Consider the following 144,179-nt stretch of genomic DNA (forward strand, 5'->3'; position numbering starts at 1 on the left):
GAGCAAGGCTAGACAATGGAGCCTGACATTACATCAGCAGCTAACCAGGGTGGGATCACAACTTCCTTCCTGAATGGGCGTTGAGTGCAGTGGGCAGTGTGAGTCCACATTGCTGGACTGTGAGGCGGGAGAAGTGGAATGCTGCTGGTAGAGAGTGGAGCCAGGAGGTTGATAACAGTGTGTTGGCGGTGTGGAGGAGGGGCACTTAGGAAAGAGTTTTGTGACAGTGGCTTCAGGGGAGGGCGGGCACAAAGCTGCTCAGTTTGAAGAGCTAGTATTGCCTGGAGCATGTCCACTTGGCGCTCCATAACGTTTAAGAGCTGCTCCGTGGCTTCTTTCTGGTGTGCCACATTCTCCTTTCTCTTCTTGCTGTCCTGCCACTCCTTCAGTTCCTGTTTCTCAGCGGCGGAGTGCATCGTAACCGCACAGAGAAAGTCTTCTTTAGTTCTTTGTGGCTGCTTTCTAATTTTGCGCAGCCATTCTGCCACCAATAAGGGAGGCTGGCCTCCCAAGGTCATCTTTGTGAAGTTTAAATGCAACATTTTACAGAAGGAGTATTGTTTGCAACACAGACAACACTGATTCAGTGCTTTAAAACACAGCCAGTACTCACACACCTGTCACTAACTGGCTGACCCCAGGCAAGCAGACATGAGCCACAAGACCCCCAAAATGGTGAGTAGCCATGGGGGCAGAGTGAATCACTCTTCCTGGACCCTGCTGTACACTGGGCACGTGGCTCTTGGGGAGAGACAGCACTGCAAGGAGAGGCTTGATAATCGTTCCTGTCCCCACACTTTCCACAGGATATGATCATTATGGAAGATATCTTGCTGATGAGGGTGAGCAGGGAATTAAGGGAGGGTCTTCTCCAAGCCTGCGACCTCTGCCCTGGCCCCTATGTGGCTCACCTGTGTGCAGCAATGGTCCACCCCCCACCCTGTGACAGCACAGTGTCGCAGGAAAGTTACCATTAATGGAGCAAGAAACAAAGCAGCTCTGCCGAGGAAACTGCGGCAGTGGATTGCCCAGTATCTCCACGAGAGTTTCCTGGAGATCTCTGAGGGAGATTCCCATGAAGTGAGGGAATCTATCAACAGCCTGTTCCGCCGTTCAGAATAGGCACACGATAGGAGACAAGCCTGCTTTCTGCAACGCTCCTGCCCCCAACAACTCGCTTCAGCAATTCCCAAAATCAGATCCACTTACCAGGGGCCTCCTCTCCTGTTTGCGCTTCGCCAAGATACAACTGCTGTGACTGGCTAGGCTCCTCCAGAAGCTCCTGATAATGAAAAGAGCTCCTGATAATGCATCTCTGGCCTCTAAGCCATCCTCTGCCAATGAGTCCACCACCCCCTCTTCGTCCAAGATTTCCTCCTCCTGGCTCGGTCCACTCTCAACTGGCAAGTGAGCCAACGACGTATCCACAGGTGCCTTCGCAGTGGAGGTGAGGTCACCACTGAGTATCGTGTCCAGCTCTTTGTAGAACTGGCAGCTCATGGGCACTGCAGCAGACTGGCAGTTTGCCTCCTGCGCCTTGTGGTAGACGTTCCACAGCTCCTTCATTTTTACCCTACACTGCAATGTGCCCCAGTCATGGCCCCTTTCTATCATGCATCACGAAATTTGTCTGTAGGTATCATAATTCCTATGGCTGGAGTGCAGCTGGGACTGCACAGCTTCCTCTTCCCAAATGCTGATGAGGTCCAGCAGCTCAACATTGCTCCAAGCGGGGGGGTCACCTGGTGCATGGAGCAGGCATGGCCACCTGGAAAGATGTGCTGAGACCACTGTACGCATCACCAAGCAAACAGGAAGGGGACTTTCAAATTTGCAAAGGAATGTATGGGGTGGGGATGACGGTTGATCACCTGAGGGCAGGGCAGTAGAGTTCAAACCAATGACTAGAGAAGTGGGAACAGGCATTGTGGGACACCTCCTGGAGGCCAATCACAGCGCTGTAATCGCCCTGGTGTCTACACTGGCACCGCAGCACTGTAGCCCCAGCACAGAAAGCTGTACACCTCTCGTCTGGGTGGTTTTTTTAGAGCACTACAACTGAGCAGTTTCTGCGCACTAAGTGGCTTGACAGTGTGTACACCTCGGGAGTTACAGCGCAGAAAGCCACTTTACTGTGCAGAAACTTGCCAGTGTAGATGGGACCTTATGTACTTCCTTAACTTTAAGAATGTGATGTACACGTGTAAGTGCAGGATCAGAGTGTGACAGACTGACAATTTTTTGCAATATCCTGAATGAACTTTATCAAATTAGGTTAATACCTTTGGGGGGCATTGTATTAAAATGCAATTATGGAATTGTATATTTCCATGGGAAGGGTAAATAGGAGAACAGCAGAGAGGGATTAGGCAAATTCACTTCTAACATCTCCAGAGGAACTACTCCCACCCCACCCCACTCCCAACCACCCTGGAAAGGTACACAGGTATTAGTTCTATCTGGATTCTCTGGGGACCAACAGATGAAGCAAGAATTTTTGGATAAATAGCCTGGTATTAAACTGGCTCATGGCCTTCTTCCTGATCCAGCAAACAGTCCACAGAGGACCTCAATCCTTAGGGCAGTGTTGGAAGGACTGGGCCTGCCAGAATCTGTGTTAGAGTTGGGGTTAATTCTGGTAAGATTATTAGTATGCATGTAGGTTCCCTTATTGTTTTTAATGATTTATCTGTAATGCTTTGTACCTTTACAATAAAAGGTGAAAAGGGCTGGCTGTTTCTTCCAGGGGTAGTTCTGAGTGAACCTTTCCTGGTCCCTCTCCTAGCTTCTTGAAGAATATCAAATCAAAGTTCAAGGTCTCAGTCCTTATCTTCAAAGTGCTCCATGGCCTTGACCCATGATAAAGCTGAGAAATGACAGGTGAAGGTGGTTCTGCTCACCTGATCCTGAGGCTAGGTGCTGACAAATTAAAATCTGTCTGCAATAGCCCAGTGCAGGGACCCCTGTGCCAGCCAAAAATCAAGCAAAGCACTGTCTATTCAGTACACCCCTTTCCAGCACCTCCCTGTCCCACTCATGGAGGAGAGTTGTCTTCAGCTGCCCCTCTAGGGCAACTTTCTGCCCGATTTGTGCTGCTGAGGCAGGGAAAACAAAGCGGGATCAGGGCTAAGAATCTGGACATATATGTGAATAAACGCGGATCCAAGTGTCTGAGCTAATGTACACTTAGATAATGTGCAAAAGAGTCCTTGCAAAACTAACTTTAAAAATGTGAAGCAAGTAAAACATGAAAGAAGCCAGGGTTTATTGTAAGTAGAGCTGGTGGCACCACCTATAACTACAGCTATCCAACACTCCCCTGTATGAAACCCTATTTTCAGTTCATGATTTTGTCAGACTTTCAGACCACATGTCTGCCTCTCTCAAGCTGAAGTTGGTTTGGTTTTTTTGTTTGTTTGTTTTTTTGAAGTGTCAGCTAAAAACTGTTCATTCTGAGAATGTTAAGGGAAAATGTTCAAAGAAAACCTCCCAACACTTTTGCTGATAAGCATTAGTGCTTCTATGCTTTGAAATAGGGACTTGAAATATGGTGCTATCCCGTGGCGGCCCCGGAGTGGGGGTAGCAGGCCCCAGCCCCCCGTCCCTCTTGGATCCCGCAGGGGAATGAACGGGGCTGGGCTGCCAATGCCTCCGCCCTGGGCCGCCGCGGGATAGCACCAGCTGGGCAGCAGCCCAGACGCGACTGGCCAGGGGCTGGGCGCAGCGTGCGCGCTGCTGGGTCCCTGCAACAGGCCCAGGCTCGGGGGGGTTGTGGGCACCAGAGCCGCAGCCGCCGAGCTTGGCCATCGGTCACTTCCTTCCCCCGCGGCAGTGGGAGCTGCAGCAGCGGCTGCTCCTGAGTCCCGCTGACCGGAGGGGGAGAACAGCCAACGCCTGGCCCCGCGGGCCGCCCCCCTACTCTCCCTACTGCCTGACTGAGTCCTGCCTGCTCGGGGCCAGGCTGGACTCTCACTCACCCCGGCCACGCTTGCGGAGGGAGGAGGAATGGTGAGCCTGGGGAAGAGGCGGGGATTCGGGGATGGAGCCAATGGGGGAAGGAGGGGGCGGAGTCAGGGTGTGGGGCGCAAGCACTTCCAGGCCGGAGTATTTGCTTGTTTGTCCCGTGTCCCGACCTAACATTGGTCGGGACGCGGGACAAACAAGGAAATATTGGGACAGTCCCGATAAAATCGGGACGTCTGGTCACCCTAATCCCCACCAAGCTACTGAGCATGCTGCATCTCAGGGCTGCAGAGGCTGAGCAGGACTTTTCCTGTAATTGATCCTCCCATCTGCTGGGGGCCATTGTGTCACAAGCACAGAACTGAGAGCAGGGAGATTGTATGCTCAATGTTCCCCAGCTGCCTCACAGGCAGCCTGAAGAAGGCAGAAGCATGAAATTTGAATGCTGACAGAGGAGAGGGGGTTTCAGGAGTCAGAGGGTGAGAAATAGCAGAGGGGAAAGAGGAGGGCAGGAATTGGTAGAGGGCAGGGAGGACAGATTTGGACAGGAGAAGAGGTGGTGAGGGCTGAACAGGGGGCACAAGGAGGCTGAATTAAGGTTGTGTGTTAATCTGTATTTGTGTGTTTTTTAAAAAGTTGCTGTATAGCATTTCACTTTGTTTTTATAACACGAGGCATATAATGAAAGATCTAGCAACACATACTTGCAAGGGTGTGAAGTTCATGTTGCTGTGGGAAATGAGTGAATTTTGTTTCAAGTGGGTGTAAAATCTCACCCTAGATGTTGTGGTAATACATTTTACATGTGGTAACATTGCTTCCTGTATTGAAGTTTCTAAGGCATTTAGTACTCTGTATTAGGACAATATAATGTATGCAACCAATACATGTGTGCATCTTCAATTGAAGTCAGCACATATTTGATCTGATTCTGCAGCCAATACCATTCTGAGGGTATGAATGGGATCCAGCATTAATGTTCAAATAAAGCTGTCCAAGATTAGTTTTAATTCATGTATTTCTTTTCTCCAGGATGTGTTTCTGGGGGAGACTATATACCCCTGGTTTGGAGAAAAGGGAAGGGCAAGTCTCAGCCTCTTTAAAGGACATGCTGGCCCAACTGAAAGCACTAGAGTTCTGACATGTATGACTTCATGGATTTTAGATGTTTGATTTGTGTAATTTAAATGAAAGAACCCTATCAATGCAGTTCTAATTTATACAAGAATCAAGGATACAGGATGTGTGACTGCTGGCAGAATAAGGTAGAGTGTTAAGTGCTCATCAGATATACCACTGTTCTTGAAACAAAAATAAGTGGTTATTTTAAGTAACCATAAGCGATACTCATGTGCAAGCCAGAGGACATTGGATATTAAGAGATAAAGATTAGACGACAGCAATACGTATGCCTTGTATTATATAACGTAATCCAGCATGTCGGATATAACTGGATGTGACACAAATGAATAGCAACAGGTCTAGAAATGTTAATGTGCTGAAGGTTTCTGAAGCTAAACTGTAACTTTATAAATAACGCTGAATCACTTTGTTTTAAAAAAATTCAAGTTATCTTTTATAAAAATAGAGATCCTGTTGTGTGTGCTAAAAACATAATATGCAGAAAGTAAAGAGAAATGTTCAGCAAGGTAAAATGGACACCTTACTTGAGTAAGCATTGTAGGATTTGACCTCTTGAGTAGCAAATACAAAAATTCTGGCCATTTCCAGGTGCTGGCAGTGGTTAAGGTGAGGGGCACTTGTGAGTGGTTATACCTTTCTTTGTACAATATTGTATGCTTTTAGATACTCAGAGAATGGCTGTGAAATAGGAATAGTTCCCCTACCTGAATAACTAAAGAAAACTTTAACTGGTCAAATGACTTTGTATGAAGTACCGATTTCATAGAAACAAAACCTAGACTTTGAGCAAAACTCTGCATTTTAATTATGCCAGTGTAATGCTGGAGTAAATCCATTAAAATCAACGGCATTATTCTGGATTTACACCAGTGTAATTGAAAACAGTTTGGCCCTTGACACTTTTTTCTTCACTTGGAAAAACAAGTTTATATCAATTGTTTCCTTTATTTTAAAAAAAGGAACAATTTTAAAAAATTCAAAAAAGAAACAATACCAAATTAATCAGTTAGCATCCTCACACTCAATCATCTTACAGCATTACCAGATTCATACATAACTTACATGATTTGCAGTAAAGGTGTTTCACTGTTAAAAACCCAAAGGACTTATTAAGAGACCCAATGCTAAGGAATTAGTTCTTATTTTATCATGTTAACTGCCATATTTAACTTAGAAAAACTGAGAGATTTCAGAGAAACATCTGTGTATAAAAAGCCCCCAATTTTGCACAGTTATGCATGTGAATGAGTAGTACCAATGAAATCAATAAGCCTGTAAGGTTTTGGGAGAGGGATCATCTTTTTGTTATGTGATTGCACAGTGCCTAGCACAATGGGGGAGGGTATGTGTGCTAAATTCATTGCTTCAGTATGGCTGCATTGGAGAGGAATTTGGGCCACTGTCTTTTGCATTCACTTTGCCAGCAGAAATACTGTACTGGGTAATTGAGGCATAAGTGTTCCTATATTTATGTATTTACATTGTATAAAATGTAAAAAAAGAAATCATATGTGCCATATACCCAGAGAAATATAGAATCCACGCAAAGGATTTCTATGACTCTGTGAAGGTTTAAGAGATATCATTCCTCTAGGTTCAGAGGCCTGCAACTGGCTGGCTGATTAGCTCTGCCTGCAGCACCTGAGAGATGGAACTTAATTACCTAACCTTTGTAAAAGAAGGCAGCAGGAAACAGAGGAGGAGGATTGCAATTCCCCCACATAGCTGAGGGGCTATGCTCCCGATGGATTGCTACTGAACTTGAGAAATTGGTCCAGAAATGAAATGGAGAGAGGGGAGACTGGGTGAAGTCCTTTATTGCTGAGGCTCTAAGGTAAGAGATAGGAAACTTTGGGTTGCTGAACAAGTTACTGGTGTGAGGGACAGACCTGGGCAAGGGACTGCTTGGCCCGCACAGACATTTGTGGGAAGAGTCTGTAAAGTTTTGATTTTTGTTAAGAATGCTGAAAAATAAGCCAACTAACACTGCTGGAAACTGCTTCCCTGGATTCCTTAAGAAAGCTCACACAGAATCACTCCAGGGAGTGAGCTGGCTCAGCAAGAGCAAACCATGGTCCAGTAGGAAGAGGGTGCTGTAAGATCAACCCCAATCCTTTTACAGACACCAAGACCATATTTGATGCCCACTTCCAGGAGTATGGTGTAGACTTATTCCAGTTTTACTCTGCTATTAAGTGTTTTGGAGCAATGTATTGTACTGCTTTGCAAACAGCATGGGAATTAAAAAAAAAAAAAAAAAGCTACTTAAAGTCCCCATTAAATAAAACACTTCCATGAGCACAGTATCCTGATAAAAATGGAATTCAGAATTCCTTTAATGCAACATGCAAATTGGAACTCTTAGATAATAATGAAATCCCATTAGCTCTTCAAGGCCATTTCTACATACACTTAAGAATTGAATTTTTAGCCAGCAAGGGAAGGCCTGAGTTTTAAGTATCACTTTATAATTTTTTTAAAAAGGAAAAAAAAAGAAAACTCTGAGCAGGGTACAGACCCCTGAAAATGTATCTTTTTGTCACTAAGCCTCAATACAATCTTCCTTCATTTTAATAAGTTATCAATTTTCCTTAAATGTTTCCAGTTACTGTCTATAAAGTGTAACATATTTTAATTTCTTCATGTATCAGATTCATCTGTCAAAGTTCTTCAGGAATTCAGCCCATTCATCTTCAAAAATCTCAAAGGGTTTCTCTTTGTTTTCTTCCTTGGTCATCCATCAGTGAATCCATAAAGATGCCCAATATAACTTGGCTTTCCTCCTCCTATCTTTTGTCTCTACTTCCCCTTCTTTCTTTCTGTTCCTTCTCCTGCTCACACATACTTCATTGCCTTTTTATTAGTAGTGGTTGTATTAGAGTTGCATAGGAGCCCCAGTTAGGGTGACCAGATGTCCCGATATTATTGGGACAGTCCCGATTTTAGGGGATGTGTCCCGACCTTACATTGGTCGGGACGCCCTTTGCCCCGATATGGGGGACTGTCCAACTGCAGCACTGCCGCTCACCGCTTCCTGGGGCAGCTCCTGGGGTCCGCCTGCTGGCAGGAGCGCCACATGCTGCAGGGGGGGGCTTGCAGGCGCAGAGAGCCCCCCCCCACCTGACCCGTGACCCTAGGAGCCAGATGGACCAGCCTGCCGGATGCTTCCTGGGACGGGAGCTGCCCCACGTAAGCACCGCCAGGACTTGCCCCCGGCAGGTCCCTCTGGCTCGGGGGGCGCTCTGCGTGCTGCTGGTGCCTGCAAGCCCCGCTCTGAGGCTCCAGCATCTCCCATTGGCGCTTTTCCCAGCCAATGGGAACCACGGAGCTCGTGCTTGTGGCAGGCACAGCAAGTGGAGAGTCTGGAGACTCCCCTCGCCTTTCTCACCCTTGGAGCCAGAGACCTCCCAGCAGGGCTGGTGAGTGCAGCCACGGAAGGGGGCAGGGTGTGATCGAGTAAGTGTCTGGGAGGTGTGTGTGGGGGGGTGCTGGGCTGTGAGGGTGTGGAGGGTGCTGGACGGTGGGGGAGGTTTGTCCGTTATGGGGTGCTAGACAGTGGGGGCCTGTTGGGGGGGGGGGGCTGGGCAGTGGGGGAGATCTGTGTGTGTCAGGGCACTGGGCAGTGCAGGTCTGTGTGGGGCATTGTGTAGTTCTGGTGGTGGGGCTGTGGGGGAGGGAGGAAGGGAGGGGAAATCTGTGTGTATTGGGAAACTAGTGATTGGAGGGTTCTGTGTGGGGTGCTGGGCAGCAGTGGTGGGGCTGTGAGCAGGGGGGCACTGGGTGGGGTGCGTGTACAAAGCACTGTGCATTTGTGATGAAAGGGTTGTAGGGGGGCTCTGGGCATGGTGGATCCAGGGGGTGCTGGGCAGGGGATCTGTGTGGTGCAGCATGGGACCACCCCCAACAGGAAGGGGCACGCTGGTAGCACAGGGCCAGGCGGACCAGTGTGCCTCTGGCTCCGGTCAGGGCTGTGCACCTGTGTCTGTCTCCCCCACCCCCGGCTTGCCCAATGTGTCCTGATATTTCACTCTTGCGATCTGGTCACCCTAGCCCCAGTCCTTCAGCTAGCTAATCTAAATAAAAATGTTTTTATAGTTGTATAAATAATGACCATCCCTTCTGGGAGTTAAAATAACAAACAGCTGAGGGCTAAATTTTCAAATAATATTTAATGATACTTTGCATAAACAACTATTTACACATGACTAGAACACAAACCTTCACTGATGTGCGCAAATGATGAGGCTATGGTTAACTGTTCAGACAACAGGAATTGCATCAAAATTCACTCACTTCTTATACTGATTTTAAGGGAAGACAGCAGTCAAGAGGTAAAGAGGAGGGTGCCCTGAGTAGAAACCTGACCAAGTAAAATTAATTACGCATACAAGAGGTAGCAAAACTTCCCTCTGTATATGAGTACACAACTGAGCACTAAAGTCCAAATTCTGCTCCTTAAATCCAAACTAACTCCACTGACCAGCATTAGTGAGAACAGAATTGTCCTATGCTGTATATACTCTTTGCTTAAGTAATTCATTGCCAATGTGAGTCTGTAAACCTCGGTGTTTAATTTGTATATTAAATATCAATTCTATAAAATGTGATTTAGGTGATCAAATGATAGATTTTACTGATTTTAACAAGATCACGTGAGTGGGATTTATGGTAATGAAATTTCAGATCCTAAAACATTAACTTGCTTTGCGATTTATTTATTTTTTGTAAACTGCTTCCTGATACAAGTATGAAACTATGAACTCATTTGTTTTAAATCAAACATTACAAATCATTGTACTCCATGAGATTCTCTAATTAAGAGAAATGTTACACTATTTTCTCATTTTTAATACATATTTGTATTAAAATCACTGTCAGCTGTTTAATATTTTTATGAAGGTTCTATGTCCATCCTTTGAGCCAAATTGACATATGGAGTAAGCAGATGCAATTCCAGGTCCAAATATGACCTGACAGTTGAAAACAAGTAAAGATACTTATGAGGGGTGGTAATTCTCCTTCTCCCAAAAGCACTTTTACAAACACTGGGAGCAGCACAGCAGCATCATTCATTCTTGTCCATGACATTTTCCTCCATAACCAGGCTGAAGGTAATGTTCCTACATCACATGCAGGCAGAAAATTAAATATTGTCAAATTTTATAAATGCCTGAATACAAATGCAAGAAGTTTAAATACAAAGATAGATGAATGTGAATGCCTGGTATTGAATGATACTGATATAATAAGAATCAGAAAATTGTAGAAGGATGATAAGCAATGGGACACAGTAATACCAGTGTACAAAAATACAGTAATGACAGTAGTTTGCACTAGCTAGAGGTGGGTTGGCACTACATCTGAAAGAAAGCACAGCATAAAATATAGTGTGGAAAAAAAAAAAAAAAGTAAATGAATCAAACAGTACCACAGAATCTCTAGGGATAAAATTCCAGGCATGAATAATAAGAATATAGCCATAGGAATATGAAATTGGACCTGGAATTGCATCTGCTTACTCCATGTGTCAATTTGGCTCAAAGGATGGACGTAGAACCTTCATAAAAATATTAAACAGCTGACAGTGATTTTAATACAAATATGTATTAAAAATGAGAAAATAGTGTAACATTTCTCTTAATTAGAGAATCTCATGGAGTACAATGATTTGTAATGTTTGATTTAAAACAAATGAGTTCATAGTTTCAATATTGACCACCTGACTGTGATGGTGACTGTGAAATGCTCAGTGTGATTAGAGGGGCTACAGAAAACCCAGTAATAAAGGGGGATTTCAACTGTCCCCATATTGATTAGGAACATGTCACCTCAAGATACAGAGCGAAAATTTCTGGACACTGTTAATGACTGCTTCTTGTAGCAGCTAGTCCTGGAACCTACACAGGGAGAGAATTCCTCATTTAGTCCTAAATGGCGCACAGGATCTGATCCAGGAGGATCAGCAAAAGACACAAAAACAGCAATTTTTTTGTAAAGTGCCTCAGAAGCAGGAAGCCTACCAAACAATCAGGGGGGCCAATGGATGATCGAGGTGTTAAAGGAGCACTCAAGGAAGACAAGGCTGTTGTGGAGAAGCTAAATGAATTCTTTGTATTGATCATCACTACAGAGATGTGAGGGAAATTCCCACACCTGAGCCATTCCTTCTGGGTGATCAATCTGAGGTGTTTTCCCAGATTGGGGTGTCAATAGAGATGGTTTTGGAACAGAATGATAAATTAAACAGTAATAAGTCACCAGCACCAGATGGTATTCACCCAAAAGTTCTGAAGGAAGTCAAATATGAAATTGCAGAACTACTAACTGTACAACTGTGGTATGTAACATATTGCTTAAATCAGCCTCTGTACCAATGACTGGAGGATAGTTCATATAATGCCGATTTTTAGAGAAGGCTCCAGGGATGATCCTAATAAACACAGGCCAGTAAGCCTAACTTCAGTACCAGATAAACTAGTAAAAACTATAGTAAAGTACAGAATTATTAGACAGATAAGCACAATAGGATGGGGAAGAGTCAACGTCGCTTTTGTAAAGGGAAATCATGCCTCACCAATCTATTAGAATTATTTGAGGGTGTTAACAAGCATGTGGCCAAGAGTGATGCAGTGGATATAGTACACTTGGACTTTCAGAAAACCTTTCATAAGGTCCCTTACCAAATGCTCTTAAGCAAAGTAAGCAGTCACAGGATAGATAAGTGGGAAGATCGTCTCATGGATCAGTAAGAGGTTAAAGGATAGGAAACAAAGATGAGATATAAATGGTCAGTTTTCACAGTGAAGAGAGGTAATTAGCAGCATCCCTGTACTGGGACCTGTGCAGTTCAATGTATTCTTTAGTGATCTGTAAAAAGGGATAAACAATGAGGTGGCAAAGTTTGCAGACTATACAAAATTACTCAAGATAATTGTCCAAAGCTCATTGCAGAGTTACAAAGGGATCTCATATCTGGGTTACTGGGCAATAAAATGGCAGATGAAATTCAATGTGGATAAATGCAAAGTAATGCACATTGGACAACTTAATCCCAACTATCCATATAAAATGATGGGATCTAAATTAGCTCTTACCACTCAAGAAAGATCTTGGAGTAATTGTGGATAATTCTCTGAAAATACATGTGCAAGGTGCAGCAGCAGTCAAAAAAGCTAACAACATGTTAGGAACTATTAGGAAAGGGATAGACAATAAAACAGAAAATATCATAATGTGGCCATACCATGGATTTATATAGTCACATCTTGAATATTGTGCAGATCTGGTCATCCCATCTCAAAAAAAAAAAAAAAAAAAAAAAATAGGGATATGGAACTTCCATATGAAGAGATTGATTGGGACTGTTCAGTTCTTAGAAAGATGACTAAGGAGGGATTTGATAATCTATAAAGTCATGGTTTTAAGAAAGTGAATAAGGAAATGTTATAAACCTCTTCACATAATACAAGAACAAGGGGTTACCAAATGAAATTAATAGGCAGATGGTTTAAAACAAACATAAAGGAGTACTTATTCACACAATGCACAGTCAGCTTGTGGAACTTATTAGCAAGGGATGTTGTGAAAACCAAAAGCGTTACTGGGTTCAAAACAGAATTAGGTAAGCTCCTGGAAGAGAGCTCCATCAGTGGTCATTAGTCAAGATGGTCAGGGATGCAGCTCCATGTTCTGGGTCTGCCAGAAGCTGGGACTGGACAACAGGGAATGGATCACTCGATAATTGTCTCTGAAGTAGCTGGCACTGACCTGTCATAAGACCGGATATTGGGCTAGCTGGACCATTGGTCTGGCCTACAATGGCTGTTTTTTATGTACAATGTCCCACCATCTAGCTGGTCAGTCTCTACATCTAACTGATCTTGATTGTATTTGCATTATTTTATCTGGCATCCTATCATCTGTTTGTTTTATAGTTTCTGCACTGTAATCTTTCTGACTGCAGCCAATTCTGCATGCTGCCCTTCACCCACTCCTTTATTTTAAGTCTCAGTTTAAAAAAATTGGGAAAGCTTCAGGAATAGACAATATTACAGCTGAACTGCTAAAAGCCTATGGGACAAGTGCTATCAGAGCATTAAGAAAAATATATAAGGTATGGGAGCAAGAGGAGGTACCAGATGACTGGCTAAAGGCAATAGTTGTACCAGTCCTGAAGAAAAGAGATCCCGCTGAGCCAAATACTTATAGACTATAACAGGGTTCAAAAAAGAACTAGATAAGTTAATGGAGGATAGGTCCATCAATGGCTATTAGCCAGGATGGGCAGGGATGGTGTCCCTAGCCTCTGTTTGCCAGAGGTTGGGAATGGGCAACAGGGGATGGATCACTTGATGATAACCTGTTCTGTTCATTCCCTCTGGGGCACCTGGCATTGGCCACTGTCGGAAGACAGGATACTGGGCTAGATGGACCTTTGGTCTGACCCACTATGGCTGTTCTTAAGTATAAGCTTATTATCAGTACTGGAAAAATCATGATGAAAGTAATTGTCAACAGATTAAGGCCAGTAATAGGCAGGAGGTAACTCCCCTTGTGCAGACTCAAGTTTACCTCTTCCTCACAAACTGTTGTTTGTTATTACTTTAGACTATTTACATGTGAAATGCTAAATCATGAAATTGAGGTTGCAGGAAATGATGATGTAAAAGCTAATCTCACATTACTTCAAGTGTTTATTTATTGTATTCTGTTGTGTCACTTTGACCTTTTCCTAGTTAAGGACTCTGGTCTGCAAGCAGTAAACTTTCCCCTCAGCAGGAGCTGTAATAGAAGCACTTCTGAAAGACAGAGGGCTCTTCCGTTTCACTTGAACAAGTTTAAAAGAAGGTAAAGAATGAAATAGGGGGAGCCTTCCAAATCTTACTTGTTTGCAGACTTAGGGAATAATTTAAAGCAATTTTTAAAAGACTCTCTCACTAATAATTTTGTTGTTGGAAAGATTTAATATATGTATTTAAAAACTTACTCATAGAATTAGTCACAGTCCTAATGCAAGATGCAGAGGAGAAAAGAAAGATGAGAAAATAAAGCTCTGCTGGGACCTTCCCTGCGCCTCTTCCTCACGTCTAAAAAGCTCCAAAGCTTCTCTTCCTCCCAACACTCCCCTTTAGTGCTGCTCTTCCTAATCCCTCCCCCCAAATCTTCCAGGGCTGCTCCCCACTACTGACTCCTAATTTCCAATAAAAAAATCCTTAAAACGTCTCCCCAAACCTGTGCTCCCCCCGCCCCCATGGACTCAGTAATCCCTACGAAGCCCTCCAAACTGCTCCAGCACCACCTCCCGCAACCCCCTCATCCAACCCCGCAAACACTTGAAGCCCCCCACCTACCCCGCCCATACTGCGCGCTGCTGCGGCTCCTGATACCCGACCGTTGCCTACCCTCGTGCCCCCCAAATCCAGGGCCGCCCCCGATCCCCCATAACCCCTCCCATGCCCCCCCAAAGACAGCGGGGCTGCCCTGGCCTCGGGGGCGCCCCCTCTGGCCAGGGGCTGCTCAGGAGACCCCGACTGCGGCGGTAACACTTGGAGCCGCCGCCGCCATGTTAGGTCCTGAGGCTGAACTCGCGCTCCGCTGAGGGGGCGCTGCGGCCGGGGGCGGGGAGCGCCCCCGCCGCCCGGCTCCTCCCCGCGGCCTCGAAGTCGGGCTGCGGTCGGTCGGGAGGGGGAGGTTCCCCGGGCGCATGGGGCGGCCGCAGCGCCAGTGAAGGCGGGGGAGGCAGGAGGCCGGCCGGGCGGGGGAGCTTCCTCCTCGCAGCGAGTCTCCGTACGCAGAGAGCGTCCGGATCCCTCCTCCCCCCTTCGCTGCCCGGTCCGGCGGCCCCGGGAGGAGCAGGGGGCTCGAGTCCTTCCCCGCCGGAGCGGCTGAGAAGCAGGTGAGAAACCGGCCGCGCCTCCCCCGCAGAGGCTGCGGCGGCGCCCGGAGAGCGATAGGCCCCAGTCCCTCCCCTCCGGAGCCCCCAGTCAGCGTGGCGGCCGCCTCCCCCGCCCTGCGCGAGCCCCTTCCCCGCCGCCGGCTCCGTGTCCTGGGCAGGGCGCTGGGCGGCGTCCCGCCCCCTTCCACTGCCCCCGTTGGATTGACAGAAAGTTCCCGGTAACTTTTCCCTGCCCAGCGGGGAGCAGAGCCCGTGTGTCTGGCCGGGCTGGGGGGTGGCTACACCCCAGGGGACTGTCTCTGAGGCGCGGGGCGCAGGAGGGTCCCGCTGCTGGCTCCCCTCTACCCTTCAGTCGCGTTCCTTGCAAGGGTGGCAGGGGCTGCTGTCTGTTGGCCGCTTGAAGCCTGCCAACAACTGCTGTGGGGAGAGGGGTCTCTGCCTTCCCTGGCTTGGTTTGATTGAAAACCACAACGTGTCTCATTGTTTTGCGAGGGGGTGAAAGAGCAAACGAGTTTATTGGAGGCCTCCACTTTTCTTTTTCACTTACCACCCCTTTCAGTTTCCTCGGCATTTCAGCTCCCAGCATGCGCCTTGGTGGAGTATGGTCAAGGTTTTTTCTCCCTTTCTCCTCGTAGTTACTCCAGCATATGTTTTACACTGGTATTGATGGAAGAGCGTTTGTTTCTTGACTTTAATTTTGACCACCTTGAGCCATATCCAGTATAGCATGGTCCACGGTTGAATTGCTTCTTTTGTCAGTTCAGTGCAAAAAAAACCCCCAAACCATGTTAAAGTAGCAGTCTGTCTTGAGAATGTAAATTGGCAAAGTCAGGAAATTGAAAATTGGTTTCCAAATCAACTAACTTGGCCCCACTGTCTAATTATTATGTAATATTGTATATTCTGTTCATTATTAGGCCTTATTATATCTGTGTCTAGCTGAGGCATGGTTACTTTAAATGCCTGACTTTTATATATTTTTCAATCATAACACTTCATCAAGTCATCTTTTATATATATTTAAAAGAATATATAGAGAGAATGCATAGGCCTCCAATCCTACAGAGGCTTGTCCTTAACTTTATACACTGTGAGTAGTCAGATTGACTTGAATGGGACTATTTTCACTGCTTAAAGTTAAGCATGTACATGAGTTCCCATAAGATAGGGGCCATACAGTGTGTGTGTGTATGTATATGTATGTGTGTGTGTGTATGTGTATATATATATATATATATATATATATATATATATATATACACACGTCTTATGCCTTGATTTAGATACATGCACTTGCTTGCATTTATTGTAATGTATGCAACTCCATACGACCTGTACACACATTGATATGAAGTGCTGCACTTTGCGTTGTCAAAGTGCGATGTAACACTATATAACTTTTTATTCTCAAAACAGATTTCCCCAAACATACCAAAGAATTTTTGTCCTCATTTAAAACTGTTTGTTTGTTCATGTTTAAATTAGCAATTTTTGAGATATTCTAGAGCGTACTTGTCTGAAAACAGTTTGTAATGTAGAGAATATCGTCAGGGAATGAAGTTGTTTGCTTTTTTCACATGCTGACAATTTCATAAAACTAAATGGAATTTTGTCATTTCTCACACAAAATTAATCTTTAGTCACAAATCCAAGATGTGAAACTTCGCTGCAAACCATAATTTTTTCTCTTAGAAATTATAAGAGCATGAAACAGACATTTATAATGAATTTGCTTTCAGCTATAGTGTTAGTGTCACTACCAAAGTTCTGTAATACAGTTTTAACACAGCTGTTTCTGCTGACTTAATAAATTGCAAAATTGACTCCTTTACTTTGGGTCTGAGCCTTACTCTTAAGTATGTACATAACTTTATTTACAAATTGTTCCATTGAGTTCATGTGCATAAAGCTAAGCATATACAAAAGTTTTGTAAAATCAGGTACTTGATATGTAATCCCAGGACAAGGTAGCGTTTGTGACGTAAATGACCCTTACACATTAGAAGGACTGTATCAAGTTTCAAAGAAAAAACAGTACAGTGCATGCAATTAAGTTTACAAGAAGAAAACTTTACTGTAAAACACTGACAGTGATTGTTCAGGTTTTTTGTTTGGTTTTCATAAATCTTTCATTACTTTGGATCCAAATCCTGAATTTTTGAAGTTGATCGATGTCAATGAGAGCATGATTGGGCTCTAAGTATATATAATTTGTATTTTATGTTGTAAAGTGGATTTTTTTTAATTTAATTTTTTTTTTTTTTGTCCTCAATCCATCTATACCTGCAACTAAACTGGTATTTTAGCTCTATCGAAAAAAAACTACATCAAAAAATATATTTAAACTGCCAAACTTTCTTAAAGAGACTGGGTGGATGAGGTTATATCTTTTATTGGACCAGCTTCTGTTGGTGAGAAGGACAAGCTTTTGGGCTTACACAGAGGTTTTCTTCAGGTCTGGGAAACTAAGCGGCTGTGGGTGCAGGATTGTTCATGGGTTACAGATTACAAAAGCCATAAAGGCAGTGTGTCTATTCGGTCCATAGTTTTTAGTGTCTAGCAAAGTTATGAATTTAAGATTCCAGACTCGTCTTTTGAAAGTGTTGTGCAGGTTCCCTTCAAGGATGAGGACTTGTAGGTCAGATATAGAGTGATTTCTTTCTTAAATATAGTGGATGGCCTTTAGGGAAAAATATTGCAATTGAAGTGTTGTAGAATATTGGGAAACAGTGAGGTTGGCATGTAACTACAGACCTAAATCTGGCATATATTATATCAAAGTAACATAGAACAGCAGAATGTATTATTCGAAAACAGCACGTTTTTTTTACCAATATTCATATAACATAAGAACATTTTCTGCTCTAGAAAGCAATTTTTTTGATTAGATTGGAGGCTTTACCTTCTTGTTTTGGTGTGCAGTATACTTCCAGCAACTCCAAGAGAGTAAATCAGAACTGTGTTCGCAGTTCCACTGTGGTAAATGTGTTGTCGTGACAAGTTAGTAAATATCTGTTTTGCAATAAATGTCAGTTTATATAACCAAAGCTTGCTTTATGAATTAAGTGGTAACATGACTTTATGTTCGATATTTTCTGTTGTAAAAACTACTTATGGACAAAAAAAACCATAAGCAACACATTTTCGGTGGACTAGTCCAGATGTTGAAGCCGCTACTGGGAAAAGTATGCTGTTTCATCTTTATTCACTGTTTGTTGGACTGACTACACTAATTCCATAATCTAAACCCCGTTTGAACAAGCAATTTGATGTTAAGAATTTAAAAATTAATGTCAGTGCCAAAACAAACACTGTATCACAAGAACACTAGATTATTCTACTAGGTTTGACTAAACCAACTCTGTCAAATAGCATGCTTCTTCCCTCTTCTCCCCCCCCATCCTCCCCCAAACCCAAACAAACATTAGCTGTGTTTGAGAGATTCTAGAAGAAAATGCTCTGAGAACAGTTATTGTGAAAGATGTTAATACTCAGAGCAGATTCAGCACAGACAGTGGAAATGCAAAGTTTCCCACATCACCCTACTAGTGTGATTTAATCCTTCTCCTGGAGTCACCATCTCTGACTGAGAAGGTAGGCTAATCTTCATGTTCACTTATATCTCTGGCCTCCCTGGAAATGCCAACAAGGGTACTATTTATAATGGTGGCTTTTGTGTTGTGGCAATTGTTGATTCTCTTTATATAAACCACTTCACACTTGTGGTATTGTAACCACTTTCTATGGCTTCCATGCTAGGAAAGATTCAAACCAGTGACTGAGCCTATGCAAAGGCTCCATATTGCATAATTAGTTGTCACCTTCTGTAAAAACAAATCTGGAAAAGTTCCCAGGTGCATTTTCAATGTTATGGTAATGATGCTGTTGTCTTATTCTTGGTCAGGTATTTAGATTTTAATTTTGAAGGGCTAAATCTTGGTTCTGTTGAAGTAAAAGACTTTGCTAGGGCTCATCTAGCAAGCAAGCGTAAGTTTTTACGTAAGCACACTGGTAGTCCTATTGAAGTCAAACTACTCCAATGGATAAAGTTAAGCATGTGCACAGCTATTTGCAAGATCAGTGGCTAAGATGTTAGTAACAGAAATAAACTTGTTTATAAATGGGTTTTATGTTAATGTTTTTGGTTTAAAATATTGCTTTCAAGATATAAAAATATTCCCATTACAAAAGTGTAAGTGTGTATTAAAAAGTCGATTTAAAGCATAATTAAATTGACATTGTGAGAGAAACTAAGAACTTTGGAGCAATAGCAAATAACAGCTCCTCCCCCACCCATTACTTCAGGCAAAAGTTTGAGTAAATGGATTGTAAAAGTAAAAGGCCTTGCCACATGCCCTGGAGATCAACAGACTTCGTTTCAGTGTATAGCTGTGTCTCCTTAGGAGTGTAAAAAATCCACACCCTCGAGAGACATAGCTATGCCGACCGAACCCCTGGTGTAGACAAGAATTCTTCCATCGACCTAGCTACTGCCTTTCGAGGAGGTGGATTAACTACAGCAGTGGTTCTCAAACTTTTGTACTGGTGACCCCTTTCACATAGAAAGCCTCTGAGTGTGACCCCTCCTTATAAATTAAAAACATGTTTATGTATTTAACATCATTATAAATGCTGGAGGCAAAGTAGGGTTTGAAGTGGAGGCTGACCGCTCGTGACCCCCTAAGTGGTCCCAACCCCCAGTTTGAGAACCCCTGAACTACAGCGACAGGAATACCCCTCCATTGCTGTAGTGTTTTTAAGGGTATACAGACTCTCATGGCCTGTCAGCCAACAGGAGAAGTTAATTCCAAAATCAGGGACCTTTCTCGGAGAGCTCTAATCTCCTGATGTACCACAGTGGGGGATTGTCAGTGAGAGTGCCTTGGTTAATCTCAGCTGTCAGGACTGAGGATGGGGATTTGTTTTGATTTGTTTTTCTTGTCAGGAGTAGTAATATGTAGTGTTACAGGATATGGTTACAGAGTGCAGAGGAAGTAATGACCACTAAAACCTCAGACTGATATTTGTTTTTCAATTTCTTGAATACTCCAGGAGGCTGCACAGGAAATTAGATAATTTTTTTCCAGTGTGGCTTTGTTTTCTGTTTGCATTTTGGGGGTGGAGACAACTTGCTGGGTTTCTTGTGATCTTGAATGTGCTTCGGATATGTTGCTACACATGTTAGATATTCAGACCATGTCTTAGCTCACTAGTGTAGACATGGCCTCAAAAATGTTTCATATGATAGCAAACTGTTGACCAACTCAGCTATGTAAACTTTAAATACTGACATTGCTGCTGCATTTAAAATGATTCTTCACACAAATGATTGGTACTTCAGGGCAAAATCTCCTGTGGATAAATCTGCATGCCCACTGAATAATATCTGGTGTAAAGAACACCCATTAGAGAAGGATGGAAAAGAATAAAGAACACTTTATTCTACCTGGCCTGATTCTACAGATTAACACACAAATAACCTTACATGAGAAACCCCATTGATAAGGTGGTTGTTCACATGAGCAAAGATACTTATGTGTAAATCTTTGTAGATCAGACCCATAGCTCACTTCTGAGGAAATTTGTGGGAGATTTCCTTGTTAGCAATCGGTTATTTAAGGCTTGTTAATATTACTATAGAAACAACCATGCTGGAAGAAACCCAGGTCCTCCATTTTTACTTCTATGCACATGTTTCAAGCACTTCCCAATCTCATAACACAGATGAGACCATAACTATGTTTTAATCATATAATGAACTTCATGATACAAATATAGTCAGGGTCTCATCTGCATTACAGTATGTTTTAAAAACAGGAATGGGAGGGTGGGGGTAGACGGCTGAAGCAGTCATGATGTAGCCCTTAGTTCAGGGGTGGGCAAACTTTTTGGGCCAAGGGCCACATCTGGGTGGGGAAATTGTATGCAAGGCCAAGGCAGGGTGTTGGGGTGCGGGAGGGAGTGCAGGGTGTGGGATGGGGTGCGGGGTGCAGGAAGGGGCTCAGGGCAAGGGTTTGGGGCAGAGGAGGGGTGTAGACTGCGGGACGGGGCTCAGGGCAGGGGTTGGTGTGCAGGGTGCAGCGGGGGCTCAGGGCAGGGGGTTGGGGTGCGTGGTGCAGGCAGGGGGCTTAGGACAGGGAGTTGGGGGGTGGGGTGCAGGTGGGGTTTGGGCTCTGGCCCGGCGCCGCTTACCTAAAGCGGCTCCGGGCTGGTAGCAGCATGCACTGGGGCCAGGGCAGGCTCCCTGCCTGCCCTGTCCCCAGTCCCACGCCACTCCAGGAAGCGCTATGGCCCCTGGGGGTTGCGGGTCGGAGGGCTCCGCGTGCGCTGCCCTTGCTGTGCCTCCAGGTACCTCCCCAGAAGCTCCCATTGGCCGCGGTTCCCCGTTCCCAGCCAATGGGAGCTGGGGGGGGGGGAGTGGCAGTGCCTGGAGGCAAGGGCAATGAACCCGGGGGCCGCAGGGATGTTGTGCTGGCCACTTCTGAGAACAGCATGAGGCCTGCGGCGCCACGGGGGCAATCCTGTGGGCCGGATCCAAAGTCCTGAGGGACCGGATCTGGCTAGTGGACCGTAGTTTGCCTACCCCTGCCTTAGTTGCTTCTGCTAAGCTAAGCTTATGGAATGCTTAGCTTTGGGAGGAAAACAATACAGTGCTTGGGCTAACTGCTAAAACTTTTATAACCCTGTTTAATACGCTTACAGTTTTAATTGTAAGAACAAACAAATGCTTGTTAATGGATGGTATTTAAAGAGTAATTAAATAACAATATTAAACCTTTATCCACCACAATCATTAGAACTTCTTTGATTTTCTTTGGTAGGACTTCTATTCCTGATTGTAGATCAATTAATAACTTTCTAAAATAAGTATTGTTAGGTGTTTTCAGTCAATGAAACAAAATTGTTAGAATTTGACTTAAATACACAAGAAAAGGAATTCAGAATTAGGGCTGGGTCACTGCTTTCTCCTTCCATATAAGCTTTAATGGAAAACTAATGGAAATTTAAAGATTATGCAATACATGCTTTCACCATCTCTGAAAGAAAAATCTCAAAAGTGCTCATACCAACCTTACCTTACTTCAATGAATGCATGCAACATATCTACATGACATGACATATATTAGTATTTGTATTACTGCTATCTAAGGGTAGAAAAGGGAGCATTTACTTTAACCAATAACACAATGTAATGTAAAGGATGTTCCATTAAGTAATTAGTCTAGAACGATTAGTTAAACTGGTGTTTCTCCTGGTGGTCTAATAACATGGTGGCCTCTTGCATCTGTGCATGTGGTTTGAGCATTGGCCTGCTAAACCCAGGGTTGTGAGTTCAATCCTTGAGGGGGCCATTTATGGATCTGGGGCAAAAAAATTGGTCCTGCTAGTGAAGGCAGGGGACTGGACTTGATGACCTTTCAAGGTCCCTTCCAGTTCTATGAGATAGGTATATCTCCATATATTAAATATGCATATTTGAGGTCTGCCATTGCCAGGCCCAGATTAAAGAATTTTGGGCCCCTGTACACTATGGAAATTGGGGAGGGGATTCACCTTCCTTAAAGCACTCCTGGCCCGTATATTCCCCATACCACACAGCTCCAAGAATGCCCCTCTCTCCACCCAATACACAAACCCACAAATGCTCCTCCCAACCCCGTATATACCCCAACAATCCTCCACCAGCCCCCACTTATTCTGACAAACCCCACACATCCCAGCAGTCCTGACATACATCCAACTCACTGCAGCCCCAGCTTCCGATACCTCAGCCCACTGGCTGCAGCCCCTAACCTCGTCATCCCCCAACACTCCACGCTTACTCCATAGCCTATCCCCAGCCCCTCACCCCCTGACTCAGCACTCCACTCCCATCTGAAGCTAGGGTAGCTCCTCCTGACCCTGGCTGCCCAGTTCTGCTCTCTCCCTTTGCCTGTCCTGCACTCCCATGGTCCAACACCACTAAGGTTTCGCCCAGTAGCCCCTCCATTCAGCACCTGTTTTCGGTTCTCCAGCTTCTGTCCCTTCAGTTGCAGTTCATATAGTTTATTCATTGCAGGATACATATATGCAGTATCAAACTGGTAGTGAGCAATGTGGTTACCTTGAGCGTAAGGTTCAAGTCTGGTCTCTAATAGCCAAAAAGATCTACAAGTTTGAAAGACCAACTGGTTGAAATTGCACATTGCACACTTCTTCCCATCAGTATTCTTCATGGAAATGATAACATCTTTGTTTTCAGACTGTTTTCTTAAAGTGTTATGGGATTGTATTTCAGGTCAATAGGCAAAATAAAAATGAAAAATGATGAAAAATCTAAAAATGCAAATACATCAAGTGAAATGGTGACTGATCCTTAGCTACAGTGATGTTCATGTAACATTCCAATAATATCACTGCATTTTTAAATTATTTTTGTAAAAAAAACCAGCATGATTTATGAATTGCAAAGTTTGAAGTCCCCTGTTTTTAATTAAAAATAAAAAACATCTATCCAAATAATTGTGTATTATCAGTTTTAAAGAAATCAATTTTCATTTGTAAACTCTGGGAAGTATTTATTTGCTCTCAATGTATAGAAACCTAAGTAGTGTTGTTTAATTATGGTTCTGGCTGAACTAACAATTTATCCATGGACCCAGAGACAAGTGATAAAAAATTGTTTTCATAAACTATCTTCTCTGGGTAGGGCTGACTTGTGCAAAGAACATTTTTGTTTGCAGCTATATTATTTATTGGTAGAAGTAGTATACTGTAGCGGTTAAATGTAGGTATCTTTCTTTTTTTTTTTTTTCTTTTAAACACCTGAGAAGTCTGAGCTGCTATAGGACTTCTGAATGCTATTTTGATTTGGTGTGTGCAGGGTGAAATGGTGGCTAACCTAACACATAGTCGTTACAATGTAGTTAGACTATACAGTTCTTTTGTATTTTCTGCCACTACTATTATATGAATTATATTTTGAAGTGTGTACAATATCTCATCTCATTTTTATATAGTATGGGCAGTATCCACACAAGTGGATGGTTTAAGTTTTTGAGCATTTTGAGGCTAGAAGTAATGTGACAGTTTAACTCAGAAGTTATTTTTATAATGCTTGACTGAGATTTGAAATTATCATTGATTTCAGCCTCTAGTCTTTTTAATCTGAAAAGACAAGGCAGACAAACTTAATGGCAAATCCTTCACGATTTAAATCCTTTGAATGCGGTGAACTTTTTTTTAAAGTCCTTGATCTGACTGGCTTCTGATTTGCAAGTCACATGATTTCAGTCAAAATCAAAATAACACTTTCCACCCCTTAAATTGCTCAATAAAATTATAGAATTAAATTGGTGTGTTAGCTAATTAGGCAAAGAAAAATATCAGTGTCTAGTGTGATTTGCTGAGATTTTAGCCTACTTATTTTAGGGCTTGATCCTGTTGACATGGAAGTCAGGGAGAGCTGGATTACGTTTTACACAATAGGTCCAGATTCTCTGATGGAATAAGTGGAGGCAACTCTATTGAAGTCAACTTCACTGAGGTATAAAATGAAGAAAAGTTTTATCTGCTTATCCTAGCAGTGAAATTGGTCCTATTTTCTAAAGCCCAGTCTACACTTCAAATTTATACTGGCATAGCTATGTCACTTGGTGCTATGAAAAAAGCACATGCCCTAGCGACATAGCAAATTTTTTGTCAACATAGCTATAGATGTAGCACAGAAAAGTGCTCCTGCTGGCTCAGGCTATGTCTGCTACAGAGTGTATGCTGGCATAGCCCCCTAAGCTATGTCTACGCTACCACTACAGCGGCACAACTGCAGCTGTGCTGTTGTAGCATAGACACTTACTGCAGGGGATGGAAAAGGTGGTTCTGTCACTGTAGTAAACCCTCTTCACCAAGAGATGGTAGCTAGGTTGATTGAAGAGTTCTTCCATTGACTTAACACTGTCTACATTGGGGCTTAGGTCAGCTTAGCTATATATCTCAGGGTGTTAATTTTTCATATTCCTGAGCGACATAGCTGTGTTGACCTAACTTTCTAGTGTAGACCAGCCCTTAGCATAGACACAACCAATGTGGATGGAGTTGTTTTTCTGTCAGTATAGGAGCACCACCTTCACAAACATTAGCTGCATTGACAGAAGCCCATTTCTGTCAACACAGCTGCGTTTACATTGGGAGTTTTGTCAGTGTAGTTATGTCAGTCACACCCTGATCAGCATAGCTATGCTGATGTAACTTTCAAGTGTAGGCCAAGCCTAATGTCATTTGGGAGATAGTGTTCCTACACCAGCAGAACTCCTTCTGTCTCCATACGCTGCAACTACAGTAGCCCAACACAACTATGCCGACATAACTATTCCAATTTGTTTTAACAAACCATATACTGTATGCTGGGAGTTATGTCAGGTATTTCATATTATATAATCATAGTGGTTATTGCTCTTAGGTGTTTCATTAGTGGACAACGCTATATGCTCTTACCAGGTGCGAAGAAAAATGAAGTGTGTTTAAAGAAAACAAAATTAAAGTAAAAAAACTGGACCAAATTTCTGCCTTCTTTAGTTCCAGTGTTCATCCAGAATAACTCCTTTAACTTCAGTGGGTGAAGACATATTACGGCCTTCTGTATAGTTACTAGATTTTATACAGTGATATCCAAATTGTAAATATGAAGGATATTGAAAGCCAAAGTATCCAATTGTTTACAATTCGAATACAGTGCCTATATATGCAGTAGTGTCTTATTACCCTATTTTTTTAATGATTCCATCTATTGGAAGCATTCATTTAATAACAGATCACTCTGATTTCTTTCAGTAAGCACTATATGATTTTACTTGGGGACAAAAAGAATGATTGTAATCATTTGAAAATTTGAATTTTAAAAAATACCTAGAGCTAAATTTGAGTACCTTTTATATCAAAATGGTATGGGCATAATGAAATACCATAAAATGTAAGAATGAAGATCCACAAAATTCTCAGTCAAGCATCTGTAGTTCTGCAGAAATCCCACAAACCATACTCTACAGATTCAGCATGTGTTTGATGCTGATATTGTAGCTTGTGCTGAGTTAAAAGTCAAAGCAGGAGTTTTTAAATTTGAGCTGTTAAATTTACAAACAAGACACAAAAGTAACTTTTGGACTGATGAAATGCGCTGAATCTTCAACTTCTCCCCGGAAACATTCTGTACTTGTATCATCTTCAACTAGCTTAATCTATTGAGAGACCCACTGTGATTTTTAGAAACTCTTGCTGCAATTTCTTTGTGACTAAAGGACATTGTCAATCAACCCAGTCCTCTCCATGCCAACCAACTGTCCCCCTTAATGCAGCAATTCAGTTGAATGAATAGAGTTCCTACTTAAAGGATACAATTGGCTACCAGAGAGAGTGCCAAGTTGATTTAACTTTGCACAAGTGTGAAAGAGTTTTTAAATGCACACTGTCTACCAATGTTGGCCCAAAATTTCAATTGCCTGAAAACTGTAATAATCTGATTGGGATTATGTCCAAATTTATGTGTGTGATATTTTATAATCCACTATTCCTTTGCAGTGAGAGTTAAAGTCCAAGAAACTAGCTAGACAATGCTCTTTGGTCAAACAGAGCTGCAGTGTTCTGATCAAATGTGCAATGTGACTTTAAAATGGACATTTTTGGGAAATGCACCACTAAATTGGTGGAGAGAATAGAGGATTCATGTTATAATCTGCTCCTCCACTATTGAATAACAACACAATGTGTGCTTGAAACACTGTCAGATGTGTGGTACAGTGTAAAAGCAGAACTGTAGTCTACATGACTAATTTCCATGTGTACTTTAACAGCTAAGTGTTAAAAACTGAAATATTATTTAACCAAACTACTGTTGGAGCATGCAGTATCTTGGAAATAACTGTGACTGGTGGGAAAACTTAAATTAATTTAAGAAGCTGACCTTGACAAAATGCAGCCCTATTAAACATCTAACCTAAACATCACCATCTTATTCCTCTTGCCTTCCCAAACCCCTTTGATACACTGGGTATGGAGAGGGTAGAAGTTTCTGGCTGCTTTCCTACTAAATGGCTGGCTGCAAGGTAGAAAGAAAACACAGCACTGAATCCCGGTGCAGTGCTCCTTCCTCCTCTTCAAATGGTGTGAGCCGGAGAGCTATCTTAGGCCTTGTCTACACTACGAGAGTAGTTCGATTTTACTTAAATCGAATATTTGGAATCGATATTGCAAAGTCGAACGTGTGTGTCCACACTAAGGACAGTAATTCGACTTTGTGAGTCCACACTAACGGGGAAAGCGTCGACATTGGAAGCGGTGCACTGTGGGTAGCTATCCCATAGTTCCCGGAGTCCCCGCCGCCCATTGGAATTCTGGGTGGAGCCGCAAATGCCTTCTGGGTAAAAAAAAAAGGGGCCAGGGTGCTTTTGGGTAACTGTCGTCATCCGTCCATCACTCCCGCCCTCCCTCCCTCCCTGAAAGCGCCGGCGGGAAATCATTTCGCGCACTTTTCCAGTCATTGACAGCGCGGACGCCACAGCACTGTGAGCATGGAGCCCGCTGCAACCATCGCTGCAGTTGTGGCCGCTCTCAACGCCTCGCAGCTTATCATACAGGTTGCCCTGAGGCAGATGCAGAAAAGTCAGGCGAGGAGGCTACGTCAACGCGGTGATGGCCTGAAGTCTGAGAGTAGCACAGACCTCTCAGAAAGCAGGGGACCCAGCGCCGAGGACATCACGGTGGCAATGGGTCATGTTGATGCTGTGAAACGGCGATTCTGGGCACGGGAAACAAGCACTGAGTGGTGGGACCGCATAATGCTGCAGGTCTGGGATGAATCACAGTGGCTGCGAAACTTCCGCATGCGGAAGGGAACTTTCCTTGAACTTTGTGAGTTGCTGTCCCCTGCCCTGAAGCGCAATGACACCCGGATGCGAGCAGCCCTGACTGTCCAGAAGCGAGTGGCCATAGCCCTCTGGAAGCTTGCAACGCCTGACAGCTACCGGTCAGTCGCGAGCCAGTTTGGGGTGGGCAAATCTACCGTGGGGGTTGTTGTGATGCAAGTAGCCAAGGCAATCATTGATGTACTGCTGCCAAAGGTAGTGACCCTGGGAAACTTGGAGGCGATCATAGATGGCTTTGCAGCGATGGGATTCCCAAACTGCGGTGGGGCCATAGATGGAACTCACATCCCTATCCTGGCACCGGACCACCAGGCCAGCCAGTACATTAACAGAAAGGGCTACTTTTCCATGGTGCTGCAAGCACTGGTGGACCACAGGGGACGTTTTACCAACATCAATGTCGGATGGCCGGGCAAGGTTCATGACGCTCGTGTTTTCAGGAACTCTGGTCTGTTTAGACGGCTGCAGCAAGGTATTTACTTCCCGGACCACAAAATAACTGTTGGGGATGTGGAGATGCCTATAGTGATCCTCGGGGACCCAGCCTACCCGCTAATGCCCTGGCTCATGAAGCCCTATACAGGTGCCCTGGACACTGAAAAAGAACTCTTCAACTACCGGCTGAGCAAGTGCAGAATGGTGGTGGAGTGTGCTTTTGGACGTCTCAAGGGGAGATGGAGAAGCTTGCTGACTCGCTGTGATCTCAGCGAAACCAATATCCCCATTGTTATAGCAGCTTGCTGTGTGCTCCACAATCTCTGTGAGAGCAAGGGGGAGACCTTTATGGCTGGGTGGGAGGTTGAGGAAATTAGCCTGGCTGCTGATTACTCACCGCCAGACAGCCGGGCGATTAGAAGAGACCAGCGGGAAGCGCTGTGCATCCGGGAGGCTTTGAAAGCAAAGTTCCTGAGTGAGCAGGGTAACCTGTGACTTTCTAATTTTGTGTACAGAGAAGCCTTCACCCCACTTCCAACACACGTTTCAAAATAAAAATAGTTCTACTTTGTTAAAGCACACCGTTTTCTTTAATACTGTTTTCGCGGGAATTTTTTAAAACTGGGACGCAGACTGTGGTGCGGAGCGGGTGTAGTGTAGTCGCGCGAATGCAGCTTCTAAACTCAAGGACTGACAGGCTCCGCTGCGGTGGGATGGTTCTTTCAACGGAGCCTGTCACCCCTCCTGATACGGACTGTGTGTATGGGGGGTCTATGTGAGTTTGTGGCAGGGGGGGGACGGTTACAGATCCCCTGCTGTGTGGCTCTGTGATCCTGCCTAAGGACCGCCGCTTAAGATCTCTAACTGCCCTCCCCTGACACAAAGTCACAGAGCAACCCACCCCCCACCACATAACATGAAAAGAACCTCCCAGACTAACCAGGGTAAGTAGTCACTGCATCACTGCACTATGTATGTGCCCTGCTGCTGTGCCTGCCCCCGACTATGTACCCTGCCAAAGGTGACTGTCCTGTCCAATTACCAACCCCCTTTCCCCCCCCCCCTCCAAAAGAACATGATGGAAACAGTAGTTAACAGAAACATATTTTTTATTATCAACTACACATGGGACTGGGAAGTGAAACTTGGACGGGGGCTTGTGTCAGGCGGGAAGGAAAGAACTTGTCAAACTTTGGGGAATGAGAGCCTTCTGCTGCTCGAGCTCTCTGCAGGGGTGGAGTGAGAGTTAGCAGGGACTCTGCCGCCTCTCCTTCTGTGCACTTTGGGTGAAGGGAGTATGGGACTTGGTGGCGGGGGAGGGCGGTTAGAGATGGACTGCAGCGGGGCTCTGTCCTCCTGCCTCCGTTCCTGCAGAACATCCACAAGGCGCCGGAGCGTGTCCGTTTGCTCCCTCAGTAGTCCAAGCAGGGTTTGAGTCGCCTGCTGGTCTTCCTGACGCCACCTCTCCTCCCGATCCATGTTGGCTTGGTGCATTTGGGACAAGTTCTCCCGCCACTGGGTCTGCTGTGCTGCCTGGGCTCGGGAGCAGGCTATAAGCTCTGAGAACATGTCCTCCCGTGTCCTCTTCTTCTTATGCCTAATCCTCCCTAGCCTCTGGGAGTGTGATGACAGGCTAGGTTGTGAGACAGTCGCAGATGGGGCTGTGGGAATGGGAAAAAGGGAGTGAATTCCTCAGAAAGATAAATGTAGTTGTGAACAAAAAACATAGTCTTTCTCTGTGAACAGGACCATGCACAGCACCTATCACATGCGCACTCAGCACAAGGTCGAATTCTCGGCCTTCGCATTCAGTGTCTGGGGTTTTGCAGAGCACTTTTGAGAACCCTGTCAGGACAACGGAATTGCTCTTGCACGCAGACATGGTAAGCCGTAGATTCGTGGCAGCTTAAAACTTTAATATTAGCAATGGCCTCATTTCACATTGAAATCAATGTCGGTCCCTGCTGCCAGCAATCCGGCAAGCAGGAAGTCTGCTCCTGTCCCACACCCTCGCGGCTGTCCCCGGGAACGATCCCTTTCGGCTGACCCTCTCCCGCCTCCACCGCGTGGCTGCAAACCAGCGGTTACAGTTCTGTAAAGGAACGGTAAAGCAGTCCCAACACTAACATTCCCCTACCTCATTCAAAGCAGGTCATCATGAGCGACATCACCCTCATGAGGATCTCTGAGAGCGACAGACAGAGAATGCTCCGGGAAAGCCTTCAAAGACCAGGGCCGTATGCCGCCATGCTGTGCCAAGCAATGATTCCGGAGTACTTGCTAGTCTCGTGGCGCGGCAACGTGTCCTACTACGGAGGACCCAATAAGGCCGCTCTCCCCAAGAACCTAATGCAGCGGATTTCAAATTACCTGCAGGAGAGCTTCCTTGAGATGTCCCAGGAGGATTTCTGCTCCATCCCCGGACATATAGACCGCATCTTACTGTAGCTGCAGTAGCAGGGACTAAACAGTAGAGCGGCTTGGGCAGGACAATCATGCAAAACCGGACATTGCTAGATTTTTTTCAAATAGTTGCACTGCCCATGACTGAACCGTTAAGTTAATCAAACTAATCATGAGAAACCCATTTTTTAAATTGTTAATAATCATGTTCTGTTACAAATAAATGTTTAGATGTTTACAACACTTACTGGATGATCCTTCACCAGATTCTGTGTCCGGGGTAACGGCTGGGGAGGGTTGGTAGGGGATCTCTGTAAGGGTGATGAAGAGATCCTGGCTGTCGGGGAAATCAGCGTTGTGAGCGCTGTCGACTGCCTCGTCCTCCTCATCTCCTTCCTCATCTTCCCCGTCCGCTAACATGTCCGAGGATCCGGCCGTGGACACTATCCCATCCTCAGAGTCCACAGTCAGTGGTGGGGTAGTGGTGGCGGCCGCACCGAGGATGGAATGCAGTGCCTCGTAGAAACGGGATGTCTGGGGATGGGATCCGGAGCGTCCGTTTGCCTCTTTGGTCTTCTGGTAGCCTTGCCTCAGCTCCTTGATTTTCACGCGGCACTGCGTTACATCCCGGCTGTATCCTCTCTCTGCCATGTCTTTAGAGATCTTCTCATAGATCTTTGCATTCCGTCTTTTGGATCGCAGCTCGGAAAGCACGGACTCATCGCCCCACACAGCGATGAGATCCAAGACTTCCCGATCAGTCCATGCTGGGGCCCTCTTTCTATTCTGAGATTGCACTGCCATCAGTGCTGGAGAGCTCTGCATCGTTGCCAGTGCTGCTGAGCTCGCCACGATGTCCAGACAGGAAATGAGATTCAAACTGGCCAGACAGGAAAAGGAATTCAAATTCAAATTTTCCCGGGGCTTTTCCTGTGTGGCAGTTCAGAACATCCGAGCTCTTACTGCTGTCCAGAGCGTCAACAGAGTGGTGCACTGTGGGATAGCTCCTGGAGCTATTAGCGTCGATTTCCATCCACACCTAGCCTAATTCGACATGGCCATGTCGAATTTAGCGCTACTCCCCTCGTCGGGGAGGAGTACAGAAGTCAAATTAAAGAGACCTCTATGTCGAACTAAATACCTTCGCGGTGTGGACGGGTGCAGGGTTAATTCGATGTAACGGCGCTAACTTCGACATAAACGCCTAGTGTAGACCAGGCCTTACTGCAGTTGAGGTCTAACACACACATCTTTGTCTACACTACAGTATGGAGAGAAGACATGGGAAGAAAGATAGGAGAAAATCCAGGGGGAAGACACAGGATGTAGAAGACTTGTGGTGTCACCCAGAGGGGCCATGAGGTCTGGGGTGAGGCAATATTAGAGTCAGGAGGCATAAATAACAACCCATGGGAGGGAATCAAGGGAATAAAATGACTAATTTGTAGAAGTTTGGAGGGGGATAGCTGTTTAGCTACCTATGATGGAATGGTCAGTCTATGAATGACATGAGATTGTCAATTGTAATTGCTGTAAAGGCAGCCAGGCTGCTAATGGAATAACCTGTTTTATAAATTAAGACTTAAATACTCCTTATTATTATTATTATTATTATTATTTTAGTGTGGGAGATTGGGAGAAGGATATAGGGCAACAGAAGGAACTAGGGTGAGGATGAGACAAAGCTATCTCCATCTGGCTTCTGAAAGACAGACTGATCTTTTTGTTTTTGCTTTTTGTTTTACCATTTCCTACCGACAGCCTCCTGGGGGTTTGCTCTACAACTCTGCTTTTCTCTCAGCTTTTTCTGTGAAAATACCAGTGTGTTCCCCTGTGCATTCCCCTCCCCCCCCCCAACAACATCATAGTGGAATTTACATGATCTTGTCACTTTCATAGCTGCCACAGGGTTCTTCATAGCACCAGTGAAAATTACATGAGTTTTGTTAATTTCACTGCTGTCTGAAAAACCCAATAGCATGAGAGGGTCTGAATTGAGAAGACATCCTGGCCATTCATTCTTTCATTATGGAATGCTGATTTTTGCAACCACAGTGTTAAAACTTAATTTTTTCTTTTTTGTTTTGAAAAGTTCTGCAGAAATTGAGGGTATAAGCCCCTCACTTGCCAAGATAATCTTCTTGCCCATAGTGAGTGGGTGGGTGGACTTTTGTTTTCCCCCAAGCCCTAGACTAAGATGTTAATAATGCTATAAAATAATATTATTGAATTTAATAGTAAATTATATTTCCATTAGTCTATTACATTTTGTATGTCAAAATTATACACTGGGATAGGGAAAGACTGAAGTACGTTGTGTTATTTTAAAGAAATATAATAATCTAATTGGAAACCAGCAAAAATGTCATAATGAAACCTGAAATTCCATTTGGGCCTGGTTTATTGAAAGGCTTGAGAGCACTTGGTAAGTCTGGGTTTATTTTCAAATCTTGGGACGGGATCTTTGGTTTTGAATGGACAATAAGGCAAAATTCAGTGTGTTTGTATAGATATTGAGAAAAACTTGGTGAGTTTGGCTTTGAGATTCAGGTTTCATTTGAAAACCCCTGTGAACAAAACTGCAGTTTCATATAACTGCTGAATATATACTGTCCAATGTATGTCAAATGTTGGATACTTTTGATAACTTTCATATTTTCTTTAGTGTCTGAAGTTACCAAATGGGCGATTTCTGCAAGAGTTCTGAATTTTTGTACTTTAATTAAACGTTTAAAAAGCAATATTTCTTACGAACAGCCTATTAGAGAATCTCATTTACGAAATAAATGATTCACCCTTCACCTGCCAATTTGGGGGAGGGGGGAGGGTCCTACTATAAAAGACAAAACAAACTTAAGATGATTGAACTGCTCATCCTTTTATGAGCATACATTCATGGAATCATACTCTTTAGATTGAATGTGAATTTTTCTTCAGTAAAGGTGGCCAAAGATTGCAGTGGTCCACTTGAAGTAAAATTTCATGTTCCGGATCTTAACAAAGAGACTGCTTAGAAATTTGCATTTTTTTCTTGGAATGTTTACATCTTCTGAATGCCAGAAAACTATACAATAGATTTGATATTTTTTTTAAAAAAAGAGGGGTTGAATTTCTGATTTTCTGTTTGAAAATCAGAAAATTCATAACTTCTGTAATTTGAAGAAAAAAAAAATCTGGGGATGTTAGAACAGCAGTAGAGATGGGAAATGCCAATTGGGATATCCATTCAAGGTGTTTGTGGTCACCTTTTATTTGCAACTTTAAAACTCACTTTTTTCCCTGTGAGCCATTTCCCAGAATCCTTTAGGCTATATATCCCAGACTAATTTGTGCTGTGTCAACCAAAAATCCCAAAGTGGTTTTCTTAAGTCATTATGCTATATTTGGCTTAAGAAGATATTTACATATAGTGCATATACACTTGATTTCACATTTTTTAAGAATCAAAAAATGTTAATTGTTACTGAACAGTTCATGAGTTACAAAGTTCTTAACTTTGTATTATTATAAAAGTACACTTTAGACTTAAGTAGATGTTTACAATATGATATTTATGTTGCTAATAACACCGAAGATGATTAAAAGTGATAAGATAATATAATAAAGTATTTATTATTTGTATTACCATAGTGCCTAGGAGCCTTAGTCATAGATCAAGACATGGTTGTGCTAGGTGCTATATAAACATAAACCAAAAAGACACTGCCTTGTAAGCTTGCATAAGGAAAATTAAGTCTGTTTTACTTGCAGATTTTATAGTTGTTTGTACATTCCAAACAGACACATTGTATGTTTCCTTAGAATTTTTTTTTGTCCCTCCCCACTCACTAACTTTGGAAAAGATCAGTTCCTGGACTCCGAAGAGCACGGAGTAAAATTATGCCAGGTCTTGGTGGAAAAGTAGTTGGGTGGGAGGCAAGTGGGTTGGATAGAAACCAAAGGATACCTTTGTCCTGCCCTCCCTTCCCAAAAATGGGGCTGTGCAAAATCTGACTGAATTTGCCATAGAATTCTGATGATTGAAATAACCAAGAGATCCCTATAACCGCTAATGGGGGAGAAGTGTTAATTTTTTTTTAAATAGGCATATTTGTGTAGAGTGGGAGTGCTGATTTTTAGAAAAATACTACCTATTTGCTACAATGATGGTATTGCTATTTAATGTGACTGCCTTCATTTTCCTTATGCCATGATCACACTTATAAAAATCCTAGCTGATTTACCCATTTTATTTCCTCATAATTGATTATATATAAAGAAGGATTGAAAAATAAAACTTCTGGAGTTGGTGTATTTTTTTTTTTAAAGTTTACACCACTTTCTCTTTTCTTTCCCCATTGTGTTTTTGTTGTTGAATTTGATTCCTTCAGAGTCCTAGTTTTCTTCAGAAGCACAATTTTTTTATTTTTAGGCTGATTAAAAGACTGTAAATCACAGCCATTCATATATTTTGATCCAGCTATATATACAATTGTTTGAGAGAGATTCTTTAGAAACCATCTTACAAATTTTCCATGAGACTTTCTGTATATGGTTGTATTATTTTAAAATAAAACTTTCTGATATTTAGTATGTTATAATTATCATGAAGATGTCAAATGTTTGGAGTTTTTATTGAAAGATTTGCTCCCCCCCCCCCACATGGACAGAGTTCTGACCACTGTGTATGGGGAAAAATAGTAGTACCTGCTAATTTTTAACTAAGCACAATTTAAACCATTCCAGATACAAATTTAGAATGTTTTGTAAATGAGAGAGAATTAAAAAAAAAAAAAAAAGTTTCATTGGCAAAGTGGTTGCACAACCTTCTGAAATGGATTCTTACTTAAATCGCAACTATTGTAAACTCACATAATTATTGTTCAAATAACATTACTAACACTAGAGGCCAGGATCATTGTACAACATGTACTTCAGCTGTGTGACACATTCTCCTGTTCGATGTGTGCTTACTTCAAAATACTGCATTAGTGGATTTTTGGAACTGTTTATTTTTCTCTAACTCTATTTATTTTCTTGATTTAAGGACGTTTCATTGTGGAATATGTTTGCTTAGGTCATTCAGAAACCATTGACATTTCAAAGCAACCTGTTGAGTTTACAAACTCACAGGGAAATTAGAAATATTTCATTTAATAGGCTGGGTGTGGGGGATGACATGGGAGGAGTAGGGTTAAACTGTTTACATTATTAACATTCAGTAATAGCCTTAATAACTATGCCCAGTTTTCTGAGCTGCAGAACATCCATAATTCCCATTGAAGCCAATAGGAGTTTGATACCTCTGAGAATTAGATCATGAGGCTTTATTTTAAGGAGGGGAGAAAACAATTTAATTATTAAATAAGAGTACTTGCCCAACTGACTGTTACGCCAGTTTAGTGAAGGGTCTCTGCTTTTCTCTTATGAATTTGTTTTTAGGGATTGAGGTATCTATCCCAACACTTACTTTCAAGTCAATAATATTTGAAGGAGTTCAGCACATCACAGGATTGGACACTTAATTTGTGTTTCTTTTCCCATTGAGTTGAAACTTGAAAAAATCATATTCATTTCTCATTGTGCCTTAACTACCATGCTTCCCCTTTAAGGGTCTCTTTTCTACTCTGATGCTGTCTTTCTCTCCACAACTGCAAATGGGGATATCAATACTGCATCGCCCTCTCTTGGTGGCTACAGGTGTATATATTGGGTTCTCTGCTACTCCTCCCCAATCTCAATATTTTTGGGTTCTTATCCTTTGTGAATAGCTGCAGAGCCCAGATATGCTGCTGTTCATATATTGGTAAAACATTAGAAGAATTAAATTGACTTGCTTCTTGACAGTTTCATTGCATTTAGCAAATAGTGGCGACAAAAACAGTGATATTTAAAAAACATGCAAGCTGGCCTAGGTTCACCGTAAGGGAAGATAGCAGCACCATATTCTCACTTACTTGAAAGATGACGTTTGCAACCATAAGAATTAAAAGTTGTTCCTTTGTAAATTGGAAGTTTGAATTCTGCAGAAATTCATGGCTTAGCAACCCCTCCTCCATCCACTAGGGAATATTTCTCACTCTCCACTTTCAAGCAGCCAAGTGTCTTTTTCATGTCTTGTATTAAATAGATCCCAATTTTATCTTTTCTCATGAGAGAGTAAGAAACCTGCATGTAGGGGGTTCCTGTGAACCCCTAGAAAAATGCCCAATAAGAATAGGGACACTGGAATTAGAGAAGAAGTTTTAGGACGTTACAAAAGTTAATTCAGAAGTGCTATTTTAAATACACACACACTCTACTTTTGTTTTATGATTTCCTTGTGAACAACTTTTTCCATGGTAAAATTAGTTTGTTTTTAAATGCTTTTTAAAATAGACTTATTTTTAAAACAGCTTTGAGTTAGAGCTATCTTATAACAGCATTGCTACAGGGTATGTTTCAGCCCTCTGTTAATACATGCCTCAAGTGTTTGAAGACATGCAGTGTGTTGTCTTTACAATGTACCTGTTGTTTAATGTATTATTAAATGTCTTTTAAAAGTTGTTCATTTACTATCTCCATTGTTATTACTCATAATTTAAATATTTTTGTCATCCAGCTTTCAACACTCCAAAAACTCTTGGGAATAAACTATGAACTGGTCACTTGCCAAACTTACTTTTGCCAAATCTCAGCCTTTTTTCTAAACCTATGACCTTTTTTTTTTTTTTTTAAAGTAAAACATCCTTTCTTCTTTTTTGATAATACTCTAGTACCTAAAACAGTTCTAACAAAAGCTCCATTTTCTAGTTTAGAAGAAAAAGAAAACTTGCTACGGGGCTGAACTTGTTTATTTAGCCTTAAGTAAATCTTTAAACATGAGTTGCATACACCTGAAACAAGGTGGCATAATGCCTGATAATTCGAAATGACTGATTTCTTTATATTTTTATAGGTATAGATATGGGTGGGAATGGAAGAAGGACAAATAAGTCTAAACCTGGAAGGCTGGTTGCCAATATACCAAATAAAATGTTCACCTAAAAACAATGATTTTTCTTTTTCTTGGTAAACTGATATTGATTCTTTTTGGCTCTTCTCTTTGATTTATAAAAAGAGAACTGATTTTCCACAGGGCTTGCTCCTTCTGGTATTCCAGTTTCTCAGTGTGACTGAGGTGCTAGGGAGACCATGCTGCGATTGCTCAATTAGGGCAAACTGCAAAGAATAGGGTAGACAGTCCCCAAAACTGATGGTTGTTCTAATATTTAGATTCACCAAGCCAGCAACAAAACAGCTTCCGCAATACCTTACTTGTTACCCAGAAGCCAAAAAAAGTTCCCTTAAAGCAACCCAGCCTTGGGCTTCCTTCCAGACAGCCAAGTCAAATATGATGAGGATTACTGAAAAGCTTGTTCAACATATAAAAAGTTCTACCAATCCCAAATGATTGGACACATTTCTCACCCAGGGCAATGAATATTTCACATCTTACCCAAGTACATGCTTACAGCCAATTCTTATTAACTAAACTAAAATTTGTTAAGGAGAGAGTATTGGTTAAAAGATCATTATACATAGAAGTAGGAATAGAATTCTTAGGGCAGTTTCATAGTCGAGATGGTAAGCTTTAAAGTTGCAAAGAGTTCTTTCAGAATTAGTCTTTAGGTTCAGTCCAATGTCCAATATCAGGGTGATCCAGATGGGACTGGAGACTTCAGTCCCTTCGGCTCACACTTCCCCGGATGAAGCTTAAGCAGGTCTGAGATGAAAAGGATAAGGGCCCAAGAGTGTGTATGTGTTTTGTTTTAAATACTGTTCCTGGGCAGCCTCTTGACAGTATGCAGTCCTTGGGTGAATAATAGACAATTATCCTAGCTTTTGAAGTAGACCTCCTCTTTCGTAGCATCACTGATAATTAGCTAAATGGATTAACGTAGGACAATTGCCTGTCTCCTGCCATTTACAGGTAGTTTGCTACATGCTTCCAAGGGAAATTAAAACAGTGATATCACTACAAGCACAGTTCTTTTAAATGAATTAACAGAACACTGGGATAGACAGGAACTGTTTGGTTACATTGTCAACCTCCTACAATATATATGTAAACACACACAACACAAACATTATCTACTAATATGTAGGGCCCTACTAAATTCACAGCCATGAAAAACACATCATGAACTGTGAAATATTATCTCCCCCTGTGAAATCTGTATAGTATAGGGTAAAAGCATACACACAAGACTAGATTTAATGGGGGAGACCAGCGTTTCTCAAACTGGAGGTTCTGACCCAAAAGGGAATTGCGGGGGGGGGGGGGGGGGGGCATGGTTATTTTAGGGTGGTGGGTCATGGTATTGCCACCCTCATTTCTGCACTGCTGCCTTCAGAACTGGGTGGCTGGAGAGGGGCAGCTGCTGGCCGAGGGCCCAACTCTGAAGCCGGCGCTCTGCGAGCAGCAGCGCAGAAGTAAGGGTGGCAATACCATATCAAACCATCCTTACTACTGTACTGCTTCTGGCTGTGGTGCAGCCTTCAGAGCTGGGCTCCCGGCCAACAGCTGCCACTCTCCAGCTGCCCAGCTCTGAAGGCAGCACCACTACCCCCAACAGAGCGCAGAAATAAGGGTAGCAGTACCACAACCCCCCTACAATAAACCCCAACTCCTTTTTGGGTCAGGACCCCTACAATTACCACACCTTGAAATTTCAGATTTTAATAGCTGAAATCATGAAGTTTACTATTTTTAAAATCTTATGACCAAAATGGACCATGACTTTGGTAGGGCCCTACTAATATGTTTCTAAAGGTTGAATCTGGGTCAGTTAGCCTGATAGTTGTGTAACAACACTTTCTGGACCTGTGTCACACCTGGCCTTTCCCACCTCCCATTTTGTAACCATTCCTCTCTTCCCCCCCCCCACCCACCGCCACCCCACGTTTTCTTTTATTCCTACAGGCTTAATCCCTTGGTTTGCTCTGTATGATGGAATGGACTGGAAAGTTGCAGTTGCTAAAATGTTGGTTAGTAGGCTTCACTTTGCAAACTGTGGAGCACAGTGACTTACAGGGCTTTGTGTGTGCTCTGGATAGTTTAACTTTACTGTCTGCAATATGGATAGCACAATGGCGTTTGAGCTGCAGAATGCCAAGTTACAGGGAGAGACTGTTGAGCAAGTGCAGCACCCTCTGTTACATATCCTTAAAAGAGAGGGAGAGCTGGCATATCCTTAAGAGATTACATTTTTTAACTTTGTGTTTTTACTTACTTTAGCGCTCCTTGTGAATATGAAATGGATGGTTGGTTGGTCTTACTTTCTTCTTTCAGGTAGAAGCACCACTAAAAGTTTTTGATATCATTCAACACTGTTTCCTCCTCCTTCTATAATGTCTTTCCTGAAAAGTCTTTGGCCTTTACCTAAAACAGTTGCAGCAATTCCTGTTTGTTTTTCCACCTGCATTTGAAGATCTGTCCAAAGGGAAACAGACAAGGAATAGGAAATGCACAATATGAGGTTTCCTTTTACCATCAAGCATTGCATTCTTAGTATACACAATACATTCTGCTGAAATTGCTTGTCCTGAGTTGGAAAGAGTTGAACACTTTGATTCATCAGGCCTCTGAGTCAGCAGGAATTTATATTGCCTTGTAAGATTCATGGGACCAAGGTCTAGGCTTTCCCAGTGGCTGGCCCGCAGTTGTGTAAGTCCCTCCCTTCAGCTGTTGGAATTAACCAGGACTGAAGACATCTCTTAATACCATTGTAATAGCAGCAACTCAAGAATAGCCAAGTTTCACTTTCCAAAGATAAGAGGAGAGGAGATGTATTTCCTCTATTTTGTCCAGGACTGTAACACAGCAAAAATATCATGTGTATGTTGGAGAATCTAGCGCAGGGATGGGCAAACTTTTTGGCTGCATCGGGTTTTGTAAATTGTATGGAAGGCCGGTTAGGAGAGGGGGTCATGGCCCGGCCCCCCCCTCCTATCTTCTCCCCCCCCCCCCCCCGGATTCCTGCCCCATCCACATACCCCTGTCCCCTGACGCCCAGATCTCTGCTGCCCTATCCACCCCCTCCTTTCATTCCTGACGGCCCCCCCCCAGGACCCCTGCCCCCATTCAACCCCCTGTTCCCCACCCAACCACCATCCACACTCCTGCCCCCTGACCACCACCCTGAACTCCCTTGCCCTCCAACCCCCCTTGCTTTCTGCCCCCTTACCGCACTGCCTGGAGCACCAGTGGCTGGTGATGCTGCCACCACCACGCAGCACAGAGCACTGGGTCAGGTCGGGCTCTGCAGCTGTGCTGCCCCAGGAGCTCACAGCTCTGCTGCCCAGAGCATTACGCCAGCGGTGGGGCGAGCTGAAGCTGCAGGGGCAGAGACGGGGGCTAGCCTCCCGGGCCAGGAGCTCGGGAGCCAGGCAGGACGGTCCCGTGGGCCGGATGTGGCCTGCGGGCCGTAGTTTGCCCACCCCTGGCCTAGAGCATTTGTAGTAGGGCGCTGCACGTTGCAGAGCCTGGTATCCGAGCATGGAGGAATAATTGTTTAATAGGCACTTCTGCATCACTCCATTGCTCATGTGGTCCTGCAGAGATTGGATCCATTGGCCCTGAACTCTATGTGGGTAGGGAATCAGAGAACCACATTTGTTGTTCCTTCTTGTGGTCTGCATTTTCAGGAGTGGATTGGTGCAGTGCTAGCTACTCCAGGTTTGGTCACATTTCCTTTAGCAGTCTGCTCTTTTATTTGGGTATTTGGGCATTGTGATCTTTCCCAGTATTTGATTGATAACAAAACTCGAGGACTTAACAAAACAATAAGAAAAAATGTTTGACAAACTTGGATCCTACCAACACTGAATTTCTCCAGTATAATGGTGCTGTATCTGCCAATATATGAAGCAATACAATATAGGCAATTCAACAGCAGTAATGATAGCAGTTGTCAATAATACACCTTGTTTAGGTAAAATTTAATATAACTGTTCTCTTGCAATAAAGTTGTTTAGTATGGAGTTGTGGGAGAGTGTTACTTTTTGTGTTTAATTTTTAATTTCTTTGACTTAAATACACATTTCCTTTTTATGCACAAAATAAAACAACCTTTTGTAGCATTAAACATACTTGAGTGGTTGTACTTGTTTATATATATTTTAACTTTTTGTATTCATGAAAAGGTTGACTTTTTCCAGCTGGCTTCCTGATATTTCTATTGTTCAGCAGAGAACTAATTGACTGATACCTGTGTTTGTAGCCTTTGAATAAATTAGTTGCCACTTTTTACCAGTAATTGGTATTAGACACTTTAAGCACAGCTTTTGTTAATATGCTAGTGATTATCAACTAAAGAAGTAATTAAAATGGGCACGCTGTTTTTACTCTACCTACTGTTGTAATAATTTGCCTTTTTGAAAATTAGTAGAGGCTGAGAGGTCTCTTAAGAATTTTATATATAGAATCAATGCTCTTTTTGTAATATCTTTTTAAAATCTTGTTTAAGGTTTTTTAAAATAATATAAATAAAGGTCCCAATCTTGCATCTACTTCTGCACATACTTAACCTTTATATTTGTGAGTAGTCCCAATAATGCATAATTGTCTGCAGGATTGGAGTCAAAAATAGCAAATTACAAAAGATACGTTTTTATTGGAAACAAGTGCAAACTAAAGACAATATTTTAATAACTCTGGATTGCTACCTCTTCCTTCCCTGCTGACCCAAATCATTGGCGCTTCTGCTGTTCCCGGTACATATATTTATGCATCGTTCAATGTAAATTGCATTTCTCTCTCTCTCTCTCATTTTTCAAAGTTCAAATTCCCCATCACATAAGAGTCTGGAATGCTGGGCACCAAAAAGCCAGAGAATTTTGTTTAGTGTGATAGAGAACAAGTGATCAATAAGAAGGTAATTATGAACAAGACCACTGAACTTGAAATAGGAAAACATGTTGATCACAACGCTTCCAATGTTTGTCAGAGAAGTGATTTGCTATCTTGTTCATATTTACTGGTATAATGGGTTATTATATTTTATACTATATTTTAACTCTAACACATTTTTTGAAATGGAACAAACACAAAAGACACTATGACATCTCAAACCTCTGGCATCAGAGCTCTTTCCCATTTATTCATGACCTCTTCTTTAACAGGCATGGAAGACAGATTATTTTGTACAATCTTCCCATAACATTCTGAGGTTCCTGTCTTAAAAACAGGATTTACTCAAAAAGAGAGGCACTCTAATACAGGCAACTTTAACTTCAGGCCAAGTGAGAAGACTACTTATCTAAAGATACACTGAATGAAGCAAACACTTATAACATTAAATTTTGCACGTAATTTTGATATCAAAACACACTAAACTACTTTTAGCAAGACTATGCACTGAAAAAGGAAAATTATTTCTTGAATGTTTGTAACATGTACATTATAGGAAAACTATTAAGGAAATGTGTTTGAAGTAGATGGGGCAATCGTAAAGAAAGCAGAGCCTTTAAAAATATGCCTTTTAATATAGTTTCTAGGACTGACTCTTATCCATTATTTCTTTTAAGTTGGTTAATGGAGACTGTAAATAAAGCTTTCATTGATATAAACCTTGCAGACTTTGACCTCTTCTCCACTGTTCTTTTATATTAGTCTACATTTCTCTAACTATAAAATGTAGTTGCCACACTTGGTGGTCTTAGTTTTGTCCTGTCTGAAAGGACAGTGCCTTAAGATAATCCTCTTACTATATGGCAAGTTTTATCTCTGTAGGTAAAATTAGAGCTATTGTAGGCAAACCTCCATAAGATGCTTGGAACTCTAAATATTATGGGCTTGCAAAATCTTGTTAGCGTCAATAGGAATGATGCTAAATAAGTGTAGAAGTCTGAAAAGATAAGTGTCTTCATGGTGAGAAATTAATCTGCAGTTAATCTAGTTCTGAAATAAATTCAAGTAAATGATGTATATTAGGAACATATTTAAGCATGACTGTTAAATTGTGTCCATTTGCAATAGTTCTAGCAGGGAAAAATCTATTTTTTGTTGGTTTTTATTACATCTTTGAAAAATAGTTGCATATTTTTCTTTTACAGTGCTTTCTCTGAATGGTAGTAATGTTGAGCTTTTTATTTTTAAATTTTGTTAGTGTAGTGGTTTTTTCCATACTCATGGGAAAGAGAATCTAAACATGATTGTGGTTGGTGTACGAAAGTTTTGATATGTAATCAAACAACCAATTAAGTATTTGGAACACAATAAACGTATTGGAGTGTGCTTTGAAAAAATAGTCCAAAGTGGTTAATGCATTGATGCCTCATCTCACTTTTTCTGATGCTTTAAACTTATGCATAATGTGAGTTTTGTGGTTTGTTTGTTTTATCTTTAGGTCACTCCAGATATTGGAAGAGTGTGTGTGTGTGTGTGTGTGTGTGTGTGTATGAGATAGAAGCAGACTTAAAGTTGTTCTCCCTACTGTGAGCTCCATAGAGTACACTAGTGGTTTTATAAAATGGCTTTTTAAAAAGTTGTCAGATGCGTCTTTCTTTGAGAACAAATGTATTAAATATAGAAAGTTTTTGGGAAACAATGAGTTGCTTAAATATAATCTGTGAAATGAAAAAGATTCACCCAGCTGCCCTAGTGCAAATAGGTTTCAGAGATACCAGATATATTTTGTTACTGACAGTAGTTCATAAAGTCAGTCGGAAGTAGACTAGGTGGTTTAGGTAAGTTGTAACTTACCTAATTTGTAATAAATTTTTGTAATGTAATTTTATTTTAATTTGAAATCAACTTTTGGCATGCTTTTTCACACATGCAAGACTCTTGAATGGTTAAAGAACATTTAACAGATTTAACTAAACATCCATAGGACTAAACTGCTTTTAAATGCATCAAAAAAGCATTGGAATTCTTCCCTTGTTACTTGTATTTGTTGCATTGATTGATTGACTAAGTAGATTTAAGGAAAAGAATGCACTGACTAGACTTTGTGGAGCAATAGCAATGGTTTATGGTTCATGTATTGTGGTGGTGTGTTTGTAGTATCTTTAGTACTTAAAAGATTTCATGTGGTGACGGTATGCTGCAGCACAAAATACATCTCACTCCTGAGACATGAATTTACATTTTTATTTTAAATATTATGCCTTCATACTCTGCACATCTGCTGTACAGAAAATTTCTTTTGCAAACTGTAGTTTTAGCAAAAAATCTCTTGGATTCTTGGCTGTTGGAGTAAGGAAAATGAATCATCAGCATCACGTACAACTTCATGTGGTTTGAATGGGGATTTTTTAGGATGCACCCAAGAGCATAGTTAAAATAAATATATATATTTTCACTTCTTGAATATAAACAATATGCTGACTTTTAGAGAACCTTGAAGGGGACACCAACAACTTAACAGTGAAAATCTAATTTGAAAACTTTGCATCTGTTGTTGCAAGTAACCCCTAAAATTACTTGAATGTTTTTCTGCCTGGATTTTTGGCTCCAGTTCAGGCACCCTCAACCCTAGCTGTTGAGCAGTTTTGTGTCTACTGCAGCCCCATCTCTTTGCAACCTCCCCCGCCCCCAGTCTTCAGTTACCTCACACTGGGTAGGCAGCTCCTGTCTGAAGTGGAGCACACTAATGGCAGCAACAGGAGTGCAGAAAGGTAGGCTGGTCTTTCTAGTGAAGTGAGTGGGACTCAGGAGATCTGGGTTCAATTCTTGATTCTGCAACAGACTTCCTGTGTGACTCTGGATAAGTCATTAAGAGCTTGTCTACATGGGAAAGTTTTACCCATATGATTAATCAGTATAGCCATTCCTCCTTTCCCTTTATGGAAGCACTTATTCTAGTAGCTTAAACACATCCCTAAACTGTATGAGATAAACGGAATAAAATAAAAACAGTGATATCTAGCTCTTATAGTGCTTTTCATTAGTAGATCTCAAAAAGCTTTACAAATGAGGTCAGCATCATTGTTTCCCCATCTGTAAAATGGCGATAAGCACAGGCAGATGCAGTGATTTATCCAGGTCAACCAGCAGGCCCATGGTCAAGCCAAGAATGAAACCCAGGTCTCCTGAGTTCCAGTCCAGTGCTCTGTCCAAGGCACTCATACCAGAAAAAATGTGTCTACACCATAAGGTTATAACAGTATAACTATTGGTTCAAATTCATGCATTAACTCGTACTGATATAACTTTCCCATGTAGACAGACAAGTCATTAATCTATCTATGCCTCCGTTTTCCATCTCTAAAATGGGGATAATACTTCCTTTGTCTGACTTGTCCATTTTAGATTTGTAAGTTCCAAGGCAGGGACTATTTCTTGTATGTACGGCACCAAGCACAGTGGGGCCCTGATTGTGGTTGGGGCATCTAGGCACAACCATAATACAAATAGACAATAACTTCAGGAGGAGCACCAGATGCTGTAGCTTCCATGGAGCCCTTCCAAATACAGTTCACCTCCCACAGTAAGCACTGAGCAAGTAGTGGATCCCGTAGGTCAGGCACCAGGCAAAAAAAGGAGAGCGCAGTCTGAAGCGGGGATTCCCAGTCCTCCCTACCAATCTCGGCTTCACCCAGCTTTTGTGTCATTCCCTAGTTCTGCTTCTTTTTGGTGTGAAAATAGACCTTTATTCTCCCTCTGCTCCTTGAAACTACAATCCCATACGACATTGGGGTCAGGTAGTAAGGCTTACCTTGTGTGGCAAGTATCTTTCAGGGTATATCTATGCTGGGATAAAAGACCTGTGGCATGGCCTCAGCTGACTTGGGCTCACGGGGATCAGGCTATAGGGCTAAAAATCGCTGTGTAGTTATTCAGGATCGCACTGGACTCTGCACCCTCGAAAGGTCCTTGTTAGTCAAGAAACTGGCTCTTTATTGAGAAAATCAATCACCTTCAAGAACCCACTTTGACAGAAACATAAATCTGATTTCGGAAGGAACCGCAAGCTGGTTGAGGACAGGTGTAATATGTTCATCTGCGTAACATTTTTTAAAACTAGGAAGTTTTAACAAGTTTACAAGTCTTTGAAAATTGTTTTATACAGAAAGCTAACTTTAATAGAAGCGATGGCATCTAAGCAATTAAGAAACACAATTTATAACTAATTTATATCAATCTTTACAGACAACTTTCCCATCAAAAAACTTTTTAAAAATATACAGTTAATATAAAAGGCCTTTTCTTACATAACTGATTTATTCCCTTTATGTGTTCAGAGTCCTGTATTTTTGCTTCACTTCAGTTGCTGCAGTGCAATAGGAGACTGCTGGGTTTTATTCTAGTGTCTGCATAGTCAGTGAAATCAACTAAATTCCAACTGCAGCACCAAATTCTGACCTCAGTTACTTGTGCAACCCTGTTGAGGACAGTATTTGGCATGTGGAATCTCTTACTGGTTGGTTTTACAGTGCTATCAGTAAGGAAGGGGAAAAATATGTTTTTCTGTTAAATTAAACAGATTTTGATGGTCTCAGATCAAAACAACGGAGCCAACGGTGCTGTTTTTCCAGTAACTTTTCATTGTAGAACTACAATTTAATACTAGCTGTATTAATCACAGAACTTCTGGTAGTTAAATTCCATCCATTGTTTCACTGGCTTCTTTTATGCTCCTGTCTCACTGTCTTCACTCCTTCCCTCTCACCAAGTCATTATTTACAACCAATGACATTTTTAGCTGCATAACAATAGACTGGGGATTTAAAGTGGTGGTTGTATTATGCTAATATTGTTATAATTAATTATGATGAGATACCCTGTAAATGAATGGTCTCAAATTTCATGGTTGGTCACAGCGAAATTAGAAAATTTCATGATTGTCAGTTTGTTAGATAAAGTGTATTAAATAATACATGTGATGTAATTCAAGTAAAGACAAAAGATTGTGCCAGGTTTGTGAAGACTAGAAACCATTCATGTTTATCCTTTGAAGTATGCATTTCTTATGTGTATGTTCTTCACTTTTTATAGCAAAGGCAATACCTTTCATATCCAAACATATACCTTTTAGATGGAATTAGTAGAACGTTATAATAGAGCCAGAATTAGGAGCATAGGTTTTTAGCCAGTCTTAGCGGGGATCTTTGATTCCCACCCCCCACCCCCATTCTTTTACTCTGCACTACCCTCCTACTTTATTAAATCAGTTTTAACTACTACCATCTGAAACCACTAGGGTGACCAGACAGCAAGTGTGAAAAATCGGGACAGGGGGTGGCGGGTAATAGGAGCCTATATAAGAAAAAGACCCAAAAATCGGGACTGTCCCTATAAAATTGGGACATCTGGTCACCCTAGAAATCACCTGTTTGGCTACTGCCATTGAAACCACCTGTTCCACTGTGCTTGTCCAACAATACAGTAAGCAAGCAGTCTCCACTCAAACAAGTGACAGTAGAGCTGAATTTGTGAAAGTAAACAATCAGATGTTAAATAAAGCTAGAAGATCCACTCAACTAACCTGCAGAATATTAGTGACATTTTGAATTGTAAAAAATATTCTATTTTTATAATCACACAGAATTTTAATAAGACTTTTTCCTTCAACACTAATTTGGAGCTTCAAGTGTCCATAAAAAAGTTAATGAAGTTATATGCTCCGTATTGACTGCATAGAGCCAGTCTGTTATTGAGAGGGGGGAGTTCTAGGCACTCTGAAAAAGAGAAATGTATAAACAGAAGTCATTCTCTTCTCCCTTGTCATCAGAGAATGGCAAGCGCTCAGACTGTAACGAAGAAAGAGGAGAGAGAGAGAGAGACCGAAAAAAGGCTTCCCTCTGGACCACTTCAGAATCACACTTTGTAAAAGGCATCCGTGTGTATGATGAATCATGAGGAAAGTAAGAAATTAAAACCAAAAAACAACAACAATAAAAATCCTTCTTTTCTGGCATGGCTTCTAAGAGGGAACTCTGCATTCTCCTTGATCCTAAGGAGAAGAATGTTATCAAATCAGAGTAGGCACAAGTGAACCAAACATAAGAGACTCTCACATTATAAAAATTCAGTGTGGCACCCAAATTACTTTATATTTAAAAAAAAAAAAAAAAAAAAATCTGCGTTCACTACTCTTTCCAACATGCATACAGCAGTTGCCAGCCTGTTGAATGCTCAGTAATTCTCTGAAGCTTTGGAAACCAAAGATGACTTTTTGCCCAAAAAACCTCGCAGACCACAGGGTAGAATCCACCTTATGGAAAAATTGAAACAGCTGTTCTGAGGGCTTTTCAGCCTGCTTTGCTCTGGCTATATTAGCCTTAAATGATTGTCAGAAGTTTTATCCATCAGTCCTAAAGATGTAAAAATGAGCCCTTCCCAAGATACTTCTGGTACAAGCCTTAACATCAAATATGGCCTCTTTGAAGCACTGTGGGAGCCAAGTGTTTTAGAGAACCAATGGAAAAAGCAGTTCTTGAAACATAAGATATTTTCAGGAAGATTCTCCTATCACAAGAAGGAATGAAAAACAATAAAAAGCAGGCATTCCTTTTGTGACTCCTTCCCTGCTAGATTCTGTAGACAAGACTCAGACACAGAAAAATTAAAATCGAAAAAATAGATGAGTTGTCCAGATGTTCTGCCACACAGACTTGGAGTGCTTCTTGTCCCAGTGCATTCTTGGAGATATAGTGGCTCTCATCAGTTCTTCAAACTAGGAAATCACCCCTTCTTTGAACAGGTAGGTGACAAAGATAATCAGCAAGGTCTGTGCAACAGACTTAATCACTCAGACCTGCAGATTTGGTTTTTTCCCTGGCCCAACATTCCATAATCTAACAAAGCACAAGTCAGAATAGAAGATGGAGAAATAGCCTTTATATTTTGAGCCTCTCAAACTACTCCACTTTGGACAGAGACCAAGGGATACTCTATCTTCCATCACCAAGTTCTCAAGTTGTTTTGATGCTTTGCAAATATCTTTGACCTGAACCATTTGGACAAATTAATCAAAAGGGCAAAATTCAATATGGAAACTCGAAAATCTCATTTGTCAATTGTCTCCTAGAACAGTTTTTCTTCTGTTGGCCCTTGGGAAGGCTTACCTGATATTCTCTATCAGTCCTTCCCGCAGCCAGTTTCTCACATACTCTTTTTGGACAACATTCTAATTGGGCCCAATTCCAGTCAGAGAGCAGAATTGGACACCTACATTTTTAGTCCTTTTCCTTCAGAACATAGTTTTCCAGGAAACTGTCACTTGATTCCCAAGTCAGTACCATGGAATCACAGGTATTAGTCTCATCTCCAAGGAGCCAAGTGTAGGGAGTCTGTCAAGCCTTTATCCGTAGTCACATTTCTGTGAAGCCTAGTGAATGATGTTGGTTTCGTGTATAAACATAACTTGGGCCAAGTTTTTATTTATACAGTTATACTTCAAAAGATCTTGTTCTTCCTTCCACGTGTCTGTTTATCTCGTCTATAAAATGACCTTGGTCTGAGGTGAAAAAACAGTGCCCATGGAAGGGAGGCATAAATTGTAACTGGGAAACCTATCCTTCGTATAAGTATTTTTGTATTGTCCCTGGTAAGGCCAGCAGAAAAGAGGTGTTAAATACTTGTTGGAAGCTGCTCTGGTTATATACATTTTTAGTAACACATATTGTACTATAATAACCAAATCCCCACATTACAGACCAGCTGTTTAGGATTTTTCCTTTCTCAAGTAATGCATTACAAAGCTAAAGGCTAAAAAAAGCCTATTGTTTCTCTCTCCAACTTCCCTAACCCTCCTTTCCCCCTCGATATGTTGTAGAAAGTCTTCATGTATATTTTTATTCTTTTAAAACAAGGGCTTTTGTCATTTTCTGTTTTGTGTTTTTAAATGGGGGGAGTATGTGATTTTTAACGTAGAGCTCTTGGATTTTCTTTGTCTGTTTGTGTCTGAATGTGGCTTTTCCTTGAAGTGCCGATTGAATATCTGTTGTTAATCTCTTAAACCTCAGAAAGAAGATTACCTTAACAGTGAACCAAAAGGCAGGGGGATCTACTGCGGTCCTTGAATATAAATTCAAATCCTCAATAAGTATCTTTCTGCAGTCTGTTCAAATATAACATGATGGTACTTTTCACTACTAGCTACTATTTTAATTAATGAGGCTTGTCACAGAAACTATTTCTAATCATTGCAACATAAATTAACATTTACGTTGTACATTTGGCCAAATGTACAAGTGCTCTGGACAGAATCCAGCAGGTTTTACTAGGTCAAGCAAACTTTTTTTTTTTTTTTTTTTAAATCCTGAAGTCTCATTAGCTTGTTAGCCAGATGTTAAAGATAGAGTAAAAAAACTTGACAGAACCATCTCTGAGAGATATTTAGTGGCACAGTATGTTTTGAGGATGCAGCAGCTTTTCCTTTTGCCGTCTTTTTTAATCTACATAATTTTTGTTTTAATAAATAATGCTCATGTATTTGTCGTCTTGAAGCACTAACTACAAGCCAGATAATATATCATTTTATTTTAAGTACTGCTAGCAAAACACACTTTCACAAAGGCAATACGGTTCATACTGTACACTTTTAAAAAAAAATGTTGCAATGGAGATTCTCTACTAAAGGGGGTAGGCCTCAGGATTAGGCAACAAACCACACTGAGAATCCAGACAGACAAAATATGGTGGTTCACATCCCACTGGATGCACTTGTCCAGACGTAGTGGAGAGATTATAAATAGGTGTTTGTCATTGGATTAAATTTAATTGGGAGTTACCTATTAGGAGCCTTCCAGATCTATATTACAGGATTTCTTTTGTAAGATGTTTTTAAACAGCTGAACTCTAACTTCTCTTGAAGTCATGCATTTGTGATCCTTTACTTGGTTGTTCTAGTAACATTTAGGCATTGTCAACAGATTAGGGTTAACTATAATAAATTAAAAAAAACTCCTTGCACACATTCTGGCATTTCCATGATATTTTTGTTTTGTTCATCCCTGCAGAATTTTTAAACTATATTTGCAGACCGCAACAATTCAGCTAGGTTGGATCTCTCTTATTATTAGCTAGTACAGTACCACAGATGTTAGAGACCAAAGTGATATGGTGAATATTCTTATTCTGATGTATAGGAATTTGTGCATTGAAAGGAGAACATAGTTTTGTGTGCTTCCTCTGCCATGTGTTCACTGTCCATTCCAGAGCCTGAGAGTTAGTTTTTAAGAAAATGAAAAGTGTCTTTCTGATTTTTATGATCAGATGAAAAGAGAAATAATACACACACAACTTGAAAAAAATATTTGAAAGTAGATGGATTGGGGCAATGATTAGAACTTAAGTTTGTTCCAGATGCATATATCTAATGATTGAAGAGATCGGTGGTGGCTGAACATGAAAAAACGTGTACACAATTAGTTACTTGAAAGAAGAACTCCAGTATTCATACTTATTTGACCAGCCATGGAAGAAAGATTCATGAAATATTAACCATAGATGTCAATGAAAAGAGACTATATTTTTTTTATTAAATGCTTCCAATTTGTTGCTGGTTTCAATCATTTTCCCTAAATTTCTCGGAGATGTGGACAGCTAATTATTTCATGTTAAAGGAGACTTCCACTTTTGAAGTTAAGACAGAATTATTAACTCTGGAATTGTCATGTCATTTCAGTGCTCCAGCCAGCATACAATAGAACCTCAAAGTTATGAACGCCTTGGGAATGGAGGTTCAAGTTCAGTCTCATCTCCTATAAGTCTTCCCACGGCTCTAATCTTTCCATTACCCATCTTCCTACTTTTTCTGTCTCCTGAGAATTTACAGTCCAGGGAGGAATCATAATGATGAATATCCAAATACTGTTCTTCTTAAGGGCTGTCAGGGTGTAGCACTTTGTGGGAAAATAAGTTTCTATTGATTCTATGAATTCTACAGTTTTCCATCCAGAAAACTTTTTTCATTAGTATTTGTAATCCAGGTATGTTAGCAAGCTAACTTAACTATTTTCTCCAGCATTTATCTGTTGAAATTTCAGCAGTTTCTGTGGCTGTAAAACCAACTACCACCTTCTTTTTAATTTTTTAAGCAGTACTTAATCAGTATTTATAATAAGCCTTTTTCATGTTTTCTACATTAACTATATATATCAATGGTGAGATGATTTATTTGTTGTTGGTTTTTTTTTTTTTCTTTTCTCTACAGAAGCAACCATGGGGTGCATTAAAAGCAAAGAGGACAAAGGTCCAACAATGAAATATAGAACTGATAACCCTCCAGAACTTGTTAGTTCCCACATCAGCCATCATGGATCAGATTCTCTCCAAGCAACACAGTCGCCTGCAATAAAGGGACCATCAGTTAACTTTAACAGTCATTCCATGACTCCATTTGGAGGACCTTCGGGGATGACCCCCTTTGGAGGAGCCTCTTCCTCGTTTTCAGCTGTGCCCAGTCCATATCCTAATAGTTTAACAGGTGAGATTTATGTAAAATAATTTAGTTTTTATCTGTTGACAGTCTCATCTATTAAATGTTATAGTGCCGTACAACACAAGAAAACGTATAGGACCAAAACAGAACACTTTTCTAAGGGCTTCTGCTTTTCAAGGTCTTTACCATTCAGATGGTAATTCAGTGGATATCATTCCAAAGAGTACAGCAAAGAGAATGTCAATGGAAATCCAAGGCAGTAACAGGAGCAGGTAAGACTGTATTCATGAGTCTGAGACATCAAAGATACCTGTATGGAATAATGATCTTAAAATTTGGGGGAATGATTCAAAATGTAATAATACAGACAACAAAAAAGATTCAGGAAATGTTTTTTGACAAATAGATTTCTTACTAGGCATATTAATACAGAACTTTGAGTATTAATTCATTTAAACTACAGTATAGAAACACATTTCCCGCACCCATCAGGAGCAGTGCAAAGGCTTGGGGGAGCTGGGTAATGGAGCAGCTGAGGGAGAGGGAAGTAATTGCTGGGGAAGAAGCCTTGGGAGTGAACCTGAAGAGGCGTTGGGTGTGGATGGGAGAAGCATGGAACAATGTTTTTGTGTGAGTGGGGATGGGGATGGAGGAAGGGATTGTTAGGGAGTTGGGGAGCCTTCCCATCAGACCCTGGCTGAGCCTAGCTTCTCCCAATCTGTCCCTGTTCCCATGTGGCACTGCGCCTCCATTCAGCCATCCGTCCTCCCTGTCCCTGTGTGGCACTGTCCCTCCAGCCCCCGTCTCCATGTGTCCCTGCACCCTGACTCCCATTCAGCCCCTACTCCAGTCTGTCCCGCCTTGAGCCCTTCTGAACCCCAGTCTATGTGAACCCCCAGTAGTCCCATGTGTCCCACTCCGTCTGTGCCCCCATATTCTCTTGCCTCCTCACCTGGCCCCCTAGGCAGGGAGCTTTGAGGAACGCAACCTCTCCTTCTCCTCCCTACTGGCTGCTAACTGCTACAGCCAGTGAGTGGTGAGTCAGCTGCTGCTGTTCTGGCACCACAGCAGCTCCTGGTGGGCGAAAGGTGTAACTGCAGCACCTCTCTGCCAGAATGTATTTTCTGCGGAGAAAAAAAATCAGTGGAGCACGTGAATTCTGCATGTGTGCAATGGTGCAGAATTTCCCCAGGAATAACGTCAAGCACTTCCTTTACCTTGACAGCTATCTGTTACAGAGAGCTGACATTGGTGAGGAAATTCAATACCACCTTCAGTGCACCATATGGTGCTGAAACCTGGGTCACGTACAGTAGACACTTCAAGATTCTTCAACAATACTATCAACAGTGCTTCCAGAAGATCTTCTGAATCAAGTGGGATGTCCAATGCACCAACATTAGTGTTCTGTCGCAAGACAAAACCTCCAGCATTGAAGTTATGATCGTCCACTACCAACTCTGTTGGTCTGGTCATATTCTTCAAACGCCAGAAAATCATCTCCCAAAGCAGGTCATGTTCTCACAATTGGACCATCGCCAACAGACAAGGCGTGGGCAAAACAAGTGCTTCAAAGACCCCCTCAAAGCCAACATGAAGAAATGCAATATTGATATAAACTCATGGGGAAACCAAGCCCGAGACTGACCAATATGGAAAAGGACTTTGACAAGGACCCCGGTATTTTGAGATCCCAGAGAGACAACAGGAAAGGAGGAAATAATGCACTGCAGCCCAACTCTACAGTCCAGATCTGCCCCATCCATTGGGAAATGTCTGCCCCAATTGTGACAGGATCTGTGGATCCTGGATCCATCTCATTAGCCACCTGCGGATCTACCAGTGATAACTGACTATCATTTTATGGAAGGCAATCATTAAGGATACAATTCTGTCACAGATTCCGTGACTTTCTGGGACTTCTCAGGCAGGGCTGGAGCAACTCTCAGTCTCCGGGCAGCTGGAGCTGTCAGCAAAAGGAGCCCCCGGGGGGTGGCAGCCAGCCTGAGTTGGGTCAGCTCCCGCTAGGGCTGGAGCAGTGATGGGGCTGGAGCAGGTGCAAACCCGGCAGAACTCTGTTCCCCCCGTCCCCCGTCCCCCCATGTCTCCCAGAGTATTTTTAGTAAAAGTCAGGGACAGGTTGAGGGCTTCTGTGAATTTTTGTTTATTACCCATGACTAGTCCCGGTCTTTTACTAAAAATACCCGTGACAGAATCTTAAGGTTAACAATCCTCCTCGAACTCTGAGGGATCACTAATTAATCCAGTCTGGGCTGGGGTGCACGTTACCAAAAACTCAAAGTACTTGGCCACTGAAACACATGGCAGTTGACACTCTGTGTAAACATCTGATAACTCAGGGCTGTATGCTGTGCCCTGAAGGTCTTTCCTCCCATCACTGCAACATCAAAGTATTACACGTCCTGACAGGCAATCACTGAGTCTCTCCTTAGATGTAAGGAAGCTGTGGCTGTGATACATAAAACATCATATCTAGTCAGTTCTTCACCTAACAAGAGAAGAAAACGTACAGGCAGAGATTAGCTAAGCAGAAAGACATAAATCTAGCATGAGTGGTCTCAAACAAACTAACCAATGTCCTCTTCCAGAATGGGACCACCCAGATATCAACCTCTTCACTTCCAGAGCAAACACAAAATACCTCTTGTACTGTACCAGAGACAGAAGAGTCTAGAAATCCCTATCAGACACTTTCCTTATGAGATGGTGTTCATAGCTCTTGTGTACCTTCCTTCAAAACTTTTGTTTCTCAGAGTCTTTTAGAAGATCAGATAGACAAAGCAATTCTCATTCTTGGGCTATGTCTGCACTACTGCCGTATCTATGCTCTGGAGATAGATGCACCGTGAGTCGATTTAGCGGGTCTAGTGAAGACCCGCCAAATCAACCAGAGATTGCTCTCCAGTCGACCCCAGTACTCTTATGCCGAATGAGAAGAGTAAGGTAAGTTGACGAGAGAGATTCTCCTGTCAACACAATGCAGTGTAGACATTATTCAAGTAGCTGGAGTTGCGTAACTTAGATCGACTTACTGCGGTAGTGTAAACATAGCCTTGTAGCCTCCCTAAATCCACACCAACATTGTTACTCTGTTTCCTAGAGCTGGTCCTTATTGTCTCTCCCTCAAGATTACAAGCTTTAAAATGGTCAGCTTGCAACGCAGCGGATAATATCCCAACCATTACTGACCACTCCTGATGACAGAATGCTGACAGTTCTAACCCAATCGAGAAGGGACCTCTACAGTGGGGTGTTGCAGGCAAAAATAGCATCCAAGATTGAAAATGTTGCCTAATAAAGATTTTATTCCATTTTAGTCTAAAATTGCTGGAATTCTGGCCTGTTTTCTGTATAAAGTGCTTAGACCTGTCTGCAGCCTCTCGAAGGACACCTAACAGCTCCTCTGCTTACTATCAACATGTTGAAGCAGACTTATATTTTTCAATCCACTGTTACTAGATTTTTTTTAAAGTCCTGATCAATGCATTCACCCTCTACCAAGGAGCTTTATGAAACTAATATATGCCCTTCCTTTGAACCTCTCAGGGAAATTTCCCTAGAGTGAGTCTTCTAAAGGCTGCTTTTCTAATTGCCATAGCCTCTTCTAGGAAAATAAGTGAACTACAGACCTTAATGACTATGCCACTTTCTATTGTGATCCACAAAGAAAAAGTGATTGAGATTTCCCACCCAAGTGTTATTCCTAAAGTGGTATCAGATTTCAACCTCAGCCAGTATATGTTCCTCCCTATCTTTCCCAGACCTATTCCCATCCTGGGCAGGTAATTTGCACAATTCAGATGATAAAAGAATGTTTTTCTATTTAGAGAAGACAAATAGGCTCTTTGTAACTTATGGGAAAGATGTCTGGGAAAAAGTGAGAAAATCTTCAATGAAATAGTTTTCCATCAGAAAAATGCCATATTGACAAAATTGTGATTTTTCACAAAATCATGTACATTTCTATGACCGTTCCGTTTGGGGGGGGGGGGGGGGGGTTTGATTTTTTTTTTCCCTCTGAGTGTCAGTGTTCTATTTTGACATGTTCAGAAGTGAAAGTTTCGATATTTTTTTACTTCAAAATTTATTTTCTATTTAAAAAAAAAAAAGTTGTCAATCTAAATTAAATGTTTCAAATTTATTGAAGGAAACATTCTGATTGAACCCAAACTTTTTTCTTGATTTCAGTATGTAAAAATGTTTAAATTTTGGCTTTTCATCCTAATTCAGAATGATTTTTTTCCCCCCCCAAATCTCAATTTTTCACAGGATTGGGAAGTCCATTTTGTGACCAGCTCTAGTCCGGGAAAACCTAGATCTAAGTAGAGTCTTCCTTGGTAGAGTATGAGGTGCATAGAACTATCTAGCATCTTAGCTAGACTGCCAACTCTTGCAGGCATAAGATCCCCCTCTGAAGGCTGTGGAGGTATGGGCTTCAGAGCCCAAGCTCCAGCCTGAGCCACAACTTCAAAGTGTTGTCTATCCAGGTATTTTCCCACTGGCCCGAGTCCGTCAACTGAGGCTCGGAGTCATGCTTCCCACAGGCTCCAAAATACTGCGTAGACATACATGGCATTAGAATTTAGCAATTCAGGAGAAGGAACTGAGGTGTTTGTGGGGGAGCACATTCCTTTATATAGATCTGGGCATCTGATGTATGATGTGACGTTTGGTTGCTCATGCTGGTACCCAGCAGAGATGTCTTTTAAAGAGGTTTCCATGTATTCACAGCCAGGGCAACGGTCAAAGAACAGCACTGGTAAATAACTTTGGCTGAGTGGTTTGCATTTGTATGCATTAATCTGTTGTTTTGGTTAGTATTGTGTAGTTCAACTGAATTAATAACTTCCTAGTTGCTGTAAATTGTACCGTTTATCATGAAACATGTCGGTTGGCTGGTAAGCAATCAATGCATCTGTCATAATGGCACTCTAGAGAGTATTAACTTTCGTCAGATGTTGAAGCTTAAAATATAATCAGATACAGCTTGTTCCCTTATCTTAGAGCATCATTGTATATTTCTGTGTACATTCTCACCATTTTCATGTTTTGTGCATCACCTTGACTTCAGACTAAGCGAGTGGTTACCAGGCAAAACTGATGAAAATCATGCTGATTTAGTTTGTTTTATGCACCATCCTTCAACTTCTGAAAAAGTGCAGACATCATGCTCAATTTCTTGGGCAAGCTGTGGCCAATTCTCTATTTATAACAGGCTAAATTCTTTGTGGTCTAGGCTGTTGCAATTCTTTTTAAATCCTTATATGACTGTAAACTTAATTTTCAGTTTTGCTTCTTTCTCATAGTGTTGACTTGATGTGATTTCATGAATGATCTAACGAGATGTCTTCCACAAATTTAGCTTAGGGCCTCCTAGCAACTTTGCTCTCTGCCTCAGGACAAATGGATTGATGCAGAGAGCTCACTTCTCTTATGAAAAATCTTACTCTGCACTCCTCCAAGAGTGATTCAGCTATGCGTCATCCTCAACACCGGTCTCCCTTCCTGCTTTTTATGGCTGGGAGATAACATGTGTGTTTTAGTATTGGATGGAATTATGCTATAATGAGGACTTTTTTTAAAGCATAATAGAATGAAAATTCTTTGTCCCCTCTGAAATTGGCCTCTTGTCCAGTTAATCCCATGTATAGATCTTGATATTTAGTTCCAGAAAGTGGAGAATCCATAGTGTAATGTCTGGAGACGTTCTGCCATAAAACTAGTTTAGTTTATAAAAATCTAAGTTAAAAACTTAAAGATGATAATGGCTTTTGAATGTATTGTATATCACTTCTTTAAAATATATTTTTAAAAAGCAACATTTGAGTTTATCATTCTTGATGTCTTGTGTATATTAAGCTCTATATATGCTCTGACTGAAAGTACCACACTCTTGATTCTCTAATGAACTGCTATAATCTGTTTTTTATAACTCAACTCACCTTATCTGAGGATTCTTTTTATATAAATTCTCTCTTAATCAAAAGAAGTTAGCCAGTTTATTGATAAGTCAGCTTTTGCAGATTGACAGGATCTAGTATGCAGAGAACACTTTGTTTTCAAAGCAAAATTGATTAGCTGCTGTCAGACTTCTTTTTTTTTTTTTTTTTTTAATAATTAATCTTACAGTGGTATTGCTACATGACATGCCTCTTTTCTTTTCAAGGTGGTGTAACTGTTTTTGTGGCCTTATATGATTATGAAGCTAGAACTACAGATGATCTTTCGTTTAAGAAGGGCGAACGGTTCCAGATAATAAACAACACGTAAGTATTTTCTGCCAGAGACTTCTATAATTAGTTGTACGTTGAAAATAAATACCTTTTAAGAACATTTCAGATACCTTTTAAGATTTTTCAACAAAGAGTAGACCGGTTTTCACCTGATTTACAAAGCTCCATAAATATAGGCTTAAGAGGATGACATTAACATGCTAATTAGAGCTGGATAAATAATTTTATTTTATTTTTTTTCAGTTTGGCCAGCAAACCAAACTTCAGAGAAAAATACTTGGTTTAATTCTGAAAATAATTTGAATTTGTCAGCAAACTGGAAAAGCCCAATTTGTGTAATCCAAAAACGGAGGGGGTGTCCTGTTCTGACCTTTTAGTTCAGTGTTTGGGGCACTTGCCTGGAAGCAGGAGCCCAGTTGGGTTTGAATCCCAACTCTGGAGCAAGGATTCAGATCTCCCCCCTCCCAGGTGAGCATCCTAGCCAATGGTCTAAAGGGTTTTCTGGGGTGAGCAGCTCTCAACCACTTCTCTTGAAGTTGTTCCATTTTATGTAATACTTAAATATTCATTGGGCCAAAGAGGTAAAGAGCTTGGTGATTAAGGCACTCGCCTGGGAGGTGGGAGATATAGATTCAAATCCCTCCTTTGAATCACAGGGTTGCCAATTTTGTTTGGATGTATTCCTGCAGGTTTTATTACATGACATAATATTCAATTAAAATTAATCTTTAATTCCTGGAGATTCCAGGACAATCCTGGAGGGTTGGCAATCCTAGAACTACATGTGGTAATATGCTCATTTCGTATAATTCTCTAATCTAAAATTTGTACACAATTTTATTTATTTACTTTGTCCCTCCCTTGTAGCTCAGTATGTACATAAAGGCAGCCTGCTGTGGTAGCTACAGAACAGTACTTAGAGATCTCGATTCAACAGAAAAGGACTAGAGAACTGGGTTCCATTCCCAACGCAGCCACAGACTTGGTTTTTGAGATGCCATTTTGTCCAAATGGTGAACAGTGGCAAATATTTGTCTGAAATGTGTGAAAGCGATTAGAAGACACTTCTAAAACACCAGCCTAAAAATTGAACTTTGCAATATATACCTGGAACACCAATATCTTTGCTTAATAATCATTTAACAAAGCAGTCTATTACTGACATGTAAGATGTAGAGTAACTGTCTTTCTCTTGTACGTATTTTTGTTTTAAAATATTAAACGAAATTAAGATGTACACATACAGCTTATGATGAAGTGAAAAATGTACTTGCAGGTACCGCATTCTAGCTGGGTTAATGTCCTCTGAATTTAAGTTTGCATTGGCTAGAATTTGATCTGAGTTGAATATTTGTGAACGATAATACATCATCCTGTAACAGAGGCAATGTTTATGCATTTTAAAGATAATTGCTGTTGCATTTCAGGGAAGGAGACTGGTGGGAAGCAAGATCCATTGCTACAGGAAAGACTGGTTACATCCCGAGCAATTATGTAGCTCCTGCGGACTCCATTCAGGCAGAAGAGTAAGGCATTATTCAGTTTTTCATCAGTCATTTTTTCCCACAATTTCTTAGTAAATTATATGTAGGAACTAATTTATTACAGTGCCATATAAGTACCAAGATAACATTTTAATTCGCTAAAGTAGGAATATGATACTTCTCACTAATTAATGGATGGGAATACTACTTAAATAGTAACAAGTATAGATATGTGACTAACTTTTTAGTGGAATGCTTAAATAGGTATGAGAGTGTGTGTGTGTGTGTGTGTGTGTGTGTGTGTGTGTGTTTATAAAAAAAAAAAAAAAAAAAAAAAGTCAGGAATATGCCCGAGTGTGAAGAAACCTCAGTTAGAACCATACACTTCAATTTGTTATTGCTTACATCTAACAGACATCTGTTTTTCAATCAAGATATGTACACTTTGGAATGCAGTTTATAAAATGTTGTTTATTAACTGGGGTGGGCAGACCCAGCAGGATTCATCACCCTGACAGTGAGTGAAATCAAAGTTCTAAGCAAACCTTTTACACAGAGGGCATTCCCAAGCTGTTCAGGGTTTAAAGCCATTGATTCCTCCAAATCTAAGGGACAGATCTGTGTTAGGGGACAGAAAATTGCTCAGCATCCCCAAAGATCACTGAGAATTGAGGCAACATTACCGTTTTTACTGCCAGCACTTCTTACAACTGAATACAGACACAGCCCATAATCTTTAATGTAGTAGCTAAGGAATCACCTGGAGTTACTTTAGGGATTCTGAGATGTCTCAGGTAGTGCTTGTTTGCTAGATGGAGGGCACCTAGTTATTGCATTAAGACTTACAGGGCTCTACTGCCTTTGCCTCCACAATGCTGGCAGTGGGAGTGTTTCCCAGCCCTGTTATGTGGTCAGGACTTTTCCAGTCCTTTTCGTCACACATCTCACTGCACTTCTAGGAAAGTAGCCCAATTCCCAACTTGTTTCCTGAATCTCAGTCTGAGACTTCATTATAGCACTACTGCTTCTGCTGCCACTACCTTGCCCTTTAATATTAAATAGCAACTGCATCAGAGAGACACAGCCATTTGTTCTTAAAAATTAAATCTTTCAGCTGCTTACAAAATGCTGTTCTATATAGCCAAAAAAATATTTAAAATTCCTTATTGAAGTTTATCATAATTACTATGGCTGCAGTGCTGCACCTGTGATGGCCAAGCAGTGGCATCAATGGAGATGCTAGTGCTGTACTACCCAAGGTTCCGGGATTGTTTCTGGAAGTGAGATGTTACCCAAAGAGTTACTCTTGGGGGAATTCTGCATCACTGCACATGCACAGAATTCATGGCCCCCGCAGATTTCTTTGCTTCCCCACAGAAAAATGACTTCTGATGGGAAAGCAAAGGGAAGCCATAAAAGCAGTCATGCGCCCTTCCCCTGCAGCGTAGGCAGATCAGTTTGAGTGCCAGAGCAGCCAGTAGAGATGTAAATCACCGTCAGGGCAGAGGGGAGGGGGACTGGGTAGTCGTGTGTGAGAGAGAAAGAGATGCATTCTGTCCCTCTCGCTCTGTACTGCAGCACGCTTGGCGTGGAGGGGCAGGGCTTTGGGGTGTTTCTGAGGAGGTAGGTGTTGGGCAAGCTTTGTCCCCTCAGGCAGAGTTGAATGTAGCAGCCTGCCTGCTTAGTGAATTGTTTCCATTGTTCTTGGTGAATTCCCCCGGGAGTATAAAACAGGCTTAAAAATGTTAAGGCTCCTTTACATTGCCAGAGTGGTATAAAGGCTCCTTATTGTAAAGGACAGTGTGGCCTTATAAATGCTTATGGTGCTTTAGTGATTGAACTCGTCTAAATTTTTGGGCTGAAAAAATTTCCTATCAAAATGTACTCCATGAACTGTTTGCTACTGACCATCTCCAGAAAGGTCAGTAGCCAATATAAATTCTGAGTTTCAGTCCCCAGCCCTCACTTGCTCTTCAGTTGCCTATGATGTAACACTGAGCATATGGCTGCATATATTTGTTGATTAATAACTAGAAGTAAAGGGTCAATACTAGCTACGTTACTATTAGACGGGGGGGGTTGAGGATTTCCTCCAATGCTCCCCACTCCCATTCTCCGTCCATTGTACTATAGTTTAAATAAATTGGCAAAATAATTGAAACCAGTGTGATTATATTGCATTATTTTAACCAATAAAATATGCAGAATTTTGCAGAACTTTAAAATATTATGTGCAAAATTTTTAATTTTTTAATGCAGAATTCCCCTAGGAGTAAAGAATATAGGGAGGATTGTAGCAGGTGAGTTAGAAAGCTGGTTCTCAAGTGTAGAAAAGAGGGGACAAGCTGAATTTTAATCCTTTAACTATTTTAAAGAATTGCCACTTCTATTAAATATTGCTCTAGTTCTCAAAATGGGATGATCCAGAGTTCAGTTATTAGCCCTTGACTTTTAAGAGCATTTACAGATTTTCCATTGAGCTTGCTGGTGGAGTTAAAGGGGAAAGAGCATCACACATTGTGAAAGTACCAGTATTTTACCTCTTAGGCAGTGACTTCTGAGCCTGAAAGAATTATATTGTAAACTTTTCGAGGCAGGAGCCATATCTACTATGTGCCTTCTGAATACCACCATAATATACATATGAAATTATTATGAAAAGTTCATATAAATTCTCCTTTTATTTTTTCAAGGAGTAAAAAAAAATGGCAGTTTAAAAATTATTTTGTGGAATGTTGTAATACTCTGATGAAGAGGATTTTTAATGGGAGGTAGTTACTCAAATTGAAAACCTCTTCATTCAATAAGATAGTTTACACCCAAATCAACTTAAAAGTATAAATTGGAGTGGGGAGGCACGTGTATCTGTAATTTGTGTATATTTACATTTATTTTCAAACTACAAGTACGGTATGGCAGAAAAATAAGTGTGGTGTGCTAGAAAAATTTTACTGTCTTGAGTTTGGAATGCCTAACTTAGTTTGCAGATCATTCAAAAGGAGTGCCGATAAAGCCATTATATACTGCACCATTTACTTTTTTCCCTGTATGACGTGCAACAGTTTTTTAAAAACATTTTAGAGAGATTATTGGTACTGTTTTTCACTTCCCTCCAGCTATAAAGCTAGCCTCGCTTGATGCCATGATTCTAAATGCACAAGCCCCAAATTAAAACACTAGAAACTTAAAAAAAAATGTACATCCTTTCATGATTTTTGAAGCACAGTATCTTATCTACTGGGGTAGGAATAAGTGCTCTTCCTAGCCATGGTGGTTCACAGTTTGGACCTTAAACTTATACTGGCCCATGACTAAATTTTGCCTGTCCTGCAAATCAGGAGAATATATTTTGGGGGTATAAAAAGGAATTACTTTTTATGGCTCATGTTTAGGCAGGGTAAATGGCAGCTGTTTGGAATGTTAGAAATAGTACAAAGATGAACAAGTTGGCAGAATGCAGGTGAGAGGGGTAAAAAGCGCTTATTGTATGGATAGTTCCAGGTGCATAGTGTATGCGTACACATGTAGGCAGAGCCATGCATGCACTTGTGCGTACACATACTTTTAAATTACATAATCCTCCTGTTTTACATGCAACAAGGCTGCTAAGAGGGATAGTAAGGAAGCATGGGCTGCTGCAGTGTTTTCAGTATGCTGGTAATGTATTTTTTTCATCTGATCCAGCCTGTGCTGTTGAGCCTAGTCTCTGAGGAAGATCAGAGGAAGGTGTTAGGTTTGGTCCTGGGTTTTATGTTCTGTTAATATGTCAAGGGAACCTAGCGCTTACAGAGAAGGGCTTCTTTTTGTATATTAATAGATACAAATTATGGGACAAATTATTTAATAATCAATTTGTGAGCACCTATAGAATAATAGGGTTGTAAGGAATAGCCAGCTTGGATTTGTCAAAAATAAATCATGCCAAACCAACTTAATTTCCTTCTTAGACAGGGTTACTGGCCTAGTGGATAGGGGGATGCAGTAGATGTGCTATGTCTTGATTTTAATAAGGCTTTTGTCATGGTCCCACATTACATTTCTAATCAAATAGTGACGTGGTCTAGATGAAATTACTGTAACATGGGTACAGAACTGGTTGAAAGACCATACAAAAAGAACAATTATCAATGGTTCACTGTCAAACTGGGAGGGTGTATTTAGTGGGGTCCTGCAGGGGTCAGTCCTGGGTCCAGTGCTATTAATATTTTCATTAAGGTCTTGGATAAAGAAGTGGAGACCATGCTTTTAAAATTTGTGGATGACACCAAGCTGGGAGGAGTTGCAAGCACTTTGGAGGTTAGGGTTAGAATTCAAAATTACCTTGACAAATTGGAGAGCTGGTCGGAAAGCAACAAGATAACCTTTAATAAAGACAAGTGCAAAGTATTTCACTTAGAAGGCAAAATCAAATGAACAACTACAAAATGGGGACTAACTGTCTAGGGAGGTAGTAATGCTGATAAGGATGTAGAGCAGTGGTTCTCAAACTTTTGTACTGGTGACCCATTTCATGTAGCAAGCCTTTGAGTGCGAGCCTGCTTTATAAATTAAAAACACTTTTTAAAATATATTTAAGGCCCTGGAGGCAAAGCAGGGTTTGGGATGGAAGCTGACAGCTCCTGACCCCCCATGTAATAACCTCGCGACCCCCTGAGGGGTCCTGACCCCCAGTTTGAGAACCACTGGTGTTGATCACAATTTGAATGAGAGTCAACAATGTGATGAAATTGTGAAAAAAGCTAATATTATTCTGAGGTGTATTAACAGCACTGTCATATGTAAGACTCAGGAGTTAATTATCCTGCTCTACTCAGCACTGGTGAGGTCTCAGCTGGAGTACTGTGTCCAGTTCTAGGTGCCACACTTCAGGAAAAATGTAATAAACTGGAGAGAATCCAGCGGAGAGCAACAAAAATGATTAAGCTTTAGAAAAACTGACCAGTTGTTCTCCCTGTCCTCTGAAGGTAGGACAAAAAGTAATGGACTTAATCTGAAGCAAGAGAGTTTAAAGTTAGATATTAGAAAAAACTTTCAAACTACACCTCTACCTCGATATAACACTGTCCTCGGGAGCCAAAAAATCTTACCGCATTATAGGTGAAACCGCGTTATATCGAACTTGCTTTGATCCACCGGAGTGCACAGCCCCGCCCCCTGGAGCACTGCTTTACCGCGTTATATCCGAATTCATGTTATATCGGGTCGCATTATATTGGGGTAGAGTTGTATAAGGTAGATAAGGTCTGGAATAGGCATTCAAGGGACGTTGTGGAACCTGCATCACTGAAGGTTTTTAAAAACAGGTGGGACAAACACCTGTGAGGGATGGTGTGGGTTTACTTGATCCTGCCTCAGTGCAGGGGGCTGGACTTGATGATTTCTCGAGGTCCCTTCCAGCCCTGTGTTTCTATGAGTCTATTAAATGAATAGAAAAATATAACCTGTAAAATATGCTAGCACAGTGCCCCTTAATGTAGAAGTCAGAATTTCTTTGCAGTGAATGGAAACTCAGTCCAGAGATTTTGCTGTTAAGAGTGAAGACAGATACTTAAATCCCTGCTGTTCCTTATCAGTAGTCCAACAGATAGTAGTAATATAGATTTGCGTGAACTATATTTAGATGAATATCAGTGTTTGGGAGTTTGCATTATGAGCAGAAACACTTTAATATTTGGCCTTCTGTTATAAATCACTACATGAGTAATGATAATAAAGCAGCATTGCATCTGTATCTCAAGACCTTGCTGCCTATTTAGGTGTAAGGGCCTAGGAAAGGCCCCTAAAATTTGAGGGGGGGGGGAAGTGAAATTTATAAAGCAGAATTTATAGTGCTATTTTATGCAGATTATTACCACAGTATCTTCACTTACCTTATCAAATATTTTCTTTAACTTCTTCTAGATGGTATTTTGGTAAGATGGGCAGAAAAGATGCAGAGAGATTACTTTTAAATCCTGGGAACCAACGTGGTATTTTTTTAGTACGAGAGAGTGAAACCACTAAAGGTATTTTTTTTTTTTTTTAAAGCTTACTTCCTTTCTAGGGCAAATGAGTTAATTGTTTCATATATACACATCTTTGTAAGAAACAAAATTTTAACTGTTTTTTCTAGGTGCTTATTCCCTTTCTATCCGTGACTGGGATGAGGTCAGAGGCGATAATGTAAAACACTACAAAATCAGAAAACTTGACAGTGGTGGATACTATATCACAACTAGAGCACAATTTGATTCTCTACAGAAGTTGGTTAAACACTATACAGGTAGGCTGAAGTCCCTATGGTCCAATACTAGTTTAATGTTTTTTACAAGAAAAGAAATTTAAGTAAATGGTACATGGGTATGTTTACATTGCAATGGGCTCACTCATACTTGAGCCCAAACCCCCCTTTTGTCTACACACTCATCTCTCAGGCTCGGACCCAGGAATTTATCAGGGACCAAAGGTTAGCCCTATTACTTTTTGGTGTAGACACAGAGTGCGCGCGCGCACACATCACCTCGGGACCCTGGGAGTCTGACAAAAGTATCCCATGGGACAACTTCCATTGTCCTCTCTATCCCAAGAATCTCCTGTTGACTCCAGGGAAATGGAAGCAACCCCCCTTGGTGTAGTGCAGCAGCTTCATGAGTCAGCGTTTAACCCGTCTGTTGTCGGCTGCAAACATTCCATCAGAGAGCCTTCTGTGTTTGCAGTGGAGATGATCAGAACAAGCCTTTTGCAAAGTTCACTGCTTCATGGTCATGGATGCACAGCCAGATTTTGGCGCATCTCTAGAGTGAGGCCAGCAAAACAGTGGATTTTAGTAAGAGTACCGGGAATGACTACACATACCAGCAAATAACAAAGAAGCTGGCAGCATTGCAAATTAACCAGAGTGGATTCAGTTGCTCAAGACTGAGTACATGAAAACAGGAACCAGAACTGCACCTTGGACAACTTGCCAACATCATGCCTGTTTTATATGGAGTTTGGCTGGATGCTGGGCACTGCACTGAACATGGAGCCAACAGTAGTGCACCATGATTTGGTCAGCCAGAATGGCGCCTTTCTAGCCCCAGAATCCAACATGGGGACTGATAGGAGCCAGCAGCAGGTGCCAAGTGAGGACAGTGAAGTGACTCTCTTACTGAAACCGGTCCCAGAGGAGGTTTTGTAGCAGGAGAAGCAGCAGCACATCCTGGGGCCATACTCAAAGGAGCTGTTTGATTTTTTTTTTTTTTTTTTTTTTTTTTTTTTTTCCCCCTCCCACCCCCACCCCCGAGGCACAGCCCGCTGGGGCTGGGGCAGGAGGGAATGAATGTGTTCCATTTACAAATCTAGTCCATTTCAGTTAAAGGTAGTCCATGCAGTCCATAGGTGAAAAAAAATCATTTGCCCCAAATTCAACTTGAAATTTTGTCCGGAAATGGGGGAAGAGACAAGGAGGATGGCTGTGGAGTTCTCTGTATTTGCCTGCAGCTGTGGAGTTCCATACAGGCTAAGCCATACGGAAGCTAATACCTGTTGAGTCCCCTTTATGAATTCTGACCCAATCCCAGATGCTGATAGCCACAAACTTTTCCTGAAGTGGGAACTCCAGATAAGCAGTCACGTTTTGGGGAAGGGCATATTTTCTATGGCCACCCGAGTAGCTGACCAGCCCACTTCATTCATAGATGAGCTGTTCAGTCACTACACATTTGAATACTTAGGTTGCATACACTGCAGGTGTCCCACCAGCAGCTTGAAATAAAATCTCCTTTGCCGATTGGGCACCACAGCAGCCGTTGTATCTTCCAAAATATGGAAGTCCTGAAATAATAGAAAAAGCTTTTGTAGCATGGCTGCTGATGGCACCTCTCCTAACCAAGTAGTTCTGCAATTTTTAGAAAACAAAAAACATATTTTGAATGTTTAACTTACCATTGTCTCTGCACTTCCTTTGCTGAGATTAACCAGGCTGTGTCCAGGGAGTTTCTGTGGTCTGAAGCATTCTACTTACAATATATTAAAGTTCAGTTTGGAAAAGTAAAGTTTTCTGTCCTTGAATTTCCACAATTTCTATGCTCCTGCAGTGAGCTATTGAGACAATAGCCCTCTGTGACTTGTCCTATTCCAGCCCCCTTGACCACTACTGGCTCTGATACCTCCACAGCTCACCCACACCGCAGCAGACGCCTAGGTCAGTGTGCCTTCACGGACCATTCCGAGAGGAAGCATTTCCGTGATGAATTTGTGATTGAAGTCCTGGACAGGGCCAACAAGCAGGTCCAATACCATAAACAGAGAGGGACTTATGGCTAGAGGAGAGGCTCTGGCTGGCTGCACAGCTTGAGGGCAGGAGAGGCTCTGGCAGGCTGCACAGCTTCAGTGAGAGAGCAGGCACTTGCTTCGCAGTTCCTGGAACAAGAACGGCAGCTAAGGATGGAGGACAGACCCCAGCAAAAAGAATTGTTTGAGCAGCTGATATAACTAATAGTCACGAATAGTGGCTCCTGCTGCATTACCAGCGCCACAGCCTGAGTCCCCTGTGTGGTACCCGGTGATGCAGTCCAGAAACAGCTTGGAAAACTCCATGGATGGGTGGCCCATGCAATTGGGCCCCATGAACAGCTAGGCAGGGTAAGTTTGCCCCGTGTAGTCCTCCATATTGGACCCGCTCCCATATGGATGCCTCCACCCCCACTGCCAAGTGCATGGCAAACAAGGAAAGGACAATGGGGGGGGAGGGGCACATGCAACAGTAAGGGGCTTCTGTCTTGCACATGGTTTCACTGTTTCCATTTGTTCATGCACTATGGGGTTTTTTTTTGTTTTTTTTCTTAAAGGTTCTGTTACTGATGTTTGGCTTGGTAATGGCAGCTGGCTGCCTGGCAATGGGTGAATGTTGTACTTTTCTAATACATGTTTATAAATAAAGCTTTTATTTCATCAAGAAAGTGTATTGCGATCGCTGCATCACATCATACAATGTGTATTTAAAATAACAAAGATAAACACATGATTGGGGCAATTAGGAATTAGTTTGCAAACGCACTTCCTCAGTATGGTTATCTACATAAATCTATACTTTAACCACTTCCTTACATCAATCCATACTGTAAATCAGCCCCTGGCCCCCATTTCATAAATGGTCAGGTCATTCATAAATACATTTCATGGCAATCAAACCCCCACTGCTCCCCAAGCACTGAAATCCTTCACAATTGATGAGCCGCAGTCCTATCCCTCCACAAGCACATTCAGAAAGGTACTGTTCCCCTCTTCAGTTGTCATGTAAGTCTATAATGTGAGTGCACAAACCATTCCCAACTTCTGTAGCCTGGGTGCATCCAGCTCCAGCTGTGGTAGGTGCACTTTCTGGCTGAGTGTGCCAATTCAGCAGCCCCTTGCTGTCATGGGTCCATTTAGGGGAAAATGGCTCACTTCTGGCTTCACAAAGATTGTGAAGAGTGTTGTCTGTAGCTACCGGTGTGGTGCTCTGCTCTTGTTCGATGATAACCGTCGGCTGCATGTGTGTTCCCTCTGTGTGCTGCCCCGGCTCTGCGCAGATAGCTAACACAGCAAACCCCGAGAGAATCCCCAAAGACCACAGACTCTAGTAAGGTACGAAGGAACCCGAGCCAGGTTTATTGTTAAACAAAGCACAGTAATAGTTTCCGGTAGACTTTACAAGACATACTACGAATTTGTGCCCCGTGGCAATGGACCGGCTCAGTCAGTGGCGGGACTTTCCACTGCCCCCTAGGCCAGACAAAGATGTGCACTCCGGGACCTACTTTTATACAGTTACAGGACAGATTACTCCTCGTCCCCTAACGCCCCTACTCTACTTGCGCTACATTGATGACATCTTCATCATCTGGACCCATGGAAAAGAAGCCCTTGAGGAATTTCACCATGATTTCAATAATTTCCATCCCACCATCAACCTCAGCCTAGATCAATCCACACAAGCGGTCCATTTCCTGGACACTACTGTGCTAATAAGCGATGGTCACATAAATACCACTCTATACCGGAAACCTACTGACCGCTACACTTACCTACATGCCTCCAGCTTCCATCCAGGACACACCACATGATCCATTGTCTACAGCCAAGCTCTAAGATATAACCGCATTTGCTCCAATCCATCAGATAGAGACAAGCACCTACAAGATCTCTATCAAGCATTCTTAAAACTCCAATACCCACCTGCTGAAGTGAAAAAACAGATTGACAGAGCCAGACGAGTACCCAGAAGTCACCTCCTACAAGACAGGCCCAACAAAGAAAATAACAGAACACCACTAGCTGTCACCTTCAGCCCCCAACTAAAATCTCTCCAGCGCATCATCAGAGATCTACAACCTATCCTGAAAGATGATCTTTTACTCTCACAGATCTTGGGAGACAGACCTGTCCTCGCTTACAGACAACCCCCCAACCTAAAGCAAATACTCACCAGCAACCACACATCACTGAACAAAACCACTGACCCAGGAACCTATCCTTGTAACAAAGCCCGATGCCATCTCTGTCCACATATCTATTCAAGTGACATCATCATAGGACCTAATCACATCAGCCATACCATCAGGGGCTCGTTCACCTGCACATCTACCAATGTGATATATGCCATCATGTGCCAGCAATGCCCCTCTGCCATGTACATTGGCCAAACCGGACAGTCTCTACGCAAAAGAATTAATGGACACAAATCTGACATCAGGAATCAAAATACTCAAAAACCAGTGGGAGAACACTTTAACCTGTCTGGTCATTCAATGACAGACCTGCGGGTGGCTATATTACAACAGAAAAACTTCAAAAACAGACTCCAAAGAGAGACTGCTGAGCTGGAATTGATATGTAAACTAGACACAATCAACTCAGGATCGAATAAGGAGTGGGAATGGCTGAGTCATTACAAACATTGAATTTATCTCCCCTTGTAAGTATTCTCACACTTCTTATCAAACTGTCTGTACTGGGCTATCTTGATTATCACTTCAAAAGTTTTTTTTCTCTTACTTAATTGGCCTCTCAGAGTTGGTAAGACAACTCCCACCTGTTTATGCTCTCTCTCTGTGTGTGTGTGTGTGTGTGTGTGTGTGTATATCTCCTCAATATTTATTCCACTCTATATGCATCCGAAGAAGTGGGCTGTAGTCCACGAAAGCTTGTGCTCTAATAAATTTGTTAGTCTCTAAAGTGCCACAAGTACTCCTGTTCTTCATCCCTACTGACTTATTGAAATACAGCCCCTTGGCTCATTCGGGTGCTGTCTCCTCCTTTGATTATGTTGTTTCAAACAGATCTATCCATCGTGCTGTCCTTTTGACCCTGTCTTTAAGATGCACCTGCCTGTTCCTTGTTATGTCTGTGGAGTGTTCTCATGTCATCTTGGCACAAGTTCCTCTTATTAGCACTTATTTGTGGATGCACTTGCTTCTAGCAACCCTCTTCTTACCAAGTTCTGTGAGTGGGGCCTGCCTTTGATACAAGAGTTTGTTTCAGGGCCTCATCTTACTACAAAGAGTACAGCACAGTAATTTGGACAACATTGATGACTGACATCCAAATGGGTCGGTAGACATACATCTCCACCAGGATTCAAATGAACATTTCACAATTATTCTACACCTGTTGACAGAGTAATTAAACCATCTTTTGCCAGAACCTCTGAAACCAGAGTATGGTTTCATAAGCCAAGGCAAAAGGGGGCATGGCGGGGTTCCCCAGAACAATGGTAGGGACAATAACTCAATTTATGACCGTGTCATTTGATGGGAAGTGTGTCCCAGCCTGTCCATAAATACAGACTCCCAATGGGTGAAAAACCCTGGCATCATGAACTTCCCAATGCAACTCTTGTTGACATTCATAAATCATCTTCTGTGGTCCATGAGGGCATGCATAACAATGGAGTAGTACCCTTTGTGGTTTATGTACTCGTGTTTCTTGAGGAGGGCAAACTATAAGTCCCATCAATGGTTCCGGTGCACTTTGGAAACCCCATTCTCTCAAAGTCAGTAATTTACCTCAGGATTATTTTTTATGCCCACATGGGGTAAACCACATGTCTGATTGCCTCAGAAATGTCTGCCACCACTTTACCCACAATCAACTTTCTGACACCGAACTGGTTGGCAATGGACCTGTCTTTTACGCTGGAGGATTGAGACAAGCTGCCTATAAACTCCAGACATGTAGCCTTCTTCATGCAAAAGTTCGGGACCCACAGATGGTCATCCCAGGTCTGCATGATGATGTGATCCCACCAGTCTGTGCTTATGGCCCCGCACAAGAAGCGTCAGTCTACGTAGGGGGCATCAGCAGCTATACCGAATGTACTGAGCAGCATCAGCCAGCGCAAGTCCACGATGTATGGGTATACCTCCACCTGCTCTATTCTAAGCTCTGTCAGGTGCCTTTAGTGGTTCAGAAAACAACCCCAAAATGTCCACCAGCACCTCATGGACGCTCTACCTGTTTCCTGACACAGGAGTAAAAGCGCAAGCTAGAGAAGTTCTTCAAAAGGTGTCGCCTCCATGTTACTGGCTTCGGTAGCTGGGAGTGCACAGACCACAAAGTCTTCTCAGTAGCCTGTGTTGTTGGGCTGATCAAACTTCCTGTAACATGCAGGGTGGGCAATAAAGTTTTCCCACAGTGCACTGTGGTCAAAGGGCTAGAGCAGCCACGTTTCGGGAGGGTGCTAGGAACTTTGGGATATGGTCGATTTTGATTTGGGTCTGCGCACTGCAGCATGGACACTGGAGCCCCAGGTTCAAGCCTGGTTTAGAAAAGTCTAACATGGGTCAGCTGACTCGAGTCCCACCAACCCTGGGGCTTACATTGCAATGTAGACATACCATATGTGTCTGGTGGTTCTTTTAGTAAGTGTGCTCTTTTTTTTTAAATAATAAAGCTCTCTTTAGCTATGGCAAAAAAAAAAACAACTTTTTGATAGACATTCTTTGTATTTTATTTCCTTTTATCATAGTCTTTTGCATATTATTTAACTTAAATGATTTCATTTTCCAATTATCCAGAACATGCTGATGGCCTGTGTCATAAACTAACGACTGTGTGTCCAACTGTGAAACCCCAGACCCAGGGACTATCAAAAGATGCCTGGGAAATACCTAGAGAGTCTTTGCGGCTAGAAGTTAAGCTGGGCCAAGGATGCTTTGGGGAAGTATGGATGGGTAAGAGTATGATATGTGCACCTATCCTCTTGGAATTTTGTTTTTACCTAAAATAGCATAGTCTAGAAAGATAATCTGCTGAAGAGTTGAAGGCAAAATTACTAATAGCAGTGATATGTGTCAAGGACCATGCTTTCAATGCAAAATCCCCTATAATTTTTGGATATGAATTCACACCATGAATTATGAGCTTTAGCCAGTAGCAAGGACTCTGAGATTAGGGGGTATGAAGCAGTCCAGCCACCATAAAGGAAGAGTGAGGAGGGAATGGCAATCACAAGTGTGCTGGGAGGAGAAAAGGTGGCAACAAGAAGTAATAAATGGAGGAGGAGACCCCAACAACAAGTATGAGGGGAAGCAGAATAAAGCTAATTTATAATTTTAGTTTATAAAATTTTAGTTTATAATTTCAGTTTTAAATTTATAATTTTATAATGGGGGGAGGGGATAGCTCAGTGGTTTGAGCATTGGCCTGCTAAACCCAGGGTTGTGAGTTCAATCCTTGAGGGGGCCACTTAGGGATTTGGGGCAAAATCAGTATTTGGTCCTGCTAGTGAAGGCAGGGGGCTGGACTCAATGACCTTTCAAGGTCCCTTCCAGTTCTAGGAGATAGGATATCTCCTTTTTTTTTTTTTTTTTAATTTGAAAAATTAGCTTTAATAATTCCATCTCAGTTGTTTACGTGACTACACAAATAATTTTGTTTTGTAATTTACTAGATCTCCATAATTAAATTATGCCCTCATTATATGTATTTGGTAATTCTATATATTTATATATAGTAAAATTCAAAGCTAATTTTCAGTATAGTTTTTACTGCTTTATCCCCTTAAAAAAAAATTTTTTTTGAAACAAAAAATGAAAGTAATTTCAGTTGAAAACCTCTTAAAAGCATAGCTGAGGCAGTAAAATGTACTGGTTTCTCTAGGAACGTGGAATGGAACCACAAAAGTAGCAATCAAAACACTAAAACCTGGTACAATGATGCCAGAAGCTTTCCTGCAAGAGGCTCAGATCATGAAGAAATTACGACATGATAAACTTGTTCCGCTATATGCTGTTGTTTCTGAGGAGCCAATCTTCATAGTCACTGAATTCATGACAAAAGGTATGTGATATTAACTGGAAGGCACTACGTTTAAAAGTTAATAAAAGTCCCAGTAACCAAAAAAGGTATATTTTGATTCATGTTGAATACTGATATGTGTAAACCTAGCCCAGCATGTGAATTTGTGATTGAGTTTTAACATATGATAGGTTCTGAAATCATCTTTGTTGAATCTGATTTTTTTTCTATTCTTAATTTTGTGCTACCATGATTTGTTCAAATCTGTTTATTTACTGAACTCAACCAGATGGGTTTTACAAATGATCCAGGTTTTTAGTTGCTAGGAACTAACTGGCAGAGATGCCTGTTAGTGGGAGAAGTCTTTGTAATTATCCCATTGAATCAATAAAACTTGCTGAAATTAAAAGAAACACTGTTAAGTTTGATCTACTTGCAATAGTTCTGCAAACTAAACTGTAAACTAAAATTGTTTGCTGTGCTTTTTCCTCGTATTTTTTCCCCAGGCTACCCCTCACCCCAAAAAGAGAGAAGTTTGAGGGTTCAGGATGTGTGTAATAGGCTTTAAATGTTTACTTCCAGTATTAAACAATCTTTAAAAAGAACAGGTCTCAAATTAAATACTTTAATTTTTGAAGAATTTGATCTCTTGTGCTCATCTTGGAGAGAGTTGTGGCAATGTTAGGAGGATAGAAATCAGATTGAAGTCAGAAACTGAAATTATAAAATTTATAAATTATATCAAAGAGCATATAGCATATAAAATATTTTTAAAACTTTGGATCAGGCCAAATAGGGTGGAGAGGAACTGAAGATTTCAAACTTTTAAAAATAAAAGCAAAATGGAAATGAATGAAATGAAGCAGTCTCTCTGATGGCAGATCTTAAAACAGCCTTGTGAAATCAGGTTTCACTGTTTAAAATAAGCCATTTATGTATGTATGTATTTACTTACTTACTTACTGGAGATGGAATGGCACAAAACAAAGATTAAAACTTGAATTGGAACGTTGCCAAAACAAAGTAGGATTACTATAAAGAATTACAAAAATCTACTGAACAGTTGTCAATATTACAAATGTAAAACTCCAGCAAATGTTTCCATTTTAATCTGAGACAAATTGTTCATTATTTTTCTGAAAATGTAAAAAGCCAGTGGAGGGGGGAGGGAATCAGTTTGATACTAGTGCATTAACTGTTTTGTTAGTGTTTACCCCCAGTAGCACAAAGCCATTGAAACAATAAGGTTATGGCATTTTAATCAAATCAGGTTGTTCGGTTTTGGTTTTGGTGTGGTTTTGTTTTGTAATTATTTTTCATTATTTGCACTGCTTTTCCCACCCCACCCCAAGAGAATAGCCAGCGCTACCTCTCACGGTTCATCTAGCTAGCCTCAGAGACTCCAACATTAAAACAACCTTCTTCAAGGAAAAGAGAGCTGCATGGAAGCACCACAGAGCCCAACAGCATTTTTCCTGGTCAGGCAGATTACTAGAAGTTGGAGTAAGGTCTCTACTCCTCCACAATACTCCTTCCTCAAGAAACAGGATATGGAAATCTCATGTCTCATGAAATAGTGCAGAACATCAACCACAGATATCCTGGTTTGGCCCATCGCAGTTCCTTTAAACAGAAAATTGTAGCAAGCGATTATAAATATATCAGATGTATTTAAAATTGTGGCAGTTACAATGATGAGGTTGCTCTGAAAAGTCTGTGACATGTTTATTTTTTAACATTTTTCATTCCATTTTTGTCTTTACCATTTTGGAAGATGTGACTTTCTTAAATTACCCCAGTTCTTAGCATTTTAACAGATTTTCATACTGAAGAGAACATTTTCTTGAACCCCTATGGTATGCTTACAGCTGGGCAAGCCACTATATCAGAGACCAAGATTTAAGATTGACCATAATTTGTACTCCTTAAAAGGCAGCAGTTATTAAATCACTGCAAGTCCTTTCAAGCAGTACTAATGTTTTAGTGTTCTTTATATAAATGTGATATGTAGTTGAGGAAAGACTATTAAAATATGTGTCTTAGAGAGGGGAGATGGATTTTGGAATCAAGAAGAACGTACAACAAACAAAATTGCTGCTTTGATATCTTGAGAGAGCAAAAACTGAAACTATGTAACATTACAATTTCCCTAATATATAATTGAGGTTGAGTGGCAGAATAACTTCCTTAATGTATTTTAGGGAAACTTAGTTCACATCCAAAAATTTAAAAAAAAATTATACTCTAAACACACATGAATGTATTTAGTTATGCAGTAAATAATGTTTCTTCTTCACTGCAAGAGAGGCTGCAAACAAAGCATTATACATTCTATAAAATGTTCCTGTTTTTGTTAAATGGTGTATGTAGCTGACAAGGAGCATCAGTGATGCAAGGATGCTTCCTGACCCTAAGAATTTATTAGCTTCCAGTTGTCCAGTAGCAGTCCATTTTGCTAGTGTTGAGAGTACTTAACATAGTAATGTAAGATGTGCATGCCCTATTACTTTTACTGTCCTCATGTGAAATATTATTTACATTTACAAATAGCCATGATACTTCACGTAAGGAGCTATTGCATTACAGTGGCAGATAGGAAACACTCTTATCTTTTTCTAATCCTGGAGCACCTTTGCACGCACAGGGAACAATACAGCGTTGCCATTCATTCCTGTCTATGGCTTCTTCCTCCGTTAAGCCCAGCCTGGTCATGTCCCTCTGTATGATGTCCTGACATCTGGTTACTTGTCAACCTCTAGGTCTGACTGACCTTGGTTTTATTTATTTATTTATTTATTTATTTATATATAGGATGCCAAATATATTTGGCATCCTATCATCTGTTTTCTGCAGTGTCCCCACCATCATCATCTTTTTGATTGTAGCCAATCCCATATCCTGATTTTACATCCTACTCTCCTAACATCTTCATTTGTCTTAAAATCATTCCACTTCACACCTGCTATCTTTTGAAAATCTCTCATCTCTACTGCTTCCAGCCTTCTGATATCTGTTTCGTTTAATCCAGCTGCTTCCAGACCATAGACAATACTGTTGGTACACTGGTTGGATAAATTTTCACTTTGGTATCAAATGTAATGTTTCCTATACATATACATATATGCTTTTAAATTAAGTTGATGAAAGCAAAGGGTACTGTGTAACTAAAAATGATCGTGCTCCAGTTTGCAGGTGCTAAATATTTAATTTAAAAGTGCATTTATGGCCAGATGTATTAATGAAGCATTAATTATAGTGATATAGTCAGTGAAAGAATTAATGTTGTAATTTTAATCCCTTTATATATGCCAGCACATTTCACTCTGATGCTGTTATCTATATCTCTGATAGAGACCTCTATATAGTTAAGGTTGCTTGATGCTTTCCATTATAATACCCTATTTTCAGTTCCTCATTAGTCTGGCAAACTTCAACAATTCCTGCAGAAATTTTCCATTGAGTGTCTGCCTCTGGCTGAAATCCTTTTTTTTTTTTTTTATTTTTTTTTAACACTTTTCAGCAAAATGGTTTTGCTGTTTCCTTGAATGAGGTTGGTTATAGGAAAATATTATTTTTGCCCATGTTAATTACAACCATTTCATTGAAAAGCTGTTCTGTATCCATGCTTTAGAGTAGGGACTTGAAGTTTGGCAAAGGTGTCAAGCTACTGTCAGCAATGTATCTCTTGCTGTCCCTGTGAAAAAATCCACCCAAATGTAGCCAAATTATACATTTCTAATCATTTCAGTTTGCACATGCCCAATAACGTGTTTGCTAGTGACTGGCAGCATTATTCTTCAAAGATTCTGTCTGCACCAAACATGTTCCATCCTGACACAGTTTCTGTGTGCCTACCAGACTGATCTTGCACCATCCCAGTGCTGCAGGGGCTGAGCAAGCCTTTTCCTGCAGTTGTTTCTTCTTGCTGCTGGTGGCCACTCTGGCACCAGTTACCAGATCTGAGGGCAATGAAACTCTTTCGTTGTTCTCAATGCTCCCCCTGCTGTCTCCCATTTATCAGGGAGGAAACAGCCTAGCTTGTTCAACGACAAAGGGATGAGAAGAGATGGATGATCCAGCAGAAAAATACTGGGATCATGTAATTAAAGACTGTATTGTAATGCACATGCATAAGGTAGCTGACTTAAGTCACGTTTCTGAACTTTAGAGTGCTTGATTTTGCAATCTTAATGTTCTTTTGATATATTTTTTATGAAATAATATATATTTAAATATTATGTAATGAATTATGTTCTCAATAAATTAGTTGCATAGACTACTTACTATATACAGTGGCACACCGGATTGCAAGATTCTGCACATGTATCTAAGGTTATATAATGTATTATTTGAGAAATAATACCTACATCAGTTTTCATCAGTAGAGCTCAGTGTCTTACAAAGGAGGTCAATATTATGATCCCCATTTTACAGATAGACTATTAAACACGTGAATAAGGAGCGCTGTTAAGATGGCATGTGCAAAGTTATCTTGGGCAGTTTCTGGCTTGTAAGTGCTTCCTTATGCAACCATAACATTCTATTAATGTCAAGATTTTGTATAGATTAATTAAAGTTTAGTCTAACCTTTTAACGATTCCCATGAGCATCCAAGGCATTGTACCAGTAGGTGACACAGCAGCATTTTATTCCTAATGTCTGCTTTCTTCATATTGACCTTGTGAGCACTTGTTTCTGGAATGCGGGGAAGTAACAGAGATATGGGAGGAGGAGAGATGTTCTTATGACCTTTTTTTTTTTTTTTTTAAACAGAGGAGCATGCAGAATTGGATGAAACTTGCTGTTAGTAATTTTCATGTGTGCAGTTAAAAGAACACTATTAGATCGTGCAAACCCAATATTTCCTTTTGGAGAAGGAAATATTTAGGGGGAGATTTTCAAAGGCACTGGGACTTCGAAAGTCAATGGGAGTTGGGTACCTAAATCCCATGTGTGCCTTTGAAAAACTCTCTCTTAGAGGCTTTCAGCTAGACCTTAATGATTGTGTCTGTTTTTTCCTTAATTATATTTATCTTCTTTTTACAGGTAGCTTACTAGACTTCCTTAAAGAAGGAGAAGGGAAATGCTTAAAACTTCCACAGTTAGTTGACATGGCTGCTCAGGTACTTTGTATAAGTCAACAAATGAGTATTTTCCACATAGAAAACATGTTAAAAATGTGAAACAGATATACCAACCAAAGATCACAGCTAAATGTTCTATATGCTTTTACTCTTTACAGCTTCTGTTGAAGTTTTATAATTTGCTACAATAAATATTTTTGTATTAGATGTCCTAGAGTAAAATACACGTTATTAATAATCAGTAAGCTATAATGGCCAGCTGTGATGTATTTTATAGCAGAACTGGCACCAAAAAGACTGCTTTGTTATACATTATGTTTTTGGAGAAATGAGCATGGTCACCAAAAATAGCTTTTAAATAAAACCTTTCTTTTTCAGATTGCTGATGGCATGGCGTACATTGAAAGAATGAACTACATCCACAGAGACCTTCGGGCAGCTAACATTCTTGTAGGAGATAATCTTGTGTGTAAAATTGCAGATTTTGGTTTAGCAAGGTTAATAGAAGACAATGAGTACACTGCCAGACAAGGTAAGACAGATTTATTTACTGTATAAATAAATCCATATACTTTGAGTTATTTGCTCAAATATCAAATTTAGGGGAGTATCAGAGTACTTATCTACATACCGAAAATGTATGCATATATATGTAATAATCATACCCTTGAAGGCATATATGTTTGGTCCCAACCCCCACTACTTTTCCTGTTAGTGAAAGCTGCAGTAATTAAACTCTGAAAATTATTTGGTGATAATGGCTTAAGTTATCAAAAATGACTAGTGATTTTGGCTGCCCAACCTCTGAGGCACATTGTAGAGGTCTGAATTTCAGAGGGAGGGTACCCAGCTCTTCCTTAAAATAAGGCCCTTTTTAAGTGACTCAAGCTGGGCACCAAAATCACAGGTCACTTTTTTGAAAATCTTGGCCAATATTTATTGCTTTAATGTTTTCCAGTTTGAAAAATCCCTTTATACTAAAAGATATTAAGCCATCCAACTAATTGAACTAGCAAAGCAAAATTTAAATTCTGATAAGTGAAAAATGCTGGTTAACGAAGAGGGAGGGAGTTTGGAGGCAGTGTGGGGCTGAGGGTTGGAGCGCGGGACTCGGGGGTGGGGAGCGGGCTCTGGGAGGGAGTTTGGGTGCTGGAGGGGGCTCGGGGCAGGGGATTGTGGCACAGGAGGGGATGTAGGGTGCCAGATCCAGAGGGTGCTCACCTCAGGTGGCTCCCCACATGCCAAGAGCTGCGGGGACGGCAGAAGTGCACAGAGTCGCCTGCCACACCTCTGCCTAGGAGGAGCAGGGACATGTCGCCGCTTCCAGGGAGCCACATGGAGCCAGGTAGGGAGCCTGCCGGCCCCGCGCCAACCGGACTATAAACCAGACTTTCTATGAAGATTAGAAATGTCAGTTTATGGAGCTTTCCAGTTTGTACAGGGCCAGATAACACAGCTTTTAGTGTGTGTACGCACGCACAAAGTGTGAGCAAACTGTATCTAGAAAAAAGTGTCTGTCTTTCTCCACTGTTTTAGGAGCCAAATTTCCAATTAAATGGACAGCTCCTGAGGCAGCATTATATGGTCGGTTTACAATCAAATCTGATGTGTGGTCTTTTGGAATTTTGCTGACAGAACTGGTAACAAAGGGTAGAGTGCCATATCCAGGTAAGAAAGCATTAAACAAGCCTTTATTAGAAGATATTACACCAGTATGTTATGATAATCATAATGGGATTTATATAGTTTGGTGTTAAGATAATGAAACTCAAAAAAGATATTCCTTTTAGTCCTAATTTCTCAAACTGATCATTTGGATCCTATTCCAGTTTACAGTATAATCTTAAATAAAGCTGTTTGAAATCTTCCTCCTGCCCCTTTCTTTTCTACTTCTCCTATGTCTGAATCAGAGGTAGAATAATGAATACTAGAAATATGAACCGCTTCTAACAGAAGAAACTTCCTTTCTCCTAATAGATTAGACTGTTAGACAGCCATTTTAACATGCTCCACTTCAGATCTTATTGGAGAAAGCAAAGCTACCCTTTAACAGACTATTAGAAGAGTAAAATGATTTTCCAGGAGGAAAGTAATGGTGTATAGTGCTCCATTATATAAAGTTACAAAAAGAGAAATGTCAAGCCCTGTTTTTATAACACTACATGCAGCTTGGGCCTTATTAATAAATAAATTCGAGAAACTGGGAAATTTTTCTTAAATCACAGAAAGTCATCTTGACTCAGGCCCTAAGGATGTTTAATCAGTGTTGTTGATTGATATTCATTACTTTTAAATGTTTGGTTTGGTTTGTGGTTTTGCTCTGGTTGGATTTTTGTTGGTTATGTGGGGTTTTTGTTTGTTGGCTCTTGTGTTTTTTGCCAGTGTTGTAAAAAGCATAGTATACATTACATTACATTGTTACATGCCAAATCCTCTTCCCTGCGCATGGGTGAGTGCCATGAGTTTTACGGGTAAAGTATTTTTACACCATAGGTTACAGTGTTCTGTGGCTGCTACTGCCACCTCCTGTTGGAGGAGGAGGAGATCAGTGGACCTGCATAATTGAGGATCCATTGGCCATGCCATGTCCTCAAAATCTTCCCTGTGTGCTGCTATGGATGGGCTCTGCAGAGCATAACGTTCTAATATGTGAGGGTATAGAACCTAGTAAAGGAGTTCCTGCATCATAACACATTCTGCATCCCTGTGCATCAGAACCACACCAATTTGTAATGCTTACCAGGCTATAATCAACCAAAAAGACGGGTGCAACATTTTATTCCTAAAGAAGTCATAATATTTTGAGTGTCAAAAGGGTAAGACTTGCAAATAAGAGTCTTCTCTCAGAATGTAGGCAAGTCCAGAACACTCACTTTTAGCATAATTTTGATACCTCAGGATTTTAATGCCGTTGTGACTCCTACCAATAACTTCCAAATAACTATTTCAGTGATCCAGTATGAATAAACGCTATGAGGACAAGATGACAAGTCCTAAGCTAAAATATTTTAACTCACACTTGATTGCCATAATTAGTCACACTTCTTTAGGACCCAATCCTTTTCTCTGGGCCAACTCCAAGCAGCAGGATTTAACGCTAGTGGTTTAATAGAGACTGGAGGTGAAACTTACCTTCAGTGTGTAGTACCCCCAAGCAATGGAACCATTCTGGCAGTTGCTGCTACTGCTGCTGCAGCCTTGAGACTGCAGTAGCAACCACTGCCATTGGTGCAGGAAACAGTGGCAGCTAGATCACGGAGGGAAAGATCCCCTAGCCCTAACTCTGGTTTTGGTGGACTGCCTCTGCCCTTCTACCAATCATAACATGCAACAAAGTGCAGGGAGCTCCTAAAAAGTAAGGCTTCACAGCATGCAGGCATCTACTCCCCAGGTCCCTAAAATCTGCCTACAACAGTCTCCTATGCAGAACACCATTTGGACTGCTGTGGACCTCCATGGCTGTAAGGGAGACAGCAAAGTGCATTGCTTAAGCAGTATCATTTAACCATTATGGGTGAGATTTTCAAAGAAGCCTAAGGGTATGTCTTCACTACCGGCTGCGATCGATCCAGCAGGGATCGATTTATGGGGTCTAGTCTAGACGCGATAAATTGATCCCTGAGTGCTCTCCCATCGACTCCTGTACTCCAGCGCCTCAAGAGGCGCAGGCAGAGTCGACAGGGGAGCGGCAGCACTCGACTCACTGTAGTGAAGACACCACGGTAAGTCGATCTAAGTACGTCAACTTCAGCTACGTGATTCATGTAGCAGAAGTTGCATAACTTAGATCGATTCCCACCCCCCCAGTGTAGACCAGGCTTAAGAGACTTAGTTAGGCATCCAAACTCAATGGAATTCAGAGGGTTTAGAGCACCATGCTCCTGTATGCTGAGATTTTCAAGAGAGCCAACACCTTTCCTGAACTAGGACAGCTATTTACCTAATAAAGTGTATTCTGAAATTTTGAAGTTTGTTTTTAGGGAAATATTTTGATAATTTTCATAAATGAATCCTTCAAAAGCCACCATTTTCAAAAACAGAAAATTGTGGGAGCTGGGGGGTATTGAGTTTTTTTTTTTTAAAAACTCCGCTATTCATTTAAGCAGATAAATATAGACTTAGGAGCCTAACTTTAAGCTCCTGTTTTGGAAAATCCTGCTCTTACTCTTTTTGAAATGTAAAATGTATTTTTATAATTTTTATTCTAATTACACCTATCTAGTTTTTTGCCTTGCAGTTTAATTATTGCATGGTTACATTTAAAGTGCTTTAGGACCCTATAGTATCTTAAATCCCACTGATAAGGTTTAAGAGTACTGAGTACAGGAGAATATTAAACTTGCTTTCTACCTTCTCGCTTCTGAAATTTCAGATTTGGGGCTTTCTTGACTTGCAGCAACCTGATGCTGTCTGCAGCCAGAATGTATACAGTATGTGTTGAAAATGGCTGCCTTATGGAAGGGTTCCACAGTTTTAGTTCAATAAATGTAAATAATATGAAATATTTTGATGTGTTGATTTGAGTTTATATAACACTTTTTTGTTCTGGGCAAGTTATCAACTGAACTTTAGTATAGAATCTCTTTTAGTATTCTGACAGGTTTCAGAGTAGCAGCCGTGGTAGTCTGTATCTGCAAAAAGAACAGGAGGTCTTGTGGCACCTTAGAGACTAACAAATTTATTTGAGCGTAAGCTTTCGTGGGCTACAGCCGAAGAAGTGGGCTGTAGCTCACGGAAGCTTATGCTCAAATAAATTTGTTAGTCTCTAAGGTGCCACAAGTACTCCTGTTCTTTTTAGTATTCTGTTCAGATCAAGTGGCCAATGAATAAAACTCCAGACAGGGTCTTGTTGTGGGGCTCTCCTTTGCAGGAATTTTCCCCAAGTAAATAGGAAATGTTCTGTAGCAAAAGCATTTGAATAAGCATGAGGATGGGCCAGTACTAACTATTTGAGAAACATGGGTAAAATTGAATATTTCAGAAAATATATTTATTTTAAAATTTACAAAATTAATCCAACATACTGTGTCTATAGGGAAGAGTCCCTTGTGGCAGTACATTTATCTTGAAAGTTAAATTTAACTCTCAGGTGGTCTGATGCCAGAAAAAAGCTGAGGAATTTTTGGAAACTGTTCTTTGTGTAATGTCATTAACACCTAAAATTCTTTATTGTAGGGATGGTGAATCGTGAAGTTCTGGAACAAGTAGAACGTGGGTATAGGATGCCTTGCCCACAGGGCTGTCCAGAGTCTCTCCATGAATTAATGAAACTGTGTTGGAAGAAGGACCCTGATGAAAGACCAACATTTGAATATATTCAGTCTTTCTTGGAAGACTACTTCACTGCTACAGAACCACAGTACCAGCCTGGAGACAATTTATAAGCCAACAACCTACATAACATGCACAAATCTGCCAAATGTAAAGGACTTTCGAAGGGTTCCTTGCTTCTTTAAAGGAATCAAAGGAAAGAAAATCTTCACTCTGCATGCTTTTAATGGCAAACTGGAATTCCATACTACAGTTGCACAAAACCACTTTTAAACTGTTATACCCTAATTTACCAATGATGTGATTTTCCCCCCCCGCCAACCCCCCAACTGATTTCAGGGTCCAAAAGGAGTTTGCTGAAATTACTCAGTGGTAAAGTGAGTGTTGGCCTGACCATTACTAGGAAAAAAAAAAAAAACCCTAACATTTAATAATACATTCTGTTAAAGGGAGAATTGTCTTAAATTACATGCGAGCTTGGGGTGGAAAACATTTTAAACAAAGGAACTTTATGGGACCAAACAATTCCATTCCAGTTCTATAAAATTTCCTGTGTTCAGAATTAGATGGACTTTTCCCTTAAAGATGGTACAGCCATATCTGAGATACTGATAGTAATCTTCAGTTTAAGCTTCCTCTTGCATGGACTTAATTAGGATAGACAAGGTTAAAACAGAAATTTAAACAGTGTATGACAAACTTGATTAAATGCTAGACCTCAGTAGTGGAATTGGAGAGCATAATGCACTGTGTTCATATTTGTATTAATGTAACTGGAAAGTAGCATGAGAGATTTTTCATTTTTATTTTTTTCTGCATAGTTAAGAATAATGAAGATAACTATAAAATGAGGTAATATTTTATAAAGTTGTGTTGATAAAATATGATAAAGTTTGAACTTGAAACCATACAGTACAATCAGAGGGACAATTCTCTAATCTTTTAAGTTCCAGTCCTACAATGAGCTCTGTGTGGGAAGACTACCTAAACAAAGCTCATTGCAAGATCAAGATCTTAGCTGGTAAATGGTCACCTTTAGACAGTACACATTAAAACACAGATTTGGTACTGTGAGATGTGGCTAGTATGTATTAACAGTGATGGGTGCCACAAATGTAAAACGACACTAGTTCAGGGATTTGATTGCACTTTTGCTTTTCTTGACTATAAAGACTCTTACACACACAATTATTTAAGTGAGAATAAATAGGAGAAGAAAATGTGAAGGCCTAAAAATTAGAGGGATAAAGTATATTTAATATTGACATAATACAGTGATGACAAACCTTTGCTGGCATTCAGCTCAGCTCACACTACATCTACGATATTTTCTTCAACTACTGATATATTAAGCAATAACTTCATGTCCTCTGTTCATCTGGTGGCATGAAGTTTGGATTTTCAAATTAAGCTAACATACTTTAATTATTAAACTAAATAGTTTTCTCTAGTATCATGATGATGATCATACTATCCGTGTAGCACTATCTGACAAATGAATTTCATGCATGTGGGCAATATAGTTCTGGTACTAAAAATTGTTTTTCACATGTTTACACTACGTTCTTCATACTAAATCTCTCCACTAAATGGAACTTTGTAAGAACAGTGCCATCATTTTGATTTTCCCTTATCTTCTATACATGTGTGATTATCAAATTTTAAAAGGGCTTTATGTAAAAAACCAAGAACACTATATGGAATTGTAATTTTTTTCTAAATATTTTAAAATGGGTAACATGATCGTACAAGTTTATGTATTAATACAGTTACAATAAAAATGCCAGAAAATGGTGCTGGCATTAATTGGATTTTAATGACTGAATGGAACAGTTCCTTGTAATAACATTTGTATAGTAAAGAAATAAAACACTAACTTAATGAGTTTGTTCATTGTAAATGGTTGTGTATTATAGAACTCCTCCAGAAAGAGCTTCTGTATGTATATGAAATTTTTATTTTTAATCATCTTTCACCTCAAGACATTGATATGGATCTTACCCTAACACAAAGTTCAAATTCACGTTTTTTATATAATCGTAATAAGTTTAATTATGTAATTAAGTATTTTTATAAAGTATGGCATTGTGGAATTCTTTTGCAGAATTGGTTTAAAATAAATTTCTCCCTCATTGCACCTGATTTATTTAAAAAAAGATAAAATAGTTTGGTTTCAAAACTACTTCATCTGCTTGCTGCTTTTTGGAGGAAAATTTTTTGAAGCTGCAGAGACTTGAGTTCTGATCCTCCCTTCCCCCCCCCGCCCCCCCGTTGAAGCTATTTTTAATATACTTTTTGAGAGATTTGAATTGTGGTGTGTTTAAATCTATTGTGAAAGTGAAGATTTTTCTAGAGCACTTCAGAACTTCTTAGTAGTGATCATTTAGAACAAATCCTATCTAATCTTACAACTCTGGCCCCATACAAGGAACAGGTATTATGTGAATTCCCATAAGAGAAATTCCAAAGTAAACAAAATCCTCTAGTTGGGCATCACCTTACTACAGACAAGCATTTTTTGGCTCTCTTGTACCTTATCTGTTGTCAACAGCCATTATTGATTTCTGTGTAATTGTTCTTGGAAGTCATAAATCCGCTCTTGTGATAGACATAACCGTGTTCCTAAAGTTAAGAAACACTGTCACTATGACCACTGTCATTCAGTGGGCACTGGCAGCCAATCCCAAATTCCCAACTGCAGAGGAGGGCCACTGTATATTAAGACTGTACTACTCAAAATGTTTTCTAAGCTACATCAAACAATTCTAATATAAAATTACAAAACAAAAGATTCTTTCTACACAAGTTATAAGCTGCGAAGTTTACCATATTTTTAGTATTTCCTGTAGTGTATCAATGTTTATTTTTTATTATTGATTTTTAAATGGGAACAATTATGTAATATTTCTGGTAAAAATTGTACTCAAATCATTGTTCATCAGTTTTGTCATATACTTCTTTTGTGGAAGACTTTCAAACTGTTTCTATCATGCAGTGTTCTCAAGCTTTAGTATTTTTATATTACTTTTGAGTAATTAAAGTTCCAAAAGTACAAACGTTGTGTATGTGCCTACTCTTTAGAGAAAATAAGTAGCTACTTTAGCATAGTTATAAAAAGGGCCTTGTATATTCCTGAGTCTTGCAGCTATGGAATTGTACCCCTCATATAGTATTGTGCCATAGTGGTTTTTTTTCTTGTTTGTAGCTCTCATGGGTTGTGAAGAGGACCTCGAAAAGGTAAACAAAACATAAACCAATGCAGTGTTGTCTTCATGAACTTGCAGACAGTCTGAAACAATTCAGAGAGCTGCGACCTTCCCCTTTGATCTAAGATGACAACAACTAAAAGTGGTGATCTGTGGCAAATTAAAAACTGGAAATGTGGATAGAACTTAAAAATAACTAATATCAAAATAAGTACCTCGGCATAGTGAAGGAATTGTTCATTTTCATGTTTAGATAAAATATTTAAAACAGAAATTTTAAAGGTGCTGTAGAACTTTGCATTTCCACCAACCTGCCACAAAATGCAACAGCTTTGCTGCAGAATACACTGGGAGTTCTCGTTGAAATGAATCAAAATATTGTAAGTGATTTAAGTTTATCACAAAACTGAGGATTTCAATTTTCTTTAGTCACTTTGTGTACAAACTTATTTCTGCTGTATAAAGATCTATTTTCAGAACAATTTTTTTCTTTCAGTCATACTTTTGCGTTAAATGAGAATAAACTCGACAGTATAAAAATTCGGATCATTTGCACCCTCCTCTACATTTGCTGAACGCTGCCACTTTCTTCTGAGTTTCTGACTTATTTTTAGATGAGAGAAAAAAACATACGGTCCTAAATGCCATTTTCCTTTTTAAAAAATTAAGGGCCAGTTTTAGATTGTATACAGTGCGACCTGGGGAGAAATCAGAAGTTATAGAGGACCTGAATAAAAACTTACATACTCTGTTCACAGATGGATAGATGCCTGAAGAGGTCCGTGTAGCTTGAAAGCTTGTCTCTTTCACCAACAGAAGTTGGTCCAATAAAAGATATTACCTCATCCACCTTGTCTCTCTAATATTCTGGGACAAACGGCTGCAATAATGCTGCAAACAGATGCCAGCTTGACAACTCTGCAGTCCTCTCTTTATCCATAGGATAGCTACACGGGAGTTATCCATAGGATAGCTACACGGGAGTTATCCATAGGATAGCTACACGGGAGCACTGAAAGTTTTTCCTCTGCCCTGGCAATAGTTTTTTTTTTTTTTTAATTCTTCATTCCTGAAGACAGCTGAAACTGTCTACAACTGTACACTAACTATGATGTGGATGTGTCTACTAGTGCATTTTGCACGAGGCCATGAATATCCATTCAATGGTAATAACTTTTTTATTTTTTCTTGACCTCAGCTGGATTTGAATTAGTGCCAGGTTCTGCATCTCTTTATCCAACCTCTTTATCCCCCCCGCCCCCCCCCCCCCCAAAAAAGGTAACCTGACCACCCTGATGATGATGCCACAAATTGGGGAGAGAACTTACCCTATCATTTGTGGCTTTCTCAAAAACGAGGAGATCAACCTTGAAGACATCAGACTGGATTCAGGCAACTGCTAGCTCCTCAACAGCTGACTGCATGTACAACAGACTGATAAGGAGCACAAGCTATGTGACCAGAACTGACCTTGCTGGTTTTGGGTGGGTCTTCCAAATAGTTTTTCATCACTACTTCAGAAACCGAATGTCAGATGTTCGGCTGCGTCCGTATGTTCTTTTTGTGTGCTGTACTGGCTCTGGCCAGATAGCCCATACAGCAGGCTCCGACAGAATCGACCAATAAGACCACAAGACTTGGTTTAGTAGCGAAGGCACCCGGCCAGATGTATTGCCGAGGAAGCACAGTGCTAATGCGCCAGCTCAATGGTTACAGGTACACAACACATGTACACCTCTGACAATGGACCAGCTCAGTCAGGGGTGGCACTTTGTCCCCCTAGACCAGACGAAGGATTAAGGCAACGTATCCCAACATTAATAGACTGAGACAACCAATTTAGGATCAACAACATGCGTATCACCGTTCGCGTTTCATGACACATTTGTTACCTTCCCTTGTACTTTTCTCCTGATGTTTCAGGCAAATATCACTTTTCATTTTTGTCAAACCATTTTATTGTGTTCTAGGTTGAGGGGTTCCTGTGCTGGCCTGCTGGAATGTGTTTACATAGTCAATGTGTGTTTTAGCAATGCTAGCAAATACCAGTGTTGAGTTCGTGTACCGAACACTGATTTGCAGGCAAGCATCTGCTTTTGACAGGGCCTGACTGTTGCTCATAGCATAACTTTTTTTGCTGACTTTGGTTCAGGTCTCAGGCCTTGCACCTGGCATATGCTTCAGCCTCTCTGTTTCTACTACACCTAACTGACTTGTCTACCATGAACACACTACTGTCCAGGGCTAATGTCCTCCTGTTGTGGGAGGGTTGTTTAACATCCAAACACAACATTTATTTTCATATAAAAGAATGGGCACGGAGGGAGATGTTAAATGCCAGCGTTCTTTGTTCTTGGCCAATATATAGCCCACTAGCTCTTGCTGTCTAACATGCTATTGAGCTTTCAATGTTTATCTATTGCATTGTGTGTTCAGCGAATATGCCAGCCTAGCTGTGAGCAGCTACCTGGCAGGAGGAAACTTGTGGTAGCCCTAGTGCCATCAGCAGTAATGCAATTCCAAATTGATCTGGAGTCCTCAAAAAGTCAGGATCACAGCCCACCGCTGGACATCCGTAGGGGTGGTGGTAGTGAATAATCTGTAATCTTTAGTGAAATCGGTGACAAGCTTTCAACCCTCCCACTTCGTTGGCAACTTTGTTTTCAGGGCTCTTTGACCAAGTAAAAGGGAAAGCTAGGACAACAGTTTTAAACTCCAGTGCTTCAACTTAGAAAGCGAAATCCAGCACTGAGATAAGTGTCCAAACTTTGTTTTTCCCAGTGGTGCTGAGCATTTGCCATCAGTGGGAAATACGGTGCTCAGCATCTCTCAAACAAATTTAAATCCCTACTTTTCAAGTTAGCTTAACTCAAGTTTAAAAATGTTTGCCTTTTATTTAAATGAAAGCTGAGGCTCTGTTTTACATTTCTGGGGTCTTTATATCAGGGAAAGAGGGTTATCTGCTAGGAAGTTCATAAGCCTAAAGAGGCTAGTAAGATCTATGCTACACGAGTTAGCCTGGCTTGATTGCTGGGAAGCCACACAGATGTGCACACACTTCTTCTGCTATCTGAAATTAAGAGGGTGTGGTGATTGCCTGGCAGTTTTCATTCTCTTGTCTCTTATCTACTCTGCAACCATCACCAGCAAGGTCCAGGAAGGAGTGGGGCTAGGCAGGATCTTCACTTCCAGCTCATCTAAGATTCTTCTCCTATTCCTCTCAAAGGGAGAGGGGCCGTGCTGCAATTTTTCTTTTTTGCTCTCCCTGTGATGATGTAGGGTTCATTGCTGGCATAAACTCCAAGCCTGGAGTTATTTGCTGTTAGCAGCAAACTGGGAGGGGTAAATTCTGATGAGTTAAATAGTGCCAATTTGATATTTATTCAGCAAATTTAGTGTTTGATTCACACATTTCACCTCCTAGGCTCTTGCTCTAAAGCTTAGACATGCACACAGCCTCAAAAGTAAATGACCGTGGAAAACGTACGTGCATGTCAACAGCTCCCTGACATCAAAAGCTGTGCCAGCTGCCTTGTAACCACAGAGGCATTGCAGCAGTCCTAAAGCGATTACACATCAGAATATCTGAAATTGCTAGAATATGTCTTGATGTGGGCTCTAAGGGCTGGTCCACACTAACCCCCCACTTCGAACTAAGCTGAAGTCTAACTATCTTAGTTCGAACTTACTACGGGTCCACACGCGGCAGGCAGGCTCCCCCGTCGACTCCGCGTACTCCTCTCGTGGAGCAGGAGTACCGGCGTCGACAGCGAGCATTTTCGGGATTGATCCGGGATCGATTTATCGTGTCTTGACAAGATGCGATAAATCGATCCCAGAAGATCAACTGCTTACCACCGGACCCGGAGGTAAGTATAGACGTACCCCAACTGTGAGGTTGAATATTGAGCACAGACTGATGGGACCGCATAGTGTTGTAGGTGTGGGACGATTCACAGTGGCTGCGAAACTTTCGCATGCGTAAGGGCACTTTCATGGAACTGTGTGACTTGCTTTCCCCTTCCCTGAAGCGCCAGAATATCAAGATGAGAGCAGCCCTCACAGTTGAGAAGCGAGTGGCAATAGCCCTGTGGAAGCTTGCAACGCCAGATAGTCGGGAATCAATTTGGAATGGGCAAATCTACTGTGGGGGCTGCTGTGATGCGAGTAGCCAAAGCAATCACTGAGCTGCTGCTACCAAAGGTAGTGACTGTGGGAAATGTGCAGGTCATAGTGGATGGCTTTGCTGCAATGGGATTCCCTAACTGTGGTGGGGCAATAGAGGGAACCCATATCCCTATCTGGGCAGCCACTACATAAACCGCAAGGGGTACTTTTCAATGGTGCTGCAAGCACTGGTGGATCACAAGGGATGTTTCACCAACATCAGCGTGGGCTGGCTAGGAAGGGTTCATGACGCTCGCGTCTTCAGGAACACTAATCTGTTTAAACTGCTGCAGCAAGGGATTTACTTTCCAAACCAGAAAATAACCGTTGGGGATGTTGAAATGCCTATAGTTATCCTTGGGGACCCAGCCTACCCCTTAATGCCATGGCTCATAGAGTCATACACAGGCAGCCTGGACAGTAGTCAGGAGCTGTACAACTACAGGCTGATCAAGTGCAGAATGGTGGTAGAAGGTGTATTTGGACATTTAAAGGGTTGCTGGTGCATGTTACTGAGTCAATCAGACCTCAGCCAAACCAATATTCCCATTGTTATTGCTGCTTGCTGTGTGCTCCACAATCTCTGTGAGAGTAAGGGGGAGACCTTTATGGCAGGGTGTGAGGCTGAGGCAAATCACCTGGCCACTGATTACGCGCAGCCAGACACCAGGGCAATTAGAAGAGCACACCAGGAAGCGCTGCGCATTAGAGAAGCTTTGAAAACCAGTTTCACGACTGGCCAGGCTACGGTGTGAAAGTTCTGTTTGTTTCTCCTTGATGAAAATCTGCCCCCTTGATTGATTCAATCCCTGTAAGCAAACCACCCTCCCCATTTCAATCACAGCTTTCTTTCAAAGGAAATAAAGTCACTATCGTTTAAAAATCAGGTATTCTTTGTTACTTGATTATAAACATAGGGAGAGAACTGCTAAGGTAGCCTGGGTGGGGTTTGGGAGGAAGATAGGAGGGAAAGAAAAGGCCACTTCAAAAGTTCAAAATAATGACAGCCTTTTGCTTGGGCTGTCCACTGGGGGGGAATGGGCGGGTGCACAGAGCCTCCCCCCGCGTTCTTACACGTCTGGATGTGGTGGCTATGGAACATGGTGAGGGGGGAGGGTGGTTATAAAGAGGCTACAGTGGCACTCTGTGATCCTGCTGTTGTTCCTAAAGCTCCACCAGATGCCGGAGCATGTCCATTTGATCACGCAGCAGCCCCAGCGTTGCAGCCTGCCACTTCTCATCTCAAGCGTCCCTCATAGATGCATGTTCACTGGCATCTTTCCTGTACTTTGATACCGTGTCCTTCCACTCATTCAGATGAGATCTTTCATCACGGGTCGATTGCATGATTTCACTCTCCTGAGGAGAACACAGCGAGATAAAGAACGGATGTTGCTTGAATGCCAGCAAACACTGGGACCATATGCTGCCAGGCTTTGTCATGCAATGATACCAGATTACTTGCTACTAGCATGGCGTAGTCAAGTGTCCTACCATGGAGAACAGAATAAGGCTGTACTGCCCAGAAACCTTCTGCAAAGGCTTTTGGAGTACCTCCAGGAGAGCTTCATGGAGATGTCCCTGGAGGATTTCTGCTCCATCTCCAGACATGTTAACAGAATTTTCCAGTAGCTGTACTGGCCGCGAATGCATCCCAAGTCCTCAGGGCAAATTAGTCATTAAAAAACAAAACTTGCTTTTAAACCATGTTTTATATTTACAAAGGTACACTCACCAGAGGTCCCTTCCATGGGCCTCATTGTCTGGGATAATGCCTTGGGAGGGTTGGGAGGGTACTTCAATCAGGCTGAGAAAAAGATCCTGGCTGTTGGGAAGAACAGAGTGCTGTGTGCTCTCAGCAAGCTCATCCTCCTCCTCCTCTTCCCCGTCCACAGAATCCTCAGGCATGGCTGAGATTACCCCCTCCTCGGAATCCATGATCAGAGGTGGGGTAGTGGGGGGCCCCCCCTAGAATTGCATGCAGCTCAGCGTAGAAGCGGCATGTCTGTGGCTCTGACCTGGACCTTCTGTTTACTTCTTTGGTTTTCTGGTAAGCTTGTCTGAGCTCCTTAACTTTCACGCGGCACTGTAGTGAGTCCCTATTGTGGCCTCTCTCCATCATGCCCTTGGAGATTTTTTTCAAATATTTTAGCATTTCGTCTTTTGGAACGTAGTTCTGCTAGCACGGAATCCTCTCCCCATATAGCGATCAGATCCAGTATCTCCCGTATGGTCCATGCTGGTGCTCTTTCGATTCTCGGACTGCATGGTTACCTGTGCTGATGAGCTCTGCGTGGTCACCTGTGCTCTGCATGCTGGGCAAACAGGAAATGAAATTCAAAAGTTAGCGGGGCTTTTCTTGTCTACCTGGACAGTGCATCCTAGTTCAGATTGCTGTCCAGAGCAGTCACAATGGTGCACTGTGGGATAGCTCCTAGAGGCCAATAGCGTCGAATTGCGGCCACACTAACCCTAATTCAAAATGGCAATGTTGATTTCGACGCTACTCCCCTTGTCGGGAGGAGTACAGAAATCGATTTTAAGAGCCCTTTATGTCAAAGTAAATGGCTTCATTGTGTGGACAGGTCCAGGGTTAATTTGATTTAACGCTGCTAAATTCAAACTAAACTCATAGTGTAGACCAGGCCTAAGAGGAGCAAGGTCAGCCCTCTATTGCTGTCAGCAGAGCAATGGTGTGGTTTTTTTTTTTTTATCCAAGTTGAGTCTGTACTGCACCTCTACTGCTTTTCACTTTCAGTATGATTATCGTCATTTTTCATTTTAATGTTTTATTACTTCTATGTATCTTCATTGTTCTGTAATAAAGAGTTTCAAGTGCAATAAATGGAGGTTTTCTTCTGCATTTCCATTTCAATTTAGTATTCAAGGTCCTGGATTTAAATCAAAAGTAGACATTTTATTGGAAATACTATTTCTTGTCCTCCTGAACAATCCATGGGGATTCCATGATGGCTTTCTTGGGTGCCTCATTATTTCCTGTACAACCATAATCAGAGGGAATTTTCAACCTTGAAGTACTTCATGGCTGTCCATAAATTAAATAATGCATTAAGAGATGGGTGGGTCCTTAATTGTGTGAGTTTGTTTTAATAGTGGGTGGGTCTTGCAGATCCATAAAAAAAGTATTACATAATTTATGGATGGCGCCTTAAACATTTAGTATAGTCACGTAAGTGCCATAATTACCAGAAACACTGTGGTGAAAACGTTACATTTAATCTTCTCAACACATTTGTCACGAAGACAGCTATATGCAGAGAGTGATTTATGAAGGCAAAGCCTGATTGACTGCTTGGCTGGGGTTAACATACAAATGAGTAGATTATTAGAAAGCGTAACGGATCCTGTAGAGCCATTGTCATTAAAATAGCCTCAGCACTCAAAGCCTTTACAGGCTGTTACTGAATTAAGTAATGTGGATACCATGTGCATGTGGTACTTACAAATGGATTGCATCCAAAGGAAATACCTAACATCAGGTTTAGTAGCAAAGGGTGATCTCTCCTCTCTTCTCCCTCCCACCCCTACAGCTGGATCTGACAAATTGATTTCAGAAAATCGGTGAGTAAAGTCCAGACAAGATGATTAAATGTCTAGAATGATTGTCAAATGTCAAAAATTATTAAAGGTCTAGAAAACATGACCTATGAGGGAAGACTGAAAAAAATTGGTCTGTTTAGTCTGGAGAAGAGAAGACTGAGAGGGAACATAAGTTTTCAGGTACATAAAGAGTTGTTACAAAGTTTGAGCAGGGGGTTGGACTAGATCAGTGGGTCTCAAACTTTTTTACTAGCGACCTCTTTCACATCGCAAACCTCTGAGTGCGACCCTCCCTAATAAATTAAACACACTTTAATATATTTAACACCATTATAAATGCTGGAGGTAAGCGGGGTTTGGGGTGGAGGTTGACCGCTCGCAACCCACCAGGTAATGACCTCATGAACCCCCGAGGGGTCCTGACCCCCAGTTTGAGAACCCCTGGATTAGATGACCTCCAGAGGTCTCTTCCAATCCTGATATTCTATGAATTAGGAGGGAGAAAAATTATTCTCCGTAGTCTCTGAGGATGGGACAAGAAGCAATGGGCTTAAATTGCAGCAAAGATGGTTTAAGTTGGACGTTAGGAAAAACTTCCTGTCAGGGTAGTTAAGCACTGGAATAAATTAGCAAGGGAGGTTGTGGAATCTCCATCATTGGAAATTTTTCAGAGCAGGTTAGACAAACACCTGTCAGGGATAGTCTAGATCAGGGGGTCTCAAACTGGGGGTTGGGATCCCTCAGGGGGTCATGCGGTTATTACATGGGAGGTTGTGAGCTGTCAGCCTCCACCCTAAACCCCACTTTGCCGCATTTATAATGGTGTTAAAAATATTAAAAAGTGTTTTAAATTTATTAGGGGGAGCTGGTCACACTGAGTCTTGCTACGTGAAAGGGTTCACCAGTACAAAAGTTTGAGAACCATGGTCTAGATAATACTTAGCCCTGCCATGAGTGCAGGGGACTGGACTATATGGCTTCTTGAGGTCCCTTCCAGTCCTATGATTCTATGAAATCAGACCAGTAGTTATGTATCCTGCCTCTAACTGTGACCAGGTTCAGAGGAAGGGCAAGAAACCATACATCACAAATTTGCCATTCATTGTAATTATTGTAATTTGGTTCCTCAGGAAACAGTCCCATAAATGGCTAGTCTTTGTATTGCCAACCCCAAACATTCAAAAATGAGTCAGCCTCCCCTCCCCCCCCAAATAAACAGACTCTTTAAATAGTATTTTTTTGGGTGCTTTTGATTTACTTTCTGGTTGTCTAACCTTTAGGGCACACTTAGGTCACATTTTTTAACTTTTCTCCACAATCCTATGACTGCAGCAGTAGGGGCATTAAGAAAAACACTATAAAATTATGTTCACTTAACTTATGTCAGCATAGCGCTGCCAGAGTTATTAATTCACATGGGAACGTGCACACTTCACTCCTTGTGTCAGCAGTGCACATCCTCACCAGGACTGCTTGTATTGATTTTAGTCTCAGTGTGAGGCTTTGTGGGACAGCTCCAGGAGACCAATTACAGTCAAGGTAAGCAACACAGTGTCTACATTGACATTGTGCTGTCCTAATTATATTAAGCGTGATTCTATGCTGTTTGGGGAGGTAGTGTTACTAACCAGCACAGAGAGGCATTTACATTGGTGGAAGCCAAATTTAATTGAAGACACATACACAGCTAGGTCGATGCAAGGCAGCTTACATCAACCTAACCATGTACTGTAGCGTAGACCAGGCCTATCAATAATCACACAATACATCTGCAAGCGTTAGCAACATATACAATATTTTTTTTAAAAAGTGACATGCAACATCCCCTGCTTTGTTAAAATTTGCTAAAATAAAGCAGTTTTGCTCTGCTGTGCAATTTGGGGAAAGGTCCCTAGGCCCAATCTCTGGGTCCAAACATCTCGGATTTGGAACGGGCTTTGGGCTGAATCCCCCCCGCTGACCAGCGTTTTCAGACCAAGCCAAACCAAAGCTCTGGACTCCCAGTTCTGTGACGGTTTAGATTCTGACCACAACTTTGGAATGTACCAATATCCGTTTAATAGGCGACCAGGCAGGGGAGCAGCCCTCAGCAGCAGCTGCTGCATCCTTCCAGCCGGGGCGTCCGCTCGCCCCAAATGCTTCTTCCCGTCTCCGTATTCCCCGGCGTTGCAGAACGCCCGGTCTCCACGTTCTAGAACGCCCCGAGCGGCCAATCACACCTCCAGTGTCCGAGGTGCCGCGCACCAATCAGCGTTGAGAGTGGCCGGCGGGGCGGGGCGGTGGGAGCAGCTCTCGCTGGCGAGTTACTTCCTCGCGCGGCTGCCGTGGTCGCGGGAGGAGGCTGGCTGGGCCCGGGTCTCGCGCCATGGTGCGGGGCAGGATCACCGGGCTGGCGGTGAGCGACGTTCGCTTCCCCACCTCCCTGGGGCACCATGGCTCCGATGCTATGGTAAGCGCTGCGGCCGGCTCCCTAGGGCTGAGCCACCGGTGGCAGAGCTGGGACTCGCTCTCCGGCGCTGCAGTAGCCCCAGGCCCGCTGAGCAGCGGCTGCCCCAGGCCCCTCCACAGCACCAGCAGGTCCGCGGGGCTCAACAAGCCGATCTGCTGCAGCGCCGGCCCGCAGGGGTAGACTGTGAGCAGCCAAGCTCGCTGATATGGGGATACTGCGTTAAACAGGGCAAGGGGACTTGGGGCTAGAGCCAGAGGCTGTAACTGGCACCCCCACAGCTAAGCGGAGACAGCCACCCCCTGAGCCTGGAGTGTAAATCTTTTCGGTTCACTCAGATCAAATGCTAGTGATACAATCTATCCGCTTCTCCCTGTAATGATTCTCACTGTTCAGTAAGATGACTTACCTTAGTCCCACAGATCTAGACTTATATTTATTTTGCCACAAATCTTAAGTTATCTCGATTGCTGCCCTCTTCGCCAGTGCTTTTTGTTGCTCTAAGAGGTATGTGACCTATGGTGGGTGAATCCCTGTCAATCCTCCTTTGTCAGGTTCTTGCTCTGCTATTGGGTGTTGTTTTTGGTCTTTAATTTAGCACCCGGACCCTGACTATTCTGCTGCCTATGTTGTAATAGAAACCGATGCCCGTGATGGACTCAAAGGTTATGGATTAACATTTACTTTGGGTAAAGGCACAGAAGTTGGTAAGTTTTTATCCTGTCCCTGAACACAGATGGGCCCCAAGTCACACTAAAAGCATTGGGTTCCATGGCTAATACAGTTTTTCCGTTTTTGAAAATGAAATACAGGACCATTTTACCATCACTGAATTTAAAAAACAAAAAAAAGCCATAGGTCTTGGGGCAGCTTATAGGGTTGTAGAGGCTATTAAGCACTCTTTTTGATTTTTGTCCCAATACATCACTTATTGGAGTAGCTCTTCTGCCAAATCCCTTTATAACCTCTCCTAAAAGAGTTTGTTACAAAAAAGTTGTAATCCTGGCTGCAGTTGTCAGACTTGCAAGTTGCTTCATTTTAAGGGGGGAGGGATAGCTCAGTGGTTTGAGCATTGGCCTGCTAAACCCAGGGTTGTGAGTTCAATCCTTGAGGGGGCCACTTAGGGAATCTGGGGCAAAATCAGTACTTGGCCCTGCTAGTGAAGGCAGGGGGCTGGACTCAGTGACCTTTCAAGGTCCCTTCCAGTTCTAGGGGATGGGATATCTCCATTAATTTAAACTTGCTGATGTCTTGTAAATGCTTTAAGCTTTTAACAGCCCTTGCTTGCTTCCCCTCCTTCCCCCACCTCCAACTTCCCCCATACAGAAACAGAAAACAGGACTGACTGTTTTGAAATTGCCATTGCCATGCAATTTTTTACCATGCGTTATTGCTCTTTCTGGTCATTGGTGTAACAACCATTTTGAGGAGCTGGAGGAAGATCTGAACAGTGAGAGGGCATCAGTGAGAACATTCACAGAATAGTAAAAAGTTGCAGGGGGGAAATGTGTTTTCCCTCTACCCCCTTCCCTCCTCAGTAGTTGTACTAGTTCAAATAACCTCTCATGCTGCTACGTCCCTCATTAGCCATGTAGACTTACTTGAGTAGTATCAATGATTTATAATTAGTACAACATTTTCTTTCTGAAAATTAGGTCCTGATTCTGCAGAGAACTGTGTGAACAGATCCCTGCACCCACACAGCGCCATTGACTTAGCCTCCGACCTATTTGTCCACCTGTTCAGCTCTCTTTGCAGAATCAGGGCCATTGATTGTGAAGGCATGGAGCATGCCTCTTTTTTAATCTGTAAAACACCTGCACACTTTTTGGGTTCATTGCATAAATTGTCAAAATAATAATGGCTGGATTTGGGGTGTCTCTGCTGTGTATAAATGTCCATAGACATTTGCATATATGAGCCTCCAGATTACTTGAGTTGAGAAGTTATTGCACTAATTAACTGTGAAGGGTCAAGAAATCTTTGTATGCCCTATCTGATATAGTCGGTACAATTAAGTTATTTTTAATCTTCTATAAGAGGAGTGACAATTAAATGCCTCTTGCGCTTAAATGTCTGCAGCGTCGTCGTAGCCATGTTGGGCCAAGGATATGAGCAGGTGAGGTAATATTGGACCAACTCCTGTTGGTGAGCGAGACAAACTTTTTACACAACCCTAATGTAGTATGGATGGGCTGTCAGCCTTTTATCACTGTGTCATGTAATCCCTCCAGGAGCAGGTCTCATTGATCTGATGTTTAAAGTGCTGGGAGCCTGTCTACAGTAAGGCTGCTACCATTGCGAACAGTGAGAAAGTTTTAGAAAATTTCCCTGCTATAGAGAAGGGCTTAGGCTCTTCATCCATCCTAGTAATTTAAAGTTTAAATGTTAGTCTCCAAAACCTCTCCATTGCCTTAGATGTTTGATGGGTGATCCTTAGAGATGTGTCTACATCCTTATGCATTACACAAGGGCTTCATCTTGCAAGGTGCTGAACACTCTGGTTCCGCTCCAGAAATGCACATAAGCACCCGAGTAGCCCAACTGAAGTTGAGGGAACCACTCAAAGTTAAGCACGTTCTTAAGTGCTTAGCTGGATTGGGGCCAGAGTGCTCAGCATCTTTCAAGAACAAGTCCATATTCTCAGAAATCAATAGCATTTTCACTCAGTGAAGTGAGCACAGTATGAAAATCCATGTCCCCTAAGTGTTCACCAGGTTTCAGGCCTAAGCAGTTTCTCTTTTATATAGAAGACATATTGCAGCAAGGCACAGCTGAGATCACATTCTAGATATCTGTGACGGTCCACACCCCTAAGGTTACGAGCGGCGTGGACTATCCGCCACCGTCAGTAAAATAGCCCTTCAGTCCAGGGCAGTGGGGCCTAGCGGCCACAGTCTATGGCATCCTCTTTACTTCAAGGAGATACGGCCTGACGGCAGGAGTCTATAACACATCCCTTGGCCACAGGGCAGTGGGGCCTACCAGCCAGAGTCCAGAAAGCAACCCTCGGGTGGAGGGTAGCATGGCCTAGCATCCAGAGTCTTTATCATTGGGGTGCGACAGCCCCAGTATGGGGGCCCTGACCCGGGGCCCTCACAGTAGCGTAGTTTGCCACCAACTCAGCAGGGGGCTCTGACCAAAACACACTGAGTTTCCCCAGGGGGAGGCAGGGGAAGGTACCACTCTGTCACCCTCCCGGGGTCACTTCCTACCAGTCTCTCCATTGGGGTCTCCCAGTAGTCATCAGGTCCTTGGTACTCAGTGGCTTCAGTTGTCTCCTGGGTCTCCTCCAATCGCCGGCGGGCCGTGGACAGCGTCTCTTCCCGGTGCGGTCAGCGGCGGTGGCTGGTCCGCCACAGGCGCTCCCCTGGCAGGCCTTCTCCTACAGGCTCCAGCCCAGAATGAGCTGGTCTCCCTCCCTTTATACTCCTGTAGCACTTGGAGCATGCCCAGTCTGCCTGGGGAGGCGGGACTTCCGCTGCCAGTCCCTGGGGCTTAACTCCTTTCGGGTTAAGGCGGGGTAGTCTGGCCCCGCCACAACATCCTTGAAGTGATGAGGTCTAGCAAACACAAAATGACTGGGTTTCTCGCACAGTGATACTTGCTTCACTCTAATAGCAGCTTTGCCTTCTCATGCTCACAGAGAATGTTCCTTTGCAGCCATAACACTCTTTTTATAAGGGTGGAATGAAATCGTGAAAGGGTAAGGAAGGCTGTGGGCTTGCTCTAGGTCAGTGCTTTTCAGCCTGTGGTCCGTGACCCCTGGGGGTCTGCAGACTAAGACTGCCAAAGGGGTCTGCACCTCCATTTGACATTTTTTAGGGTCTGCAAATGAAAAAAGGTTGAAAACCACTGCTCGAAGTGAAATGATCTGAACTGTGTAGCTCAGTCTTCTGCCTATCCGTTTTATATTATTATTATTATTATTTATTATTATGGCCCTAGGGAGAAAATATTTAGAGAAAGAAAACATAGGTGTCATTAGTATTGACAAGAAAAGGGAAGGAAGGATAGGTTTAAATGGATGCTTAGGGCTTGATCTGTGTGTATTTATTTACGCATTTATCTTTGCAAAATCACCCCCTGCTCTTCTGTATGTTCAAGATGCATCTAGTTACACATGTCCATAGCTAATTGAAGGCTCAGACTCTTAAATAGATAGGACCCCTGTTCTCAACTTTGCTCTACATCTCCAGGGGCACATCTGCACTGCGGGCATCCCCTATCTGGTCAGAAGCTAGCATCAGTTTGGAAGCATTGTGCATGCAAATCCTGTAATGCGTTAATCACTACATACTGCCTGATGATTTGGGGGAGGAAGTTTACAATCCAGGACCAAACCTGTATCTTTCCAGAGTCATTCTGAACAATTGTAAGATTTGTGCCTTTACAAAGTAGTAATGTAGCCATTGCACACCACTTTTTCTTAGAAAATTACTAAGTAGGTCTCTAAGCAACTCTTCATAAGAGCTTTATTGCCTGGAAACCTTCCAACTAAGAGCATTGTCAGATCACAATATGACAGTCACAAAATCATAATCCATGAAAACCTTGCCACTCGAGTATAGTGACAGTACTAAATATGTTACAAACTCTAAAGAATCATCCTCATGGAGGTGATACCTACATCGGATTATGTTGTCTTTCCCTTTTTATAGCCATATTTATAAAAACTTTTTTGCCTTTTAAAGAGTAAATGGAAAAAATTTTTAAATGATCATTGAATGCATAAAGAAGACACAACTGTCTAATATTCACAATTGATAGTCTTCTCCATCAAAACAGTAGGGTTTTTTTGGTCTGTATAATGGCAAAATAATTTCTAAATATTCCGGTGTACTGTACATAATCACACTTCCCATGATAAAGGGATCTGTTCCTGGTTCGAGAGTCATGCCATTGCCTTCAATAAGACCTTCAATGAAGATATGGTCCTTTGTGCGTACTTTGGACCTGGTATGGCAAGGTGCTGAGCACTGACAATCTCCACTCTCCCCGAAGTTCATGAGAGTTGAGGGTGTTTGGTACTACCTATCTGAGCACCTCCCAGTCTTTATCCTCACCCTCTGAGAAAGGGAAATATTATTTCCCCATTTTACAGAAGGACAACTGAGGCACAGAAAGGTCACCAAAGACTTGCCTAAGGTCACCAAAGCCTGTGATGGAGCAGGGACTTGAACCCACCCATCCCAAATCTCAAGCTAATGCCTTAAATAGCCATACCTAACAGGATTGGGCCCAAAGTCTCCTGGGCAGTTTGCTGCTCCCTCTCTCTCTTTTATTTCTTCTTCTCTGTGTCAGAAAATGATGGTTGAATGATGCTAAAACTCCTGACATGTCTGCTCCTTTCTGTGATTGCCTCCATCCCATCCAGCCTGCTAGACAACAGTGGTGTATAATATACTTTCTTGATTTGCTAGTGTTTTGCTCTAACAAAAGCCTCTGCTGGAGCTTGTGTTGAAATCAGTAGTGGTAGATTTTAGGGGAGTTAAAACAATTGGATCACAACTATTATATTATAGCCAGAAACAAAATCCCTTATGAGGAAATGAGAAATTTAACATGGCTGTAAGTACCATATATACTGCAGGAGATGCAACAGATCCTGTGGACGAGGTCTATCAAATCTCCCAGCATTTTAGGGAAACTTCTGTATTTACTAGTGCTCATGATAGCATAACATCCCCCTCTCTGACCACTACTGTGGTGTGTGCCTGAGGATTACATTGGCAGCAAGATCTTTCTCTGGGGTGAAAGGTGGCATGCAAGTGACTTTTCATCTTCAAACGCCTTTCAGTTATTAACTAATTCAGCCTTACAACCTCTCTTGGTGGTAGGTATTATCTTTCCCAGAGGATAAATAGGGAAACATGAGATGCAGAGACGTTATGTGGCTTATCTGAGGCCACACAAACTGAATCATTGGCAGAGCCAATGTTACATGTCAAGTGTTCCTGGCTCCCAGTTACATATTCAATCTGCTAGACCAAGCCCCTCTCAGAAAAGCAGTGGTGCTGGAACAATTAGCATAGTGGGGTGCTGAGATCCATTGAACCAAATTGTAAACCCTGTATATAATGGAAACCACTTCAAGCCGGGGAGTGTGGCAGCACACCCAGGTCCAACACCTATACAGAAAAGGTGAAATTCTAAAACATTGGTCGAACAATAGAACTAGTGATTTTGTTCCAGTCACTGTGTGGTATTAAAACACTAAATTCTGCTGTGTTTTGCAGTTGTTTGTGCAGTTAATGCTCTCTCCATTCACGTGGTTAATAAAGACCTTGAAGAAATTGTCAGCGATTTTAGAGGATTCTACAGGCAGCTCACCAGTGACGGACAGCTCCGATGGGTAAGGGCTATCTTATGGAGTGTTGTTGTGAAGTGGATGGCAACAAATGTGAATTTGTGTTATGAACCCACTGTAAGGACACATGTACAGGTAAAAGTATTTTTAGATAAGAATCTCTGTGCAGTTATGGGGGGAGAGAGAAAATTTCTGTTTCACAACCAGGGCCCTAACATTGCAATAGGATCTGCACAGAGAACCCATCCAGAGCCCTGTTGTTTTCAAGGGAGCTTTAGACAAATGCAAGTATCCACCCACATAGATCCAATCGCAGAAGTGGGGCCTGAGGTCCAGATTCTTTGTTTCCCTGTGTTTAGAGCCCAAAAGCTGTCTTTTTACCTGTTCTTTTTCCCCCTTTTTTTTGACTTGCAAGTGTTCACGAAATATTATTTCTATTCAGGGTCTAGTATTCTTGGAAATTGAAAACTCAGCGGGTATTAAGAGGAACGAGAGATCAATATAGCCATTGTAGTAATCTCACAATGCACGTAATACACACCGACTTCAGATTGTTCTCAGTTTCTAATGAATAGGGGTTTATCTTTTTAATTCCGGTGATTTTTCCTTTGTTGTGTTTTCCAGATGTATAAATTTGCTAATGGTCATTAACTAGAAATGAAGACATGAAAGAATGCTAAACCATTATAGGTAACTGTATGATTTTTTTCAACAGATTGGTCCTGAGAAAGGTGCTGTGCATTTGGCTACAGCTGCTGTTCTGAATGCCGTGTGGGATTTGTGGGCTAAGCAGGAGGGAAAGGTGACGTATTTAGAGCACATGGACAAAAAATGTCCCTGTATTTGTTAAATTAGAGAGTCCTGCTCCTGATATACTTTTTGTAGATTTAGGTCCTGGTCCTAAGTTCATGGACACACACCACTGAGTTCATTGGGGCTATTCATTTTGTAGGACTGAGGCTTTGGTAGCTGACACTTATACACCAGTTACCAGTAGAGCTAGTCGTGGGGGAAAATCTTCAGCAACTTTTTTTGTTTGAATTTTGACCAATGATGACATCTTTACAAAAACTTTTGACCAGCTCTGCTTAATAACTAATTTTTTCTTGACTTTTCTCTCTTCTTCTTCTTCCTTTGCAGACTGTTCATAAAGTTATGAATTCCTTGTAACCACTTCCATGTCTAATATGATCTTGTAAGCTGTTTGGAGCAAGGATCATATATTTCTATCTGTGGCATGTAGCATGGTCTTAAACGCTGTAAAGTAAATAACTAGGGCAGGGAGTGTCGCTTTGTTGTGTTTGTACAGCACCTAGCACAATGGGGTCTTGGTCTGTGACTAGGGCTCTTAGATGCCACCACAATAGAAGTAGTAAATAATAACAGTACTATACTAGTAAATCATTGCTATTATCTTAAGTTGGTCCAGTAAAAGATATAACCTCACTCACCTTGTCTCTCTAATATCCTAGGACCGAGACAGCTAGGACAACACTGCAAACAATTGTCTTATAGAGTTATTCTGATACCCTTTCCTAGGAAAGAAAAAGTAATGGGCACCTTTTTACTTGTCAGCATCCAGGAGTGTGACACAGTCCCAACATAAGGGGCATAAGAAAAGTAATGTCACAGAAATCTTAAAGTAGAAAGGATCAATTTCTTCAGCATAAACAACATTTCCAGTAGTAGTGTCACGTCAGCATTTCAAGTCTGACTAATTTAACATAATAAAAGTGAGTTTACACCAGCTATTTGTGGGCCAGGATCCGTGTCCTGGCCATAATGAGGCAGAGCTGAGAGAGCTGTTCCTGTTAAAGTAATTCAATCTGAGGCCTGACATCTTGAATCGCCTGTCTTGATTTGAGAACCACATCAGCCAGATGCATTTGGCATCAAATGTAAATGTTTTCCACACTTACTTTTTGTCACTTCAAGATACAAATAGCACCTGTATGCTGCTTCTATATGATCTCCATCCATTTCATGTCATTTAATCGTTTTGTTTTGTAGCCTCTGTGGAAGTTACTAGTTGACATGGTAAGAAAATCTTCTTCTATGTGGGCTAATGTTACCACTGTTCCACACTGATGCTTTTGATGCATTAGAAGAGTAAAAATTTCAGGCAGTATCTATGCTAAAATTTCCTCTATGGCCATGTAGCTCATTCCAAAGCCCTAGAAACCACAGAGTTCTGCGAGCTGTGGACTTGACATTTTGTTCTGGAGGGCTCTTCTCCTTCCAAAGTGTCTGATTCTGGCCCCACACAGCTGTGCAAATTGGCCCCTTTAGTGGGAGCACTGTTACAGACTCTACCCTGTCCAGCTACAATACCGTATATGGCAACTGGAACTCATCTATACCGATACCAGTAAATTATTTTTTTAAAATGCTGACCTAAAGACCCTAATCCTTATGATTCGGCTGAGGAGCTGTGTTTTTATGCCAAGACAAATGTAGTGATTCGATTGTTTGGGTTTGATTGGTTTTTATATTAGCAAGTAATTATTTTTTGGGGGAGAGGCGGGGGGGAATAAGATTATGGAATAGTTATTATAGTTTAGCAAATACTCAGATCTCGTTGGCCTCCACTTTCAAAAGTCACAAGTCATTTTGGATGCTTCCATTTTTTGGGTGCTTGACTTTGAGATACATTCACAACATGGCGAGCACTCGCCTTCTGGAAATCAGATCCCAATAAGGAGTCTCAACATTGGACACCAAAAGCAAGTACCCAGAATCACTAGTCACTTCTGAAAATACAGGCCTCTGCATACAATAATAAAGATTGATGTATTTACAGAAAGTAAAAGTCCAATCTCTTGATCCATTAGTAGCAGATTTTATATTCAGATATTAAGCATGTGCATAAATCGTTGCAGGATTGGAAACTTAATTTTTTTTTTAAATGAAATCTTTATTTTTTTTAAAAGCCTAAAGTATCTCATGTTTTCAGTCTCTTCTCTGCAACCTGTTAATATTGAATCATTTCTCAGTTTAAAATGTATTTTGAATTGGGTTTTTCTCAGACTATTTCAGTGAATTGCTTTCAGACCTCTCTTTTGATAAATACTCTCTTGAGACAAATTTTCAAAGGAGCCAAAAAGCAGCCTCTGATGCTGAGTGAACTGCCGTTTCTGTGTGAAGATGATAGTATGTACAGATTTGCACACTTGGAGCATTCTAAATGGATTAGTAATTTTTTTTAATGTTTGTTAATCAATTACACCCTGATCTTGCAAATATTTTTGTACATGCTTAACATTAAGTGTGTGAGTGGCACCATTGAGTTAAATGGGATTACTCACATGCTTAAAGTTAAGCACATGCCTAAATATTTGTTGGATTAGAACCTTAAAGTTTGCCAGAGTCAGTTAATCAGTTTGACTTTAGAATCGGTGAATCCACTCACAGTACTGTCTGTGACAGGGAGAAGGCTGATAGATGGCTCATACGGCAGATGTATATGTTACCTTAGTATTGCCTTTTTGTAATCATGTAATTTTATTATTCTTTGCTGTTTGTTTTACGTTAAATATTTTGTTAACAGGACCCAAAGCAGTTGTTATCCTGCATAGATTTCAGATATATTACTGATGCACTAACAGAAGAAGAAGCTTGTGGTAAGTCGTCCTTCTGTCAAGACAGATCCCCTTACTCCTTGAGCTGTTTTTGATTTCAGTGGGACTACTCGAGCAGTAGGGCATTACTCTTTGTAAGTAAACAGAGCAGAATCTTGTTTTATGAAAACAGCAGTGTGTGGTGGTAGGATCTGGAGATGTGGAGGAATTGAACTTTGGTTAATGCAATAATCTCTCCTCTTTTTCTCCCCCACCCCCATGCAGAAATACTCCAAAATGGCCTACTTGGGAAGAAGGAAAGAGGTAAGTTTAAACCAAGTTTACTTTCGCTGTCTTGTAGGAGAATAAAGGACTGAACACACCACATGATTGATGTGGCACTGTGCATCCCAGAGTGTCCTAGTCACTGGGAAGTGGAATGTAACAATTGAGGCTCTCGTGTGAGGTTGAATGCATTGTGTGATGTCTCCTCCTTATGAATCATTGGGGAGATGGTAGGTGTACATATAGAGAGGGCTTGTGCTGTCTTGGGCCTGGTCTACACTGCGGGGGGGGAATCGACCTAAGATACGCAACTTCAGCTACGAGAATAACGTAGCTGAAGTCGACGTATCTTAGATCGACTTACCTCCCATCCTCACGGCGCAGGATTGACTGCCGCTGCTCCCCCGTCGACTTCGCTTCCGCCTCTCGCCGTGGTGGAGTTCCGGAGTCAACGACAGAGTGATTGGGGATCGATTTATCGCATCTACGCTAGACGCGATAAATCGATCCCTAATAGATCGATCGCTACCCGCCGATCCGGCGGGTAGTGAAGACGTGCCCTTGGTGGCCATTTGCTTTGGAACCCCTCGGTGAATGTTTGTGTCAGTCACAATGGCATGGAGACGGTGCTGGTTACACCCTAAAGGTATTTTTTTGAGCTGAAGCTCTCCCACATTTTGGAAAGAAGGAGAGGATAGGGAGGGTTTTTCTCAGCAAATTTCATCTACCCTGGTTAAAATGAGATTTATTTTTAAACTCCTTTCATTTCCATGAGTAACAGCTTATCTAAAACTACCATACAAACTAATCATCTGTTAAAGAGAAAACAGCATATGTTCATTGGTGACATTCTTTGGCTTTGTAGAAGAGCAAATGTTAAAGCATGGATACCCTGCTTACACCACGTCTTGTGCCTGGCTGGGCTACCCGGACCAGCAGTTAAAACAGGTTTGAATCTTCGACATTAGATTACAGAAGTAAGATTTTAAACATTTCTATTCAGTGGGGAATGCCAACAGGTGACGATTCAACACTAGGGGTTGCTTAGTTTTGGGCTCAGAGCAAAGTGAAACAATTAAGCACTGCATATGTAGGAGGGGGCATATGTGAAAGCTGGCCCTGTTCTGTGGGCCTGGTCGTTCATTCGCTTTTGTGTTAGCCACAATGTGAAGAGTTTTAAGGCCTTGTCTACCTTGGGGTTTTAGGTGTAGCAGTTGGGGATAACCATGGACCACTGCAAGCCAGTTTGCACTGCTGTATTGTGTATAACTATCAGACTGCACTTGTGCAGCTATCTTGGTGCAGACAAAGGGCTTTGTCTACATGGTGATGCTCAGGAAAGTGAAGTTGAATTAACAAAAGGTGTGAAGTTAAAGCGCATTAGACCCCTGTGTGGACACTCTCCTTCAGAAGTAAAGTGGCCTTATTTTGCTGTAGCTAAATCCTCCTTCAAAGTGAAATATCATGAAGGCTCTTCACAGCTCTGGGATCTGAGGTCTGGTTAATACAATACATGTTTATCAACTGGTTTAGTTTTTGGAAAAGTTCAGCTTTCTGTGAATCTGGAAATAGCATTGTTAGATCATAGAACTGTCATGCATAGTACATGGAAATAAAAAAATGCATCAAGTATTTCTTTACATAGATTGAGGAGTTTGGATCCTACATTTCAGCTGGATGTTATTCATACCTCTGCTCTCAGTTACTGTCTGCTCTACACTTTTATGTCAATAAAGAAGTGGCTAGAAAGTTCATCCTGGGTTAGACAGCCTGTAAAAAAATACTAGTCTAGATATTGAGTGGTGCAGCTACTTGGAGATATAATAGATGTAATTTTCTCTGCAGCTATGCACGGAGGCATTGAAGGATGGCTGGACAAGGTATAGTAAACAACTGTCTCATATGCTGAACTTTTCTGTTTAATGATTAGTAGCAAGTAGAAAGATACTATTGAGATCAGTCCTGATTTGGCACAGAGACAGACTAGACGGGTGACCCTATAGGTCTTTTCAATCTCTACATTCTGAGAAGAGATGTCTTTGCTTCTGATTTTTTTTTAAAATACTTTCCCTTTTTGCTATTCCATAACATACCATTACAGTAGGTATCTAAGTAAATGTATGGCAAAATAAGCTATCCTCCTGGCAAGCTAGTAGCTAACAAAGGTAACTGCTTGCCTGTTGATTCATGGGAAAGTATTTGTTGTCTTTTTTGTTAAGCTAGGATGAAGTGTGCTGGAAAAGGGACAGATGTGATAAGAAAATATTGACCATAAAACACTGACTCTGGTGTTTTGTAAATTTGAGTTTACAGTTTCTCATAGAGGAAAGTTATCACTGCTACATTAATCATGGTGAAGTGACCTACATTTTATTATAAATGTGTCTAGGTTCAAAGTAAAGGTTGGTGCCGATCTGCCGGATGACATTCGTAGATGCAGACTTATAAGAGAAATGATTGGCCCTGACAAGACATTGGTGAATATTTTTGAATGACTACACTATTAAGTAATTTTAAATATAAAACGGTTGTCTATTCGTGTAGATATTGGTACGGGCTGAGATTACATGGCATTCTTGAAAGGCACAGGTGGGCTGTGAAGTTTTTATAGCATGTTGGGGGAGCCTCAGAAAGAAAAAGGTTGAGAACCACTGCCACAGAGGAAAGTGAGGACATGAGGCACCCAAACTACAACTCCTGTTAGGCCCTGTAGCAGCATTTCCACATCAAAATTTTTGGTTTTCAGATGTTCAGTTTTCAACACAAAATCAAAACTTTCCATAGAGAAAACACACCTTTTGTGAACATATTTTTAGTCAAAAACCCAATTTTCTGACCACCCCCCTCTGCCCCGCCCCCCCAAAAAAACCCAACCCAGTTCTGTTGAACAATTTCAACCATCCCGTTTCCAGAGTGCTTAACTCACTTGCTATATAGGAATTGTTTTGCCTGATACTGAAACAGTCACTTCTGGAGTTCCTTGTGGCACCTCTTTAATGGTGTGCAAGAACACTAAGCAGAAGTTCAGGAGAGAAGTTGACAATATCATATTCATTTGAAACCTGGTGGGGAAATTCAGAAAAGCAGAATACAACTACCTCAGTTGGAATAGGGGTTTGAGACCAAATCTGTGACCTTTGCTTTTAACGATTACAGCGCACCAGGGCCTTTGATTTAATGTGTCATCTCAAAGCAGCATTTCCAGCAAAGCATAATTTGGGATTTCCACCTAGAGTTCATCTTTTAGGCTATTAGTTTATCCTTACCTTTATTGAGTCTAGAAATTGTAGAACATGTGCTATGTAATGTCATATGATGTGTTAAAGATCAGAAAACAGCAGTGATCTACACTGTCTGAATTTCCTTTTTTCATTAATTTATAGCAACATTATGGTTATTTTTTTTAACAATTTCATATTCATAAAAATTCAGTAGTCATATAAGTGAATTTTCTTTGTAATTACTCTCAGATGCTGGATGCTAACCAACGATGGGAAGTGAAGGAATCAATAGAGTGGGTCACTAAATTAGCTGAATTTAAACCATTATGGATTGAGGAGCCAACTTCTCCTGATGATATTCTTGGACATGCAGCCATTTCTAAGGTTGAAGTGTTTGTTTTTCATTTCAGTAATGACGTAGTGACTACACACCAGAGAGCAGTAGGGATTCATTTATTGACTCTGCTGTTTGGAATGTTCAAAGTTCAGGCTGAAACAGCTGTCAAAAGTCATTAAAGGTGTTTGCTACAAGATCCCGGGCACATCCTGTATTTGTATTCCATTACACTTAAACGAAAAGCATGGTCCAAAGATTATATAAAAGGCCATGAGACGGTCATGCTTGCACAAGAAAAGCAGTCAGTATTTTCCCTGAAACGTGTATGTATCTTTCTTTTAACATGTGTGGATTGGTGTTTCAGTAAAGTTGAGTAATACTAGCCCAGGATATGTGCTCATAATGTGATATAGCTAATAGTAATGCTAGAGCCCGAGATGTTTATCCCTTTATGGCAGCACACACCCTCTTACATAAGTCTTCACATATTATTGGAGCAGAAAAAAGCTGTATAAAATGCACTAACAAAAAATGACACTACACTTATTCTTTTCCAAATGCATAGCAAGTAACGAGCATTACACTTTGTTAGCTGTTCTACCCCCTGTCCCCTCGTTCTGGTGAAAAGCTGTATTTGGGAATTACAGATTAGAAGTGAGTCCTTTGTTTGTTTTGTTTATTTATTCTTTATTTTTGTAGGCCTTGGCACCATTAGGAATTGGTGTGGCAACAGGAGAACAAGTAAGTGGGTGTCTAATTGTTTTTTCATTCAGTCTTTTATTTAATGTAGTGTCTGTGACTTTCGAGAATTTGTGCCAAAGTTCACCCTGATTTCTCACTTGGGAATTAAATAACGTGACTTAAAACAGCCTTGGATTTATTTCACATAATTTAAGACCAACTAATACTTTTGATAGGTATTCTCTTCCCCACCCCTATTTGTTTGGACAATCTGGGAAGATTTTGTTGTGATGAATCTGTTATGATGGTTTGAACAGGGATCTACCATTTCTCAGTTGAGTGCCCTAACCACTGGCCTATGAAACATCCTGATGGAGGGCTCCCTCAGTGTCTGCTGTTGAAGTTCCCCTGCTTTAATTGAGTCTTAATTCGCCCAGAGAAGGAGTTACAATGACTCTATAGCCTTGGGGTAAGAGGGCTCACCGGAGAGGTGGCAGATGATCATTCAAATGCCTTCTCCCCTGCAGGTGGAGGGGAGACTTGAACCTGGGTCTCCCACATCCTGAGTGAGTACCCTAATAACTATACTACAGGCTGGTTATCCTCCTTTGCCCTCTTGTTGTTTTTGTGTGAACTTGCCTCACTTGAGGCACCCAGGTGCCTATCTCCCACCTGAGCCCCAGAGCAATTCACAAACGGGGGAAGATAAACATTCAGCCCTGTAAGTCACATGCTGGGGATCTGATCTGGTAGGTATCAGGCCCTGCAGGCAACAATGAACATGCAGAGAGGCAATAACATAGGTGTCTAGGGAACTCTTTAGTGTAAAAACTCAGGCACTGAGTGAATTTAGGTGCCTACAGGGTTCAGCAGCAGCCGGGCAAGAGTTTTATGGATCCTAGTTGGGCCTAAAGTTGGCACCTAAATACCTTTATGGATCCCACCCTTAGCTTCTTGCCAGCACTAGTTCCAAAAGACAGTGACAGAAGTAGGATGACCATATTTCCCTATGTTGAATATGGGACACCTGGTAAAATGACTTGTATTCAAGCGAGTTCAGTGGCAATCAATCAGAACTATGCAGTACGAACATCAAGTTGACTGAGCCCCGTTAAAAGAAATACTGAGTAGTTGGATTCTTTTTATTGACCTTCTGATCTTTAAGGCTGTAGGGTTCACAAAGGGAGAACACACACACACGACCTACCCAACCCTCACTGTCCGCTGCTCTCCACCCTCCGTGCCTGGCTGGGCCCCTAGGACAGAGCCTCGTACCTCGTGCTATGTCTTCCCGAGGAAACATGGGGGGAGCACACAGGGTCACATGCCCCCCTCCCCAGATTTCTGTCAGGGTTCACACCAGAATGTGGCCAGCAGCAGTCTTTTGGCACTGTGCGAGAGGGAGTGGACGGGAGCTGCTTCCAGCCATGGTTGGGGGTGGGGTGGGGAAGGGATGACTTGGCCCGTGTCTTTGCAGAGCTCATGCCTCCCCCCCCACCACACACTGCCCTGTGGCTGGAAGCAGCTTGTCCCTTCCTGCCTGCACAGTGTCGAAAGGCAGCTAACACCTCCAGGCTGCTGCTGGCCACCGACATAATCCAGACGCCTCCTGTCCCCCCTTAGCTTCAGTGTGGGCAGGATGGGGTTAAGCCCTGAGGATGCATTGTGCACCAGGGCCCAGGGAACATGACTGCAGGGGCTTCAGCGAACCCCACCGGAAAGGTGGCTCAGCAGGGAAGGGTGGCTAGGGGACGGAGCAGCCCTGCACTCCCTGGGGGGGGCTGGACCCAGGGCAGGAGGCTGGGGGGTGAAAAGGGTGCTAAGCCCCTGCCCAGGGGGCTGCTGTGGCGCCTGCAGTGTCAGGGCGCAAACAGGCTGGAAATTGCTCTCCTCCTCCCTTCCCGCCACTCCAGAGCTTAGTTGAGGGGCAAAGAGGCTTCCCTGCGCCAGTGCTGTGCGAGTCTTTAGCACACGCAGGGCTTGGCTCCTCCTGGCCAGCCCCCCAGGCCGGAAGTTCTTGGGCTTTCCAAGGGCGCTGGCCCAGTCAGAGGCAGTGGGGGAAGGAAGGAGCCTGCCAGCCAGGCTGTTGGTGAACTGAGCACTCTGACCAGGGGCTTCTTCTCCACACAGTGTTGGTAGTGGCACGCGGCCCGCTTGCAGGGGATATGGAGGAGCAGCAGGGCTGAGGGCGGGGGAGTGAAGGGGCAAAGAAGGGAGAGGACAGTGAGGGGGGGAGCACATAAAGGGCTGATGGGTGGGCAGCAGAAGTGACACGTAATCGGCTGCCACTTGGCGCCTGCCTGCACTCACCAGCCCCTGCAGCTTGCAGCCAGTGCTGGCCAGAAATGGGGTGGGGGACCTTGCTGGCTGAGAGCCAGCACAAGGTGGGGGCTGTGCTGATGGACCAGCAGGGGGAACGGCCGGCCCTGCGCGCTGCAGCTTTGCCCTACCACCAGCCTTGCACGCCCACCCCCATTGTCGGCCACTGGATCGCCCCTCAACTCACTGCTGGTGGGTGGGCGGCTGGCGAGCAGGGATCCGACCAGCAGCAGGACCACCAGTACTGATGGGAGGGGGACAGAAAATATGGGACAATTTGCCCATATTTTGAGAAAGTCGGGACACCTTCAGGAGGGCTTAAATATGGGACTGTCCCTTTAAAAATGGGATGTCTGGTCACCCTAGACATCAGTAGCATGTAAAAGTATCTTAGCAGTCCAAAGACCCCATTTCCTGAGCTCCTCTCTGGATGTAAGGTACAAATTGTTAGCTATCAATAAAATGACTGGTCCCTTTAAGAAAACCAGCTTCTGAATCAAAGTGAATTAACTATTGAATTGTTTTTTATTGTGCTCATGAATGACATACCTCTTCCTGCCAAACCCTTCTACTAAATCTACAGAGCAGAGCAACATAATTTAGCAAATTCTCATTGCTCACTGGCAGCTGGAGAGAAATACTGCATTAGCATAGTTTTACTCTATTGCCTTTTTCTCATGCAAAGCTGTGCTTTCACCATATTTCATTGTGATGCTGACCTCCTGTTGTTTGCCAGTAGATAGAACATTTAATTTTTGGTGTGAATAATGACATCTATTAAGGAAAATTGGTTTGAATTAACTATTAGGACAGGCCTGCCTGGCAGACTAAAGGCCAATTCCTGAGTAATAGGCTTTATATATTGTATGTAGAGGTTTCTCCATAGCATAATATCCGAGCATTACATAAACATGAATGTATTTATCTTGCCTCTCCTATTAGATAGGGGAGTACTGTTATCCCCATTTTACAGATGGGAAAGTGAAGCACAAAGATCATGTGACTTGGCCAACATCTACGCAAGAAGTTTGTGGCAGAGGTAGAAATGGAATCCTGAGTTTTAGTCAAATGTCTTAAGTACTGGATCATCCATCATCTCTAAGGCCCTATCAAAGTCACAGTCCATTTTGATCAATTTCACGGTCATAGGTTTTAAAAAATAGTAAATTTAATGATTTCAGGTATTTAAATCTGAAATTTCATTGTGTTGTAACTTTAGGGGTCCTGACCACAAAGGGGGCTGTGGGGAGGTCGCATGGTTATTTGGGGGGGTGGAGGACCACAATATTGCCACCCTTACTTCTGTACTACTGCCTTCAGAGCTGGGCCCTCAGCCAGCAGCCACCACTCTCCGACTGCCCAGCTCTCAAGGCAGCAGCGCAGAAGTAAGGTTGGCTTGGCAGGGTGCTGCCATCAGAGCAGTGCAGAAGTAAGGGTGGCAATACTGTGACACCTCCCCTACCCCCACAATAACCTTGCAGCACCCCTTGCCCCTGTGACACCTTTTGGGGTCAAGCCCCCCCAGTTTGAGTAATGCTGGTCTCCCCATGAAATCTGTATAGTAGGGTAAAAGTTCACAAAAGACCAGATTTCACAATCTGTGACATGTTTTTCACAGCTGTGAATTTGGTAGGGCCCTAATCATCTTATTGGAGTCGTCTGCAGGAATCCAGGAGAAGAAATAGTCTTCCACAGCCAACAGAACCACTGTGTATTCACTCCTGCCGTCTGAGTGCTGCAGTAGCCCAGTCGTTCCTATAAGGGGTATCATGCAATTAAGAGCAGGAAGTTTGCTTGGCAATTAAAACAAAAAACATTGAATTAGGACTCAGTACTGATCCCAGCTCTGCCACTGAATTGCTGTGTGAACTTAGGCAAATAGTGACATTTCTGTGTGCCTCAGTTCAGAGAGCTGTAAAATGGATGTAATTCTACTATGCCTTACAACTGTACTGTGTTTAATGTTTGTAAAATGCTTTGCAATCCTCTGCACTGCTGTGCGTTGTTCCAGCTAAGTGGTACAATAAAAAGAACTTGGTTTTAATGGGAAACCTAGTGGGAACATTGTGCAATTGTTTTGACTTGTATTGCCAACAGTTTTTGTAATATCCTGCCAATTCCTTAGAATCTGGGGCTTAACATTTTTTTTTCTCTTCCCCCTTCCCTCCCTGCTGCAGTGTCACAATAGAGTGATATTTAAGCAGCTCCTACAGGCTAAGGCCCTGAGCTATCTCCAGATTGACAGCTGCAGGCTGGGAAGCGTGAATGAAAACTTGTCTGTGTTGCTGATGGCCAAAAAGTTTCAAAGTAAGGCTCTTCAAAGTATGTCAGTAGCACTAACACCTCTTTTGTTCTAATCCAGTTTGCCATGCAACTTCTTCAGCTGTCGTGTTGCTAACTCATGAGCATGCGCTTGTGTGTGGTTCAGTCATTTGTTTTCTGTCATGCTTTAGTACTAATTCAAAATGCCTTTGGTCCCTTATTATTGGGAGCTGAGTTTCTGTAGGGCTCATGCGGGGTGGTATTGGAGCTGCAGTTAAACACCAGCTGAGTTGGTGCACAAGCTTTTGAATAATCCAGTCATTTGCCTTTACTCTTCAGATTGGTTTAAACAGGGATTGTTCTGTTTTCATTTCAGTTCCTGTTTGCCCTCACGCTGGGGGTGTTGGGCTCTGTGAGTTGGTACAGCACTTGATAATATTTGACTATATTTCAGTATCTGGAAGCCTTGAAAACAGGTTAGTAATGTAATGCTACTGTAACATTCAATAGTGGTGATGACTTATTTTTCCAAAAGGCTGTTGACATGCAATAATAACCAATAAACAAAAACAACACACCTCAACTCACCTCCCTGTGGCTCTCCCAGAGAATTTTAAACCAGTCAGAAGTGTGTGAACTTCACTCTGGCAATTGCCTGGCAAACAGCCAGGAATATTTTTGACAAAGACTGCTTGATACTCTTGGAACTATATTTTGGCATCTCTCTCTCACTCCTACAACCCCTCCTCCCCCAATAACTACAATGGCAGGCCAACACATGCATGACCAAAGGATTAGCTCCCTGCTCTAAGTTGAATAGTGTTCTAGGTGTAGCTTCTCCAAAGGATCTAACAACTTCCCTTGTCTTGTTTAATATCCGCTTCAGATCGTATTAGCCTTCTTTGTGAGCAATGAACAATTTTTTCACATTATTGCAAACACAAATTTCCTGAATCTCTCCTGTTGGCTGTATATTCCTGTTCCTCACACTAGTTGTCTTGCAAATATTAAAGTCAAATATTGTAGCTTCACCTTTTGCTCACATTTTAAATCAGCTATATCATAAACCATTCCTCTTGTTTTGATCTTCCTTGTCTCTGAAGCAGTATCATTTAAAATTGCCTTAGACCATGTTTGGTAAATTTTGCTCGTTTACAGCCACAGCAATGTTCGTAGTAATTCATAAACTAAGGAGCAGACCCAGCCCTTCAGCTGCCCTCATTAGTGACTTCCCTGGCTGCAGAAAATAGTCTTGTTCATTCTGTATCCACGTGGGCTAGCATAAGAATCAAGCTTTTGTTGTACTTTGGAAAATCCACAATCAGTAAACACAGCTCTTCTGTATAATTTTACTCATCTCTGTCTGTATTGAAAAACGAAGTTTTTATCTTGCTCTCCGAACCCTACATTCTGCCCAAAGGGCCCATCATCTGCCCTGTATTCTTGTTCTGGCTTATTTTATTGAGACCACCAGTCCTCACTAGGCTAAAATGCCAAGCAGATTCCAGTTTATCAATATGAAGCACTATGTAGCAGTAGTTTCTGCTTCTAAAAGGAAGTCTCCTAATTTGCTGATAATTGGGATACAAATATCAGTCCAACTTTTACCCAAACCTTGTTTCCTTGTCCGGGATAATAGCCATGAATAAGTACAAGATTAGGTAAAACCGTCCCTCCTCTTTCTTGCAGGATGTGTGAGTATGTAGATCATTTGCATGAACACTTCAAATATCCTGCCATAATCAAGAAAGCTTCCTATGTACCACCTCAGGTATGCTATGAGATAATTACTTAAGTGGCCTAGTAAAGAAAGCATCTTAATTACAAGCAGTTTAAGACTAAGATTGCGTGTGAAAGGCTCGTTTACAAAGTCATCGGCAGAATGAAAAAGTTGGAGATGTACTATTAGACTAAACTATTGCATAGGTTTGGCAGTTCAGAACTGTTAAATGAAAGGTGTACATTCCAGTACACATGCTTCAGGAAGTGGAGTGACCCTGGCTTAAAACCTCAATCCACAGCAATTCTCTAGTTACTGATGTTTAATATCTGCATTGCTGGGCTAACCAATTTAGGTAAAAAAGTATTAATACTTCTCTGTCCAGCTGGAGAAGAGGGCATGAGGGAGGACAATCCACTGGAAATGCTTTAAAATATTCTGTTTTTCACTTAAACTCATATTCCAAAACTAAAGATTATTGTCTAACTACAGTTCTGTTCAGCCCGGACTTTTCAGAACTCTAGTTTTCCATTTAACATTTGCATCAGGCATTAGGAGATTAAACACTAGTTATAGCTGATACCTTTTGCATTACAAATGAGCCTGGCATGATCCCCAGCAGCAGAGATTACAATAATTATTTTCCAATTGCATGACAGCACTTGAGTTATTTGAATGAAGAGGGGACTAGAGCTAGTATCACTTTATAAATAGTAAAAAAATTTTTTTTTTTTTTTAAATCTTGTAGGATGCTGGATATTCCACTGAAATGAAAGAAGAGTCTGCAAGGAAATACCAGTTTCCACAGGGAGAAGTTTGGCAGAAGATCCTTTCTAAGCCATAAAAAACAACTGCATTAAGCCTAACCCTGACAATTTTCAGGCTGCAGATTAAATTTCCCAAGCTGTTCACACACTATTGTTAGGTGATGATACAAGATTTCAGCTGCCAGTAGATGCTTTTGTATAACCAGGCAAAAACCTCCAGGAATTAACATAACACATAGTCCAGGATGTTTAGTTTAAAGAAATGACGGGGGCCTCTATTCCAGCAAAGTTGTACTTTAGTGTAACTAGTGGATGGGCTATGAACTGAATTTCTAGAACTAGTCTACAAATCAGTAACTTTGCAATATCTGATTTCATAGATTCCAAGGGCAGAAGGGATCACTGTGATCATCTAATCTGACCTCCTGCATAATACAAGCCTTAGAATTTCCCCAAAGTAATTCCTTTTGAACTGGAGCATCCAATATGACCCTTGGTAAATTGTTCCAAGGGATTTTCTCACACCATACTAAAGTATTTGAATTTAGAGATTTAAAATAAAATTCCTTGCTGTCTACTCTTGTCCTAATCATATACAAAACTTCATATTGGTTATGTTGTGGAACCAAAAGCTGTTGCAAGTACAGAAACAATGAGGGGTCCAGTGGCACCTTAAAGACTGACATTTATTTGGCATAAGCTTTCGTGGATTAAAAAAACCACTTCAGATGCATGTTAGGTATAGAGCTATTCAGAGTTGTCCTATTGGTTGTGTGTTTGTAAGTTTGGGCCTTAATGAAAATACAAAAGTTTTTACTCAGCCACCATGTGTGTACATAAACTACCATGGCTTGGTAAGATGGGCAGCATCATGAAAGGACCAGAACGGGCCCTGATGTCACCTATAGTGGGGGTAGAGTTGATAGAGCTAGGTGTTATGCTTTATTTGTATCAAGACTTGTGACTAGACATTTGCCAATTCATCAAAATTGAAATCTGTGTCCAACAAACTTCTGTGGGAAGCCTGTCTGGCTTCTTGACAATTTGCTCACCTGCCCACCACCTTAACAGCCTGCCAAGGGGGAGCACAGCATTTGGGACCCTGCAGTCCCCAGCTTTATGTAATCCACCAGGTACCCTGCCTGTGAGTCAGAACTTCCACAGCCCCCAGTCCAATTAGGAGAGTTAATGTTTTGATTTTTGTTCTGAAATTGAACAATGCTAAACCTTTGAAATCTCAAAATCCTCTGAAATTTACCTTACTTTACTTGATACTAGTGTTACAAGCACAAATTCAGTACTAGACCTTAAAAAGATACAACACACTTTCCAAACACTATTAAAAATATTTATACAAGTTTATTAAACGTTCTTATCACCACTTTTCAAGATTAAAAAAATCCTGCTATAACAAGTGTTTTGTTTAAATACTTACTAATACATAAGGGTAAGTAACTAATACAGAACAAGACTAAACACTTCTCACTGCTCAGGCTACAGTGCAGAACAAGGAAAAGCTTGAAATATTAACTTAAACCCCATAACAACTTAAGGGGGGCTCCAGCCAATTCCTGAATGATTTGTAGAAATATACAGCCCAGAGTCACCTTCCAACAGAGATCTCTGAACTCAAAGACCGACAGTAAACAGTGCTAATTTTTTCTTTTACACCAAGATTTGGTTCAATGACACCTGCAGGAAGGCAACCTAACATACATTTCTCATTAAAGAACTGTTAACCTGCTTCTGAACAGTCCGTGGTCTAGAGCAGGACCCCTTTCAAAGTTATTTAACTGTTTTAGCAACATTGAAGAGCATCGCATTGAGCTTAAGTACAGAGAAGGTAACATACTTATGAAACAGACTCCTATCATGTTTAAAAAGTTAAGTGCATTAAACAGCCATCTCCATTTTAATAGCTGGATGTGGGTTATAGTCTTCAATCTGAAAGTCATCTACTTTGAAGTCACTGATATTTTCAATTTTACGAAGAATTTTGAGTTTTGGGAAAGGTCGTGGTTCCCTCTGAAGCTGAAATTAAAGAGAGTTTGACTTACATTTGTACAAGAGTAGCGCTCAAAAGTAAAAAGACAGTGCACAGTGAAAATTGATTACTTAGTCAGCTCTTTTGGTTAGGTAGACCTCACCTGCCATAACATTCTCTGTCCTATCATAGTATGTAGATATTTGTGTGAAGACGGTGGAAAGATTGATATGAAGTGAACAAGTCTCTGTCAGAGACCAAAAAAAGTACAGTAGAGCCTTATCATTCAGAAGAATACCCACTAAGAATTACTGGTTTGCAAACTGATTATATAATGCATCAAAGTGCATTTTATTCGTTTAGTCAGTTATAGTTTTGTTGTGATAAGACAAGTATAAGGACACTAATATTTTGTAACAATAATGATAGAGATTAGAGTACAAATTCTTGCATCTTTGACTTGCAGAGAGATGTATACTAACTTGGACCAATAGAGTGGTTAATTCGATCAAAATTCTACAGTGTTTTCACTTGTAACCAGAGTTGAACATAGGTAAAGGGTTACAAGTGGAGAAGATATCAGAGGATCAGCAATGCAAATGAACATAGTATTTACAATGAAAGTACTAGATCTAAAAACGCAGGATTACCATCAGTTATTCAACCAGCTGTGGTAGATCTATATCAAAAAGATAGCCAGGCTCCAGGCACCATGGATACTTACTTGAATTTTCAAAGGTTCAACATGATTCAGATATATATGAGCATCTCCTAGTGTGTGTATGAATTCACCAGGCTGAAGAAAAAGAGGAAAAAAATAAAGTCTTCACCCAAACAGGGTAGCACATTTCAGAACTGTATGACACTGCAATGCTTGTGCCAGAGGTTCCCAGCACCGCTGTTGCTGAAGCATAGCTCCTGCAACAGATTGTCTCGATAAGCTGTTTTCTTACAAGTTCAAATATTGTCTTTCCCTAAGTAACCGATCATTATTTTAAGCTACTCTAAGCAGAATATGAAGTTCTACAACAAAGATTTTGCAACTGAGCACTCATTTATCTGTTAACACAAGTGGAAGGAGATGGGGGTAGTGAGAAATACAGCCGTCTCCATCTACCTTGAAGTGATAGGTTGCAAGTATTAACAGTGCTACAGTGATCCATGCTTCTAGCTCAAGATTAGAATACTGTAATGTATACTGTGGCACTTAATTCTGTTAAGAAACCAAAGCAATTCATTAAAAGGAGTTCCTTGCAGGATCACATGAAACCAGTGCACCATGATCTATCCTGACAAATTGAAGCCCTAAGGGTATGTCTACACTAAATCTGGGAGTCTGCCTCCTAGCCCAGGTAGACAGACTCTCACTAGCATGCTAAAACTAGCAGAACGATTATTGTGGAAAAGACAGTGGCTCCGGCTAGCCACCTGAGCTCAGATGGGCTTGGACTTGGGCAGCCAGCTGGAGCCACCACCCATGCTACAATGCTATTTTTAGTGCACTAGCTTGAGCAGAGATGGCACAAGTCTGTCCACCGACGCTGGGAGGCATGTTCCCAGCAGCAATGTAGACATATTCAAAATGGCTTTGAACCTGCCTAGCTGAGAAACATGCCTCACTGTTGCCACAGTTATGGTATGCAGAAGCACTTGAAAGCCATTCTTCTTGGTTTAAAACAGAGCTGCTAGCGGGATGTTTTCTGTAATGAGCCCTGAACTTTGGAATTCTCTTCCCAGCCTCTTGATCTGAAATAGCCCACATCTGTTGGCCTTCCTGGCATGCTACAAATTGCAGCTATCCTCACATTTGGAAAAGGGCTGGTATTTTTTCTAACTGGGAACGCTGACAGGTTGGTTTGTCTGCATTAACATTTCTTTCACTTATGGCAAAGGCATCTAGCGCCCTGGCTTAAGTCACACAAAATGCTTATTGCCTGACAATTTACCATCATCATTGGTTTAGGTCTAGTGCTTAAAGTTTACTGCTGCTGCAAGTATCTGCACTATTTTGCTGCAGTATTCTTAGCCATAGCATGTGATGAAATACTGGATCGTAAAAGCAGAGCTATTTACTGTAGTGTTATTGCAGTGTTTAATGTTATGCAAAAATTCACAAGTCTTATATGAGTTTATGTTCTTTACTGCAGATCTCTCCCACAAAAAGTGTTTTGCTTTAAGAGGAGATATAATAGTTAAATGAAGTTGTGAAGGAGACATCAAACTTCATTTACTTTAATTGCCTGATATAAAACTTACACTAAGTCCTTACTTATTATAAAGCATGATTTTCTCCACTCACCCATTTTATCTCCTCTCCTCAATGCTAAAAATGGAAGCAGCAACTCCTGATCATAGCACCAGGAGGGGGGGTCAAAATCTCACAGAATCTTTAAGAAGTGAGGAAGTCAGCTTTTAGAAGATAGAAAGACTGTAATGTATTTAAATTTAACAAATCTCTGCTCTACCAAGTCACAAGAATGCAGCTATCTTTGGTGAAAGACAACAGGTGGCTACCAGAAAAGAGCAGTACCACACAACCATTTACAGTCAGAAGTGAAAAATATCCAATTGAAACCATAGCAGGAATTTAGGTAGGCAGATCACAATATGCAAATTGGAATCTGACAGCAACCAGAGAGTTAATTCTCTATCTAGTCCAATAAAAAAAAAAGCTATGACATTTCTAATGGCTGGAAGTTGGTAGTACCTTGAAGTTAGCTGTTTCAGTAGCACAAAAAGACACCCTATGGCATTTTTCATTGTCACCAGAAGGAAATGTGCTCAACTCAGATTTCTGGTAAATAAACTGGTCAAATAAGCCAGGACACATCTTAATTTTGACAATTATTTTCCACAAGATTTGGAGATTCTTTGATATAAGTGATCATTATGACATTTGTAGAGTTCTTATAGTGCAGGCCACCCCACTAACACATACATAAATACAATTCATCTACAGAGCCCGTTCCTGTACATATCTAAACTTTTGAATGTTGTGTTCTTTCCAATTCTTCCTACATAAATGTTTAATGTTTTAGTCCTCTGTTCAAACTATAAATATCTAAGCAAAAGGATACTATACCTTCAGACCTGTGACATGGGCAATCATATATGTGAGCAGTGAATAGCTGGCGATATTGAAAGGCACCCCCAGTCCCATGTCTCCAGATCTCTGATACAACTGGCAAGACAGTTCACCCTTTAGAACATAAAACTGGCACAGAGCATGGCAAGGAGGCAAAGCCATTAGTGAAATATCTAAGGAGATGCAAAACAGGAAGAGGGGGAGGGGGAAAAAAAACAGTATTAAGACACCATGAAAGAGCAGAAAAAATATACATATGTATATAGAAATAAATATGCATAAATACATCAAATAGCAATATTGAACCACATATTGTAGTTCTATTGCTTTTACTATTCATATTTTTTAAATCCTGCTATTACCACTACCAGATATTAATTGCTTGATTATGTAACTGCTATTGTTAACAGTAACTGGGTTGGTGGACAGAGGAAAATCACATCTAGAAATTCCACTGGAAAAAAGGTTTTAGGCCCTCATACTGCAAAGACTTATGCACATGCTTAATTTTACTCACATAATTAGTCCTATCGATCTTACGAGATTATTCTCATGAATAAAATTAAGCACGTGTCAAGTGTTTGCAGCATTCAGGGCTTTGGTCATTCAGCCTATGTTTTCCTTCTTAAACAAGTTCCTGCCTCTGATTTTTATTCTTTGTATTGCAATAGCACCTCAGAATCCATCATGGACCAGCACTACACAGACGGGGGGGGGGGAACATCCACTGCCTCAGAGAGTATAAGACAAAAAGTAACAGGTGGACAGAGACAAACGAGGGAGCACATGGGAACAATGAGACAATACTGATCAGCATGATAAGCAGCAGTCAGAGCACTCCTGCCACCTGCTGTAAATTTATTGCCCAATTATTACCCTAATTGTGAGCTTACATGCGAAAAGTGAAAGTTCCTAAAAATGTTATAATAACCTATTACAACAAATGTTGATGAGAAAAGATGCAAAAGGAAGACAGAAAGACAATTAGTCCAAACAAAAAGGCCTACTGATATAACTCAAGGACTGTGTTAACCTCATGCCTGGTAAACAAGAAGATTGTGGGACTGGAAATCCGTTTCCTTTTTTCTTCTGTCTAATAAGACTCTGGTTTCACTGGCCAAAACTGCATATTTTGCAACACTGCTGTAAGCCTGTGACCAGAGAGGCAGCTAAAAGCAATCACCTAAACAGCTTGATGCTGGAATAAATTTGTCAGGTCTTGGAATGGTTGATAAGACCATGTGCTGTGCCTTTCTCCAGCAGCGAACTTGCAAGTAAAAGTCAACACTAGAGACAGAACTCCATTTTCTATCCTTGTTCTTTTCTCTCCCCTCTTGAGCGTTTGTCTTGTTTTGTTTTCTAGGAAACAGGATTGGATTTCACCAACAGTGTTAACAACAGCTCCAGCCCATTTCAACTAACTTCTCCACCCCCCCCCCCCCCCCCCCAAAAAAAAGACGGCTATCACCATCAAAGAGGCTGTTAGAAGGAAAACCCTCATGTTTAACAGCTCTCTCCAGCTAAAGGGACAGGAAACAAGGGATGTTGTTAAAATGGAAGCCTTATTTACTACTTTACATTTCAAATGCTTTAACTATTTTTCCTTCTTTTCTGTATCTTTAATAAAAAGGTTACAAAGATTTTTAATGGTGCATTTGCCTTGATACAAGCAAGCTGCAATCTCTGTATACCAAACCTCTTTAAAACTGTAAGGTTGAACAGTTTCTGGGTCATGTTAACACCACTAGCTCTTTGGGCCCATTTATTCCATCTAAATCAGTAGTTCTCAAACTTTTGTACCGGTGACCCCTTTCACATAGCAAGCCTCTGAGTGTGACCCCCTTATAAATGAAAAACAGTTTTTTAAAAATATATTTAACTCCATTATAAATGCTGGATGCAAAGCACGGTTTGGGGTGGAGGCTGACAGCTCACGACCCCCCATGTAATAACCTCGCGACCCCCTGAGGGGTCCTGACCCCCAGTTTGAGAATCACTCACTCGTGCCCGTCACCCCAATCGGGGTATGGGCCGCCAACCACAGACCTCCAGAGTCCTCTATCCTGGGCCATTTGCTCTAGCTGGTTCCACGTATAACCCATTTTTATGCTATCAGCCTGAAGGTCGCGTCACCAGGTTTTTCTTGGACGGCCTCTTTTCCGCTTGCCTTGGGGGTTCCACCGCAATGCCTGTCTAGTGATGTTGGTTGGCTGCTTGCGTAGTGTGTGTTCTATCCAGCCTCCTTCTAATTTCTTCCTCTGCTGGAAGTTGACGGGTCCTCTCCAAGAGGTAGATGTTGCTGATGGTGTCTGGCCAGCGGATCTGGCGCTCTCTTCATGTCCGGAACACAGCAACAGCTCTCCTGTCAACGATCGTCTCTGTCCAGCTTGCGTCCAGCTTGTCTCGCTAATGCCTAGGAGGGTCAGGTTGTTGCTCCTCATCTCTGCTGCGACCTGCGCCGTCTTTCTTGACTCGTACATAGTCCTCACATTCCATGTACCGATGGTAATCCTCCTAGTTGCAAGAAGGGTAATCGGCTTAGTGGCTTCCTCACGACTTTCACCACCCAGCGTCATGCGTCTTCAAGTTGAAGGCCCTTCTTTTTCCAGGCTAAAAGTCTCTGTTATCTCTATTGTTGGTGTTTCTGTAGCAAATTAATTTTTTATGGGGTGGAGTTGCTAGCCCCATGCCCAACTCTCCTCCTTTATCCTGACTTGGGACAGGCAGATGGCCCCAAAGGACCTCTCCGGTGGAGTTCCAGTTTGAGAATCCCTGATCTAAATTAATATAATATGCCTACTTCTTCTCACATTTGTGTAGACATCACAGCAAAAGAGAGTTGTAAGGAGGAATTTAAAGGAGGACAATGAAGTGGTTTTGTGGATGTTTATGTGTAGCTCTTCCTATGCATGAGGGGCAAAATGGAAGAAAGCATGAAGGTACTTTTTAGAAAACTGAACAAGTGGGTGATAAAGGCTGATGTCACTGGCAAGGTGGAAGTGGGAGTCAACATCTTGGCAGGGTATGAGATAGGTAGCATGAGGATAGGCTGTGAAGAGCCCTGACGGTAAAGGCAAGTAGATTATGTTTGAGGCGATGGAGAAAGAAGGGATGCAAAAGAGGGTGATATGGTCAAACAAACTAGGACAATGATCTTTGCAGAAGTATTTTGAATGGCTATAAGCGGGGTGAAACTGTATTTGTCGAGGTCAGAGAAGAGAATGTTGCAGGAGTCAAAATCATGGGAGACTAGATGAGTGAACTGTGTGGACAGAGAAGGAAGATGTATAGAGACGTTAGGCGGAAGGATCAACAAGATTTAGACCAGCAGGGCCCAAACTTACTGGTTCATGTACCACCTTCTTTAAAAAAGGCTGTGAAGTGATCTGATGGAATATATGATGCACCACAGTTAGGGAATCCATGATTTAGACACAGCCTGAATGTTAGAATCTAGAGAAATGGTCAAGTTAAAGATGCCAAGTGACAGAGAAGATAATGGTGTCCACTGACTGAGAAAAAAGGGAAGAATTGCGGGGGGAAGATTAAGAACCCTGTTTCGGTTTTGTTGATCTTAAACTGATATCTGGACATCATAGATTCATAGATTCTAGGACTGGAAGGGACCTCGAGAGGTCATCGAGTCCAGTCCCCTGCCCTCAAGGCAGGACCAAATACTGTCTAGACCATCCCTGATAGACATTTATCTCACCTACTTTTAAATATCTCCAGAGATGGAGATTCCACAACCTCCCTAGGCAGTTTATTCCAATGTTTAACCACCCTGACAGTTAGGAACGTTTTCCTAATGTCCAACCTAAACCTCCCTTGCTGCAGTTTAAGCCCAGGTGTCACACTCCTTTGACCTGCCTGATCCCTATTAACTTTCCACCTACTGTACAGTTGCCCTTTAACGGGAACCTTTCCCCAGCATGCCTTTTTGGAAACTGTCTCTTTAACTATAGCAGGGAAAACAGCTAAAACGATCATTTTGAGCTTGTTGGCATCTCCCGTTCTTCTAGCTGGCGAGTACCTTTAATTCCTAAAGTTCTTAAACAGGCTCCTATCTTCAGAAAAGATTCTAACAACAACGAAAAAGAGCACTGTATTTTTTTAAGTTTTGTTCTCTTCTTCCCTCCCTTCCCAAGTTTTAGTATAATCCTATAATTTAATACAAAGTAAAAAAAAAACCAAAAAACAGCTGCTTGATTATATTTTTCAATTCTGAGCTTTCTTAAAAAACAAGTTAAAAAAACATTTATTATCTGCAAAGCATCTTTGAATAGTGACTGTATGTAGAGGGCAGTGATAATCACGTATTTCCATTTGTGCTAAGACAAAAAAGGTTTGAAATCATACAGGATGTTTTGGGGCCTGAATATCCTCTCACATCAGTGAGAATCATGAGACACAGGAGAATCCAGGTTATAATTCACCCAACCATTTATAGAACATGAAATCACATATCAGCTGTGTAAGCTCGCCTTTTCTTGCAGCAAAAATGTAACCACCACCAGAGCTGGCTGTAGACACAGGATCTAGTAATTATGCAAGCTTTCAGGACTAAATGAGCACCAATGAAATAGTTTAGCATGCAACTTGGTAAGGTGCAATGACATTCATTTCACATACACACACACTTCTGTACCTTTGGGATTCCAAGCACACATGATGATTCTTCTGTCATCTGGATTGTTTTTGATTGTGTCGATTACATTCTGCAGCTGGTCCACTCCTTGGCCTGAGTAATCTGAAGAAAGTTACCAAACAAGATTTAAATAAGGGTATGTCTACACTACGAAATTAGGTCTATTTTATAGAAGTCGATCTTTAGAAAGCGATTTTATACAGTTGATTGTGTATGTCCCCACTAAGCGCATTAAGTCAGCGGAGTGCGTCCTCAGTACCATGGCTAGCATTGACTCACAGAGCGGTGCACTGTGAGTAGCTATCCCACAGTCCCTGCAGTCTCCGCTGCCCACTGGAATTCTGGGTCAAGCTCCCAATGCCTGATGGGGCAAAAACATTGTCGCGGGTGGTTTTGGGTACATGTCATCAGTCTCCCCTCCCTCCCTCCGTGAAAGCAACAGCAAACAATTTCGTGCCTTTTTTCCTGGGTTACCCATAGCATGGCAAGCATGGAGCCTGCTCAGCTCACCGCTGCTGTTGTGAGCATAGTAAACACCTCGTGCATTATCCTGCAGTATGTGCAGAACCTGGCTAGGAGCCACCAGCACGAGGTTGATTGTGAGGAGGACATTGACACAGATGTTCCTGAAAGCACGGGATTTGGCAATTGGGGCATCATGGCGGCAGTGGGGCAGGTTGATACAGTGGAACGCCAATTCTGGGCCCGACAAACAAGCACAGACTGGTGGGACCGCATAGCGTTGCAGGTATGAGATGATTCCCAGTGACTGCGAAACTTTCGTATGCGTAAGACCACTTTCCTAGAACTTTGTGAGTTGCTTTCCCCCGCCCTCAAGCGCAGGAATACCAAGATGAGAGCTGCCCTGATGGTTGAGAAGCAAGTGGCGATAGCCCTGTGGAAGCTTGCAATGCCTGACTGCTATCAGTCAGTCAGGAATCAATTTGGTGTGGGCAAATCTACTGCAGGGGCTGCTGTGATCCAAGTAGCCAAGGCAATCACTAACCTTCTACTAGCAAGGGTAGTGACTCTGGGATATGTGTAGGTCATAGTGGATGGCTTTGCTGCAATGGGGTTCCCTAACTGTGGTGGGGCTGTAGGCGGCACTGGACCTTATCTTGGCACTGGACCACCTTGGCAGCCAGTATGTAAACTGCAAGGGGTACTTCTCAATGGTGCTGCAAGCACTGGTGGATCACAAGGGACGTTTCACCAACATCAACGTGGGATGGCTGGGAAAGGTGCATGACGTTTGCATCTTTAGGAACTCCAGGCTGTTTGAACAGCTGCAAGAAGGGACTTACTTCCCAGACCAGAAAATTACTGTTGGGGATGTTGAAATGCCAATAGTTATCCTTGGAGACCCAGCCTACCCCTTGCTCCCATGGCTCATGAAGCCATACACAGGCAGCCTGGACAGTAATAAGGAGCAGTTCAACTATAGGCTGAGCAAGTGCAAAATGGTGGTAGAATGTGTCTTTGGACGTTTAAAAGCTCGCTGGTGCTGTTTGCTGACTAGGTTAGACCTCAGCGCAACCAATATTCCCATTGTTATTGCTGCTTGCTGTGTGCTCCATAATATCTGTGAGAGTAAGGGGGAAACGTTTATGGTGGGGTGGGAGGTTGAGGCAAATCGCCTGACCACCAATTTTGAGAAGCCAGACACTAGGACGATTAGAAGAGCACAGCTAGGCATGCTGCACATCTGAGAGGCTTTGAAAACCAGTTTCATGACTGGCCGGGCTATGGTGTGACAGTTGTGTGTGTTTCTCCTTGATGCAAACCCGCCCCCTTTGTTGATTTTAATTCCCTGTAAGCCAACCACCCTCCCCAATTCGATCACAGCTGACAAAGAAAATAAAGTCACTATTGTTTTGAAACCATGCATTCTTTCTTTATTTATTAAAAAAATTGAGATAACTGACAAGATAGCCCGGGTGGGGTGGGAGAGTAGGGGAGGACAAGGCCACATTGCTTATTGTAGCCACACTACAAATCAAAACTGTTTGAATAATAATCTTCTGTTGCTTGGATCATCCTCTGGAGTGGAGTGGCTGGGTGCCCAGAGTATTCCCCTCCCCCCCGCGTTCTTGGGGGTGACGAGGATATGGAACTTGGGGAGGAGAGCAGGTAGTTATACAGTGGATGCAGTGGCAATCTGTGCTCTTGTTGCTTTTCCTGCAGCTCCACCAGATGCCTGAGCATGTCCATTTGCTCCCCCATTCTCCTCAGTATTGCCTCCTACCTCTTCTCATCATGCTCACTGTATGCTTTCCTGGCCTCTGTCACTGTATGTCTCCAGGCATTCAGCTGTGCCCTAAGAGTGTGGGAGGACTGCATGAGCTTGGAAAACGTCATTGCAAGTGCGGGTTTTTTTGCCTTCTAATCTGCGATAACCTCTGGGACGGAGCTGATAGGGGGAGCGTAGAAATATTTGCACCTGCGGGGGGGATAAAAAGGGGAGTACAATTTAAGAAGAGAACAAAAGGGAGACTCTTTCACAGTGAATCAAGCAATTCACAGCAGATAGCACATGTGCTTTAGGTACAAGGTTGCCTTTTGTATTGAGCACCTGCCAGTATGGTGACACATGATTGGGCAACAGAATTTGGTTTCCAAGCAGCTACGGTAAGCCAAAGGGTACACGAGGTTGGCTTCTTCCGCCTTCATAACATGTGTGAATGGTTTCAAACTGCAGTGCCCTCCTTTCCCATAGCAAGCAATGCCGGTTGGGTTTGCCATTTAAAAGGAGGGGCTGCGGTTTTCAGGTGGATGTGCAGCACACCCCTCCCCCCACCCCACTGCGTGGCTATTCTCTGGGATGATCCCTTCACCCCTCCCCCTACTGCATGGCTATTCTCAGGGATGATCCCTTTTAGCCAAGTGCAAACAGCCCAGCATGAACGGGGTCCTTTTACTGTTCCCTTACAAAAATTCCCCTATTTCAACCGAGTGACCATGAATGATATCACTCTCCTGAGGCTGACACAGAAAGATATAGACTGAATGTTGCTTGAATACGACCAAAACCCAGGACCATTCACTGCCATGCTTTGTGCTGCAATGATTCCAGACTACTTGTTACTGGCTTGGCGTGGTAAAGTGTCCTACCATGGAGGACAAAATAAGGCAGCCCTCCCCAGAAACCTTCTGCAAAGGCTTTCAGAGTACCTCCAGGAGAGCTTCATGGAGATGTCCCTGGAGGATTCCCACCCCACCCCCAGAAACGTTAACAGACTTTTCCAGTAGCTGTATTGGCCGCTAATGCATCCCAAGTCTTCAGGGCAAATCAAACATTAAACATTGCTTTTAAACCCTGTAGTGCAATTACAAATGTGCACTCACCAGAGGTGCCTTCTCCAGCTTCAGAGTCCAGGAACCCGCCTTGGGAGGGTATTGGCTCCAGGGTGATGAAAAGGTCCTGGCTGACAGGGAGAACACATTCTCTGCTTGCCTGCTGCGCATTCTCCCCCTTCTTGCGTGAGACTCCCCCCTTGCAGGTGCCCACGAACAGTGGTAAGGTAGTGGTACGGTTCCCCCGCTAGAATGCCATGCAGCTGATCATAGAAGCAGCATGTATGGGGCTCTGACCCGGAGCAACCGTTTGCCTCCTTTGTCTTTTGGTAAGCTTGCCTGAGCTCCTTAACTTTCACGCAGCACTGTTGTGTGTCCCTGTTGTAGCCTCTGTCCATCATGCCCTTTGCGATTTTGGCATATATATTAGCATTTCTTCTTTTTGATCGGAGTTCTGCCTGCACAGATTCTTCTCCCCATACAGCAATCAGATCCAGTGTCTCCCATTCGCTCCATGCTGGAGCTCGTTTGCGATTCTGGGGGGACTGCTTGGTCACCTGTGCTGCTGAGCTCGCCACGCTGACCAAACGGGAAATGAAATTCAAAATTTCCCGGGGCTTTTCCTGGGTACCTGGCTAGTGCATCGGAGTTGAAAGTGCTGTCCAGAGTGGTCACATTGGAGCACTCTGGGATAGCTCCCAGAGGCTAATAATGTCGATTTGCGTCCGCACTACCCCAAATTGACTCAGCAAGGTCGATTTTAGTGCTACCCCTTCGCCGGGGAGGAGTACAGCAGTTGATTTTAAGAGCCCTTTAGGTCGATGGAACGGGGTTGGTTGTGTAGATACATTGTTTATAAAATCGACCTAACGTGGCTAAATTCGACCTAACCTCGTAGTGTAGACCAGGGCTAAGTCAGACAGCCTAAGGTTGTTTTGACAATAGCTTAGAGCTGCCCCAAAAAATACTTTTGAAAGCCAAGCCCACACCCTTCAGGAAAATTACACTAATTGTGCCCTCTTCTGATCCCACCTTGGGTTGTTAAAGGCTTATACCTTAATACATTTCTGAGCCTTCCCCCTCTCTCTTCTGGGTAGTCCTTTTGGGGCCCCAGAGGAGTGCTCCAAGCTTTGGGAAAGGGTGGTGTCGCCATCCCCTCTTTTCTTGCATGCTTTGAGATGTGAAATAGTTATTGTTGACACTTAAAGCATCATCACTGGCATCGGGGTTAGTACCCGCTGAAATGGGGTCATAGATACCTCAGAGCTATTCTTTCACTCTCTCTGCAAACTCACATAAGTGTCTGCATCCTTACACCCCAAGGCCAGGTCTACATTTAAAATATACATGAACATAGTTACGGCACTCAGAGGTGTGAAAAATTCACACCCCTGAGTGCTGTAACTATGCAAACCTAACCCCCAGAGTAGACAGTTAGATTGATGAAAGAATGCTTCTGTTGACCTAACTATCATCGCTTGGGGAGATGGGAGTTCCTACAGCAATGGAAAACCCCGTGCCATCGCTGTAGTCTGCAGCCACACTTTGCGGCTACAGTGGCATAGCTACAGCGCTGTTGCTGTGCTGCTATAGTGCCCACAGTGTAGACACGGCCCATGTTTGAACATTTTCTTCTCAAGCACAGCAGCTAAAACTTTAAATGAAAGCTGAGACCTTGGAGAATAATTGAGAGGTCTGTCTATATATCTGACAGTGGGTCTTAGAGTCTTCAGAGTTTAAATAGAGTGGAACTAACATGCTATTTTTATCACCCTTAATGTTCTGTGTTTGGGAATGCACAAAAGCCAGATTTCAATGGGGAACAAAATACTAAAAACTATTAGTTCATATCATGACAACTGTTAAACCTCCTCAATTAAATAAATTTCTGTATCATTTTAAACAAAGGCTTAGCCTTTACATGGGAAATCAAAGGTACCTTAACCCAAGAGAAATTTGAAGAACAAATAAAATATGAGGCCAGGGGGCCATAAAACAATTTTGGTTACTTGGTGCTGATCATTTGTATTTTTACTGGCCTGCTATCCAATAGACTGACTACCTGCCTTTTCTTTGTCCTATACCAACATGTGAATATGTGGAGATTGTTCTGGTATAACAGTTCTCTCTCTTTAAAAAAAGAAATTATGCCCAGGTTGATAGTGTGAAGTACTGTAGTTCTTCTTTACATTTTTACTTGCCTTTTTAGATGGAGAAAATACTTTTTGATGGTTGAATAAAACATTAGTTCAACACTCCCAACATCATTCTGAAAGCTAAGCGTGGGAGAGTCATGATTTTCCAATGATACTTTCTGTAAACAGCACAAATTAATGTGCTAATTATACAAATTAATAATAGCAGTTCTCTGAAATGAGTGATTTTAGTGTAGTTAAAAAAAAAAAGTGTCTTGTTACAATTGGCACCTTTGCTGGCAGCCTCAGAACTAAATGGGTATGGAAACCAAAATATCCTCCCACCTGCAGGTGATCATACCAGCACATTAGCAGAACAGTGTACTGCCTATGATTCACCTGTTCTACAAATATGCAGTATTGCAGGCAGTAGCCTATTTCATAATGGTAGGCTTTTCAAAAAGCTCAGTATAACCTCCTAAAAAGATCTACTTACTCTGGCTCTCAGTTTCCATTATAAATGTCCTCATTATAATCTTTCCATGCCTCCATAACCTCCTGAAAGTGAGGTACCACAGTAATCCTGTCAGTCTCACTAAGCACTGGAGATAAAATCTCTAGTTTTCCCCTCTTGAAGTTATCTACTTTCCTCACCTGTATTCATATCTTTGTATTCAGCTCCAAAGTGTCTCCACTGGAAACCATACACTGGTCCCAAATCCCCTTCTGTTCTGTCAGTGAAACCTTGTTTATCCAAGAATTCACGTGATCCATTGGCATCCCAAATCTTCACTCCTTTTGCAGAGAGCTCTTTAGCATTTGTTGAACCCTATATGGTGAAAGAAATACAAAAGCAATTCTACCTGCCCAGATAAAGAGCTAGATTTTAAATGGTGGTCCTAAATTATACTATAGTCTGGGGATTAAGCCTCAGGATCTGACTCCTGTACATGCACACATAATAAAACTACGTTATAAACAATATATTACTGAGAATTGAATTATACTGCTCTAGCCATCTAATGAATTCATCTCTAGCCTTGTATACTGTAGGCCAATGGAGGTTCAAGGCTAAATGTGATCGCATACAGTTGCTTGTGCACAGGCACTTCAGCAAACAAGGTTGTTGTTGTTATATCAATCAAAAAGTAACAACAACAAAAAAACTTGTTCCATGTCTGTACAATTCTGCTACTCCTGATGCACCTGCTGTCAGCCTTTGTGAACTAGCTTTCAAGTCATTTTGGGAGAAAAAGGTTACGCAGTCCCTTCTCTCTTCCTTGCTTTTTCTGTTGTCTTGAAGCTTAAATTATATGCTCCTGAGACATGCCAATTAGAAATAGCCTGAAGTTCTGTTTAGTCATTGAGCAGATGGTAGGCTCCCATATTCTACTCTGCCACTTTGTATAAAAACTAGAGATGAGAGTAAGAAAACAAATCCCCTGAGTTTAAAATAGCACTGAAAGCGAATAGAGACTTAAATATTCTCTGCTACCAAAACACATCTACAGTCTCAGAGTACAGCACTGTGCTGGTTGACATTTGAAAGGTTCTAGTGCTTACAGTTGAAAAGATAAGCCTTCATTTTCTTTTCTTTTTTAAATGTTCTTCAATAAACTGATATCTGGATAAGTTGATTTTTCAAGTCCCGATGTACCAGCATTTAATCAAATGCTACTCATAACCACATCAGGGAACATCTATAGGGCAACACACCATCTTAAGCACTTGTTTACACAGTTTTTACCAGTATAAGCTATGCTTGTTAGAGGTGTGAGTGTCTATTAGAAGTGTGTGTGTGTGGGGGGGGTTGGGTTTTTTTGCCAACAGTTGTATTGGTAAAAAGCCTAGGATAGATGCAGTTATACCATAGAATATCAGGGTTGGAAGGGACCTCAGGAGGTCATCTAGTCCAACCCTCTGCTCAAAGAAGGACCAAGCCCCAGACAGATTTTTGACCCAGATCCCTAAATGGCCCCCTCAAGGATTGAACTCACAACGGCCAACGCTCAAACCACTTAGCTACCCCTACCACCCACCCAGTGCCTTATACTGGAGTATCTCATTTTGGTTACAGAACAGGAATAAGCTATACCAGTATAAAAGCATTCACACAGGGTTTTCCTATTTTAACTACAGCAGTATAGTTTAAGGAGCAAAACTTTCTAGTGTACACAAGTCCTTCATCACTTCACAATATTTCACTAAAAAGAAGCAAGGTAAGATTTAACCAACATTCCCACCAGATTGTACTAGTGCCTTAACCAAAATTAATAACATGTTTTGAAGACAATGAACTTATTTATAAGTTGGAAAAATACTAGAATGTCATAACTTGTTTATTCCCTGTATGAATGGAAACCTCTGTAAGTGCTTCAAATACACTACTCCATAGTATGATATATTCTATAGACAGCACTATCAATGCACATAACTACATTTAAACAACCATGCATCATACCTTGATAAACCATAGCAGCTCTTCCAGCACTCCCTTCCAGAACACTCGTTTTGTCGTCAGCAAAGGAAACTGATCTGAAAAAGAGTTTTAAAATGTCAAAGCAGCAAAGTCAATTCTCACTCATCAAATACCACGGATTGCTTTTCACTTATAAATACCAAAAGTGTTAAAGCTTAGATATTGATCTGTTGTGCATTATGTACTATCACAATAAGAGCCTACTTTATTGGAGCACTCGTTTAGAACTTAGTACAGCACTGTAATAGTCAGCAAAGCATGCAGTGATGGGTGTAAATTCTACTACTGCTTTGCTAGGGCAAGGAACACAGGCACCCAACCTTATTCCTAAAAAATGGTCTTCGGGGCCAAGTACATTGCCAGATAAAGACAGAGATTAATTAGAAATGGATCATTCATAAAACTCAACCATGGGGTGCAATTAAGAGCCTATGGCAAGGTAAAATATGCATACATGCAGTTGAATTCAGAGGCTAGAGATAAAGTCCTGGTCAAGCCTACTTTAATAACGTGGAGGTGAATCAGACCTAGGATACTTGACAGACAGGGTGTTGGTAAAACTGTCTCAGGAGGTTAGCCTGGATTAGGCCTATCCTCTTCTCTTGTTTTTTCTCCATAAGACAACTATGGGGGACAGATGCAAGGGGACTCAGCCACCCCCCACCTAGGGCAATAAAAAAAAAGGAGAGGCGCAGATGGGTTTAGGGACCTTATCTGTAAGGAAGTAGGACAACTGGAGGCTCTTCCCTGTAGGTGGGAGTTACACCTGCCCATATCTGGATTACCCCCACACAATCCCTGCCTATAAAGATGGGGTCTAGACCAGAGCAGAGTTCAGCAGTGGCAGCAGAGGAAAGGACCAGGGCACAATGGCCTCCCCTTCCCTGCAAGAATGATAGAGGCTGTCACCCAGAAGACAACAGGAGGGGGGTTGAGCACCTCTCCCTCAGAGGCCCATGACAAGTTGGGGGGGGGGAGTGGTGCAGCCAAGACTGGGGCAAACAGCAATGGGGGTGGGGAGTCTGGGGACAAGAGGAGATGGATGTTGGCAGCCAGCTCAGGGGGGATGTGAAGCTCTTGGTAGATCTGCCAGTCACGAGGCCGGGGGGCAGCTGGTGGGATGTGGTGAGGGACTGGAGGGGCACATGGGGTGGAGGTCTGGGGAGGGGGATGGGTTCTGTGGAGGGGGCCCAAAGGAGGGGGAGGCTGCGGGGAGCGGGCCGTGAAGTCCCCGCCATGAGAGTGGCTGTGGGGCGGGCCGGGTCGGCGCAGTCACCTCTCAGGCTGTACCGCGCCTGCAGTCCGAACGCGGAGATGGTGCCGGTCCCGGTCCGATCCTCCTTCCGGTGGCCGCGCTGCAGGACGTGCTCGACCTGCCCCAGGTACTGCAGCTCCCCGTGCGGCGGGGACGCCGGGCGCTGCTGCTCGGGCATGGCGGGACGCGGCGGGACTGGCCGGAGCTGGCTGGCGCCCGGACCCGCTCTTCGAATTGGCGCCAGCCCCGGCCCGCCAGGCGCCAGCCAATCGTAGGGCCGGGCGCGCGCGGGAGGCGCCTTGGGGGCCCGCCCCGGTCCTGTCTTGTTTCTGCCCGCGCGGCCCCCTTCCTTCCCCTCCCCTCCCCTCCCCTCCACTCCCCGCTCCGCCCGCCCAGCTGAGGAGGCGCCGCGCGCCCTCCTTGTGTCTCAGTGTGGGCAGGACTGGGGGGCAGGGACCCCCCACCATGGCCGTGAGGAAAGGGGCTTGGCTGCCTGGCTGCAGCGCGGGCCCTGGGGCGGGGAGCTGAATAGCTCGGTGCCCAGGGACCCCTGCTCGCGCAGACACCAGGGCTGCGGAAGTCTCTGCGTGGGGGTCAGAGCAGATCATTATCATCATGGGCCTTCCCCACTTTAAAATCTGTGATTGTACCTGGCGCAGGGCAGCCAAGCAGCCCAGGAAAAGGGGGGACTCCAGGAGTGGGTTTCTTCTTGGACCCAGCCCTAGGGGTGTGTGTGGGGATGTCCTCTCTCTCTCTCTCTGTAACTACTTTGTGAAACAAAAAGAAGCCTATTTAGATTAAATTCTTCCTCTAGAACTGGAGTTGATAATGGCCTATGTAGTCTTATGGCGCTGATTATTCCCCTTGGGATTTTCCATTAACTCAAATTGATGCTCAGCCAGGTATATCTACAGTAGCCCATGACCATTATTTATTTCAATGAAATTATTAGATTTATGTTTTTACCACTTTCGCTAAAATCCTCAGCATAAAATATTTTCATAGTGGTGGTTCCTCTCTGCTGGTTAGGTAGTGACTGCCATAATTGCCTTCCTGATCCACTTTGTGAGAGTTGTTTAAAGTGTTTAGGACAACTACATCCTCCCTGTTTAGAGAGGCAATCGTTTTACATTGTTGTTCCCATGCCCAGTGCCGAAACAAGGGCAAGGCGAGTGAGGCACTTGCCTTGGGCGCACAAAGCGGAGGGGCGCAGCTCTACTGCCCAAGCGGGGCGGAGGGAAAAAAAAAAAGCTGCGATCGGCGGCACTTTGGCGGCAGCTCTACCACCGCCGCTTCTTCTGCGGCAATTGCTGCCGCCGCTTCATTCATTATTCGGTGGCAATTGGGCGACGGGCCCTTCTCTCCGATAGGGACTCAGCGACCTGCCGCTGAATTGCTGCCGAAAAATGAATGAAGCGTCGGAGGCAATTCGGCAGCAGGTCCTTTCCTCCGAGAGGGACTCAGGGACCCGCCGCCGAATTGCTGAAGAGCCTGGAGCCGGCCCTTGCCTTGGGCACAAAAATTCTTTGTTATGGATATTACAAACATACCTTTTGTAACAAGAATCTTTTCAGGTCTCTGTGGAAATTTCAACCTTGTCATGCATTTGAAGTCCCCTTTCTGTATGTATGTAACATCTGACACTTTCTTATGTACAGTACAGTAATCAGTAGACTCGGTTCATCTAGAGACATGGAAAGGGAGAATTGCTGTCAAGTCTAGGAATAAGTACAGAGAAGGGTTATAAGGTTCCCCTCTCTTAAAACTCACAGGAAGACAATGTTACCACACAAGACAGCCAGGGAAGCAGAAAGTTTGGAAACTTACAGGGCATTGAAAACAGATGAAGAAAAGAGGAAAATAGATGCCTCCCTCTGTATTGCAAAGTAATGCATGTTGGAAAGCATAATTCCAACTATACATACAAAATTATGGGGTATAAATTAGCTGGGATATAAGAAAGAGATTGTGGGTGGTGTGTGATTTAGTTGGAAATTGGTCCTGCTTTGAGCAGGGGGTTGGACTAGATGACCTCCCGAGGTCTCTTCCAACCCTGATATTCTATGATTCTATGAACCCCCCATTCTGAGAGGCTAGCCTCCTGCCCTGCCCTTTCCATCTGAGGCCCTGTCCCCTCACTGTCACTAGAATCATAGAATGTCAGGGTTGGAAGGGGCCTCAGGAGGTCATCTAGTCCAACCCCCTCCTTGAAGCAGGATGAATCCCCAGACAGATTTTTGCCCCAGAGCCCTAAATGGCTCCCTCAAGGATTGAGCTCACAACTTTGAGTTTAGCAGGCCAATGCTCAAACCACTGAGCTATCTGCCCCAAGCCCCCCACTATGGCCAGAGGAGCCCCAGATGGCTGGCCTGGGCTGCCCTGAGCGCCAGTGCCTGCCAGAGCTGCTTCTGGCCCACCTGCCCAAGTCATCCCGAGCCCTGGCCACCTGAAGGAGCTCTAAGCCCCACTACAGCCCTGCCCCAGGGCTGTGGCAGAGAGCATTAGCGGAGTTTGGGGAGGCATAGCCTCCTCTGGCCTCCATTATGTGCCTCCCATGAAAAAGCTCTTGGAGTCAGGATAGTTCTCTGAAAACATCCGCTCAATATGCAGCGGCAGTCAAAGAAACTAGCAGAAAGTTAGGAGCCATTAGAAAAGTGATAGATAATAAAACAGCAAATATAATGCCACTATGTAAATGTATGGTACACCCACACCTTGAAAGCTGAGTGAGTTCTGGTCACCCCATGTCAAAAAATATATATTAGAATTGTGAAAAGTACAGACAAAGGCAATAAAAATGATTGGGGTATAGAACAGCTTCCATATAAGGAGAGATTAAAAAGACTGGGCCAGCTTAGAAAAGAGACAACTAAGAGGGAATATGATAGATATCTGTAAAATCATGAATGGTGTGGAGAAAATGACTAAGGAAGTATTATTTACCCCCTCACATAACACAAGAACCAGGGGTCGCCCAATGAAATTAATAGACATCACATTTAAAACAAACTAAGGACGTACTTCTTCATACAGTGTATAGTCAGCCTGTGGAATTCATTGCCAGAGGATGTTGTGAAGGACAAAAGTATAACTCAGTTCCCCATGCTTTGGGTGTCCCATATCCTCTGGCTGCCAGAAACTGGAATTGGACAACAGAAGATGGATCACTCAATAAATTACCCTGTTGTGTTCATTCCCTCTGAAACATCTGGCACCGGGCACTGTTGGAAGACAGGATACTGGGCTAGATGGACCATTGGTGTAACCCAGCATGGCCATTCTTCTGTACTTTTGTTTATTACATTAAACAAATCTCTGTGAGAATATTCTCATCCACAATCCAGTGCTGTTCTCTCTATTCTTCACCTTTCTTGGAAGCACCTTTCTTGTTGCCCTCATTGCACATCATACTTTCTTACAAAAATGCTTATAATAAATTGGTTTAATATATTTTAAGTACTGTTAGTTGGTTTTAAAAGTGGTTCACTTTCTTGTCAGTATGTGCTTTTCTTACTCTTTTTTGGAGATGAATTGATGGATAGCAAATTCAGAATAAGGAGCTGGTCTTTTCAGTCAGCCTCAGGGTTGAAAAAGCCATTAGTGAACACTTTACTTTGTATAACCCTTTACTATACACTTTGGCAACCCTGTATAATTTGTCAAAGCAATAAAGTACCTTAAATTTTAATAACTTTATATCCTTTGTTTTCAGCACTTTATTATAAGCTTTTCAATTCCTGGGAGTACTGGACATATGTCTAAAAAAGGAATGGGGGAACAGAATTACAGCAACTAACACACTGCTCCAAGTTGATACTAGGTTGGTGGATATGTTCTGGATTGTGGAGGTGTGAGGCCATTAATAGGTAGTCATGATTAGTTGAATATTCCCCAAATACTTCTGCTTTAATATCTGATGCCTTACAAAGTCATTTGAGGGTAAGCATTTACAAGCTTCATTATTAGTTATTTAGAGCCCAGTCCTGAGATATGCCAGTTCACATGGGAGTTGTGGCTGCTCTTCACTTCTCAGGGTTAGGCCCCTATTGGTACTAGCTATGTTTAAGGCTTAACTTCCTTTCAGTGGTGCATAGGGCCTTGCACTGGAAAGAACTTCACCTGCCCCGACAATTTATTTGCCGAATAAAGGAAATAAAAAGGACTCTTGAAAAGCCTGTCCTTTCTGTTGGTTAAAATTGTTAATTTTTTTTTAGGTAAGTAGGAGTGAACAAGGAGAATATGATATAAACAAAAAGGTGCAGCTTTATTATATTGGAAACTAATATTTTGTGCACTTAGAAATAAAGAAAAGAGAGTTAGGAAAAAATACAGCTGAGAATGGGGAAATGTTCTTTGGGATATGTACCACTCTTGGTGTGCACAGCAAATGAAACAAATCACTCGGAGCTCTGCCTAGGACTGAGTGCATTATAGCATAAGGATTTTAGTTTTTATTATATTTTACACATGACGTTCAAGCAAACATGTAAAATGGACAAAACAAACTTTTTTCCAATGAAAATATTTATTGCCCTGTTAAAAAATTACTTTAGTGGCAAACTACAAGTAAACTATGCAAAAAGCAGAAGAATTTGTGCATCACAAATTTAGAAAAAGCAATTTAGTGTACATTATAAATGTAAAAGCAACTGGAAGAAGAAACAGAATGCCAGAATACATGTATTAATGTATTACATATACATTCAGACTCGGTTGATTCAATCTTAGCTGGGTGTACAAGAGATTTAGGCCCTAGTGCTGCAAAGTCTTAAGTATGTGCTTAATTTTAAGCGTGCAAGTAATAGCATTTAGGGCAATGGGGACAACTTACATGGTTGAAGCTGAGCATGTGCTTAAGTCTTTGTAAGACTGGGATCATAAGTGATAATCAACAATCACATAATGTACCATACAGGCATATAATTTTTCATTTAAAAGGAATACATATTGACATGGATTTTAATTTGCCATGCAATTAAATTACTGTAAATATTGAATATTTGATGTCACAATATTTATTAAACAATATATTGTTTGTAAGCAAACATTTTAAAACC

General features: G+C 42.0%; 4 protein-coding genes across 9 annotated transcripts in view; 2 read left to right on the forward strand and 2 right to left on the reverse strand.

The window, feature by feature from the left end:
- The first annotated feature begins 14,780 nt into the window (after nt 1-14,780).
- On the forward strand, nt 14,781-88,656 carry YES1 (YES proto-oncogene 1, Src family tyrosine kinase). Its single transcript, XM_034762726.1, has 12 exons — nt 14,781-15,001; nt 52,842-53,114; nt 59,257-59,356; nt 60,751-60,849; nt 66,709-66,812; nt 66,920-67,069; nt 73,827-73,982; nt 74,911-75,090; nt 80,095-80,171; nt 80,511-80,664; nt 81,669-81,800; nt 85,308-88,656. Exons 2-12 carry the CDS (start codon nt 52,850-52,852, stop codon nt 85,514-85,516), a joined length of 1,626 nt encoding a protein of 541 aa, XP_034618617.1. The 5' UTR covers nt 14,781-15,001; nt 52,842-52,849; the 3' UTR covers nt 85,517-88,656.
- A 9,965-nt stretch (nt 88,657-98,621) lies between these two features.
- Nucleotides 98,622-120,819, forward strand: ENOSF1 (enolase superfamily member 1). Of its 6 annotated transcripts, none has more exons than XM_034762729.1 (16): nt 98,622-98,732; nt 99,382-99,490; nt 105,023-105,138; nt 105,809-105,895; nt 107,104-107,130; nt 108,641-108,713; nt 108,936-108,974; nt 109,801-109,883; nt 110,781-110,815; nt 111,325-111,412; nt 112,406-112,540; nt 113,193-113,234; nt 117,671-117,800; nt 118,132-118,231; nt 119,445-119,526; nt 120,224-120,819. In XM_034762729.1, the coding sequence occupies exons 1-16, from the start codon at nt 98,703-98,705 to the stop codon at nt 120,317-120,319; spliced, it is 1,272 nt and encodes a 423-aa protein (XP_034618620.1). In that variant the 5' UTR covers nt 98,622-98,702; the 3' UTR covers nt 120,320-120,819. The 6 variants fall into 6 exon arrangements, with proteins under 6 accessions (XP_034618620.1, XP_034618618.1, XP_034618619.1 ...); XM_034762727.1 differs by having other exon boundaries at nt 98,628-98,786; XM_034762728.1 differs by lacking the exon at nt 107,104-107,130 and having other exon boundaries at nt 98,628-98,786.
- A 349-nt stretch (nt 120,820-121,168) lies between these two features.
- Nucleotides 121,169-139,374, reverse strand: TYMS (thymidylate synthetase). Its single transcript, XM_034762734.1, has 7 exons — nt 139,144-139,374; nt 137,850-137,923; nt 136,043-136,217; nt 129,960-130,061; nt 125,309-125,484; nt 122,951-123,022; nt 121,169-122,273 (listed from the first exon to the last, which is right to left on the reverse strand). Exons 1-7 carry the CDS (start codon nt 139,298-139,300, stop codon nt 122,136-122,138), a joined length of 894 nt encoding a protein of 297 aa, XP_034618625.1. The 5' UTR covers nt 139,301-139,374; the 3' UTR covers nt 121,169-122,135.
- Nucleotides 139,375-143,774: 4,400 nt separating this feature from the next.
- Nucleotides 143,775-144,179, reverse strand: part of CLUL1 (clusterin like 1) — a 16,693-nt gene continuing 16,288 nt past the window's right edge. Inside the window, exon 9 of the mRNA XM_034759437.1 lies at nt 143,775-144,179. This exon is cut by the window's right edge and continues 1,049 nt beyond it. The gene's annotated coding sequence lies outside the window, so the exon portion shown is untranslated.

Source organism: Trachemys scripta, chromosome 2 (genome assembly GCF_013100865.1).
Source record: "Trachemys scripta elegans isolate TJP31775 chromosome 2, CAS_Tse_1.0, whole genome shotgun sequence".
Classification (NCBI taxonomy): domain Eukaryota; kingdom Metazoa; phylum Chordata; order Testudines; family Emydidae; genus Trachemys; species Trachemys scripta.

Excerpts from the sequence above, each read along its gene's own strand:
- ENOSF1 (XM_034762727.1), top strand. The coding sequence starts at position 98,703 with ATGGTGCGGGGCAGGATCACCGGGCTGGCGGTGAGCGACGTTCGCTTC. Across the intron at positions 105,139-105,808 it reads GTGACGGACAGCTCCGATGG|ATTGGTCCTGAGAAAGGTGC; the intron begins GTAAGGGCTATC and ends TTTTTTCAACAG. Across the intron at positions 108,714-108,935 it reads AACAGAAGAAGAAGCTTGTG|AAATACTCCAAAATGGCCTA; the intron begins GTAAGTCGTCCT and ends ACCCCCATGCAG.
- YES1 (XM_034762726.1), top strand. The coding sequence starts at position 52,850 with ATGGGGTGCATTAAAAGCAAAGAGGACAAAGGTCCAACAATGAAATAT. Across the intron at positions 66,813-66,919 it reads AGAGAGTGAAACCACTAAAG|GTGCTTATTCCCTTTCTATC; the intron begins GTATTTTTTTTT and ends TGTTTTTTCTAG. Across the intron at positions 80,665-81,668 it reads TGAGTACACTGCCAGACAAG|GAGCCAAATTTCCAATTAAA; the intron begins GTAAGACAGATT and ends CCACTGTTTTAG.
- TYMS (XM_034762734.1), bottom strand. The coding sequence starts at position 139,300 with ATGCCCGAGCAGCAGCGCCCGGCGTCCCCGCCGCACGGGGAGCTGCAG. Across the intron at positions 123,023-125,308 it reads CCCATGTCACAGGTCTGAAG|CCTGGTGAATTCATACACAC; the intron begins GTATAGTATCCT and ends CTTTTTCTTCAG. Across the intron at positions 122,274-122,950 it reads TTGAACCTTTGAAAATTCAA|CTTCAGAGGGAACCACGACC; the intron begins GTAAGTATCCAT and ends CTTTAATTTCAG.